The sequence below is a fragment of the Macaca mulatta genome, chromosome 9 (genome assembly GCF_049350105.2).
Source record: "Macaca mulatta isolate MMU2019108-1 chromosome 9, T2T-MMU8v2.0, whole genome shotgun sequence".
NCBI lineage: Eukaryota > Metazoa > Chordata > Mammalia > Primates > Cercopithecidae > Macaca > Macaca mulatta.
The window spans coordinates 98875601-99010652 of NC_133414.1; the positions used below are offsets into that span (position 1 = coordinate 98875601).

The 135052-nt window shown below is 37.0% G+C and overlaps 1 protein-coding gene across 6 annotated transcripts; it reads left to right on the forward strand.

Moving 5' to 3' along the window:
- The first annotated feature begins 35515 nt into the window (after positions 1-35515).
- A1CF (APOBEC1 complementation factor) lies at positions 35516-117399 on the forward strand. Of its 6 annotated transcripts, none has more exons than XM_015147602.3 (12): positions 35516-35652; positions 61113-61256; positions 77595-77729; positions 79753-79883; positions 85071-85309; positions 93384-93548; positions 98888-98985; positions 103254-103527; positions 105510-105715; positions 108516-108652; positions 109667-109809; positions 112820-117399. In XM_015147602.3, the coding sequence occupies exons 2-12, from the start codon at positions 61158-61160 to the stop codon at positions 112969-112971; spliced, it is 1779 nt and encodes a 592-aa protein (XP_015003088.1). In that variant the 5' UTR covers positions 35516-35652; positions 61113-61157; the 3' UTR covers positions 112972-117399. The 6 variants fall into 6 exon arrangements, with proteins under 6 accessions (XP_015003088.1, XP_015003089.1, XP_077801712.1 ...); XM_015147603.3 differs by having other exon boundaries at positions 105534-105715; XM_077945586.1 differs by lacking the exon at positions 77595-77729.
- The last annotated feature ends 17653 nt before the right edge of the window (positions 117400-135052 follow it).

Consider the following 135052-nt stretch of genomic DNA (forward strand, 5'->3'; position numbering starts at 1 on the left):
AATATGTGAGTCAGAGTCTGATTAATCCAGCTGATCTCTTCAAACCAGGCTACAAAATTTGCAGTTTAATGCATAGGCAAATATTGGGTAAGGCATTCCTCTTAGCCCAGAAAGTATCAAGGCAGCAAAGTAGATAGGGCTGTCTAAGCAGGATCTAAATAGGGCAGAAGTTTTAAAAACTCTGTGTGTAAGAACAGGCAATGACATATCTTTAAAGGACCCGGACTCTGTATCCTATCATAATATATCTGTAGGTTTTCACATGTTCAGCCCTTCCTCTGTTCCTCCTTTCCAATTATTATCACTATTATTTAATTTGAAATCCATTGTAAATTTGTTTGCTTGCTTTCCACATCTTTTGTATTATCCTTCATTTTAGGTCCTCAACCTTCAGAACCTAGTTAGCACTGAAACAAAATAAAATATACATAGATGCTCTAGTGGCTATAATTGCCCACTTCTAAAGCAATCATGATAAGAAGGTATTCAAACCATATCCATCTGTCATGGCACACTGTGGCTGGAACACTATGTATCATAGAGACAAGTGGGCAAAAAGGATGAGATATTCTAAATGCCCTTCAAAAACATAGCCAGAAAGGAGCTGAGGGGCCTCTGAATTGCCTGCTCTTCAACTGACAAGATTGAACTGGCCCCGCCTCAAAATATAATTTGATATCTTTTCTATACTTACCTGATCTCTTTACAACTCGATCTCCCTTTGTTTTTCTCTTTCTCTTCCTCCTCGCAATATGTTATCCCTAATCTTAGCTGTTGAGAGAAAACAAAACATTTTACTACAGATGGGTAAATTGCTCACTTGCACACAATACATAGTAGTCCAAGAAACTGTGCCATGGAAGATATAAAATAAAATCTGCCCTGATAAAAACTCCCTTATGAAATGCTCCAACATTCCCTAAATTCAACTAGCCAATAGGGTTATATTACACACCTCATTTCATAAAGATGACTTTGATGACACAGACAACTTGAAAAGTAAATTCTAATTTCTGTCCTTCAGAAACAACTTTTTGGATGAATAGGAATGAACTGAATGTTAGAAGAATGGTAAACAAAATAGAAGGAGTACTCAATTAAGTTTCCCAGCTCCATTACTGGATCTATAATTGACTAATCTTGTGAGTTTGGCAAATTGCCTAACTCCTATGGGGCTCAATTTCCTCAAAAGTCAAGCACTGGGTTAGATGCTAAAGCAATCACTGTTGGTTCCAGGAGTTATTCTCTCCCCTTGTTTCATTCTGTTATAGCTTATCTCCTACTATAGAAAACAAACGTAATTATTTTCACTTCTTTAGCCTCCCCTGCAGCTAGGACATGGGCACCTAACCAGTCTTAGAAAATGAAACTGATCATTCTGCCTGGGGCACTCTGGGAAAGGTTTTCATTGCTATTGAAAATAAATTTCCCTCCTAACTACATGCCTTTGGAAGTTTTCATGGCTGCAACTGTGAAAGCCATTATGCAAACCATGATATAGCTAAGAAGATTACACAGAATCTGACCCAGAGCCCTGCCAAATTTTTTAGCTGCTGAATCATCAGCCCTAGAAGTCAATAAACAATGTCTCATTACATAAGCTATTTTTATTTAGGTATTCCATTACTTATAGCCAAAAACGTATCCTTATTATATTGATACTATTATTTCTAAGACCCCTACCAGCTTTAAGAACGTATGATCCTATACAAAAAAGAGAGAAAAGCAATGAAAGTTGTCCCATTGATAAGTAAACTATTTTAAGGATCAATAGAAGAAAGACTTCAAGAAGGGATACTCCAAGATGGCAGACATATAGCCAAAGTAGATAGCTGCTTATATGGCATGGCCTGTAAAGCCCAGAGATGAACCTACCCTAAACATCTGCTGCCTTTATACCACAGTTAGTGGAAGGGACATCTATGGTGTACACCTGCAATACTTAAACTGACCATTATTGTTAACACTCTTTCTACATTAGGAATCTGCCTCCCACCATAAAAGTCAAATAGAGATTTTCCCCCTTGCTGTCCCTAACAGCCAGAGTATGAGAAAATGACTGAGAACTGGCTAGTTGAATGTTCCTGGACAAGATTTTGGATCTTAGGGGCTGCAAAATAGAGATGCCAAGGCAGTTATAAAGTTATTGATGGGAGACTCCTTAGCCTTGATGGAGTAGTGAAGGTACCACTAATTGTGGCTTCTTAACTAGACTGTTTTTGTGGTGTGAACTTGTATAAGAATTCTTGATGGGCAGTCTCCCTCAGTCCTGCCTATGTTTTGAACCTGGTTTTTCAATTTTCCAAAAGCTTTGGGTGCTATCTCCAATATAGTCCAAGTAAATTATGTTTTGGTTTTGGTTAACCAGGACCCATTTTTGTTTATCACAGCCAAGAAAGCTGGCTGAGTCTCAAAATCTTCAGTGTAAAGAAGTATGTCTTCAGAAGTCTAGATTTCATAAAGACTTGTGAAACTAAAATTTAGAAGAACAACTTCAGCTTTCGAATAACATCTGGAACTTTCCATTAACTTCCGGCTCTATCAAAGAAAATAATTTCAGTCCTGGAAGGTATCAAGGGAACCAAGTCAGTCCTCCATGAGGCAGCCGTGAGTATATTGGCTGCTCACCCCCTGCAGGTGCATACCTTCCCCAAGGACTTTAGAATAAGTGGTGGTCATTCATGACATCAGAAAACACCTTCATTTCTCACTGCCATTTTTCAAGGAGAGCTATGACTGTCCTTCAAAAGTGTCTCCCGCATATACTCAGAGAGGTGTGTGTGTTTGAGAATCAACACTGAGTAGAATATGACCTTTATTAAGAACAAAACCTGCAGAGTTGGCTGGAGAGAAAGAGGCCCACAATTGTTCCATTTATAGTGGAGTTGCTCCCCTATCCACCAAAGACCAGACTTCCTGCTACAATTATAAAAACAAGTTACAAAATTATAAATAAATTAAAAGGAAAATATAAACGAGAGCTATATCAACACAAAGATAATAAGTTAATTGTAGGCTAAAGTGGTTGGTAGAAAAATACACTGAACAAAATAAATGCAAAAAAGATTATCATTAAAAAGAAAACAGGAACTGGGACAAAATGCAATATAAAGAGAGAAAAATAAAAAAATTAAACAGATAAAAGGTAATGAAAAATCTCAGATTAAAATGAATAGTGAAAAGGAAAATAAGTTATAAATAGAGATCAAAAAGATACTATGAATCAATAAGAAAACACTATTTTTAAAAACCCTTTTTCAAAATAAGGTGTACCAAACAATGCAAAGCTCTAAATAGGGTGTGTGTGTGTTAAATAGTAGCAATACCATTCTCAGTAAAGATAAGGAAAACATAAACAACTGAAGGAGGTAGCTGGAAGCCCTCAAGCATCAAACCAATTCCTTTGTAGGAAGGTATAGAGAGAGCAAAACAAGGACCATCTATAACATTCTAGGACAGTTATCTTTGTCAATTTTACCTAATTAAGATAAAAATACTGTCTCAGAAAACATAACCCCGGAAATTAGGCAAGTATGTAGTTGTCTTAATGTTGCCTTTGTTGTCTTTGGTAGCCAAATACCTTTTCTTGAGCCTCCACTATATATACATCAATACGAGTCTCATCATTTTCATATTGGCTGTCTTATGTAATTTCCTCAACAAAATTGGCCAGGCTCAGTGGTCTTCAAACACTATCCATACACTGTGTATTAGTTTCCTTCTGTTTCTATAAAAATGACTTAGTGGCTTAAAACAATACACACTTATTCTCTTACCATTTAGGAGGCCCGAAATCTACCATGAGTCTCCCATAGCTAAAGTCAAGGCATTGAGATAGGGCTGGCTCCTTCTGGAAGCTCTGATAAATAAACTATTTGCCTGACTTTTCCAGCTTTTTGAGGCTGTCCTCATTTCTTGGTTCACAGGCTGCATCACTATGCCTTTTCTCCTTCCACTTCCATTATCACATTGCTTCTTCTCTGATCATAACTCTTCCTGGGTCCCTTATGATTATAAGGACCATTGTGATTACCTCCGGTCACCTGGATGATCCATGCAATGTCCCCATCTCATGATTCCTAATTTAATCACATCTGCAAAGTCTATTTTGCTATACTAGTTGACATACACATGTTCTGGGGATTAGGATGTGGACGTCTTCAGGGGCTGTTATTCGTCTACCAAAGACTAGTCATGTCAGAATTTCCTGAGAAGTGAATAGTTAACAATATTGTACCAATGTTAATTTTCCAGTTTCTATTATTGTATTGGGATGAGATAAATGGTTAACATCAGGGGAGGGTAGACATCTAGAACATCTGGAACTTTCCAATAACTTCCGGCTCTATCAAAGATAATAATTTCAGTCCTGGAAGGTATCAAGGGAACCAAGTCAGTCCTCCATGAGGCAGCCATGAGTATATTGGCTGCCCACCCCCTGCAGGTGCATACCTTCCCCAAGGACTTTAGAATAAGTGGTGGTCATTCATGACATCAGAAAACACCTTCATTTCTCACTGCCATTTTTCAAGGAGAGCTATGACTGTCCTTCAAAAGTGTCTCCCGCATATACTCAGAGAGGTGTGTGTATTTGAGGATCGACATTGAGTAGAATACCTTTATTAAGAACAAGACCTGCAGAGTTGGCTGGAGTGAATATAAACTCTCTACAATTTCAGAAACATTTCTGCAAGTCTAAGATTATTTTTAAAAAACAATATAATTGAGGATATAAACAACAACAAAGAATTTCCTGGGAGTTTTCAAAGATTTCCCAGCTCCTCCCGAGACTATAGAATCACATTCACCAGAAATGGAGCCTAAGATTATGTATTATAGAAAAGCACACGATCCTGTTTCACAGCCAGGTACGAGAACCACTAACTTGAAGATCATGCTAGTATTATTCAACGTGTGGTCCACTATCAGCATCATCTGAGGTCTTATTAGAAACGCAAATTTTCTCAGGCACTACCCAGACCTACCAATCAGAATCTGTCCCAGCCACAGGGCCCAGGAATCTTGGGTTTTAACATATTGTCCAGATGAGTCTTCACACTAAACTTTGATAAGCACTGAATTGCACATATTTTAAATCACAGAACACAGCTATTGCTATCTTGTGTTTGTAACCCGAGGCAACTGAGGATCAGTTAAATGAGACACTCAAGGTAACACGGCTAGTAAGTGCCAAAACTGGGACAAAATTTGAAGTTTGATTGAAATCTTCATCAAACTGTCATTTAATTCTGATATTTTACCTTTAGGCTTTATACTAAAGTATCAAAGTCTTTCCTCAAATGAAAATATATTACTCTGCTTGGATAAATCATCAAAACATTAAGAATTAATAAAATGGCATCCATTCATTAAACGTAAATAAGGTAACCTGTTACCAGCAGAGACCTGAGGGAATGAGACCCAGAACAGTCAGCTTGATAGCCAAAGCAAACCTTTTTTTTTTTTTTTTTTTTCTTCCTGAGACAGAGTCTTGCTCTGTCACCCAGGCTGGAGTGCAGTGGCGCGATCTCGGCTCACTGCAAGCTCTGCCTCCCAGGTTCATGCCATTCTCCTGCCTCAGCCTCCCGAGTAGCTGGGACTACAGGCACCTGCCACCACGCCCAGCTAATTTTTTGTATTTTTTTTTAGCAGAGACGGGGTTTCACCGTGTCAGCCAGGATGATCTCAATCTCCTGACCTTGTGATCTGCCCACCTTGGCCTCCCAAAGTGCTGGGATTACAGGTGTGAGCCACCACACCCAGCCAGCAAAATCTTATATCATAGCCCATGAATATATTGACCCAATCATATATTTCAAAAATTTCAGACCTAGTCCTTTCTTTAGTTATTTTGATCTATAGTCTCTATATTCATATTCTCAGATATAACTTCCAAAAAATGAGACTCAGAAAACATGTATCTTACATATGGAGGAAAAGCCAAGGAGACAGGTCCACATGTGTACTGGGAGAAGGAACTTATCCTCACTCCAAACCCGCTCCCTGCATCTTGGGGCCCAGTACATTCAAAGACCCAGAGAGCAAAAAGAGGCATTTGGTAAGGAAACTCAAAGCCAAGAAAGAATAGGACACCAGGAAGCAACTCTAAGATGTTGGCCATCATAGCAGAGTACCAGGTCTGATTATCATGCTACACCAGGGATCTGGGCATCTTCCTCAGTACATACTTCATGTGGGTCCACATTGCAAAGAAAAGATGAAACTGAATGATTGAAAGTTGACACCAGAAAAGAGGCAGGGCAAGAAAAGAGGAGGTAGAAATTTAAAAGCATTAAAAAAAAAAAAAAAAAAAAAAAAACAAGAATTTTCCCCTAGTGACATTGGCCAAAGTAGTTAACTGAAAGGGCCCTGTGGGATAGTTGTTGTGAGTGGCCCACACTCACTGTGGGTTGGAAAAACTAGTGGTGAAAGAAGCAGAGCCACTTCTGCCCCACCTGTGGATTCCATAGAAGTGATAAGACGAAAATTGAACCTGAAGGACTTTTCAGTTCATTTTTCTGGTCTTGGATGTGCTTATCCAGTTGATTGTAAGGATGCTTGATGAATTGAACTACTAATCTATTTGCAAGCAGTGGTGAGCTCTGAGAGAACAGTAGAGCAGGCACAAGATTGAGGGCTTGAAAAACCTGAGGGAGGTTTGGTGAGAAGAAAACCAACTTGCCCTAAGCCTAAGGGAGCTCAGTGGGTGAGCCTACACCCACACTGTAGGCCTCAAGGCCAGGCCATCCTCTTTCTGTGGACCCCAGAATTTTGCTCTCTGTATTGTGTGGGAAGGTGCCCTACCTCCTGCTCAGAACATTTCCAAATGCTGAGGACCCTTGAAAAGCTCATTTATTTCAGATCGTCACTTTTTCAGCCCATAAAAAGTTCTCGTATGGAGAAACCCAGTTGACTTTTGAAGGGACAAAGATTAAGAAAATAAATCCTAGAAATGATTCTGAGCCCTGTTTGCCATTGGTTCAACGATTCCCATAGTTAACACCTGAAGCCTGATTAGAACGAATTTTGAAGTACTTTGTAAACCACTCAAGTACTTAGTGGCTCTTGCTTAAGAATGAAGTCTAAATGCCTCCAAACAGATTGGGAGGGAGGGAAAAACATGCACTACCCTCTCTGAGATGTCCTGACATGCTGGTTGCCTTCCAGACTACCTGATTAAATCAGGACCTAAATTTGTCACTGGCCTATTTTCGCATCTCTACTATAGGCAGTTAATGTAAGTCCAATGCTCTGTGAATAATTTTTGTGTGAAACTTAGGGTTAGCCCATTCTGTTTTCTTATCTGAATCTTGCAAATGGTGGCCTATGATTCTAATTATTGTCAGAAGTGGGTCACGACCTAATTGTGTGGGCAAAAGAAGACTGGGAGAGAGCCAAGCAAAGAAAACAAGATTCACCTCCACAAATGACCTCCACGAATGACTTCACACACATGCTACTACCAGATACCTGCTGAGGACACAAAAGGCCAAGGAGAAATCAGAAAATCATTGAACTGATTTCTCCTCAACTGATTTCAATTCAACACTTTTGAAATGTCATAGCTCTGCACTGATATTGAGAAGAATTCTCACCCTAGTATCATTCTAGCCGCTTGAGGCTGAGAAACTCTTTGGTGTTCAATGCCTATAATGCTAGAGCAGGTTATATAAAAATAAAACACTCAGCTTCTGGCCTCAAGGAATATATAGTCTAGTGGAGGAAAGACAAGTAAACATATCTATGAAACAGTGCGGTAGGTGCTATGATGGAAGCGAGCCCTGTATTGTAGGAGTGAGAAGACGGCAGCCAACCCACAATGGCATGGCCAAAGAGCAGAGAGGGAGGAAGAGAGGGAGCTGGTAGGGGAAGAACAATGAGCCTCTGGTAGGGGAAGAACAATGAGCCTCTTTATTATTTTGTGTGTGTGAGATCCAGTGAGGCATTTGTTTGTTTGTTTGTTTGTATCATTCCATGTTTTCAGAAGACAGGATCAGGGAATAACTCTGTTAATGCCTCCTGGGTTTCCCATCAAAGACTAGACCCTAAAGAAGACCTATCTTTCCCTGAGGCATCGAGAAGAGGAAGAAGCTTGAATGGGCTGATGGCAATAGGAGTCATTCCAAATAAGAAACATTGTATAAGACAGTTTATACATGTCATCAATCACCAGAGAAAAACAACGTAGAACATACAAACAGACACTACTTTCCCTAACTAAATTAACCTTATTTTGTCAGAATGTCCTGTAACCATTTTTACGTAGCTTCTCTCCATACCCTGTGAGGTCCCTGACTCCTATGCATCCATCTTCACAATCTCCCACCCACTCTCATCATTTTGCCTCTGCTCTTGCTTACATAACACAGTCTAGATCCTGTTTATGTCTCTCCTGGTAGTCCATAGTAACAGGCTCAGAACCTACTCACTCCAGTGCAACCCACCAGTACTGACAATTGAGTATTTGCAAACTATGGCTACTGCCAAATGAGTCCTCTGCTTGGTGTCTCTGCGACACTTCCATGAAAGAGCTTCTTCAACATCTGAAGCCAACATCACCCTATGCAACACCCAAACAAACATCCATGCTATTTTTCTCTCAGGGGCTGACTCAAATGCTCCTCATTTGGGTTGTTGTTGCTGCTTTTAAACTTTATTTTCTAAAATTCTATAGGTGCACATGGTAAATATTCAAACAGTACAAAGGATATGAAGTTAGAAAGTGTGTCTTCTTTCACCATTGAAACTCACCCATACCTCCCTGAATTTCCCAGAGACAATGATGTATTTGATTCCAGTGTCATTCATTGCACCTATAAGCATGAATATATATATATACACACACACACACAAAATATGAATGCACGAATCTATATATATGTATATATACACACACCATATGGATACATATGTATGTGTATATGCATCTATATCAGTACAAATATATAGAACTCCCTTATCCTTCTTAGCAGCTGCATAATACTCCATTATAAAATATGTCATAATTTAATCAGTACTCTACTAACAAGTTGATTAGTTCACTCTTTTGCCTCTAAAAATGGTGCTAAATTATACATTCTAACTATAATTAGAGACAGCAGAGAAAGATTTTTATAATAAAGCTAATGGTGCTCAAGCCTCAGGATCCCTCACTTATATGGGCTCATTGATTTTTTTTTTTTTCTCACAATGAGGGAATTGCAAAATTATATGTGCTTCAAGGTACACAGAACTTAGATCGGCACCCGGATGTAGTATAAATGTTCTGTGACAGCAGAGTCGAAGTATATGTGTATATTACATTTTGAATGATGTTGCTGAATTCTAAAATCATGTCTGTAATCCATGCTGATGAAAATTCTCTTCACTTCTTTAGAATTTTCGTGGCCTTCCTTTGACATTTCTACTAGGATACATCTCTTTAGGCCTTGTATGTTATTCAGGTACTTATCTCACCTTCTTCATGCAGCTGTAAGCACCTTGAAGTCAGCACTCGATTGTTCTGTCTCTGTATTCTACCCAGTGCCTACCGAGGTGCCTTTCACATAATAGACATGTAAATGTTTGTTGAGCCTCCTTGAAGTTGTTTTTGGATACGATAGATATATAGCATAATAAATCAGTTAATAAAATACTTATATAGAGTGAACAAATAGACCACTTCTACACTGTCTTAAGTACAATTTGAATTTGGATTCTATCCATAAGATACCAGCACTGCCACCTTTGCAGGTTTAACAGCTATTCTTTCCTTCCATCATTAAAATCATGTAAAAATAGTATACAGCAGTGGCCTAAGGCCAAAGGCCTACAAAATAGTACCTAATTTGTTCTCTTCCCAACTTTTCCAGTTAATATTAAGCAACTGGTATTACAGTCTAAATATAACTTTGTGCCCAAATTTACAAATATTAAAAATAATCAAAATCTTACTGAAGCCTAAATACATGCTGGCAACTGCTTTCTTATTATCTTTAATAAGAGGCCTACTCCTTTCAAATAACAAGCAAATTTTACTTGTTAGACATAGTTCTTTACAAAAGCAGTACCAGGTACTAAAAACCTTTTCAATTTATGTGTAGTGTTTGCCAATCAGTTCAGAGCATTCAGGTTAAACTCATCAGAATATGTAAATGTTAAAATGAATGGGATATGTAATTTCTCATTTTAAGCAATTCAAAGTATAGCAATATTGGAATCACTGCTAAAGACACAGGTTTTCCTTGATCTAAATAAAAATTCAGAGTCTCTCAGAACCCCAATTAAGCCTTATCATACATTAATCTTAGTCTTTTTGATTGTCAACTGATATTAATTTGATTCTAACTCTGCCGGTCCCTCTGTGCTTCCTAAGATCTCCATTTTTTTTCTCTCTCATTATTCCTAGTAGTCCTCTCACTTTGATATGCATCATGATCACCTGGGAAGTTTGCTAAAAACACAATTTCCCAGTCCTATCCCTACAGTGTCTGATTCAGTGATTTCTCAAGAATATGCTACTCAATGTATGGTCCCTGTGACATGGCCTTGACATCACCTGGAGACTTGTTAGACACTCAGGATCTCAAGCCCCACCCCAGCCCTACTAAATTATAATCTGCAATTTTAACAACATCCTAGTAGAGTCATACGCACATTAAAGTTGGAGAAGTGCTAAACTATCACCCTCTTCCTTCCCATCTTTTTTCAGTTTGTCTCCTTGACTCTATCCCCTCTTATCTACTCAAAGACATTAGTCTTCAAATAACCTCCTCATTTTCTCATATCTTCACTGTACCCAGTGCTTAAAATATACCAGTGAATGAGTCCAACAAAGCTTCTACCATCATGGAGTTTATGTTGGCTTTGGGAAGACAGACAACAAAATCAACAAATGAAATAAAACAGGCAATGACTGGAATAGGTTAAGAAAGAAATAAACATGGCGGGGCGCGGTGGCTCATGCCTGTAATCTCAGCACTTCGGAAGTCCGAGGTGGGCAGATCACGAGGTTAGGAGTTCGAGACCAGCCTGGCCAGCATGGTAAAACCTCATCTCTACTAAAAATACGAAAAAAAAAAAAAATAGCTGGGCATGGTGGCACACACCTGTAATCCCAGCAACTTGGGAGGCTGAGGCAGGAGAATTGCTTGAACCTGGGAGGCGGAGGTTGCAGTGAGCCGAGATCGCGCCACTGCACACCAGCTTGGGAAACAGTGCGAGACTCTGTGTCCAAATAAATAAATAAATAAATACGTAAATACATAAATAAACACAGTAGTATGAGGTAGGAACTATTTTTCTTATTTTACAGATAGGGAAACTGAAGTTGGAGGTCACACAATTAGTTGAGGGTCACATAGCTAGTAAGTGGCAGTGATCCAAGTCTCTGTAATGCCAGGCCCTATGGTCTTAGTCACTCTGCTAAAATGCCTTCATTGGAAATCCAGTTGGGATTTATCCACAGCCCTCCTCTGGTCACCTGTGAGACCTTTTCTCTTATATTCCCAGGATTTTTGAAGCCTTTGTTCCCAGTTTCAGGCATTTTTGCTCTAATAAGTTTGAACACATTTCTGAAGCTCTGATCCTGGCACCACGAATACATTAGCCCATCCTGCGGCTCATCACAGTGATAGGGAAAATGACAGTGCAAACTTTCTTTGCCACTCAAGAAGCTCCAACTACCCCTCTCTTGGTTAGTGAAATTAGACACTCCTGGCCATTTTGTCCATAATTTAATAATTTCATCATCTTATCTCTTAAAAATGAAGAACATAATTCTCTGTATCTACAAATTACCAGTAGTCAGTGTCTTCTCATATCTTTTCCAAGAAGTAGAGCAGATAATAAAACATAAGCCCAGGGTATAGAACAGATCTCATCTTTTCTCCCAGATTCAGAAAATGGCAACTATTCTTTTTCAAGGGCCTAGGTTACGAAGACACTCTGTTGATACCAGTTAACATTAGACAAATATATTCCCAGAAAGCAGTGTTTAATTTTCTTAGGTACTATGCTAAAATATCCTCACCCAACTTTGATTCCCTAAAATGTTGATATCATTTATGTTACAATAGAAATATTCAAGTACTAGAGTATTCTAACAAATAAGTCTGAAATGCTTTGTACATATTTGCTTCAAGAAAATATTTTATAGTTTGCCCATATGTAAATATTATAATTGCATTTCATTTTACTATTTTATTTCTTTATTTTTTTAATTATACTTTAGGTTCTAGGGTACATGTGCACAACATGCAGGTTTGTTACATATGTGTACATGTACCATGTTGGTGTGCTATACCCATTAACTCGTCATTTACATTAGGTATATCTCCTAATGCTATCCCTCCCCGCTCCCGCCACCCGACAACAGGCCCCGGTGTGTGATGTTCCCTTTCCTGTGTCCAAGTGATCTCATTGTTCAATTCCCACCTATGAGTGAGAACATGCGGTGTTTGGTTTTCTGTTCTTGTGATAGTTTGCTGAGAATGATGGTTTCCAGCTGCATCCATGTCCCTACAAAGGACACAAACTCATCCTTTTGTATGGCTGCATAGTATTCCATGGTGTGTATAGGCCACATTTTCTTAATCCAGTCTGTCATTGATGGACATTTGGGTTGGTTCCAAGTCTTTGCTATGGTGAATAGTGCCGCAATAAACATATGTGCACATGTGTCTTTATAGTAGCATGATTTATAATCCTTCGGGTATATACCCAGTAATGGGATGGCTGGGTCAAATGGTATTTCTAGTTCTAGATCCTTGAAGAATCGCCACACTGTCTTCCACAATGGTTGAACTAGTTTACAGTCCCACCAATAGTGTAAAAGTGTTCCGATTTCTCCACATCCTCTCCAGCACCTGTTGTTCCCTGACTTTTTAATGATTGCCATTCTAACTGGTGTGAGATGATATCTCATTGTCGTTTTGATTTGCATTTCTCTGACGGCTAGTGATGATGAGCATTTTTTCATGTGTCTGTTGGCTGCATAAATGCCTTCTTTTGAGAAGTGTCTGTTCATATCCTCTGCCCACTTTTTGATGGGGTTGTTTGTTTCTTGTAAACTTGTTTCAGTTCTTTGTAGGTTCTGGAAATTAGCCCTTTGTCAGATGAGTAGATTGCAAAAAATTTCTCCCATTCTGTAGGTTGCCTGTTCACTCTGATGGCAGTTTCTTTTGCTTTGCAGAAGCTCTTTAGTTTAATGAGATCCCATTTGTCAATTTTGGCTTTTGTTGCCATTGCTTTTGGTGTTTTAGACATGAAGTCTTTGCCCATGCCTATGTCCTGAATGGTATTGCCTAGGTTTTCTTCTAGGGATTTTATGGTTTTAGGTCTAACATTTAAGTCTCTAATCCATCTTGAATTAATTTTTGTATAAGGAGTAAGGAAGGGATCCAATTTCAGCTTTCTACTTATGGCTAGCCAGTTTTCCCAGCACCATTTATTAAATAGGGAATCCTTTCCCCATTTCTTGTTTTTGTCAGGTTTGTCAAAGATCAGATGGTTGTACATGTGTGGTATTATTTCTGAGGGCTCTGTTCTGTTCCATTGGTCTATATCTCTGTTTTGGTACCAGTACCATGCTGTTTTGCTTACTGCAGCCTTGTAGTATAGTTTGAAGTCAGATAGCGTGATGCCTCCAGCTTTGTTCTTTTGACTTAGAATTGTCTTGGCAATGTGGGCTATTTTTGGTTCCATATGAACTTTAAAGTAGTTTTTTCCAATTCTGTGAAGAAAGTCATTGGTAGCTTAATGGGGATGGCATTGAATCTATAAATTACCTTGGGCAGTATAGCCATTTTCACGATATTGATTCTTCCTATCCAAGAGCATGGAATATTCTTCCATTTGTTTGTGTCCTCTTTTATTTCATTGAGCAGTGGTTTGTAGTTCTCCTTGAAGAGGTCCTTCACATCCCTTGTAGGTTGGATTCCTAGGTATTTTATTCTCTTTGAAGCAATCATGAATGGGAGTTCACTCATGATTTGGCTCTCTGTTTGTCTGTTATTGCTGTATAAGTGTGCTTGTGATTTTTGCACACTGATTTTGTATCCTGAGACTTTGCTGAAGTTGTTTATCAGCTTAAGGAGATTTTGGGCTGGCATGACAGGGTTTTCTAAATATACAATCATGTCATCTGGAAACAGGGACAATTTGACTTCTTCTTTTCCTAATTGAATACCCATTATTTCTTTCTCTTGCCTGATTGCCATGGCCAGAACTTCCAACACTATGTTGAATAGGAGTGATGAGAGACGGCATCCCTGTCTTGTGCCAGTTTTTGAGGCAAATGCTTCCAGTTTTTGCCCATTCAGTATGATATTGGCTGTGGGTTTGTCATAAATAGCTCTTATTATTTTGAGATACATTCCATCAATACCAAATTTATTGAGAGTTTGTAGCATGAAGGGCTGTTGAATTTTGTCAAAGGCCTTTTCTGCATCTATTGAGATAATCATGTGGTTTTTGTCTTTGGTTCTGTTTATATGCTGGATTATGTTTATTGATTTGTGTATGTTGAACCAGCCTTGCATCCCAGGGATGAAGCCCACTTGATCATGGTGGATAAGCTTTTTGATGTGCTGCTGGATCCGGTTTGCCAGTATTTTATTGAGGATTTTTGCATCGATGTTCATCAGGGATATTGGTCTAAAATTCTTTTTTTTTTGTTGTGTCTCTGCCAGGCTTTGGTATCAGGATGATGTTGGCCTCATAAAATGAGTTAGGGAGGATTCCCTCTTTTTCTATTGATTGGAATAGTTTCAGAAGGAATGGTACCAGCTCCTCCTTGTACCTCTGGTAGAATTCAGCTGTGAATCCATCTGGTCCTGGACTTCTTTTGGTTGGTAGGCTATTAATTATTGCCTCAATTTCAGAGCCTACTATTGGTCTATTCAGGGATTCAGCTTCTTCCTGGTTTAGTCTTGGGAGAGTGAATGTGTCCAGGAATTTGTCCATTTCTTACTAGGTTTTCTAGTTTATTTGTGTAGATGTGTTTATAGTATTCTCTGATGGTAGTTTGTATAGTTTGTATTTCTGTAGGGTCGGTGGTGATATCCCCTTTATCATTTTTTATTGCATCTATTTGATTTTTTTTTTTTTTTCTTGAGACGGAGTCTCGCTCTGTCACCCAGGCTGGAGTGCAGTGGCCGGATCTCAGCTCACTGCAAGCTCCGCCTCCTGGGTTTACGCCATTCTCCTGCCTCAGCCTCCTGAGTAGCTGGGACTACAGGCGCCCGCCACCTCGCCCGGCGAGGTTTTTTTTTTTTTTTTTTTGTATTTTTAGTAGAGACGGGGTTTCACTGTGTTAACCAGGATGGTCTCGATCTCCTGACCTCGTGATCCGCCCGTCTCGGCCTCCCAAAGTGCAGGGATTACAGGCTTGAGCCACCGTGCCCGGCCCTATTTGATTCTTCTCTCTTTTCTTCTTTATTAGTCTTGCTAGTGATCTATCAATTTTGTTGATCTTTTCAAAAAAACAGCTCCTGGATTCATTGATTTTTTGAAGGGTTTTTTGTGTCTCTATCTCCTTCAGTTCTGCCCTGATCTTAACTATTTCTTGCTTTCTGCTAGCTTTTGAATGTGTTTGTTCTTGCTTCTCTAGTTCTATTAATTGTGATGTTAAGGTGTCAATTTTAGGTCTTTCTTGCTTTCTCTTGTGGGCATTTAGTGCTATAAATTTCCTTCTACACACTGCTTTAAATGTGTCCCAAAAATTCTGGTATGTTGTATCTTTGTTCTCATTGGTTTCAAAGAACAACTTTATTTCTGTCTTCATTTCATTATGTACCCAGTAGTCATTCAGGAGCAGGTTGTTCAGTTTCCATGTAGTTGAACGTTTTTGATTGAGTTTTTTAGTCCTGAGTTCTAGTTTGATTGCACTGTGGTCTGACAGACAGTTTGTTATAATTTCTGTTCTTTTACATTTGCTAAGGGGTGCTTTACTTCCAACTCTGTGGTCAATTTTGGAATAAGTGCAATGTGATGCTGAGAAGAATGTATATTCTGTTGATTTGGGGTGGAGAGTTCTGTAGATGTCTGTTAGGTCTGCTTGGTGCAGAGCTGAGTTCAATTCCTGGATATCCTTGTTAACTTTCTGTCTTGTTGATCTGTCTAACGTTGACACTGGGGTGTTAAAGTCTCCCATTATTATTGTGTGGGAGTCTAAGTCTCTTTGTAAGTCTCTAAGGACTTGTTTTATGAATTTGAGTGTTCCTGTATTGGGTGCATATATATTTAGGATAGTTAGCTCTTCTTGTTGAATTGATCCCTTTACCAATATGTAATCACCTTGTCTCTTTTGATCTTTGTTGGTTTAAAGTCTGTTTTATCAGAGACTAGGATTGCAAACCCTGCCTTTTTTCATTTTCCATTTGCTTGGGAGATCTTCCTCCATCCCTTTATTTTGAGCCTATGTGTGTCTCTGCACGTGAGATGGGTCTCCTGAATACAGCATACTGATGTGTTTTGACTCTTTATCCAATTTGCCAGTCTGTGTCTTTTAATTGAACCTTTTAGTCCATTTACATTTAATGTTAATATTGTTATGTGTGATCTTGATCCTGTCATTATGATGTTAGCTGTTTATTTTGCTTGTTAGTTGATGCAGTTTCTTCCTAGCATCGATGGTCTTTACATTTTGGCATGTTTTTGCAATGGCTGGTACCGGTTGTTCCTTTCCATGTTTAGTACTTCCTTTAGGAGCTCTTGCAGGGCAGGCCTGGTGGTGACAAAATCTCTCAGCATTTGCTTGTCTGTAAAGGATTTTATTTCTCCTTCACTTATGAAACTTAGTTTGACTGGATATGAAATTCTGGGTTGAAAATTCTTTTCTTTAAGGATGTTGAATATTGGCACCACTCTCTTCTGGCTTGCAGAGTTTCTGCCAAGAGATCCACTGTTAGTCTGATGGGCTTCCCTTTGTGGGTGACCTGGCCTTTCTCTCTGGCTGCCCTTAACATTTTTTTCCTTCATTTCAACTTTGGTGAATCTGACAATTATGTGTCTTGGAGTTGCTCTTCTCGAGGAGTATCTTTGTGGCGTTCTCTGCATTTCCTGAATTTGAATGTTGGCCTGCCTTGCTAGGTTGGGGAAGTTCTCCTGGATAATATCCTGCAGAGTGTTTTCAAACTTGGTTCCATTCTCCCCGTCACTTTCAGGTACACCAATCAGACGTAGATTTGGTCTTTTCACATAATCCCATATTTCTTGGAGGTTTTGTTCATTTCTTTTTACTCTTTTCTTCTCTAAACTTCTCTTCTCGCTTCATTTCATTCATTTGATCTTCAATCACTGATACTCTTTCTTCCAGTTGATTGAGTCGGTTACTGAAGCTTGTGCATTTGTCACATAGTTCTGATGTCATGGTTTTCGTCTCTATCAGGTCGTTTATGGACTTCTCTGCATTTGTTATTCTAGTTAGCCATTCGTCAAATCTTTTTTCAAGGTTTTTAGTTTATTTGCACTGGGTTCGTAGTTCCTCCTTTAGCTCAGAGAATTTTGATCAACTGAAGCCTTCTTCTCTCAGCTCGTCAAAGTCATTCTCCGTCCAGCTTTGTTCCATTGCTGGTGAGGAGCTGCGTTCCTTTAGAGGGGGAGAGGCATTCTGATATTTTGAATTTTCAGCTTTTCTGCACTGCTTTTTCCTTATCTTTGTGGTTTTATCTACCTTTGGTCTTTGATGATGGTGATGCACAGACGGGGTTTTGGTGTGGATGTCCTTTCTGTTAGTTAGTTTTCCTTCTAACAGTCAGGACCCTCAGCTGCAGGTCTGTTGGAGTTTGCTTGAGGTCCACTCCAGACCCTGTTTGCCTGGGTATCAGCAGCAGAGGCTGCAGAAGAGAGAATGTTGCTGAACAGCAAGTGTTGCTGTCTGATTGCACCTCTGGAAGCGTCATCTCAGAGGTGTACCTGGCCATATGAGGTGTGAGGTGTCAGCCTGCCCCTAGTGGGGGATGTCTCCCAGTTAGGCTACCTGGGGGTCAGGGACCCACTTGAGCAGGCAGTCTGTCCGTTCTCAGATCTCAGCCCCTGTCCTAGGAGAATCACTACTCTCTTCAAAGCTCTGTTGGAAATGCAGAAATCACCCGTCTTCTATGTCGCTCACGCTGGGAGCTGGAGGCTGGAGCTGTTCCTATTCAGCCATCTTGGCACTCCTCCCCATTTTACTACTTTATCTTTTAATTTTTGTGACTACATAGTAGGTGTATATATTTATATGCACATGAGATATTTTGATACAGGTATACAATGTGTAATAATCACATCAGGGTAAATGGGATATCCATCACATCAAGCATTTATTCTTTGTGTTACAAACAATCTAATTATATTCCTTTAGTTACTTTAAATATGTAGCTAAATTATTTTTTATTATAGCCATCCTGTTGTGCTATCAACTACTAGATTATATTCATTCTTTTTAACTATTTTTTTGTACCCATTAACCATCCCCACTACCTCTCACCCCCATTCCAACCTCTTGTAATCATCATTCTATGCTACATCTCTATGAGTTTGTTTACTTTTGGCTCCCACAAATAAGTAAGAACATGTGAAGTTTGTCTTTTTATGTGTGGCTTATTTTACTTAATGTAATGACCTCCAGTTCCATCCATGTTGTTGCAAATGACTGGATGTCATTCTTTTTTATAGCTGCATAGTACTCAGAATATTGTTATGTACTACATTTTATTTATTCATTCCCCCATTGATGGACACTTAGGTTGCTTCCAAATCTTGCCTATTGTGCATACTGCAGCAATAAATATGGAAGTGCAGATATCACTTTAATATACTGAATTCCTTTATTTGGAATATATACCTAGCAGTGGAATTGCTGGATCACATAGTAGCTCTGTTTTTAGCTTTTTGAAGAACCTCCAAACTGTTATTTTATAGTGTTTTATAGAACTAATTTACATTCCTATCAACAGTGTATGAGGATTCCCTTTTCTCCACATCCCCGCCAACATTTGTTATGGTCTGTTTTCTGCTTTCCACAGTGGCTGAAACATTTATATTCCCACCAAAAGCATAGCATTCCCTTTTCTCTGCAACCTCACCAACATCTGTTACATTTTGACTTTTTAATAATAGCCACTCTTACTAATGTCAGATGATATGTCATTGTGTTTTGGATTTGGATTCCTCTAATGATTAGTGACATTGAGCATTTTTCATATATTTATTGGCTGCATTTGTGTCTTCTTTTGAGAAGTATCTGTTCAAGTCTTTTGCCCATTTTCTAATGGAGTTGTCTTTTGCTTGTTCAATTGAGTTCCTTATAAATTCTGGATATTAGACTTTTGGTGGCGGCATAATATATGAGTATTTTCTCCCTTTATCTTTGTGTTGACTGTTTACTCTGTTGATAGTTTCTTTTGCTATGCAGAAACTTTTTAGTTTAATTAGATCTCACTTATCTATTTTATGTTTTGTTGCAATTACTTTCAGGGACTTAGTAATAAATTCTTTGCTACAGCTGAGACCAGAAGGGTACTTCCTAGGTTTTCTTCTAGGATTTTTATAGGTTTAGGTCTTATATTTAAGTCTTTAAGTATTCTTAATTTTTGTGTGTGGTGAAAGGTAGAGATCTAGTTTTATTCTTCTGCATATGGCTAGCCAGTTTTCTCAGCATCATTTATTGAATAGGGAGTCATTTCCCTATTGCTTGTTATTGTCAACTTTGTTGCAGATCAGAGAGTTATAGATGTGCAGCTTTATTTCTGAGTTCTCTATCCTATTCCATTGGTCTATGTGTCTGTTTTTGTACCAATACCATGCTGTTTTGCAAATAAACCTATTTTCTTTACAAATTACCCAGCCTCTGGTATTCCTTTATAGCAATACAAGTGGATAAATCCATTTCCATATCTTGGCTATTGTGAATAATTCTGCAATGGAAGTGCAGAATTTCAACTTTAATTTCTTTTGATACATACACAGAAGTGGGATTGCTGGATTACATGATAGTTATACTTTTAATTTTTGAGGAACCTCCATACTGTGGCTGTACCATTGGACATCCCACCACCAGTGTACAAGGATTCCCATTTGTCCACATCCTCATAAATACTCGTTTTCTTTTCTATTTTTGATAATGGTCATCTTAACAGGTGTGAAATGTTATTTCACTGTATTTTTGACTTGCATATCCCCGATGATTAATGATACTGAACAACTTTTTATATACCTGTTGGCTATTTGGATGTCTTCTTTAGAAAAATGTCTATTCAAGTTCTTTGTTCACTTTTAAATCACGTTTTGTTTTGCAAGTATTTCTATTGAATTATAAAAGGTTCTTATATTTTGCATATTAAACCGTTATCAGACAAATTGTTTGCAGAGATTTTCTCCTATTCTTTAGGTTGCCTTTTCACTCTAATTTCTCCTTTGTTGTACAGAAGCTTTTGGATTTGATGCAGTTTCACTTGTCTATTTCTGCTTTAGTTGCCTGTGGTTTGCTATCATATCCAAGAAATCACTGCCAAGACCAATGTCAAGAAAATTTTCCATTAGTTTTTCTCCTAAGAGTTTTATAGTTTCAGGTGTTAAATCTTCAATCCAGTTTGAGTTGATTTTGTATATAGTAGAAGATATAAGACCTATTTCATTCTTTTGCATATAGATACTCAGTTTTTCCCACACCATTTATTGAAGAAACTATCCTTTCCCCATCACATATTCATGGCACCCTTGTCAAAGATCAATGGACCACATACACATGAATTTATTTCTGGGCTCTCTATTCTGTTTCATTTGGCTGTATGTCTTTATGCTAGTAGTATACTGTTTTAATTACCATAGACTTTGTAACATAGTTTGAAGTCAGGAAGTGTGATGCCTCCAGCTTTGTTCTTCAAGAGAGATTTGGCTATTCACAGTCTTTTATGGCTCCCTTGGGAAGTTTAGGATTGCTTTTTCCATTTCTATTAAAAAAAATGCCATTAGGATTTTTCTGGGATATCATTGCATCTACAGATTACTTTAAATAGTGTGGAGATTTTAACATTAAGTCTTCAAACTCATTAATACAGGATGTCTTTCCATTTATTTGTGTTTTCTTCAATTTATTTCATCAATTCTTTAGAGTTTTTAGTGGTTAAATCTATTCCTGTTGCTCCATTTATTATAAATTGTTTATTGATTATTGTTTATTGAATTGTTTATTGATCTTTTTCATGTATTTCATTGTTTGTATATAGAAATGCAAATGATTTTTACATGTTAATTTTGTATTCTGCAACTTTACTGAATTTGTTAATTAATTCTAACAGTTTTTTTTTAGTGTATTCCTCAGGCTTTTCTACATACAATATTATATAATCTGCAGAAAGACACAAAATATGTTATATTTTGTGCAGGTAATTACCAGAAATTTTGATGCTTATTGAATCCAGTAATCGGAAGAGATTTAGGTTTCAACAAAGGTGATAAACTTTAAAAATGTGCCTTGACACTATTAGTTTAAACAAAAGGAAAGAAAACCATCGTAGTGGACACTATGCGGTCGCCTTTCAACATTCTTTCCAGCCTCTTCCCTTTGTGTGCCAGCCCATGTAGATTTCAAATTGTACACTGATTAATCTTAATCATTATATTGTCATCCTCTCTTGCCAATAGTCAAAGAAATGAGATGTAAGCCAAGCAGCGTACAGCTTTTCCCTACAGACAGAGTTTATAGGAGAATGGACCCATGAAGATTGTCTTCCTCCGGACCTGTGTGTAAGGATGTAAGGCCTGAACCAACCTAAGCATGAGGCTGACACATGAAACCAAGAGCATTGGCTGGAAAATGAAGCCAGAAGCTCTATAGCAAAACCAAAGCCTGTGCTACTGGAGGATCTCCAGCTACCATATTTTATCAAATCTAATACACTGCCAGTGTAAGATATCCTACTTCATGTACCAGTAAGACAAGAAAAACCCTGCCCCGTGACATAATGCTTTCTTATCCTTTAGATTTTTAAAAAAACTTTCTTGCTGAAATAGTTTCTTTAGATTTATTTGGATATAGATTTTCATTACATAGGCTTTTATACATAATAATAAGGAGCAGATGGAAAACAAATTTAAGGTCGTCACAAAACTTCTCACACTCAGTCTGGCTCTCGTTAGGTCTAGGTTTCTCCACATACTTTTCCTCCCTGTGCCAGTAAGACCACTGAATACACATTTTTAAAAAGAATCACACACTGCTATCTTCAGGACTTTGTTCCAAACCAGTGATAACTAATCCTTCAAATATTGATTTGCATGTCCAAGTAATAACATCATTATACTCACTATCTGGTCAACAGTGATTATAAGATGCAGTTTGAGATATTAAAATATGGAAAATGCATATTTTAGAATTGCTGAAATACGGTATGTATGCCAATAAATGTCCTTATTTTTTATTACTTCAGTGGACCCTGTCAACATGAAAACATGCCCCCTGAGAGGCCACCCTGCCTCCTGTCATCATTGCTGAATTACGTCTTTAGAACCACGTTGAACAACTAGAGAGCTGGAGCCAAGGAGAATGTTTGAGTTGAAGGATTTTGTAAGGCAGTAGTGATTTGCTGTTTGAATGGTGAATTATTATTGCAACTTTCCACATTATTATAAAACAATTCTTAAAGGGCATAGAAACTGGTTGGCAGTAGATATCACAGTTACAGCCATATTACAATTTGTGGTCCAACTCACCCAAACTGAGTAATATTTGACATTACTCATCTTAATACAAATTCAAATTTGGTATTATTAGTTTAAAAGAAAATTTTCAAAAGTAGTATTCTATGTAAGTACAGTGAGTGATGATCTATGTTCTGGGTCATTAACAAGGGGGTGGGAGGTAGGTTTTTCATAGACTATGAGGTATGGCAGTTAACTAGAGCCTGGAAGCTATCTTCATAAATTAGACAACAAGTTAAGAGTAAACATATTTCAATTAATAATATTATTTTTACAAAAGAAATAATCTTATCTTGAAACTAAATATTCTTCAAAACCAGTTGTGTACAGCAAATGCGTTTTCAGCCTGAATCTCCTGATATTCCATAACAGTCCTCCCCAAAACCAAACATTATTTAAACTCTCAAATACATTTTGATCTCTAGAGAAGATAGAAGACAATGACAGCAGTAACAAAAGATATTTTAAAAGGCTATCATGTATTAAGTTCTTTATATGTGACAGGCACTGTGTTATGCACTTAATACACAGTGCCCCATTTAATCTTCACCTATGAAGTGGGCAATTTTAATATCACCATTTTATTAAATATAGAAGAAAAAACTGAAGTTTGAAAGTACTAGAAAACTTGCCTGCAGTTCTGTTGGGAAATGCAAAGCTGTGAATCAAACCTGGTCTTTTAATACTCTACATGTATTTGCTTTCCTTTATACTTCATTACTTTTCAACATCAATTTCCAAGGTGACATAATAAACCTAAGGACCTCTTCTAGGTCTTCTCAGGCAGATCAAAAAGCTACTTTACTCAACTGTCTCCGTTGTGTTCAGTTAGCTAACACTGATTTAAATATATAACCTGCTCAAATTTTTTAGTTCCTCCAGCAAACTGGGATATGGGAGAAATGTTTGTTAGATCCATAACTTAGGCACTGAGTACAGGATTGGCAACATATAAATATTTTCTTGAAATTTATGCTGACATTGGGGGTCCATTTTTAATAGACAATACCTGGTTACATATAAATATGGACAAAGAGAAAAAGAGAGAATTAATGAAAGAGGTGGTTATAGGCACATGGATATAACTTTAGGGTTTTGAACATCTATAAAGTATTTCTCAATACCAATATTCAGGGCATAAGGTTGGGCAATCCTGGGTTCAAGTTCTTGCTTACTGGCTGAGTGACCTTGGGCAAGTTACTTAACTTAACTTATCTGAGTTTAATCCCTTCATCTATAAAATAGGGAAAACATTACTAATGCTTTCCTTTGACAAGTGTTTTGAAGTTTTGGAGTGGTATACATAATGTGCCTTACACAATGTTAATACATACTTATACTCGTTCGTTCATACATTTATCCACTTAATATTCACTGAGCATCTACTATGTTCCAGGCACACTTACAAGTATTGAGGATACAGCAATAAACACTCAAACAAACTAAGATACCTACCCTTTCCCCATAAAGTATATGATTTTGTGAAGGGAAACTACATTAAATTTGAAAGTTATACAAATATATGTAAAACTACAACTGAGAAAAGTGTGCCTGGATGCAGCAACTAACTGAAAGAGCTCCCAATAGCCACAACTGGAACAATATGAATAATGAAAAGATTATTGGGTTATAACCTGAAGTGTAAAACTTTGTTTTTGAAGACCTGGACAGTTTTGAGGGGTACTGATTAAGTATGTTACAGAATGTCCCAAAATTGGAATTTATCTGATGTTTTTCTCATTATTAGACTGGGATTACAGGTTTTTGGTAGGAAGATCACAGAGGTAAAATGCTGCTAATTTTTTTAAGTATAGTGAAAAAATAATTCCTCTGGCATAAAGTCAGCAGTCAGATGTTTGAACTCAGAGGAACTTAGCAAAGGAGGTCTTGCTGATTTAAGTGTGCCTTTAATTGGTGCTTTGCTTGAATGTCCTTTTTGCAGCAAATGAATCCACAATAACTATCATTAACACGAAGCTCATTTTCCAACTGAGTGAACAGAACTGGGTGAGGTTGTAAAGTGTGGTTGTTCCATTTTCAGTGGTGCTTCATTGTGTGAAGTTAATACATTAGAAATAATCCATGTGGACAGGGCAAAATATTTCCAGCAACAAAACCCAGAAACATTTTGGTTGGCCAAAGCAAACACAATCTGGGATGCATTTTAAACCATGAGCTGCCTTCCTCTCCAATCCTCTTACTCCAAGATTTAGATATAATAATACTACCATGAGCTCCCAACATACATTTAAATTTATGTTTTGACACAAACTCAATGTACTGTGAGCCCTTTCACTCTCTCTTTTATATTTTTGTCAGTAACAAATAAAGGACTCTCTTCTTCTCTTATTACTAAATCCTTCTGAATAATGAACTAATCATATCATTGGAACTCATGTTTTACTTAAATAATCTACAGTGAACATTCATTGAATACTTACTGTACACCAACAATAGGTTAAGTGTTTTATAGAATTATCTTAATCCTCAAAATACTCTGTTTTATTTTAAAAAGCAGTTAAGAAACATGGAGAGTAGCTTGAGACATTTCAAAATGCATTTAATAGTGGATAAAGTATACATCATGTGAATTACATCTCAACAAAACTGATTTGAAATAGAGCTGTATCTATCGTCTATCTATCTATCTCTATCATCATCTATAAGTGAGATCCAGAAGAGAATAGAGGAATGGTGCAGAGGTGAAGAGATAGCAGCTGATCATTTCTAGAATTGAATAAAGTCTAAGTTCTCTTAGAGGAAGCCCTAGATATACTGTAGTGAATCCGGAAAATAAGAGAGTGAGAACATTTTAACAGATATATGCTTTGGAAGTCCTCCTTTATCTATCCCCTTAATCTCACATCCTCTTTTGCAAACCACTACTAGTAAAATTTGATGTATTAATACATATATAACTATATATTTATGCAAATATATTATGCAGTTTGCTATGCATGTGTTTTTGCTTTGTTTTGAATTATTTATTAAAAGGTATCATACAATACAATTGCTGTGCAATTTTCTCTTTTCATGTAACAGTAAACCATGAGGATCTTGACATGTAATTCTACATGAATCCAGGTTTTTATTTATGATAAGGTTTTCCATTTTTAATGCTATTTAAAAATAATCTTTGTTAACTTTTTTCAAATTCAGAGAAAAATAGAGAAGTTCATGATCCTCTTAAAAACAAAACAAAACAAAAATACTCCATTTTAGAGAGAAGGAAATTAAAATAATTTCATCAAGATTTCACAGCTAATGAATAGGGGTTCTAAACTTGAAGTAAGAAGGAAATCTAGCTTGAGGGCCCAAATGCTTAGCCCCTGCAACTTCCTACCAGGTACTTAGTAGTGTTACTTCTCAGCGTGTCTTCCCAGTGCACTCCAGTACTGACCTCCCAGGTCAAACCTAGAACTCACCAAGTTCTAATGTCAGAATTGAAGTGTTGGAGTTTCTTATCTCAATTCCCTATGTTCTCCTCCAAACTGATCCTTTTGCCAGCCCTGTATAGGTCATTTCCTTATGAGACTCAATTACCTCAATTACTGAAAGAGAAGGTCAGACTAAAAACTTTTTCAAATCTCATATTCTCTCTCTTTTCCTGTTGATTGGAACTTCTGATTTGATGGTCCACACACAAGATCACTCTGAGCTTCCTACTTACCAGAACTTTAACCTCATCAAGTGCACCTGCCCTCTATGAGTCATGGTACAACAAGTTGGTAGAATCACAGTCACAGAATGAAAGAATCACAAGATCTTACCACTGGAAGGGAAGTTAATAGTTACAGGGTGTCGATGAGTACCCAGGTGATGAGGGGCAACACAAAAGCAGAGGCCAGTAGCCCCCAATGCCATTTCTTCCTAAAGCCAGACTGAACTTAGCTGCACATCAAGGCATTTATACCCAAGTTCTGTTTCTTTCTCTGATTATTTTAGTAGAACAAAATGTGAGAAGGAGATTGGTGAACACTAAATAAAGATCACAAAAAAAAAATGAAAAAGAAAAGAAGGCAAGAGAACATCAACTGCCACTACCCTACTGGTAGAGAGTGGGGAAGAAAAAACATTTGCCTGCTACTTAAAATATGCCCATTCTGCTCTATGCACTGTAAAAAGCATTCTTTTTAAAAAGAGTAAAAAGTAAATAGCCACTCTTCAGCAGACTAAGAATATAAAACAAATGGCAGTGAGCAACCCCAGTCCTCTCTCTTTTTTGACCCAACTCTGTTCCAACACATCAAATTCAATTGGTTTAAACATCTCTTTACCTACCACTTTACTTAGCAACCTCATCGCCAATAGCAGTAGATTTAACTTTTTAGAATAATATTCTAGATACTACTAAGATATCTTCGTGTCAAAATTCCAATAATACTGAAAATAATATTTTTAGTTGTCCAAGATTTTTCTTTTATAGTAACCTTTTTTAAACAAAGGCAACTTTCTATCAAATGTCTCTGAGAATAATTCTTTCACAATCTATCTTTGGAATTTGTTGCTTCTGTTTCAGAGTTGCTGTTTTAAAAATACTTATTAATTTTGTCTGTTCGTTTCTTAATTTATCATCCCTGTTTGATTACTGTCAAATTTTAAATGTAGGTTTTATAGCAAGTGTGTGTGTGTGTGTGTGTGTGTGTGTGTGTGTGTGTGGAGAGAGAGAGTGGGTGGGGGGAGAGAGAGAGAGAAAGAGAGAGAGGGAGAGAGAGGCTGTGTGAGGACTGCTGAAGTTGACATAGTTCATCCTCTGGGTGCTGGGGTTCCTCATGCTACAGTCATAACCTACCTGGGCCCGTTTCCCACTTTTCTAGTGCCAAAAATCACTAGCAAAGTGCTCTTCGTGAGGCTTTAGAGAGCAGTGTGCCCAGCTCTATCATTTCACCTCTCCAAGTGATTCTCCACATTCATAAAACAGGATCAGAAGACAGGCTTTCTAGACTTCCTTTCAATTGGAATATTCTATGATCTAGAAAGCTGTATTAGTAAGGGTTCTCCAGAGAAACAGAACCGGCAAGGTGTGTTTATATGTGTCTCTCTGTGTGTGTGTGTGTGTGTGTGTGTGTGTGTGTGTGTGCAGATGTAAAATGTATATCTGTATGTGTGTGTATATATATTTTACACACACAGCTCACTTATGGTACAAACACATAGATCATTTAATTATTTAAAAAAATGTAACTTGGAGATTAATAGCCCTACTTTACAAATAAGAACACTGGGCCGAGCGCGGTGGCTCAAGCCTGTAATCCCAGCACTTTGGGAGGCCGAGACGGGCGGATCACGAGGCCAGGAGATCGAGAGACGATCCCGGCTAACACGGTGAAACCCCGTCTCTACTAAAAAATACAAAAAAACTAGCCGGGCGAGGTGGCGGGCGCCTGTAGTCCCAGCTACTCGGGAGGCTGAGGCAGGAGAACGGCGTAAACCCGGGAGGCGGAGCTTGCAGTGAGCTGAGATCCGGCCACTGCACTCCAGCCTGGGTGACAGAGCAAGACTCCGTCTCAAAAAAAAAAAAAAACAAAACAAACAAACAAAAAACAAACAAATAAGAACACTGATATTCAAAGACGTGAAGACACCTTCCACGGCCTCTTAGTGAGTCGTGGGCCAAAGCCGGTATGCTTTTCTGTACCCCAAGCTGGTTCCTGGTGTGAGAATACTTTGCACAAAACATTTAACCTCATTATCTCATTTTCCTCCTCTTCTTCAAAACAGAAGAAATTGCACCCCCTGCTCTAATTACTTTCCACAGTTGATATAAGGATAAAATACAAATACATATAACAATGTCTTAATTTCCAAAGTGATCTATGAAGCTCAAAGCACAAAGCTCAAAGCACTCCACAGTGTAAATACATGATGTTTTTAACCAAACCATGCAGATAGGCTTAGACCTTGTGGCAGAAAACCCTATGGTTTTAGACCAGTGTATTTTGAGACCACACGGAATCACAGTTTCATTTTTATTTGCTAGGATAATGGAAGAAATACAGTTAATGTTCAAGACTCCTTTTAAAACTGATTAGTATAAAATTAATATAGGTGAATACTTTTTATTTCTTGTTAAATGTAAGGGGTAGAAATGCAGTTCCATTACATGAATATATTGCATAGAGTTAAGTCTGGCCTTTTAGTGTAACCATGACCCAAAAAGTGTACATTGTACCCATTAAGTAATATTAAGTAATATCTCATCCCTCATCCCCCTCCTATCTCCCCACTCTTCCAAATACAGGTAAATATTTAACATGAATCTGTCATTGGACTAAGCACTTGCCATCACATCTCTCCTCTGAGTCTCATGGGAACTCTTCAAAGTGGGCACTATTATTATCCCCATTTCTAGATGTGAAAATAGATGCTTTGAGAGAGAGGTGACTTACCTGAAAGTAGGTAACCGGTGAGTAGTTGATTTGGGATATTAACCCAAGTAACTGGGCTGTAAAACCCAGGCTTTTTAACATTATACTCTACCAGCTTCTAATACTGACATGATTGTTGTTAAGACCCACTGAAAGTATAATGGAAACTGCAAAGCACATTTGAAAGATTATTTTCCATTTTGTATAAGCTACAAATAACACAAATTGAGAATTTGGCTCCTCAAACATAGCCTCAGTTTTGTTTGAAAGGTTAATACTCTTTTCACAAAAATCTTGCCATTAGTTTCAGATTTCTTTTTCTTTTTTTCCATTTGAAAACGTGTGAATGCATACAATTAGCATTTCATTATTCCACTTTTGTTACTCTTAACTCCCAAGTTATTCTAGTATTTATTAAGAAAATCAGAAAAAAATGCCCTTTTTATTTTATTGATAAATGTTTTCTACTTGGATATAGAAAGTATGGATTTGATGAATTAGTCCTGATTTAAATTCTGACAATTATAGTCTCTACATCTAGTTTTTATTGGGGAAAAAATGAAAGAATACTGCCTAAATTGCCATAGTTAGCTTCTCAGAGTCATTTATTAGTCATCTGTCAAATGTGTGTGTGGTGCACACACAAACACATGTGTATACTTATTTTAACTTTGCTTCCTCCAGTGTTCCCCACCTTTTGAAAAGAATATATCTCTTTCTATCAAAACTTAGTAAAATTAACTCATAGAAATAGGTAATGACATGATTATTAAAAGAGAGGTTATTTGATAACTTTTTCTCAGGTCATTATATAAAAGCTAGTGCAGATTTTTCTGTGAGAATTTGTTTATTTACAGTAAAGAGAATGGGGCAGATTCTAGTACAGATTAAAGACCCAATGATCTGTATTTTCTAACATGACTAAAAGGAATACACCATATTTGGTAACTGGATTTCTTTTTCTAAAGTTGCTCTTTTATACTAAATCAGTATTTGCATTTATGTTGGTTGAACTAAATAATATTTCTTTTTTTTAAAAAAAAAAAAGACCACATTTAAAAATTCTAATTTCAAAAACATTCATTAAACAAAGGAGTAAGGATGAAAAGGAACAAGGAAAGGTGGGAGGTACTTAACTCAGGGTGAAAGGTCAGGGCCAGGCTAGCATCCCACTGTTATGGTTTTTAAATGTAGCCAGGACTTTACATTAATTTTTAAGTTCTCATCTGATGCTACAATTATGTTATACTAAAACACCGTTCCAACATGCCAGGAGAACAAGATGCAATTTCCTAAAGCACAAAACAAAGGAGAGAGAGAGAGAGACAGGGAGAGAGAGACAGAGAATGTGTGTGTGTGTGTGTGTGTGTGTGTGTGTGTGTGTATACCTGTGTGTGTGTACCTGTGTGTATGTTTAATCAACTCAACACTAGATGGCTCTAGTTACAAAACCAATACATTTTCAAAAATCTAAAACTCTGGGATAAGACATTAAAAGAACAGATGAATTCTAACCCACTGAATCAAATTCTGCTGTCTTCTAAAGTCTTCCAAGCATTAAGAATAGCATTGAGCATTTAGGTTTGAAATGTTATGAATCTCCAAAGGAACAGGCATAAATCCTAGAAGTTCTTATTTCACAGATCAAAACAAGAAGTTGCACTGACATCACCTCAAAGGCTACAGATCTAATCTACTCTGTAATCATCATACTCTGTAAATACATGGTACTCTATTATTTTCAAGTCATTTTTACATATATCAATTCCCTTGGCCCTCTCAACAATCAGTGAGGTAGATAAGGGATGTAGTTATTTTCCCCATGAAAGGCAAGGACTCGGACTCAGAAAAGGGGCAGAAACTTGCTCAAGATTAAGTAGTTCATAAGTCATAGTGTCTTGGGATTGAAATGCTAAGGTCCTGACTCCTAGATCAGAGTACTTTCTAGTCAATAGGCAAGGAAAGAGGAATGAGGCTTTTGCACTACTCAGTGTGTCTAATGTGGCCCCCTCAATTCTTTGAAATGCTCCCTTCCAGTGAATTCAATACCCCCAGCCACCCACTAAACACTCAAAAATGGAATGTTGAATTCCGAGGAGATTGAAATCAATGAAGTTTTGTGGGTTTTTTTGTTTTTTGGTTTTTTTGAGATGGAGTCTTGTTCTGTTGTCCAGGCTAGGGTATAGTGGCGTGATCTCGGCTCACTGCAACCTCCACCTCCCAGATTCAAGCGATTCTCCTGCCTCAGCCTCTCAAGTAGCTGGGATTACAGGCACCAGCCACCATGCCTGGCTAATTTTTGTATTTTTAGTAGAGACAGCATTCACTATCTTGGCCAGGCTGGTTTCGAACTCCTGACCTCGTGATCCAACCAGAAGAGATATTTTTATTGAGCCAGGGCAGGGAGGATGGTGGCAGGGAAGGAAGCTTCTTATTCTTGGTAATCTTTGACTTTTAGTTATATTATAGTTTTTTTAAAAGCTTTACATTTTACCTTCACCAGCAAAAATTAGTTTTACCTAAATGTAGTCTGATACTGAAAGCAAGATTTGTTGACATCCATAAGCCAAATATTTCATGTATGAATGATTGATCATTGCAACCACCGAATGAGTACTTACTAAGGACCTGGTATAGCCTATTTTTGTAAGTATCTTCCTTTTTGAGCATTTCCATTTCAGCAAATAGTATCACCATCCAGCCAATGGCCACATCCAGTAATTTGAGACTTGTCCTTTAGATGTCATGCCCCCCTCAGTTCCCACATCCTCCTGATGATTTACCTCCTACACATTTCATGGACCATGTCTACTTTCCTCTCTTCCCAGAGCCACCACCCTAATCTTAACTACCATCACCTACCACCTCCCCTCTTACTGGTCTCTTTTAGATGCTTTGCCTCCTTCAAGCTCAAATCACCAATTTACTTGAATATGTACATGAGTAAAATTATTCTAAAATAACCAAGAAAAAAAAAAAAGGAGAGAGGCAGGCGATGTTATCCCATGGCAATTTATTCTCCACTCTACAGCCAGAATCTATACAAATAGTTCATCCATGTGGCTCCCCTTCTTCAGATGCCTCAGTGACTTCCCATTGGCCCAGGATAATGCTGGGAATCTCATGATGGCCTTTTATGAATCGTCTGACTTAGCTACCTACTCCAGTCACTATCCGCATCATTTTCCCTCTTGCCTTTCACAACCGACCTTCTATCAGTTGTTTGAATATGCCAAACTCATGCGAACTCAGGGCATCTGTGTGAGCTATTTCCACTCACTAGAATGCCCACTTCCCATCCACACATCCTTCAGGTCTCAGCTTAAATGTCCTGTGTTCTGGAAGGCTTCCCTCAAGACCTCCCAACCCACCCAGCCCTACATGAGGTTAGGTCCCTATGTTTTGTGTTCTGTTTAGTATTCTGTACTTCTCCTTCATAACACTTATTACAACTATAATTAGTTAATCATTGGGGTATTTGCTTAGTGTGTGTACCTTATATCTGGTCTGTTAACCACTGAATCCCTTAAGATTAGCACAGTATTTTCCAAATACTTAAAATTGTGATCCACAATAAAAAATAAAGTTTACTTCATAACAAATACACACAGATAGATACATAATTAGAAAAGAAGTTTTCTAAATAATATTACCCTTTCCAGATGCAATTCACTTGCTATTTTCTGTTCTATTTTAATATGTTAGATACAACCCACTTTATTGATTTTATAGCCTACTAATAGACTCAAATCTCATTTTAAGTAATCACCTTTCTAATGCAACACTTAGCAGAGAGAAGTGTCTCAGTAATTGTTTGTAGAATAAAGTAATAGAAAATTCATATTTACCAGCCACTATCTAAACTGGGTTTATTTTTACAACGTAAAGGCAAGCCTTGCCATCCTGGGTACAGTTAGCTCTCTTGATTAGACTGATGAGATCAAGGTCATAAATTTGATCTCATTCTGATCGATTGGTTTCTCTGTCCCAGGGCCACAGACTTTCTCTCTAAGTAGCCCTCAGAAGAAGAAAGGCTGATCCATTGTTTTTGTTTTTATTCCTGATCAATGTATTCCTATCCTTGTAACAAAATGGTTTAAAAAACAAAAGCAATAAAAACAGAAAGCAATAACCTAATAATCCATTACTACCGAATTCATTACTACGATTGGCTCTTAGGAGTAATATATGAATTGTCCTACCAAAATCATCAGATTTTGGGTTAATGCAATTATAGTCCTGCCCTGTTGAATGCCAGGATCCATCAAATAAGAAACTGACATATTTTAAATAACTGGTTACAATACTGAATGTTTGTGTTCCTCCTAAAGTTAATATATTGAAACCCTAACTCCCAATGTGATGGTATTTGGAAATAGGTCCTTTTGGAAGTAATTATGGTTGGAGTAGGTCATGAGGCTAGGTCCCTCATGGTAAGATTAATGCCCTTATTTTTAAAAAGGAGAAGACATGAGATCTCTATTTCTGCACGCATGCACCAACAAAGGCCAGGTAAGGACATAACCAAAAAGAGGGTCCTGCTGGTGGCCTGATTTTGGATTTCCAGCCTCCAGAACTATGAGAAACAAGTGTTTGTTGTTGAAGCTACCCATTGTATGGTTTTGTTTCTGTTTTCTTTGTTTTGTTTTTAGATGGAGTCTCGCTCTGTCGCCCAGGCTGGAGTGCAGTGGTGCGATCTCTGCTCACTGCGATCTTCACCTCCCGGGTTCAAGTGATTCCCCTGCCTCCGCCTCCCGAGTAGCTGGGACTACAGGTGTGCACCACCACGCCCAGCTAATTTGTTTGTATTTTAGTAGAGACAGGGTTTTGCCATTTTGGCCAGGATGGTCTCGATCTCCTTACCTCATGATCCACCCGCCTTGGCCTCCCAAAGTGCTGGGATTACAGGTGTGAGCCACCACACCCAGCCTTGTATGATATTTTACTATAGTAACCTGAATGAACTGAGACACTAGTTAATATCATTCTTTTTACCTTTTGGGTTTTGATGTTCTCCTTAGATACCTAGAAATCCTAGCTTTCCTTTCTTTATCTCCACTTATCACCATCTAAGCACCTATCACAAAAAACAGTAAAGGAAACCCTCCCAAAACTGTCCATCTTACAATATCAACAGTTCTTTGTTGCACTAGGCAAACTCAAAGTAAGAATTCCCCACTCAACTGGGAACCATGCAACCCCAGACTGAGCTTTCACTAGGAAACCAACAGGTCTACTTTGTGAGGGAATCCCTTCCCAAGAAGGAAGTAGAGGGATGTGTCCCTCATTCAGCTATCTAGCTGGGTGGGCATAAATGCTTTCTCTAGGTCTAACATCAGGGGAGCAATTCTGGGGTTAAACAATTGTGCCTGGGATGTTTTTGTTAAACCCTGTCATCCATAGCTATGGGAAAATGGTAAATCATTTCATGTTTGAGAACTGAAATAATTTCATGTTTGAGAACTAAAAACTATAAGCAGAACTAACATTTCAACAGTATCTTTCATCTCTTCTCTTACGTATTCATAGATATGCTTAATTGATGGATCTTCCTTTGCATCTATATTATAGAAGGATTGTTTGTTCTGTGCTTTTCTATAGACAAAAATGCTCCCCTAATAGTTGGTTCCTAGAAAATTAAGCTCCTCTTACTAGAACTAAAGGCAAGTAGGGGTATCCTTTAATTCTAGTTTTGGAATGTGTGGTTTCCAAACTCTGAAACCAAAACTTACTCAAAATTAGGAAGGTTTTGGTTCTTCTTCCTTTTTTAATAGTGGGCTTTATTACCCTTAGGGATTTCTTGTATAGACTACAGCTCTTACCAGAGAACTTAGAGTATAGAATTTGTATTTCTGAAAATACCATTTCTCTATTTTTCAAGAAATTCAGTTAGCACTGAGATTTCAGGCAATGAACAATAGCATCAGCTATCATACAACCCCAGTTTGTAGCTGATTATTGTGCTTCTCACAGAGTGGCCCCCTCTTAAAATCTAAATGAGCAGCTTGTATACAAAGAAGTATGCTTTCCCCAACCTGATCTGGCCTAAATCTATCTACTTTGTTATATAAATGCTTCGTGTGTTTTCTGTTCATAAGCCAGCATTTATCAATGTACTTGACCTAAAACTCTATACTTTACTCCATGTAATACAGTGATATAAAAAGTGTAAAACAAAGAAATATTCTCCTAAATTACCTTAGCCATAATATCACTTTGGCATAGTAAAAAACAAAGGAACTAACATAAAGAAAAGCTTAGATACCAAATTGCAGTAAGTTTTACTTTTTAAATATATCGTATAAGTCAATAAAATATCTTCAAAATAATATTTACCCCAATATGTTTACAACATTTATTTTAATTTTGTAAACAAATAGCAAAGATAGTTTTAGTAGATTATATCTGGGCTGTAGTGACCCAATTATCTGGTCAAAGGGCTGCATGGATGCAAGAGACAGGGTGAGTTAAAGTTTAACTCCCAGGAATTGTAAACCAAACCTAAAGCCACTGAACCTTTGGAGTTTGATATGACGATTAGAGCATAACCCGAGTAACACGTTGAATTCGCCATAATCAAGGAAACCTTTTCCGGGTGGGGATCTCTGAAATTACTCAGGTATGATCCATGTGTTTCGCTTTTTTCTATTTCAACTCTGTGGAACTGTGCATTGTGGTATCAGTGGGAATGCAGTAAAAACAGCTTTCACCTTCTTCTATTATCGAGCCTAATTCTAGGAATTATCTAGCTTGTTTTTAGACAAATGAAACAAGCAGAAAACAAAAGAATAGATTGGAATTATTATATAATCTCAAAATGAGACAGCTGCCAGGATTTAATAAATTTCTGTAGACTTACCACGGAGGGTTCAAGAGTGGAGCCAATGTTGTGAGAAGTTTATTTAGCTCTAATCAGACAGCAGGGAGAGTTGTGGTTGAGTGCCTGTCCAGATCCTAGGACCCTGAGAAACAGAAATGTAATTAACAAAAGAAACAGTTTTAATATCACCGGCAGATTTTCAGTTCTGTGTGTGGGTCGTAATTCCTATCATACTTTAGACTTCGTGTATTCGATTATCTCCTGAGCTACTACCACCATAAAAAAGAAAGTCTTGGTAAACTCTTGTGATTTCCCCTGCCATTATCTTGCTAACCAAAGGAATGTTTAAACTATTCACTTCTGATTCCGTCCCAAAAAATATTATGGAAAATGACTGGTTTTCAGTGTGTTATATCTCAATCTTGGAATGGCTAATTATTATATTGTTTCCACAATTTGGGCAACTGTGCTGAGGTGGATGTATTTTCACATTTTTTTCTATACTCCAAAAACATTATTCACAATCAGAATATAATGGTATTTAAAGAAAGAAATCAATCTGGACATTTACCAAAAATATCCCGTTTCTACCAGAAGCCCCCTAAACTCTCTGACTTTTGGTCATGATTACCTATGTAAGTTCCAAGAAGACTGGATTCCAAACTAAACGAGTTTATTTACTATAGGAATTTTCAGATATGTATTGTAATTCTCCAAGACAACGACGAACATAGCATTATTTGCACATTGTGCAGGATTAGTGTTTTGTAGAGCATATTTTGGTAAATGCAGCTCTAGTTATAATTTAGGATCATCAAAAAATGTGTTGGTCTGCTCTGAAACTTTCTTTATAATGTGTGCTATGGAGCATGCAATGGGAGTATAGGTCTGGAAATGACAGTGATATCACTGATTTGTCAAAGCAGTAAGGTTTTGCCCTGCTAAATACAGAGAAAGAGACAAATGACTTATAAGGTTCATACTTTCTGGAATAACATTGACTCTGCCCATTTTAGACAACTCTTAACATTTTACTGTTCCGTTTTACTATTTATCGATTTTAAGGGAAAAAAGAAGACAGCTGGCAAGGAAAAGAAATATTGTTGTGGGCAAACATTATAAAATGACATAATGGATATTAAAATGCTATAAATACTTAGTTCTTATTTTCTACTGCACTAATACCAAGTTGGTTTTATGTCATTTCAAATATCAACATTTCTGACACTATATTCAGTGGATGTTAATGAATGTGGCTCAAAAGAAAAGTGACTCCATTGTCAAGTAAGTTGAGGAAATGGTGTTAGAAAAGTTATAGCAGGTCTTGTTACCACATGAGTGTTTTGAGTAATAATGATAGCAAGTATCTATGAAGTACTATATTATCAGGTCTACTTCTTTTTTTTTGTTTTGTTTTTGTTTGTTTTTTGTTTTTGTTTTTGTTTTTTCTTTTTGTTTTTGTTGTTGTTGTTTTGTTATTATACTTTAAGTTCTAGGGTACATGTGCACAACGTGCAGGTTTGTTACATATGTATACATGTGCCATGTTGGTGTGCTGCACCCATTAACTTGTCATTTACATTAGGTATATCTCCTAATGCTATCCCTCCCCGCTCCCACCTCCCCACAGTAGGATCTGGTGTGTGATGTTCCCCTTCCTGTGTCCAAGTGGGTCTACTTCTAAGTTCTCTCCATGCATTATCTCATGTTATTCTTAGAACAACTCTATGGTGTAGATACTATTATAACAGTTTATAAATGGGAAAATGGAGGCACAGACAAGTTACCTAACAGGTTCAGCTACTCAGTTAGCAAGTGGCAGAGCCAGGCTCCTTTGTCTGGCGGTCTCATCCAGAGCCCAAGCATGTAACCATTATATCACACCCTCAAGCACTGGGGACTCATGACACATGCAAATATTGTCATTTATCACAATTATCTAAGAGAGTAGGCAATGTTTTGCTTCCTGGGCTTAATTTACAACAGAACATCTTCTTTCAGGAATATCTATCAATATCTCTCAAAATTAGTATTTCTCAGAATACAGGAGAAGAAAGAACAAATTGCTTTTATAGCCCATGTCCAGCATTCATAACAATGAGAATCAATTGAAATCATCACAATTGAAACATCTAAAGGACTTTAGAGTCTAGTCTTCTTCCACCAAATAGGACTACGCCTATCTGAGAAACTTTTAAAATTAATTACAGAAAGAACACTAGGCTTTTTGCCTCGACACAGCTAAGTGGAAACGCCTATTGCAAAACTCCCTAGGTTTGTGACCTTGGGCATATTGTTTGACTCCTCTGAATCTCAGATTCCTCAAATGTGAAATGGGGGTAAGATCTGACCCACAGTATTTTGTGAAGGTTAAATTAGATGATAAAGTGAAGGAGAGAAATGTGGTCCCGGGTGCTTAAGAATTCAGCAAAAATCCCACTTCCCTTTTCACTTTCCTATTTGTAATAACCTCCAGAAAAATTTTCTAAAATTGCCCAAGTATACCTATTAGGTCTTGTTTGTCAAAACAATACTAATAAAGTTGAAATCATAAACTGTACATAAAAAATTTTTGATGAATCACAAATAGTAGCAGTATTCCATTTATTCAGAGAAAGTCAGTCGGTAATTTTTTTCAGTATTAAAGCACACACACAGAGTGTATTTTTATTTTAGAGATTATTGCTGAAGAAAACTCTTAGTTATAAAACCCCAACACCTTTTCACCCAAACCCGTGGGACACCCTGACACGGGGCATGCTTATTTCATCATGGAGGCAGTTGATGTTAAAAATCTGTTTCAGTAACTGTCTTTTAAAATATTGTCATCCCTTAGAAAGCTGAGTAGTACTGTGGGTACTATTGCACAATGGTTTTCATTGCCTTATGTGTCTCTAAAATGACTCAATAAGTTCAAACAAGACAGTATTGATCGACAGAGGATAAACACTATTTTATCTTATTCACAGAAACAGTAACCAGGCTCCTGCAAAGTGCAGCTCTCACAATCCAACTGCCCCCAGGAAAAGCATCTGGAAAAGGAGCAGCACCCTTGCGGTGACATTCCATATTAGAAATCTGTATCCCATCTGCTCCTTGGCCTGATCCTGTAAAATCCAGAGAGTTATTAACAAATGTTTGCTGCTGATTCAACCAGGAAAGCTACTTCATTGTTTTATTTCATCAAATCTACTCTGATGAAATAAAACCTAGTTTATCCGTTTTTTGTTGTTGTTGTTTGTTTGAGATGGAATATCATTCTGTTGCCTAGGCTGGAGTGCAGTGGTGCAATCTCAGCTCATCAGAACCTCCGCCTCCTGGGTTCAAGTGATTCTCCTGCCTCAGCCTCCCGAGTAGCTGGGATTACAGGTGCACACCACCATGCCCAACTAATTTTTGTATTTTTAGTAGAGACGAGGTTTCATTATGTTGGCCAGACTGGTCTCGAACTCCTGACCTCGTGATCTACTTGCCTCGGCCTCCCAAAGTGCTGGGATTACAGATGTGAGCCACCACGCGCAGCCTAGGTTATCAGTTTTAATAACCACTTAGAATTTTTAATTTAATAAACTAAAATTTTGTATTGAATATTTTTTATTGATGCAATCCAAAAATTAAAACATGTCCTTTTGTAAAAAAATTATTGTCTTGACTAAAACATGCTGGTATCTTGAGAGCTCTAATTTGATTTCTTTTAAACATATGTAAGCTAAGATATTTTTCCTATATAGATTTATATGTGGAGTTTTATGCATATATGTATTAATCACATGAAGAACATTTTCCAAGTTTGTTTATTCAATAAGAATTGGTCCCTGGTAATATTAAGAGGGAAATATTAATAAGGATGTAAGATAAATCCCTCTGATTTGCACAGTTAGGTGCAATGCTCTGCTCCAGACATAATATGACTGAAGAGAATTAGCTCATGACAATTTAGGCAGACAGAATGTCTAAGTGAGCAGATCGGTTTGTAATTCTATAAAATCTCACTTGCAATGATGTAGTGATGCCTTCCCTTCCTCCAGCAATTAAAAAATAATCATTGCTTTAGGATGCCCAATTGATTTAAAAATCACTAGGTTGAAGTAATAGAACTAACTACAACAATACCTTATTTCTATAGGATATTCTAGTTTATAAAGCTTTTCATATAGTACTTATATAGATTTTTAACGACAAATTTCTTCATAGTTGATGTCAATTCAGTATGCCTAGTTTCTTCAAGGTAACTGTGTCAATGTTCACCATTCCAATTGTACAAATCTGATTAACTGAAAGATGCTCCCACCTAACGTTTATAAGCCCGACTCTGTTTATGTAGCACAATGATGATTAGGTAGTGGGCCTTTAACATCTTCACTGGATATTAATGTGCCTATCAATTAAGAGGTTAGATGAGGACAGGCGCAGTGGCTCATGCCTGTAATTCCAGCACTTTGGGAGGCCGAGGTCGGCAGATCACCTGAGGTCAGGAGTTCAAGACCAGCCCGGCTAATATGGTGAAACCCTGTCTCTAGAAAAATACAAAAATTAGCCAGGCCTGGTGGTGGGTGCCTATAATCCCAGCTACCTGGGAGGCTAAGGCAGGAGAATCGCTTGAACCCGGTAGGCAGAGGTTGCAGTGAACCTAGATCATGCCATTGCACTCCAGCCTGGGCAACAGAGTGAGACTCAATCTCAAACAAAAAAAAAAAAGAAAAGAAAGAAAGAAAGAAAAAGAGGTAAATGAAAACAGTGAAGAGCGGACATATGGGTTCATGTGGAAGGTGAGAGAAGAACCACTCCCATATAGGACCTAGAAGAAAATAGCCCTAAAAAGATGTAATTATAACTCAGTCCAGATGCTGTAACTAACACAGTGAAAGATATAAAGGAACAGAGATTTATAAAATCTCCTACCTGCCTGGCAGGGGACTGGCAAAGCATTGTGTACAAATGAAATTTTTTATTTCTATTGATTTTAGTATTCTTCTATCCACCTCTTCTATTGGGATTCTGCTTAGTGCTTATCTTTCCAGCTGGGGCCTTCAGCATGAACTAAATAGTACTTTAAATTATTAGGTGTAATTAAACCCTAATGCCTCTGACTTTTTGCAATGGAAGTCAGAAATCAAAATCTGGTTCCATAGGGGGAAAATTGTGTTGACACATATAGATGTTCATCTCAGGAATCCTCTTTCTAACCTTCTTTTCTGCAGATCCCTAACAACTCCTTGCCATTCATGTACTTATTACCAACTAATTATAATTGGCACTCTATGATGATGATAACGATGATGTTAATAAAAGCCCTTACATCCTGTTACATCCTGCCACATGCCAGGCACATAGGTTAACTCATTTAATCCTCCATCTCTCTATGGAATGGGTACTATTGCTATGCCATTTTTCCCATAAAGCAACTACGGCTTAGGGACACAGAGAAACTTGCCCCAGGTCACACCACTAGTAAGTGGTGCAGGAGGGGGTCCAGGCAGTCTGGCACAGGCCACCCTGTGAACAAAGGACAAATGGAACACTGGGAAGCATCGAGGCTTAGAACTAGAAGAAAACTTTTGAGATCTTTTATTTGACAGAGAAAAGCAAGTTGGCTTCCCCAAGTTAGGTTTTTGTTAGAATGAAAACCCAAGGGCAGAACCCACACCCTCAGGGGGGCTTTTCCATTGTACCACTTCCCACTGTATAGCATGTCTAATTCAAGCCGATTCTCTATGAAAATTCTGAGAGATGAATTACTAGAACCCCTGTGATTACAGAGGAATACTCCATTCACTCCAAGTCTCACCTTCTTTTCTGTGCCCAGACTCATGGACTGACGTAGCCAGAGACTCAGTTAAAGGAGACCCATTCTGTGACTTGGAGAGACTGACAGGCCCACATCACAGAGGAAATACATGCAGACATAGGCATGGATGTGGTTTAGCTTTTCGTCCCCACCCAAATCTCATCTTGAACTGTAATCCTTAGACCTGTAGGAAAGAACCTGGTGGGAAGTGATAGGATTATGGGGTGGTTTCCCCAGCTGTTTTCATGATAATGAGTGAATTCTCATGAGATCTGGTGGTTTTGTAAGTGTATGACTTCCCTCCTGCACACGCTACTTCTTTCTCCTGCTGTCATGTAAGAAGGCCCAAGCTTGCTACCCCTTTGCCTTCCGCCATAATTGTGAGTTTCCTGAGGCCTCCGCAGCCATGCAGAATTGTGAGTCAATTAAACCTCTTTTCTTGATAAATTACCCAGTCTCAGGTATTCTTTATAGTGATGTGAGAACAGGCTAATACAGGCACCATGACCATAGTGACAGGATAAACCATGGAGACATTACTGAAAATACAAAGTAATTGTCGTAAATGACTTGGTTGCCTTACACTCAAATTCTGTTAGTGTCTGAAGAGGACATAGCACCTCCTACCTGGAGGACATACCGTTTTCCCCATGGAAAAAATAATTGGGCTGCCAGGTCTGTATCTGCTAAGGGAGTCCCATATTTAAACTGACCTAATTTAGAACTTTAAATTGAGACTCAGATGCCCCCAAATAGCAGCTCCACCAACCTGAATAGAGTTATTCATTTAGAATAAGAGTTTGTTTCCACAAGTTTTATTAAAATACAAATTAGTTGGGATGTGGGGTGTGAGCGATAGAGACTAAAATCGCTTAACAGATTAACTAGCCTGGCAAAGCCTTGTGGGAAGCAAGTTTTGATGATGGGGAAGAGAAGATGTCAAGAGCAGATGGTCCAGGGAGGAAGTGTCACCAGTAACTTAGGGGTGATATAAGGGACATGAGTAGCAGCTATTTGTCCGATCTTTAAGAAATAATTAACTTATTAGAGAATTTTGTCAGTAAAGTCATTTGAGTATCACACTTGCAAGATACTAATTCATCCATGTCAAGTTTTCTCATTATTTCACAGATATTAAACAGGTGCATTGACTTGAATTGACATCATGCAGGAAATGCCATTATATGAACCCTTAAGATATTTTAAGAGAAAAACCTATAATGCCTGGAAACTCTTAGTTTTCTCTGACATTTAAAAGCAGCTGTAAAGTTAAATCCTTTCTATAATAATTTAGTAAATCAGAATTGCAAAGCATTTCCTAAAGCCCAAGGATCCAAAGCTCTGACCTGTGGTGTTGGCATAGCAGAGTGAGAGACAAATTACATGTTAAAGCAGAAAGCTCTGGACCTGGAATGCTTGGATACAAATTCTGGCTCCACCACTTGCCACCGTTTAACTCTAGGCAAATTACTGAACTCTGTGACTATTTCCTCTTCTGTAAAGTCAGGGTTGTTTTAATAATTAGATCAGAAATTATAAAGTGCTTAGAGTAATACCAAGCAAGTGTGCATAAACTTCAGCCATTTAGCTATAACTCTCATCATATTTCTGTGTTGATTACAAAATGCTTTACTAGAGGAAAATAGATGAGAAAGAGGCCATGAGGTAAAAATGTAGAGTGCTTTTTAGAGTAGAATGAGCTTAGAAATTAACTCTATCCCCATCACTGGCTTGCAGTGGAAATTTGAAACAGTCTCTCCATAATTTTCTTGTAGTGTTTTTTTTGTCTTTTTTTTTTTTTTTAAGAATCTCAGTCCATCTCCCAGGCTGGAGTGCAGTGGTGCAATCTCGGCTCACTGCAACCTCCGCTTCCCCAGTTCAAGCAATTCTCCTGCCTCAGCCTCCTGAGTAGTTGGGACTACAAGCGTGTGCCATCACGCCTGGCTAATTTTTTGTATTTTTAGTAGAGACAGAGTTTCACTGTGTTAGCCAGAACTCCTGACCTCATGATCCTCCTGCCTGAGCCTCCCAAAGTGCTGGGATTACAGGCATGAGCCACTGCACCTGGCCCTCTTTCAGATTTTTTTCTAAGACAGAGACACTCCCTATCACAGACAGGGTCTTCTAAATTAGTACAGAATGATTTGAAGGAACCTGGGTAATTATCAGAGGAAGCAAAAGAGAAATACAGATCCTCCCATCAGAAAGCAAATCTCTAAGACTTTATCATTTTCATCGTTATGAAAGAAAAGATCAGTACTCAAAGCCACTTATGATGATGCACGTAAATTAGTATAAAATCAGAACAAATACAATATGGCTTTAAAATAGAAACATAAGGCTATCTTTCCTTACAAGTGTCAGATTGCTTCTGTGCCACTGTAACACAGAGCTTTAGATGGATTTTTTTAAGCTTCAATCAGAGATCAAATATATTCCATTAGTCAGTGATTGACAGACTTGGTGAAAATTGAGTTTTCAACTTAAACTTCTCCAAAATGTCTGAGAAAATCAGATGCAGCAACTAAGTTCAGAAGGTCAGAGTCTCAGGCTAAAAAGAGAGGGAGAAACCTAACACTAGAAGAAGAATGAATGAAATAGAGCACACACAGCTCATTAGGTCTCTATAATATACCACGCAAATCATTGGTACCAGGACTATCGAATAATCAACCGCTTTTAAGCTGAAGAATATCTACATTATATGCCATGATTACTGCTTTACCGATTCATAAGACAACTTAAAAATTAAACATGTATACAAAGACATTCTACTTTTCTCATTAGTCCATGCCATTATATAATTTCTAAATTCTGCCAACTCTCTTTCCTAGGGATCTTCTAGAAGTCAGGCATTTTTGGAATAGCTGAGTATCATAACTGACTAAAGACACCACAACAGTCACCTGTAGTAGTCAGATCTTACAGGTACTAGAACAATAACAGCACAAAGACCGAGTTATGTGTATGTATTAGTCAGCATTCTCTGGAAAAAAATGTAATATATGTATATATAGGCAATAAATTTATAAATGCATAAAACATATAAAAATATAAATTTATGTAAATAGGCATATAAATATGTAATACTACACATATAAATACAAATAAAGAGATTTATTCTATGGGATTGGCTCATGCAATTATAGAAGCAGAAGTCCCAAGATTTGCAGTAAGCAAGCTGGAGATTCAGGGGAGCCCATGCATAGTTCCAGCCCAAGTCCAAAGGTTTGAAACCCAGAAAAGTCAATGATATAAGTTCCAGTCCAGAAGCCATCAGGTTACAGATGCAAGAAGAGCCAATATTTCAAGTCCGAAGATCAGGAAAGGCCAATGTCACTGCTCTGTCATGCAGGCCGAGCTCCCTCTTACTCAGCTTTTATGTTTTATTCAGGTCTTCGGTTGACTGGATGAGGCCCACTAACATTGCATCTGCTGTTAAAATTTTTCAAGATCTTTTTGGGGTGAAAAAAACCTATCATTCATCTTTCAATCTTCAGTGTTGACAAGGACAGGACATTTATGAGTATTCCTGTTTCTGAGTTTCTGATAAGCTTGTCCAAGTTGAGCACAGGCTGGAAAATTTATAAGAGTATTGGAGGCAGAGCAGTTACAAAAGGAAAGGGGCATATACAAAGGTCTCTTGTGTGATGTTGTGCTGCAAACACTGACCTTTCAGAGTTTATTCACCCCTGTGTATATATACATATTCATGTCTGCACGTGTGTGCTAGTACCTATATACATCTATACACACACACAATCACATATACCTGAGACCTAATGGAATAGACATGAATTTGGCTTAGCCAGGGAAATTATAGAAAGAATAATGGGAAACAAGGACAAAGGCACCTAGATAAAATAAAAAGCAACTGGCGTGCCTAGGAGACCTGATGGACTTGAGCGTGGAATAGCTCCAGACTTGCATTGAAAGAAAATCAGGAAAGTCAAGTTAGGACCAGGTCATGGCAGGCACTGAATGTCAGGTTAAGGGGCTGAACTGTTTCTTTCTAGTTAGTGATGGGTCCAGTGAAGGATTTAGGGCAGGAGAATACTAGAGGGAATATTTTAGGGAGATTGATCTTCCAGTGGTGTGCAGAACAGATATGCCATGCCTACAGGGTAGTAAGCAGTGACATTTCTTTCACTCTACACTTTAGCCGAGCTCTGGTTAAGTCCAATAATGGAAGATGGGGTGGGAAATAGAGCTAGGAGTGTAGAGGGGGCAACAGGTAAGGATACGTATGTACCGAAAGCAGAAAACAAGTTAAGATCCAGGCTTCATGAGATGCCTATATTGAAAATTGCTCTGGATAAAGAGACTGTTAGGACTTCAGAGTTAGAATTCATAGCAATTCACAGAACTGCTCAGGCTCTTCATTATTCACTTGACTCAACGTTCCTACATCTGCTCCTTTCTCATAAGAGCTTTCCTTGCTCTCTGTCCTTTTTCTACCCCACAGCTTTTGCTTCCTTTCCATACATAGAACCACACAACAAATACTTGTTGTATGCATGCAGTGGTCATATAAATATCTTATTGTCTAGTCCTCAACAAAACTAAGTTGAAACAAATCATTTGAGCCAGAACCTACTAAGAGTCAGATTTTTTAAGGTAGTTCAAGGTTTTTATTTATAAATACTAACAACTAGGAGAACATTTACTCATTCGAAATTATGAAAACATAGACAAAACAATTATTAGAGAAAATTTTGAATTATTCTTTTCTCCTGCTATCTAATTTCTACCTTTCTCATGTAGTCTTTTTCTTTTTAATTAGATTTTTTATGTGAGTATATGGCCCATTTATTTGGCAGGTGGAATAAATTCAATTACTCTCAATTGTTTTGTTTGACCTGTAACATGTATAAGTTAGAGCTTAAGTCAGCTGTTCTAGATGCAACTGCATATTGTTATCACCTGAGAAGCTTTAAAATCTATCATTTCCTGGGCCCCATTCCAAACCAGCTGAATCAGAATCCTTCCGGGGTGGGGAAGATGATGCCTAAGCACAGGTGATTCTACCATGAGTCCAGGCAGGGAGCCTGGTTTTTGTGCACAGCTCCCGTATGTCATAGCTATCGGCACCTGGCTCTGCTCTAGCTGTTCTTAAGTAATCTTTTAATGCCAATTGGGAGTATGTTTTAATAGTGGTACAATATTTTAAGAATAAGGGTTTAAAGCAAGTTATTGCAAGTAACAGTTAAGGGATTTACTCAAACTGGACACAACCTCTGTTGGAGCAGATTACAGTGAAGTTTTGAGGGCACGGGATAAAAAAGAGGAAGGAGAGATTTAATGGAATGAACATTATTTGCTAAAATTTAAGAACGCTTGCAGTTAAATCTCGTGCTATTTTGACAAGATGTGCACAGGTGCATAGGTGAATGCTTCCTCTTCTGGTATTTCCTTGTGTAATTTATAGTTCAAACTAAATCCTAGGGATTTAAAGTGCTTCTCATTGATATTTAAAGGGCATTTTAAACCAGTGGGAAAATGTCTTTCGAAACAGATAAAATGTACCTTTATAAAATCCACTTAATGAGAATATGCTAAAAAGCAAGATGTGTTTCTATTGGATCATAAATTATATAATTTTAAACGAGTTTTTAAATGAAAGTAAATTGTTCCAACTATTTGAAATTACTTTTTCCTCAAACAAAACAAAAAAAATTTCTAGATGTCAGGATTGTTTTACAAAAATGATGATCTGATGATCTGTTGGCCAGATTAATATGCTTAACTTTCCTAAGAGTTAAGGTAACATTATTCCTTTAATGAGCTTGTATATTATTTCTGATTTGATGTAGTTTTTTAAAAATTGGGAAAACATGCCTTTTCTACCCCTTGCATGTTTTAATGCCCTGATTTAATACCGGTGTGTGTGTGTGTATGTGCATATACACAGATATACACATATATACACAAACACATATTAAAATTATAATAAAATAATCATTTGTTCATTATATATTTGCTTGTTCTTTTTCTCTGTTAAACTCTAAGACAGTGGTTCCTATGGTATTTTTTTTCTCTGACATAGTTTTTCTTTTCTCTATAGATATTTTCACTACAGTGCAATTTTTCCAGTATCTTAGGTTTTGCTATCTTAAGTTACTCTACTTAGGACTTAGAATGATTCCAAATAGGGTGGTATATAGATTTTAAACCTTAACAAACAGTAATCAAACATCAGCTAGCCCTATACATCCTTGCAAAAATAACAATTTATTTAGAAATTGTATCAGCATTACTCCTTCACAACATTTAATATCTTGCCTTGCAAGTTCATTATACGTGTCAGATGGATTCAGAAACTTCTTTAGCCATAGATATCACCAAAAGAGCAGGAAAGATAACAAAAAAATTAAAGAATAAAACAGAAAAAGAGATAGAAGAAGGAAAAATGAATTACATGGACATTTGAGAATGGAGAGAGGGAAGACCCTACTCATTCCCTGTGTGTAGCTGTATGTAACACAACTACACAAAGTAGTTGTGTTGGGTGTCTTGAGAAGCACTTGGGGCTGTGATTACCTCCACTACAACCTCATGAGATATTTGGTCTATAGATAATTTCTTCCTCTCTTGCTATCTACAATCCTGAAGAACTAAAAATCAGTGGAAAGAAGAATCAACATCTTAAATAATTTAAATGGCTGGGCACAGTGGCTCACACCTGTAATCCCAGCATTTTGGGAGGCTGAGGCGGGTGGATCACTAGAGGTCAGGAGTTCAAGACCAGCCTGGTCAACACGGCAAAACCCCGTCTCTACTAAAAATACAAAAATTAGCCAAGCATAGTGGCATGCATCTGTAATCCCAGCTACCCAGGAGGCTGAGGCAGGAGAATTTCTTGAACCCAGGAGGAGGAGTTTGCAGTGAGCTGAGATCACCCCACCACACTCCAGCCTGGGTGATAGAGCGAGATTCTGTCTTTAAAAAAAGCAAAAGAATTTAAATATAAGAATAAAAGTAAGCATGAAAGCTGAGCCAGATCTTGCCAAATGATACATCACTTGGTAAACCACGAAGGTGCCACACTTGCCAAGGAGTAATATTTCAATGAGATGTGACTCAGTGCATAGCAGACAGCTGAGTCCATTTGGACCATATCCACAGGGGGTCAATCCTTGATGTGTCCGAGTGAAGCATCAGACAAACCACCCACAACACTCCTCAAAGGAGCTATTACCATAGCTCACTTTAATTCCGGCAAAGAGGCTAAGTTACCATAGTGCTTCAGATGCTCCAGACCATGTGTCCCTATGGAAGAGAATGTGGACCACAGCATCACCCTCATCAGCTCATTACGGTGTCCTGTGTTCTTCACAGCAACACTTTAAGGAAGGCAGGGTAGCTATAATCTCCACACCTCCTGTCTAACTTTTTTTAACATGAGGAAACTGGAAAGAAGTAAAATTAGTAATTAGGAACACAATCTTAGCCTCCAGGCTACTTAAATTCAGATCATCTGTCTGCCACTCATTACCAGTGTAAACTTAAGCACTTTAAGCTCTCTATTCCTTGATTTATTACCCGTATCATAGGAATAATAATAGCTACACCACTGAGCTTTTATGAGGATTAAATGAATTATGTTTAAAATTTTCAGAACATAGCATTTGTGTTCAGTAAATGTTAGCTATGTTTATTATTCTTACTTAAAATATTTTTAAATATTGCCACATAATAGGCAAAAAAATGTTATCTTGGTTTTTTGTTTTAATTTGCCTTTTCCTGATCACTAAAGATTACCATTTTTAAATCATAAGTTTATAAGCTATTCTGATTTCTTTTCTTTAAATTGACTGTTCATTTCCTTTGCTCATTTGTCCATTGATTTGTGTCTATTATTTATTTAAAAGTAATCTGTATATTACAGATAATATTTCTCTATCTACTATATAAATAACAATTATTCTCTTCCAGTCTGTGGGCTTTTAAAATTTCATTTATTTTGCCATTGCAGAAGTTTGTAATATTTTTGTAATCAAATCTGCTAGTCTTTTCATTTATGGTTCTTAATATGCTTGGTTCAGAAGACCTTCTGTACCATGAGATTATAAAAACACGCCTACATTTTCTTCTGGAGGTTACACAATGTTTTTAAAGGTTATTTCTTTATTCTATTTAGAATGCTGGCATGTAATGAGGTGATATGCCCGCTTTATTTTTTTTCTCAAATTGTTTATGATCCCCCTATGAATTTGAAATAGCACCTATTGGTGAATTCCAGTACAAACAAAACTATGGGTCCAGAGTTTTTATTTTACTCCATTCATCTGGTTGTCTACTTCTATGCTTGTTGTAATCTTAACTGTTAATTAGGGTGGTTCCAAATCATTATAAACTGTCAATATATGTTGTGGCATTTATTGCTCATTGTTCCTGCCAGGTGAACTTTGAAATCAATTTGTCAAATTTCAGAATAATTTCATTGGACTTTAAATTAGAATTGCATTTAAGTAATAATTTGGGAAAAACTGATCTTTTTACATCAATAAGGCTTCCATTTATTAAGGCCTTTAGATCTTTCAGTAAAATTTTATAATTTTTATATAGAGTTTAAACATTTCTTATTAAGTTTATTCATATTTTATGTTTTTATTCTATTGTTTAGACCTTATTATACTTCACTTGCTATTTCTGTTAAATACAGAACATTTATTTTATAAGTTTCTTTGTAGTAGTCTTTCATTAGTTTCAATTGTATTATATAGTTGATTTACTTGTTTTTAATGAGAATAAATGATTGTGGTGTTTCATTACTAAGTCTAATGTTTGTTTCATGTTTCTGAGAGACGCTTTTTATCAATTTAAGGATGTTTTGTTCTACTGCTAACTTATGAAGATGTTTTCTTAAACCAATAGTGGGTATTAACTTTCATTAAGTGCCACTTGTAGATTTACTGTGATGATCGCGTGTTTTCTCTTTATCAATGAAATGAATTCAAACTTCCAGAATCCCCAATGTTCAATAAACTTTATATTTTTGTACTGCTCTCATCTTGCTCATTGTATATTATTATTTTGTATGCTTTTTCATATATAGTTCATATCTATACTCCTATATTTGTCTAGTGTTCTACTTTGTAGTAAATTTTTCTCTATCATATATGATGAGCTTGTAGATAATTTCAGAAGTTTTCTATTAGTTTCTACTCTCCAAAAGGCTTTATATAGCAAAGGAATAATTTGCTTCTAAAGTGATTTATAAAACTTGCCTAATAAAACAATCTGGACCTGGTGTTATTTGGGAGGAAAACATTGAATGTTTTCAATGTAGATTATGATTACTAGTTTATTCAAATTTTAAACTTATCCTTGAGATAATTTTAAAAATTCACACTTTTCTAAGGTTTTGTCCACTGTATGTATATTTTTCAAATTATTGGTAAAAGTATTCTCTTTTGTAAAAGTCTATGACTCTTTGGTTATATCCAATTTTTCTCTTGTTTTGAAAATTTATTTACTCCTTTTTACCTTGTCAGGATTGCTAGCTGGATGCTAATTTACTACTACAATCAGCTGTTACATACATTTATCAAGTATACAGATTTGTTTTATTAATTCTACTTTTATCTTTGATTCCTTCTAATTTCTTTTTGTCCATTTCACTCTTATCCTAGCTTCTTTAGTTGAATGCTTATTTTCAGCGTTTATTGTCTTGTAATTAATAATAAACAGACTATAGTTTACAAAAATCTACTGTACATTTCAAAATAGCTAGAGAGAATGATGTGAATGTTTTCAGCATAAAGAAGAGACAAATGTTTAAAGTGATAGATATCCCAATTATACTGTTTTAAGCTTTACAAACAATATAAAAGGATTAAATTATCACATGTACCCTCAAAATATGTACACCTCTTAGGTATTAATTTAAAAAGAAAAGCAAGAATAGAAACTTGACCACATCTTAATGAAAAGCATGACATTTTCATTAACATTCATTTATTAACATAATTTTAACTTTTATATTTTGTATTATGAGCAAGAGCTATATATCATAGAAAGCTAAAAATAGTCAAATAAGCAAGAATGAAGAAAACAAAAATAATTTGTTAATTCAATCACCCAGAGATAACCAATTAGCCTTGTGTAATCAAAGTATTTTTGAATATAAAAATTAATACAAATGAAATCAGACCATACATTCGGTTTTGTAACCTGCCTTTTCCACTTTACTATATTTCACAAATATCTCTCTAAATTATTATATATTCTTCTAGAACATTGATTTGATTAGCTATACTGTATCACTGCTTATCCAAATATTTCTTTATCATTAGATATTTCAGTTGTGCCTACCTTTCATAACAATACTAATATATTCTATGAGAGGTGACAAGCATGAACAATCTTAGGACCTTAACGACTTTTCTACTAGGCAGCAAAAACAAAGATAAATGAAATAACTGGATCCATTATTAAGGCAACATAAAAGAGCTCAAGATAATGCATTTGAAGTTGAATTTTTCTCTGCATTGGAGAAACAGGAGGAGAATAACCAAAGAGAAAATCACAGATCATGGCTAAGATGAGTTAAACAAAGCAGCAAATAAAGAATAAGAATGGAATATTTCTATAGCACCTTCTACATGCCAGGTACTATGTTAGGCACTCTCACATTCATTACTTTATTTATTTCATGCTTAAAAAAATCTTCAAGTTAGGTATCAGTATTCTTATCCTTTTTTAGACTAGAAAACCAGACCTCAGAAAAGTTAAAATCATGGTGGCAGAACTAATTTTTTTTTTAACTTTTTTTTAAGTTCAGGGGTACAAGTGCAGATTTATTACATAGGTAAACTTGTGTCATGGGGGTTTGTTGTGCAGATTATTTCATCACCCAGGTGTTAAGCCTAGTACCCATTAGTTATTTTTCCTGTTCCTCTCCTTTCTCCCACCCTCCATCCTCCAAAAGGCACCAGTGTGTGTTGTCCCCCTCTATGTGTCCATGTGTTCCCATCACTTAGCTCCCACTTATAAGTGAGAACATATGGTATTTGGTTTTCTGTTACCCTCCTCTGCAGCAGGTTCCACAAGTTTAAAGATGCTTACATTTACATTTCAGTTCTGTGACTGTGTAAGTTTGCTACAGATAATGCAGGAACAGAACTGAAATTTCAGTGTAAGCTTGTCCTTCTTTAAAAATGTGGAAACCTACTACAGAAGAAAATTTTTGTCAATACTTATAAGTAAAATTAACATGTCCACTATGAACAACTTTTACATTTCTTTTCTTTCTTTAATTTAAGCCTTGTCTTGGCCCAAATTGACAAGTTCCAAATTAATATATGATTTATTACTAATGCCTTAATAACATAGAGGAGGTTCTGGTTAATATTTTTTTCTAGTATTGTTTTAAAAAACTAAGATGTTGCATATTGGGACTTTGTGTGATGTCTTCATGGCTACATTTGGAAATCTTATGTATACGTATTCTCTATTAATTTTGCTACAGCTCATGATGCATGACCAAAATGCATGCTACCACATGAATTAATTTCCAAAATAGACTTAAGATCAATTGTAAATATTTTTCCAATGTGGATATTAGAGCTTTATATCAAGCAATGCAAAGTAATATTTACTTAGCACCATCAGGCAAATTAGACTTCAGTCATAAATCCTTCACCAACCATTTCAGTACTATCTAGAATTTCTTTCATGTAAAATTCCCAGGAGATACTCAAGGGCTGAAATTCATGCTAAAACCACTTGTACAACTCGCATGTTACAGAAAAGTTATGTCAAGGCACAATTAAACGTTGAGGAAAGACTGGATTCAGTTTGGAGAGGTCCCAGTGGCAAGTGAAGCCATCATGGATTTGAAATGCACATGGAGCACATCACTGTACAGGCCCCAGTGGCTTCTCACTCAATTACAAAAGAACACTTCTCTGCTTACCAAGTCAGAAATAGTCTTTGTCCCCATTCAGTTTTCTTATCCAATTTCTTCTGAAAAATCAAATCAAGATGGTAAACATACTATTAAGAGAATGCCTCTATTTCCTAACTCTAAATTGTTTACCACGGTGCAGATATTAAATTAATATTTGCTGACCATTTTGTTAAAGTCGAGGATAATTACTTTAATTTTTAACCAAGAAACCATCTAACTTTAATTCTGTATTTATCTTTTGTCTCCTTTCTGTTCTTCTCTGCCTGTCATTCACACTGACCATTTCTTTTGTTTGTATAAACTTTTGGGGTGCAAGTGTAATTTTGTTATATGCCTAGATTGCAGAGTGGTTAAGACTTTTAGGGTATCCATCACCCAAATAATCTACATTGTAACCATGAAGGAATCCCTCATCATCCACCACCTTCTCACCTCATGACCTTTCCAGATCTCCATTGTCTATCATTTCACTCTCTACCTCCATGTGTACACATTATGTAACTCCCATTTATGAATGAGAACAGATTTGTTTTTCTGTGCCTGACTTGTTTCACTTAAGAAAATAGCCTCCAGTTCCACCTAGGTTGCTGCAAAAGATAAAATAAAATGAAATAATTTCGTGATTTTTTATGACTGAATAAAATTCTACTATATATTATATATATAATACATTAATACATAATATATATACTATATATATATAATTTTCTTTATCCAATTGTTGATGGATACTTATGTTGATTCCATATCTTTGCCATTATGAATATTACTGCTATAAACATATGAGTGCAGGTATGTTTCTGATATATTGATTTCTTTTCCTTTGGATAGATACCCAGTAGTGCCCAACTACCATTTCTAGTTCTGTTTTTGCCAAGCTATGCTTTCATGACTCTTTAAATGTGTTTTTCTAGTATGTACTCCTCTTACCTTTGTCTTGTATCTTTCCCACTTTACCATTTGAAAGACTTTAAGAAAAAAAAAAAACAGGCCAGGCATGTTGGATCACGCCTGTAATCCCAGCACTCTAGGAGGCCGAGATGGGAAGACTGCTTGAGCCCAGGAGTTCGAGACCAACCTGGGCAACATAGATAGCCCCGTCTGTATTTTCTTTTAAAAAAATTTATACATATATAATAAAATACTCATTTTCCCTCTTTCTCTGTTTCCCTAGCTGCCAACTTAATGGTACACTAGGGCAGTAAGACCTTCTACCATTCTCATAACTTCAGGCAAATCTAGATAACAAATCTCACCCAAAATCCTCGCTTAGTTTTCTTTCCATGACTTGGTTCTTCATGTGGGATCAGTTTTTTAGGTACAAGATAAAAGTGTTTCCTCTTTCTAGCTCAGGGTTATAATCAAAGAGCAGGACATACTATCCAGCTAACAGGTTTAGATTTAGAAAAGTCAGAATGTACTACCCTGCCTGTGTCTCTCTTCCAACTTCCTTCTCATCTGTTTCCCTGCCAACTTCCCTGAAACTGGACCCACTGGCACCTGAGGCCAACAGGGTCAGGAACTGCAGCTCCAACTTTGCCCAATTTCCATTGAGTAGTTGCAGCCAAGTGACAAGGTGAGCTATTCATTCCAACCCCTCTCTGCCTTTCAGGAAGGCAGAAGTCTTGAGCCCCCAATAATTTCTGGATCTTTGTTTTCTTGGTCAAATAGTCACTGATGTTGCAAATATAAAACCAGAAAGAGATAGAAAAGTGTGTACAAATATCAATTTTATATTTTAATCACTCTGCACTCTGAATTTTTTTACTTTTCTTGTCTCTCTCACAAGTATGATGACATATTCATAAACGCGGAGAAACCACAAAGATCAAATTCTTAGATAAAACAAATCCATTCCAGGACAGAACTTTCAGGAAGTAACTGGAAAAAGAGAAATAATAAGTATCAGGACTTTCAATTCAGATTAATTTTACTTCTGATTGACTGCAAGTCACTGTAATTTATAAAATTGCTGATCCAAAGTTTTGCATTTCTTCTATAAGTATCTATTAAGCACTTAGCATAATGTCAAGCTGAGCCTTCTGGGCAAACAAAGATGAAGTACAAGATAGTCCCTGTGCTCGGAAAGCTCACAGTTTAGTGAGAATGTTAGACATGGAAGCCGACAAATACAGTCATGTGTGAAACAATAAAAGGACATACAGGTTTTCTTTGAGAGCACTGAGGAGCTGACACTTAAAGGTTACCTACAGAGGTTGTCAAAGAAAGAGAGCATCACAGAGCAAAGAAGATGTTAATCAAGTCTAGAAGAATCAGTAAGGCCAATGTGGTGAAGTTAGGAGGCATGGGAAGGAAAAGGCATTCCAAGCAGGGAAACTGGAGGTGTAAGAAAGCATGGGAAGGCCCAGTGGCAGGGCATGTGAATGACACTGAAAGGGGAGTCTAGGATCTAGTCCTGAAGGGACAACGTGTCATGCTAAGAACCTGGGACTTTATCCTTCTCACAGTTGGTTTTGAAATTCTGCCTCTTAGATTTAGAGATTGATAATTATAATAATTAAAATGATATAATAGCTACTTTTTATTGGATATTTATTAAATGCCAGAAACCATTTTAAGTGTTTTAAATGTATATTCATTATTTAGCTCCCAATATTAATATTGACTCCTCAAAGAACATTATGATGGATGTATTATTATCCTAATTGTATTAATTTAGTATTAGGAGTAGTATTTTGAGACAGGATCTCATTCTGTCACCCAGGCTGAAGTGCAGTGCAGCTCATTGTAGGCTCAACCTCCCAGGCTCAAGTGATTCACAGCCCAGGTAGCATGACTACAGGTGCATGCCACTACACCTGGCTAATTTTTTGTATTTTTTGTAGAGGTGAGCTTTTGCCAGGTTACCCGGGCTGGTCTGGAACTCCTGGACCTCCCAAAATGCTGGGATTACAGGCATGAGCCACCACATCCGGCCCCCTCCTAATTTTATGTGTAAAGAAACAGGCTCAGATAGCTTCCTCTAGGACGAAAGTGGAAGAAGAAAAGATGGGACCCGCCGGGAGGATTGGCCAGGCTCAGTGGCTCACACCCATAATCCCAGCACTTTCGGAGGCTGAGGCGGGCAGATCACCTGAGGGCAGGAGTTCGAGACCAGCCTGACCAACATGGAGAAACCCCATCTCTACTACAAATACAACATTAGCCAGGCGTGGTGGCGCATGCCTGTAATCCCAGCTTCTCAGGAAGCTGGGGCAGGAGAATTGCTTGAACCCGGGAGGCGGAGGTTGCGGTGAGCCAAAATCATGCCATTGCACTTCAGTCTGGGCAACAAGAGCAAAACTCCATCTCCAAAAAAAAAAAAGAAAGAAAGAAAGAAAGAAAAGAGGTGACCATTTTTACATAGCAGGTTTGGTGGTGAGGATACATTTGAACCAAGTGTTCCATTGCTAATAAAAACATACTGTCTGAGAGGACAAGGAGACACTGATCGCCAGTTAATGGAAGCTGTAAGAACTAGAGGAAGCCCTGGCTTTCAATACTTTGTGTCTTTTCCTTATCCCATTGTTAGAAGGGATATAAAGAAGAAGGGAAAGGGGAGGAAATTATACAAGTAGGAGTTGACATTTCATCAGGCCCTTTCTGGAGTTCTTTTGCTGTTCCTCTACTCTGCTTCTCCTCCAACATGAGCTATTAGCAAACCTAGGGCAATTCTTCACAGGTGTTTTCTCATTTCATCTTCACAACAATATGATGCACAGCCTGCTCATCACTCCAATTCACAAATGAGGAAATTGATGCTTAGAGACAGTATGTGAATATATGATTCTTTCCTGTAATATTGACTGTAGCCTTCCCCTCCATCCAATCTCCATCTTTTTTGACCCTTTCTGCTCTCAGCCATCCTCAACTAGATAACAGTGCTGTGCCACAAACCTGCGGATTTTCTCCACAGAAATTATATAAGTACACTATATTTTACTTAGTCTGTATTGATATATATTGGTTGTACATATTTTGAGGGTACATGTGATATTATGATACCTCTATACAATGTATAATGATCAAATCAGGGTAATTAGAATATCACATCAAACATTTATTTTCTCTTTATGTTTGCAACATTATGAATCTTCTAGTTATTTTAAAATATATAATGAATTATTGTTAACTATAATTTCCCTACTATACTATCAAATATAGAACTTCTGTCTTGCTGTACCTTGTACCCCTTAACCAACTTCTATTCATCTCCTTCTCCCCATTACCTTTCTCAGCCTCTGGTAACCACCTTTATACTTTTAACCTCCATGAGATCCACTTTTTGTATTCTAGTTATTGATCTTATTTATTATCTCTCTCACCCCCTATAAAACTCCATGATATTTTGGGGGATGAGAGGTTTGGTTTTTTTTCTCATCTCCATCTCTATGTCTTGAAAATTCTTAGAAGACAGTAGATATTCAATAAATAATTTCAGAATTAATAGGTGATAAATACTCATGAATGCTTTTCTCTATCTTTCCAAAATCTTAATGCCTGCCCTGTTTGTTTTAAATTCTATTGCTTCAATAAGATAGTTTGAGAACTATCCTTTCATAATTCTGATCTGAAGAACTTACAAGGTGCTAAATTAGAAGATGTATTGCAAAGCCTTTATTTCAAATTGGCCAATATGTTTAATAAAAGTTTGACTTGCTTAAAAGAAATATTTATCTGGGATTCAAGTTCACTCCTTAGAATAGGTCAACACTTTGAGGGGGGTTGTTTTTGCAAAATAAAAATTAAAGGTTAAGTGTTTCTTGTGGCAAATTTTGAATTTTATTTCCATGCCCTGATTCCCAATGACGTGACACTATAGTTGAGATATTATACCGATTTTCTCAATAACTTCAGAATGAATTTATATGTGATCAAAAGACCTTTCTGATTTCAAGATACCTTTAATAACCTTTACTAATTATTAACCAAAACTAAAGGCAGATTTTGCAAATACAAACTTGTCATTTCCCCATGACTGTTATCTTTTTGATGGAAAAGATGAAGTTCAGCAAAGAACAAATCTACAACTTGGCCAGAAGACGGTAGACTTTGCCTTCAAAGAGCTGTAATACGTACATAAATAATCTCATCAGACCCCATCCTTGCTCTTGCAGGTTAATTAAGCACAGTGGGAGGGTTTGAGAGTATCCTCATGAAAAGATAATTTTAGTAACATTTGGGAAAAGAGCAAGGGTTAAATTTTATCTGAAAGACTAGTTTCCTTTGTAAGTCTTCAAAATGTTTTGCCTTTTGCAAAGTACAGACGCTGAAGCTGGCATATTAACTTACTAAGTTAGCAGATTCCCCCTAAAACACAATGCCCTAAAGCCAGGCAGAGGGTAGAACTGGCAAACAGAGAGCATTAACTGTATGCTTCTTGAAACAATCAGTGAATGCAAACTGAATTGCCCTGGGTCAGCAGCAAGCAAGAACAATCAGAAAGGTGAAGGCAAGAATGTCCATGTTTATATAAAGAGGATGACATTGTTCTGCCCTAAAAAGAGCTAACTCTGTATAATCTCATGTTTTCCTTTGATATTCTAAATTATACTGAAAATATACTTCCTTTTTTTTTGAGACAGAGTCTCACTCTGTTGCCCAGGCTGCAGTGCAATGGCATGATCTCAGCTTACTGCAACCTTCACCTCCCAGGTTCAAGCAATTCTCATGCTTCAGCTTCCCAAGTACTTGGGATTACAGGCATGCACCACCACTCCTGGCTAATTTTTACATTTTTGATAGAGATGGGGTTTCACCATGTAGGCCAGGCTGATCTCAGACTCCTGACTTCAGGTGATCTACCTGCCTTGGCCTCCCAAAGTGCTGAGATTACAGGGATGAGCCACCGCGCCTGGCAAAAATATTACTTTCTAAATGATACTTATCTGTTAGCTTGGGGACATTTATTTAATTATACTACTTCAGTAGTAGAATACCTATTTCTATTACTAATAGTAGTACTATAGTAATACTAATCATAATGATAGTAGTAATAGTAATAACGAGTAATTATAATACTCTAATGATAGTAGCAATAGTAATATTAATAGTATTAGTAATACTACTATTAGTATTGCTATTGCTACTAATATTGCTATCGCTACTACTATTACTATATTGGTATTATTACTACTATTAGTAATACTAGCACTGTCATTACTAATAGTGCTACAATTAGCAATACTAGTGCTACTAGTAATATTAGCACTAATATTAGTGTTATTAGTAATGGTTGTACTATTAATACTAATATTAGTAGGTAGTCCTAATAATATTGTTATTGTTACTAATAGTAATACTCTATTACTATTCTGTCCTTCAAGTAATAGCAATTTTAGTAATAGAATACCTTAAAGCTGCATTTTTCAGAAATGATCACTTCAGCTTCACTTTTTTCTTTCACCCAATTTTTCACCCAGTTTCTTATATTATAAATGATGTCTTCATTCTGAGCCTTTAAAGGACAATGTGAAGCAGTACATGCATATGACAGAAAAGTTTCAAAAGTACCTATATTCAAATACATTCAGGTTGCATTTGATTCATATCATTGTAAAACATATTTCCTCTGTCCTGGTTGGCAGAGCACATTCAGCAGGGTGAAAACCCAGCATAGAACCTTCCCCGAGCCACTGATAACTGCAACCCAGTGTGGCAGCCTTCACCTCTGTGTATGTGGGAAACTCCAGGGCCTCACACTCCCACAGCTTAGAACCTTCAAAATGGACATTATCTTGTTCTGGGAACCTGTGGATATGAGCAACCATCACATTTGGAATGTGATTCAAATCTTGTTCCCAAAATAGAAAATATAGACAATGAAATGCTGAAATTATATATTTATATCTGTATACACAAACATGAACATATGTAAACTTTCAACACCTTTTAGAATTTACAGAAGTTTCATTGTACTCTACTGAACACGTCTGTGGTATGTGATCTGGATGTTAGCAAACCCTTCCACGTCAACTCAAAAGCATCCATTGTTCTTGCTTTGTTAATATTAATGTCACATTTTTATTACATAGAGTACTTTGCATGATGACTTCTGTGTATATGATACTGGCACATTTTGTTCTAAACGTTTGTCTTTGGAGAATAAGTAGATAACTATATTAGTGGACATATAGACTAAAGATCAATCTCTGAGAATTCTGATGCCTTATCTTAGTCGTTAGAATTAGCGACAGTGCCCTCTTCCTGCATCTGTAAGGAACATCCTTCATATTATTTTAATAGATGTGAGTTGATCTGTTTTGGAGTATTTGGTGACATACTGAGATAAGTGGATTCAGAATTGCTAATCTGCATTATAATTGGAGAATGGGTATTGTTCATTTTTTTTTGTTTCTAAATTTCAACTAATATTGTGCATTTTTAAAAGTTTTTTTTAGAGTACATTTACAGAGCCTTGTTTGTATGCTACTCTTAGTTGCTCTAACTTTAATGACTCATTTGCAGAGAATATTTCCTAAAGATGTCCTTCATAAAAAGGAGAAGTTTGGACTTGACAACAGTAATTTACTTAATTTATCTTAAATTTGGTTTCAGTGAGCAACCCTAATTAACCTGATTTTTTGCTGATAATCACTCTCAATGGAATCAAATCACAAATCCGGGGATGGATTGAGCGGCACCCAGAAGGAAGCAGCCCTCCGCGCACTGGTCCAGCGCACAGGATATAGCTTGGTCCAGGTAGGAACTTCTTGTGAAATCTGCTGAGACTCACCACTGAATGTGCACAGTGGTGGGAATATTAGTGGTCCTAAGATGCAAAATGGGAATGGTCAGTTACATAGCTCTTTAAAGAAATGTCCCTTTCTAAAAGAGAAGGAAATTGCAACATTTCTGTTTTGTAGATGACCCTGAATTCATAGGATGTAACCTTCTGAATGTAACCTTCTTTCTACTCTAAGTTATCAGTTCAACCTTAACTTGTCGCAGAATCAGTGTCCACAGTTATAGAGACTATCACAAAAAGGCAGCTAGAATTTGCCACCCAACACTGTGAAGTAGCACCACATTGGTGTTTCAGGAATCAGCAGAAAATAAACTACAGCAGGAACCAGGCTTGGCTTCCAGAGAGATCACTGCACACATAAGACTTCTACATGTGGGATCCAAGGAATGAACGCTTTGTGTCTAGCTGCTGAAGTTTATTTTCTCAGAACACTTGCTCATCCAGTCTAGGATATGTAATACTAACTTCTCTCCACGTTCAGCATTTTGTAAAAGGAAAAAATAAAACACCACAATCTTAAAACTGTCTATTTGTAGACACTGTCTTTTAGAAATTATCTGTGTGTATATATATATATATCTTTATGATATCTTCTTTTAGAGAACTAAAATGCATTAAAAAATGTAGTGTTAGATACATATATTATCTTATTTAAAGAGAAAAATGGTGCTTTTCTACAGTAGGACAAAATATTTTAATTTCTCAGCTATTTTCTTTCACTCACATATTTTCCCAACTTAACCAAATCTAGATACTACTATGAATTCAAATGTCATGTGTGATTAGCAATAAAATATACAATAGTGTCCTTTCATTAGATGCTCCTTTGTCAGTTGCAAATTTTACATTTATTTTATTTATTTACTTATTTATTTATTTATTTTTGAGATGGAGTCTCGCTCTGTCACCCAGGTTGGAGTGCAGTGGCACAATCTTGGCTCACTGCAAGCTCCTCCTCCCAGGTTCACACCATTCTCCTGCCTCAGCCTGTGGAGTAACTGGGACTACAGGCGCCCGCCACCACGTCTGACTAATTTTTGTGTGTGTGTGTATATGTGTGTGTATATATATATATATATATATATATATATATATATTTTTTTTTTTTAGTAGAGACGGGGTTTCACTGTGTTAGCCAGGATGGTCTCGATCTCCTGACCTCGTGATCCATCCACCTTAGCTTCCCAAAGTGCTGGGATTATAGGCGTGAGCCACCGCTCCCAGCCAAAATGTACATTTATTTTTAATTAATTTTTATAAATCATAGCATGCTTTGTTAGACATAATATAATAATAAAGTTATTTTCTTCATCCTAATTAAGAGTGTTAGTCTTTTTTAAGATTTCAAAAAGTTTCTATTATTTCATAGGTGACTTTTTGAAGTTTCATTTAAGTCAATGGAGATACTGACATATTAGTTTTTTTAATACTTAAAAGTCAAATTACTTCAGGCTCATTAATAAACTTTTGAAAAGAGCGTTTTCTTTCTTTTTGCAATCAACACTTTCATAAATGTTATAAAAACAAGAATGTTTTTGAATCTTTTTAAAATTTTGAACTTCTTGATATTAGAAACATTTGTGCAAAGACAGTGGAAATAGAAAACATTTCAACCCTTTCAAACAGCAATCTGTTAATATTTATATATAAGAGTGTTCCCTTTCTGGAACTGTATTTCTAATGACCCATAATATAAGATAGAAATATGTATAAATCTGTCTAGGGTGAGATTAGCTGTAATGCATATCACAAACTTAAATGTATAAATATAAGAAAATTATTAAGTGAACTATGAATGTGTAATTATTATACTCAACAAGCAGAATTTATGAAAAATAATCCTAAAACAATATACATTGTCAATTACATTAAATTCAATTCTGGATACTGGTTCTTCCTTTTCCCCCGGATGAAATTCAGGTTAAGTCTCATAACTTTTCTGTTAACGTCCAGGTAATAAAAGATCCTTCATTAAAAAAATTGATATTTTTTCATATTGATGTTATTCCAAACTAGATCGTTTGGAATAATAGTAAAGACATAAAATCATTCAAAGTTACAGTTATTTCCCTTTCCCAAGTATGTCAGAGTGGAGGATAATTTCTTTTCTGTTTTTCTGCACTGTTTTCCTCTTTCAACACCAGTTTGGTAACTACAATTTCTGACTCCTGATGGAAGCAGAAGGGAGAAATAAAAGCAAAGGAAATGATGAAGGGAAGCTTTTACTGAGCTACCTTCATTGGGTTCTTGGGCCTAACAGGTTATCGAAGCTTGTGAGATTCTTTGTAGGATCCTCAGACACCTAGCCTTCTGCTGGGTTCTCTTTGATATTTGAAGCAGCCCTCATGGAGAGGATGGAAGATAATCATTAATTCCTACATGTGGCCAAACTCTGGTCCCCTGGAAACACGCATTCCCTGGAATGTGGAAACACCTAGCAAAATCTGGAAACACCCCTGGAAACACCCAGCAAAATCTGGAAGTTGAGGTGACACAAAGCAACCACCTCTCCTTGCCAACAACAAAGCTGCAGGCCAACCCATTGTTCACAGTGAGAGATTTCAGAACTGAGTTAGACCCACCAGCTTAGTGTGTTCCCCAAACACAAAGGCAGGGAATACACATCAAGCTGTCTAAGTGGTTTCTCCTACTTTAGGCAAAATGATAGGCGCCTCTCAGTCCCTCCCACTTAGGGGGAACTGAGACTCACAACACAACAGCAGTTGTCTCCAAATATCTTTCTGTAAATTCTAAAACTCCTCTCAAACTCTCCAATCTCTTTTCTAAGCTTAGGGTGTAAGGTGACAGTTAACAATAGAAAAATAGTTTCCTGCTACCTTCTCATCCTGCTTGGCGCTCTAGTCACTTGGTTTCATACCTAAACCAGAGGCCAGAGTTAATGATAATTTATTACATATTTCAAAATAGCTAGAAGAGAAGATTTGAAATGTTCCTAACACAAATAAATGTTTGAGGTGAAGGATATCCTATACCCTGATTTGATCCTTACCTGATTTGATCATTACATATTGTATGCATATATTAAAATATCACACATGGACTCCTTAAATGTGTACAATCATTATGCATCCATTTTAAAAGTCCAATTCCATCTTAAAATCTTGTTACAGATGAAATAGTATTCAGTTACTAACAGTAATCATATAAAAAATTCTGAAGGGCAATTGTAACACATTACTGTTACAGCTATGAAGAAAGCTTGCAAATAATTTTTTTGAAAAGAGACCCAAATAACAATGGAGATAATCTTACTCCATTAAAAAATTTTACTCCATTGTAAGGTCAAATGTTATGATTTAAGGACATTTATCTGATACAGAAAATAATGATATGTATAATTTAAAATATTTACATACAAAATACTCCTAAAATATATGGCCAATCTTTATTTTACGTTGATCTTATCTATTCAATAATATTCAGAAAATGTTTATAATAACGACTTAGACCACAAGTTATTGTAATAATAATAATAATAACAAAAAATATTCTAACTGCTTTGTGTATACTAACTCATCTAGTCCTTACAATACACTGTATGGTAGCTACTATGTTTATCCCCAATTTCCTGATGAAGAAAACAAGGCACAAACAATTTAGGTAACTTGTGAGATGAAGATTCTGTTGTTATTGGCCAAAATTTTTGGTTAGACTCAGAAAACTAAGAGTTGTTATAATGTTGTTGCAATGTGACTTTTAAGATTGCAATTTTAGAGATCAGCATGCTACAGCATATGAAAAACATTTTTTTGGAACCTAAACTTTGTAACATGATTCACTTTAAGTAATATTCATTAGCAGCGTGACTGTTGAATCAGAAGTGCTTCAATAATGTAGAAGCCTAATGTTCCAAAAGCTAGTTATCTATACCTAAGTCCTCTAATCAAAAATGTAAATACCTATATAATTCAATCATTTTGAATGAATTGAAGAATGCCTCCTGATTTTGGCTACAGAGTGTGGAAAATTATCCAAGACTTTAAATCAGAAGGCCTATAATCTAATCTAGTCCCTACCACATATGAGTTGTACGATCTTGAATAAATCCCTTAACATCTCCAGGCCATAATCTCCTGGAAGATCAGCTAGGCAATACCCAACTATTTGTCCATGATTTTTGTGATTCTAGTATCTTCTGAATCTACTCACTGGTTAGCACACTGGACTATTCGGTCAAAAGGGTAGCCTAAATATGTAGAAACACAACTTCAAACTCTTTGTAACTTAAGGAAAATCCTTTAGTCTTACTAATACTTCAGCCTTCCTACTCTGGATTATACAAAAGATTAATACGATTATCCAAAAAGAAAGAAAGAAAGGCAACATTAAGAACATCAAGTTTACTTTTTTAAAAAAGTTTTTGTACAAAAATTAAGATAAAGAAACATCCTAATACAATCCAAGAAGCATACCCATAAAATGATAGTTTAGAATTTTATAAATTAGGGTTTGAAGGATTTACTTTTGCTGCATCTTTGCAGTCTCTGATATTGAATGTTGAATATTTGCAGAACAAGAATTCAAAAAACAGAGGGTGATGAATTTGTGCTCTCTTATCACTAGCAGGACAAATACAGCTATCAAAAATAGAATTTTGTGAGTTACTTAATAACGTGACCCAGGCTTTTATGTAGCAACTGATGCAATAATGCCTGCTTCTAAGGGTTTGGAAATATGCTTTGTGATCTCTTTTTAAAATAATTAAATATCTTTGGATATTGATGGCTGAAGTTTTTATCAAAGTACTTTAGAGAATAAAAGAGACGTAATGCAGTACCCCGCATATAGTAAGTATTCAATACATACTCTTGATGAAAACTGTGTAATGTTACTAAGTTAAACTTTAAGCTTCATAATTGTATTATGCCTTGTAAAAATATTTTTAAAGAAAGTATGCTACAGTATTAACATGTGAATAGTCTTTGTCTCTGGGTAATGGAATTATGTATGGGAATTCTTTTCTCTACTTTTTTATTCTTAACTGTACCTACAAATTTCAAAAGCTAGTATATACTTCTCTGATAGCTAAAGACAAAAAAAAAAAATCACATTATGATAAGCCTTTCCTCAAGAATGCATTAATGATGTGGGTCATAAACTATGATATGTGATGCTCCTCCCACATGAAATTTTCTCCTTAGAACTAGAAAAATACATTCTCATAGGTGAGCATATTCAGAAACATATACACTTCCACCCAATGTGGTGTCTGTTGACATCAAGTTTAATTCTACTGCAACTAAACCTAAATGTATATTTAATAAAAATCACCCTCAAGTAGTCTGAATATTTTTAAAAATAGACTCATTATATCTAATATATATAAAATTTAAAATGTGGTATATATTAGCTTTGTTTACCCAGTTATCCTATTGGTAATCTATTTTCTAAAAATCGTTACAGCACAATTTTTATGAGGTATGATAGTCCCCTTGCTTTCGTAAACCAGTGATCATCCTACATAAACATCAAGATTTTTGGTTTTGTTTTGTTCTTCTCTTTTGCTTCCTTAGTCCCTATTATTGAGAAAAATGTATTAGTGCCAGGTCTTGGGATTATAGAATATAAAAATGCAGTGCCTGACCTAAAGTTCATATAAAGTGGGTGAAATGAAAAAGAATGCATCCAAAATTTACAACAACAACATAAGGCAGCCTCAAATGAGCAGTCCAGCTGTGAGTACCAAAAAGATCAGCATTTTCTGTATAGAGCCTTAAAAGTGACAATGCTCTTTGACCTGAGGAATGAGGACAAACATTTAGGCATAACAATGTTCATCATGCTGAAATTTATAATTTTTTAGAAATTTAAACTTAAACATATCCTAAATATCCAATATAATATTAATGGTCAAATAAACTATGATCATTCTTATATTTTCAAATTATATAGTAATATAAAATTATGATTTCAAATAATTTTCAAAGACATGGAGAAGTATTCAAATTTTAACATTTAGTTAAAAATCTGAAAGCTACATATAAATTTGTGAAGAATATTTTAAGAAATTATTCACATATAATAAAGAATATTATAAAATAAAGTATAATCTCTTAGTTTTTCTTGCCTGATGCTCTTCTTCATTTTCTAAATTTTCTATAATAAATGCAGATCGTTTTTATTACAAGGAAAAAATCTCATGAGGCAGAAAATATTTCTAAGGGTCATTTGGTCAGGAGTAAAAAGAAAAAAAGAAAAAAATCATGGAAAAAAACTTCATGATTAAATTTGGGTGATAAGTCCCTAGGTTCACTAGACTATTCTTTCTAATTCTACATATACATGAAATTTGTTTAATATTGATATAGTCCAATCCTTTTGTTTTGCAGTTAGAAAATAAGCCCCAGAGGTACACAATTATAAATTAGGGGCCAACAAACTATGCCCCATGAACCAAATGTGGCTACAGCTTGTTTATGTAGTAATTGCAGGCTATGAATTTTGTTTTTTTACATTTTAAGGATTTTTTTAAAACAGCCTAAAATATACAACTATTTGGCCTTTTACAAAAAAAAAAAAAAAAAAAAAAATTGCTGACTCCAACCTGATTCCTTAACCTAGCACTCTATATTAGAAGTGAGTCTAGGTTTTAAAGAAAATTATTTAATTTAGTATTTAATCTTCTGTAAAAGAAGTAGGTGCATCCCTTCTTGTGCTGCCTATTCACACCAACTCAAGCACTGGGCCCTCACTCATTCATTTATTAATTCATTTGTTGATTCCACCACAAAGAGAGACACGTTTCTACCTTTATGAAGATTAGTCTCATAGAAAAGATAGAAAATAAACAGATAAAGACACAAGCAAAGTAATTACAGATCATGGTAAGTGCCAAGAATGTGATAAACCAGGTTGTATAAAACAGAAAGCCAGGTGACCTTCTTTAGGAAAAATGACAGTGGAAGCTAAGACTTATAAGATGAGAGCAAATGTACTTTGCAAGGAGCCAAGTATCCCTGGAAGATGGAACACACAAGCAGTACTCCTTAAAGAAAATATTTATAAAATACAGAACACTTTTGGGTAGTGAAGACATTAATGTATCTTAATCTCAAAGATCTAGTGGGATTACAGCAGATAAGTAGGTGGCTTTCATCTTTCCCTTCCTCTATTAATCAGCCATGGACCTGGTGTCCTGGGAACAATCTCCTCAACCTAGGAACAAAGTACAATTTTCAATTCCCACCCCTCACACTTTCCTTTCTATGTATACTCTCTTGTATGGAAATTCAATGAAATCACTTGTTTTGATTCTAATTTGTTCAATTCTTCAGCAAATACAAGCCATCAGGTACAAAGGATGGCGCTAGATCAAGTCTAACTAGAATACCGTTCCTCTTCTAAGAGTGCCCCAAATTAAGTAAACTCTCCATCTTTCCGGTTTGAGATAATGTATTTAGGTAATTTTAATTGAATGTTTCTCAAATGGCATTTTTTTCCTATAAATAATACAATAAAAATAACCTGAGGGCCTCGGGTTTACTAATTGGCTTCATCTAGAATGGCTCCAAGAGGAGCAGATGGAAAAACACTGTGGCATTGACATTCTTTTTCAACCACTGCACAAAAAATCCTAGGGACAGAAATAGGAATTTGACTTCATGGCAAAATATAGCTCCTGGGTCCTACTTTTTCCTCTATTGCCTGTTCTCGCCACCTGCTCACATCCCTGCTATCCAAGGACTTAGGTCATTCACCAAGTGCATGGATACCAACTCTTTAAATAGGTAGCAATAAGCATCAGAACAGGATGGGACCAGTAGATCATCACAGGGTCATGCTTCCCTAAGCTTATCACCCCAGCCACCCAGAGGCCAACTTTATTTTAAAGCTCAGAAGCAATCTTTCTTCTACTAGCCAGAGATGCCATAGCACGGTGCAAAAGACTCCAAATGAAGGAGCAGTTCTGCGAATCCCCTTGTGGAGGGGGTGTGTGCCCAACATTTGTGGATAGTTCATTACCCCAAGGAACACAGATATGTTCCAGAAGCTATTATTTCCAAATAGCAATGAATTTCTCCTCAAATAGCCTCATAGGGTGTTGGCTATACATGAAGTCTTTGATATAAGATTCAAAATCTTCATAAACTACACAAGGTAGTGTTTTCCCTTAAGCTAGAAGCACAGAGTTTTTCTATTTTATCGGCTTAAAAATTGGTGTGAACCTCATGACCCAAACATGCAGAAGCATGACCAGGTCTTGTGAACTTTGGACTGTGCGTGCTGACAAATTCACAATTTTTTAAAAGTGCTATTCATTTGTTAGTACTGATTGGCAAATAAAATTAAGTGACTCTTCAACGTCAGAACCTGAAAGCTTACCATTATGAGATGCAAAGACAGCTTTCAAACAAGCTAGGCAAAGAAGAAATTATTGAGATCACAGCCTTGCAGTCATGAATTTGTATAGGATTTCAGCAGCTGTGATCCTTTATAACATTGTTAAAGAGGTGCCGAGCAGGGAACCAAGATGACATTAAATGGTACATTGTCCACATCATTAAATAACATCCAATCCCATATAGAGAGAATTATTCCACTTTCAGTTCTCTTTCAGGCTTTCAGGTGAGGAAAGTTAGTTGTTGGAGGTATGATTTAAACACCTCTCCAGGCCCTACTAACGTTTTTAAGTCCCGAGAGCAGGACTAGAGTACAGAGCTTTTAGTAGACGACAATGTCTAGGTAGAAGTTGATCATGATTTCCCTTGTTTGCAATTGTTTTTATAATTACCGTCCATTTGTGGGAAATGATACTGATATTCCACTTATAAGAACAATATATATTTTCTTTTTGGTATAAGTTTATTTAAGTAACAAAGTGAATCCACACATAAAGTCATTAGGTAATTAACAGAATAGGTGTCAATTGGACATGGAATTGGAGATACACTGATTTTTAAAATTACAACAACATCCTCTTAAGACTCCAATTGACTAACTCACAAAACATCCTATGAACATTTTCCTCCATTAAACATGATATCAAATTCAGCCTTCCTTTCACAAGCACCCTCACACTCCCACAGGACTACTGCAATCACCTAGTCAACCCTCCTACTCCTTCATAAATGAAATAAAGTCAGAAAAGATTTAGTGCCTTGCCGAGTCCCTCAGCTTGTCAGAAATTAAAATTCACAAGGGTGTTGTAAGGAGAAGAATGATTGTATAAAATTCCTTACATGCCTCAAACCCGGTGCATTAGATGGGATTATGCTTGGCATATGTTGAACTAGGAAAAGACAGAAGAGCAATTAACCAAACCAAATGTTCTTTATTATGTCTTTATCTGCACATGGGAAGTTTCGCATAACTTAATCAGATCTAGAGACAATAATAATAATTAATTCCGAAAGGCAAATTGTATCTGTAAGTATACAAAATGTTATTGGGCCTATTGAATAAACTACACATTCTGTAAGGATAAAAGCCCCAAACGGATTAAGGAATGACTAAAGTTGTCATCTAATTACTTCTTGGAAGGAATTTAGAGGTTCCTATAGATGGAAGCAGTGTGTCTGGGCACGTGCCCAGAGCCAGAAGTGAGCATGAGCACAGCCATTTCTGACCTCAAAAAAAAGGAAATAATGCTTTGCAGTCCATCGTTATGCAAACTTTGCTGGAAAAGGTAAGCAGAGGGTCGTAGAAGTGACTTGGCATTTTACAGATTCTCTTTTATAGAAAAACACACACACAAATGCTTTTTGTTTTCTAATTTTGAAAAACACTCAAAAAAATTTTCTGTTTTGTAATTTTGAAAGAAAAAGTGTTTTGTTTTCTAATTTTGTCTATTTTCAAATTCAATATTCTTATGAATGACCAAAATCTTACATTATAAGAAGTTTTGCAAAACACAACATTTTAAAAAGCCTATTTGCTTTTGAATGCTTCAAATGTTGATACTGAATAATCCTTAAACATAAAGGGAAATTATTAAAATACGTTATTAAATGCATCAATTTGATAACATAAATTGCTTCTGCTTCCATAAGATAGTTAACAACTTCAAGTGAAATTAGGATTAATTTCCTTGGAAATAGACTTTTAATAGTCAACCTTCCAAAGTGAAACAGGAAGGTGACTCATAATTTACTAATAGTTGTTTCCTCAGAAGAACCATATCATACATTTTTTAAAGATAAAATGTCAGGGCTTTGTAAAAAGTGAAACCAATAAATGAATTTTCAAGAGCCAAGAGCCATTTGCATCTTTCTTCATGGTTTTTGCCATAGATACATGCCACCAATATTATTTATTTAGAATTCATTCAATCAACTCACTATTTTTAGTCATTTATTTTAAAAGTAAACTTTTTTCCACTTATGTAAGAAACCCACGGGTTTTGTGTGCTAATTATGCTTTTTCTAATGTACATTAAAATAAATGCATAATTATTAAAATAAGAAATATTCACCTATAAACTACTTAATATCATCCTCATATATTTTGGAAACTCTAGGCTGTATGATGATAAAGCTAAATTAATATTTGAATATTATGTTCATATCCTAGCTTTTCCTGTCATTGTTTCTAATTCTACATCTCTACAAAATTTCCACAACTCATTTAGTCTTTATATCACAATTTTTATTACTCTTCATACTTTAGGAACATTATATCTGGCATTCATGTTGCATACACCTTGTAAAAATTGTAGAAAATAACTAATAGAAATAATGCCAACTTCTACAGTATATTAAGCCAAATAAATTCTGCTTTCTAAATTCCAGTCTAAAAGCAGATTTTACCAACATGAAATCACTGATTTTAACAAGATGTGAAGGTGAACAAACTATAAAAATAGATAATTATTTTATGTACAATTTAAAAATGAATATTCCCTACATCACTGTTTGTTGTCCTCAGGCAATAAAAACTTTGGAAGAGACTAAAGGCAAAATCACATTGAAGAGGGTCCTGTTGGTACATTTTACGGCCCCCTAGACTTTCCTTAAACTACCTATCACATAATGAAGGATCTAGTATATAGGTGGAATACAATAGAAATAATGTCTAATAAATACTTTTATTAAATTTCACAAATCAATAACTAGGAAAATGCAGTATAGACTCATGAAACACAAGTGACATAGTTAAGAGAGATGACCTCCATGCCTTGTTGTCAACTTTAAGAACCATACACAGGAGTTTGGTCACAGAACCACTGTTCTGGGCATGGTCCTGGTGACTGGCAAGCTGGTAAAGGCTTGAAGTGCTACTAAGCAAGCGTAGATTGGCCAGGACCCAAGGGAACAGGAGCAAGAATAAATACAAACCTGGTCAATTGGAAAATGCATAGGAAAACATCTGAAACAAGTTTAGTTATGAAAAATACACAGTTTCTTCCCTCTTACGGAGAGGGGAAAAAAGAAACAAAGAACCAAAGAGAACCACAAAGATGATTACAAACTTGAAATATGAACTTTCCAAAGAACCATTAAAGAGACTGAAATTACTACTCAGGAAAAAACAGGCTGAATGAGGGTTCATTAATTAATGTCCTTCCAGTTATGAATGAGCTTGTTTATGGGAAACAGTAAACATCTGGTGTCCATGATTGGTGAAGTTGAGCAGGAAAATAAATGTAACACACAACATGAGGATTTAAGAGGCTGGTAAGCCTGAGAAGAATAATCATCACAATTTTTGAATACTATATAGGCCATAAAGTTCACCAAATTGAGAACTGCAAGGAAGCCTGGAAAAATCAATGATAGGACCTTTATTCTAGTGTTTTCTACAATAAATTAAACCAGTGTGATATTAGACAACTTATGTACCTCTGGCCTTAGTTTCCTCCTCTATAAAATTAGTATATTGTGTTAATGTAAAAATGAAAGAGAGATAATGTAACTACAAGTGTCTTCATATTTTGTCTCTTCTGTTTACTGCTTGTATGAATTTGGACATATTTTATGCCTTGGATTCCTGGCCTATAAAATGAAAATAATAGTAGTAGCATCCTCATAGATTTGTTCAGAAGATTAAATGAATGTAAAACACTCAGCAAAATACCTAATTCAATTGGAGATAGTTGTTTTTGCTGCCATTACTATTATGTGCAACTAACAGAAGCTAACTCTAACTGGCTAAGTAGGAAAGAGTTTATTGAAAGGATACTGGTTCACAGAAACTTTAGATGTGGAGAATCCGATTCAAGGGTAAGCTTTTAACAACAAAACCCAAAACCACATCACATATTTGTCACGATAAGAAAATGTTATCTACCATCACAGAATGCTCAAAATTAAAGTTTGCATCATTTGTGACTTTTGCATCAGAACTCAATTTTAGTAAAGGAAACCATGATTGTCCATGGTTTAGTAAAGGAAACCATGGTTTTCCAATAACCATGATGGCCCCAGCTGCAAGGAAGGCTGGAAAAATCAAGTGTCTGTCATTTTTAAGTTCTATAGGAGAAGGCAATTTTTGCCCAGATTCCCCAGGTATATAACAAGTTCAAATGCTCAGTGGCCAAAATTAACTCAGTTCATTCAACCTCCATGCTAAGACTTATGGCTTAGAATGATTTATTGAGGAAGGTTTTGTGGGTTTTATCCAAGGTCAAGAAGATGATAGACATAATCTCTTGAAGACTCAATGGCTCCATTATGAAGGACTTGAAATATCTGTGATAGGAGGAAATTTCCAAGTAATCTTAACATATAAACTGAGTAATTGGGTAGGCTCAGCATCCAATATTTAAATTAAAGCCACTAGATTTATAGTTAGAAATTGTGTCCTCAATTGTTAATTTACATAGGTGAAGACTTTCCACCTATTTGTATATGACTCTAGAGAGACAAAGGTTTCTAAGTCTTTGATTGGAAAAATAAAAGTTTTCAGAGTTTAATAAACATTCTCTCATGAAAAGCAAAAATCTATATTCTTTTAGTCTGAACTATTAATACATTTGTGCTGCTGGGGAGAATGCTTCCCTTGAGGAAGACATCAGCTAGGAGGGAAAAGACCAGTTATAACTGGGCTTTATCTATTTTAAACTCCTCAACTGAGAAAATAGTGCCTGACATATTAGCAACCCAGAACCCAACTGTCCTTTCTGAGTAATGGACAGCTATTCTAACCCCATGACTAATGCCCAGTGCCTGTCTTAAATTGATCTGAACTTCCATTACTGGTACATTCCAAGACCAGTGGGTGGCTCACAGAGCAAATCTCCCCCACTGAGTGAACTGCAGGGCATTCCTGAACTGGTCAGACTCTTTACAGTCTCAAAAAATATTCTTTAGATTTTTTTCATGTGTTTATGAAAAACAAAGACAATTAATATTCTTTCTTGCCCAGTTATTTCAGATTATAAGCAGGTAAATCCTGCTCTACACGTCTTACGTATAAATAGTTGGCATTTTCAGCAATTATAGCAATCAAGCAAGTTGAAGATACATTTTAAAAGGTCAATCTGAGGGTTGTCGATTTATTTTCAAACTACCAAAGCTTTTCAAAGCAGAATTTCTGGAATTACCACTTTACTATTATGGAATGAAAGTTTGGTTTCCTCAACTTGAAGGGTAAAAATACCACCGAATATATAGTAAATTTATTTCTATAATCTGTTGAATGTTATACACATCAAAGATATACAAAAATTGGCTCAGAGGAATCATTGTCACCCAAATGGAGTTTGTCCAGGGAGGAGGATGGTAATTTGGCAATTCAGGTTGAGTATCTTTTAGCCAAAATGCTTAGGACCAGAAGTATTTTGGATTTCAGATTTTTTTTAATTTTAGAATTTTTGCATATGCATAATAAAGATATCTTGGGGATGGGACCTAAAGTATAAACACAAAATTCATTTATGTTTCATATGCACCTTACACACATAGCTTGAAGGTGATTTTATACAATGCTTTTAATAATTTTGTTACCCCTCACATGAGGCCAAGTGTGGAATTTTCTACTTGTGGCATGATGTTGACACTGAAAAATTTTGAATTTCGGATTTTGGGGTTAGAAATATGAGATACATTTTTCCAAATATTTTATGTAATAAAATGATTGGAAATTAAAATGATTTGAAATTGTAGTAGGGAATTTACTATTTAATGGCATGATATATTTTTTCATAAATAAGGAGTTTTGTTTGTTTGTTTTGAGACAGAGTCTCGCCCTGTCGCCCAGGCTGGAGTGCAGTGGCGCGATCTTGGCTCACTGCAAGCTCCGCCTCCCAGGTTCAGAACATTCTCCTGCCTCAGCCTCCTGAGTAGCTGGGACCACAGGTGCCCGCCACTACGCCCGGCTAATTTTGTGTATTTTTAGTAGAGACGGCGTTTTACCGTGTTAGCCAGGATGGTCTCGATCTCCTGACCTAGTGATCCGCCGACCTCGGCCTCCCAACATGCTGGGATTACAGGCATGAGCCACTGTGCCCAGCCCTTTCTTTCTTTCTTTCTTTTCTTTTTTCTTTTTCTCTTTTTTTTTTTTTTTTTTTTTTTTTTGAGACAGAGTCTCGCTCTGTCACCCAGGCTGGAGTGCAGTGACACCATCTCACCTCACTACAACGTCTACTTCCCAGGTTCAAGTGATTCTCATGCCTCAGACTCCCAAGTAACTGGGATTACAGGCATGTGCTACCATTTCCAACTAATATTTGTATTTTTAGTAGAGACAGGGTTTCACCATGTTGGCCAGGATGGTCTCAAACTCCTAGGCTCAAGCCGTCCACCCAGCTCGGCCTCCCAAAGTCCTGGGATTATAGGCGTGAGCCACCATGCCACACCAATAGGGAATATTTTAATGTATGTATCTGTTGTAAGTGGCTTCCATACATCAAAGGAGCAAAACGGAGAAATTAAGCTGATGCCTGACTGCCTGGGTTCAAATTCTGGCTTCTCCACTTCCCCACCATGTGACTTTGACAAATTACTTAATTTATCTGGGCTTTGGTACCTTATGTAAATGGGATAATAACAGTCCTTAATCCATGACATTAAGTAATGATAGAGCAATATCTGACATATAGTAAGTGTTACATAGGTATTTGTTTGAAAATAAGTAAATAAATGTGTCTGAAAATATCGATTGCACATATTTAAGGTAATTATTGGTTGAGATATAAACCACTAAATTACCAAGGTTTGGGGTTTTTTCTATAAGCATAAAGACTTCCATTTCTCAGGTTTCTCTGTGATATCAAAGTTTTACTACTGGACAAGAATATTAGGGTAAGAAAAAAATACAAGAACTCTCTAGGCAAAAATTTAAATATTCAGTTAGATTAAAAACATACTGAGTTGTTTAAAACAAACAAACAAAAAGGAATCCAGGTAAAGTAGAAGACTCATATGACATTTTTTAAATTACTATTTTTAAAAACGTTGTAGGAATTATTATAAATAAAAAAGTGATCATGACCACAGACACCACAGACATCAATTAAATAATGTGATCCAAAGAACCTTTGTGCTAACACTTACAAAATAATTGAGAAAGACTCAAGTTGGTGTATATGAAGATTTAACAGGGACACCACAAGCTGCTTTACTTCAATTTTAAACAACAAACAACTGTCATACAAAACAGTGCCTTTAAACAACTAACGTATGTCTTTTAACAATCTACATAGAAAAATATTTGAAAAGGCCTATGAAATTTTAAACAGTAACTACTTCTAAGGATGAGTAGAGTCATACATTGGATAATTTTTCTTTTTACTTTACATGTCACCATGTTTTTTCCACAACATGTATTATGTTATAGCATAAAACTTCTGAAAATATTAGTTGTAGAAGTTAGTAATGAACTCCTGGGCTCAAAGCATCCTTCCGCCTCAGCCAGAGTAAGTTCTAGTGTTCTATAGCACTGCAGGATGACTACAGTTAACAATAATATATTCTCAATATGTAGTTGTAAATAGCTAGAAGAAGGCTATTCCTTGCATTCCCAACACAAAGAAATGATAAATGTTTGAGAGGATGGATATACTAATTACCCTGATCTGTTCACTCTTTGATGTGGTAAGAAGATAGATCTCTTAAGTATTCTTACTTAATGAAATTAAAAAAGAAAAAAAAAATTGGCCTAGCAGTTTACAAGTTTTCACAATGTTTATCTCAAGCAAGCTGCTGAAGCACAGAGTGTGGTATTATAATCCACATAAAAAGTTTTATTTTTTCTCCTTTAACCAGTCCACTATTATTATTTGTCAATGATAAATACATTCCTTATTGTGAAATGATTTTGAAAAATACTCAAGGAAACTGAATTAAAGACTTGATCATTTTCTTCTGTCCTTCACACCTGCCCTGGATTTGCAGGAAAATGGACAAAGAAAATATGGTGGCCCTCCACCTGGCTGGGATGCTGCACCCCCTGAAAGAGGCTGTGAAATTTTTATTGGAAAACTTCCCCGAGACCTTTTTGAGGATGAGCTTATACCATTATGTGAAAAAGTGAGTCCAAGTTTAACATTTAATTTTTCTTATCTTTCAAGGGAAAAATACTATTCTCTTCACTTTGCTTTCATTCTCAGCCTTTTTGGTCAAGGATTGTTTCTGTTCAAATTACCATTCGTCAATTATGGACAAAGTTCCTAGTGATTGTCCCTTTATAATCACTGCCTTGACCTAGCTCTTGTCCTGTTACTGACAGCTTGAATTTCTACTATTTCTAATGACTTTCAAATCTATATCTTGTTCCCCAATCTTTCCACTGTCATGCCATCTAACTACAAACTATCCATCTACAATAATCCTACAACAACCTGTCTACAATTAGATATTGCTCCAGCTTGACATTTTAATATGATTTTATAAAGTACATTTTCATTTTAAAAGAATGTATACGTTTGACATGGCTCAATATGTACCTATAATCCAGAATGAAATCTTCTCCAAGTCTGAATTTTTCATCTACCTAAATGCATCAAGAAGATTAAGAATATGGCTTTTCAATTAAAGGAAGAATACGAAATTCAATTTCATTTTTAATAATTTACCGAGCAGTTTTTAGCAACAAGCAATTCCTGAAAAATTTAGTAAATATGATAATTCAGCTCTCTGTCTAAATGCCAAAATCAAATTGTGTGTGTGTGTATGTTAACAGCCTCAGATTCAGAACTGCACCTAATTTTACACATACAATCCCTGTTGGCACAAGGACAAATGATGAGGACTTAATTCTGTAAGAATCTTATACATTGAATCTGAAAATGAACATCGAGAAACACCTGAAACATAGAGATGAAACGTGCTCAAACTCTTTCCTAATGAGCCCAGAAGAAATAGGTGTTCATTACTGAATACATGGGGGTGGGGTAGGGTAAGGCTGAGCTGGGAAGTGACCAACCACAAAGGTAATGGCATGTGCTTAATGGCACTTCTCTCCAGACATGCCCCAACATATTTATCTGGGCAACCCTTCCTACAGCAGCCAGCAATAGTAAATTGCTCAGTCTAGACTGCTGCAGGACAGTTGTGGGGGTAGAAGGGAGTATTATATGGGCAAGTAGAGTCACTATAGCCAGGGGAATAGAGTGCTCTCCTGCTCTGGAGGCCCTGGCCCTGAGTTAGTAGCATTTAGGCTAGCATTTATATCCAGCCAGCAGACTAAGAAAATGACAAGCCTCCCAGATCATACCCTGAAACATACCTGTGTTCATTTTGATGTCATGGCTGAGGAAAAAGACAGCTAAGAAGTTAGTTTGGCGAATGAGCATTCTTGTATTTTGTTTTAAAGATCAATGATAGAATAGGACCAACTGGAAATAAAACTATGGAGATTTCAGAGGACAATTTAGAGGGAATGGACATATACATCAAAAAAGTGCTTTTTTTTTTTTTTTTTTTTTTTTTTTGAGACAGTGTCTTGCTCTGTTTTCCAGGCTGGAGTGCAGTGGCACAATTATGGCTCATTACAGCCTCGATCGCCTGGGCTCAAGCAATTCTCCCACCTCTGCCTTCCAAGTAGCTGGGACTACAAGCACGTGCCACCATGCTCAGCTAATTTTTGTGTTTTTTGTAGACTCAGGGTGTCACCATCTTGCCCAAACTGGTTTCAAATTCCCAGGGTCAAGCAATCCACCTGCCCTGGCCTCCCAAAATGCTGGAATTACAGGTGTAAGAAACTATACTTATGATAAAATGTGTTTTCATGTCTCTAAGATGTTCCAGATAATTATGTGATGAAAGGTAATTTGCTCTACTAAAAACACATTCTGTTAACTCAGGCTGAAATGTCACTTGGACACATTTTATTTAACTTAAGTTCTCTCACGAATCAGATAACTGATCTGAACCCACATGAAAATATGCAAACCATTCCACATGGGATGCAAATGCCAAATAGTACTGGCAGGAGGCAAACTTCAGAAAACATTGTGTGTGTGTGTGTGTGTGTGTGTGTGTGTGTATCAGCACATGCACACATACATTCAGAAGTACAAACATATAAATTTTCTATTTCTATTACTTGCAGATCGGTAAAATTTATGAAATGAGAATGATGATGGATTTTAATGGCAACAATAGAGGATATGCATTTGTAACATTCTCAAATAAACTGGAAGCCAAGAATGCAATCAAGCAACTTAATAATTATGAAATTAGGTAAGCTCTGCCTCTTCTAGATTAAAAGTGAAACAGACAATGCACCTGTATCTGTTTTTCTATCAAGTTTATCTAATATGGTATATGCCAAAAAAAAGCCAAGCCAGAAATGAAACAGATTAATAGTTTTCCTTGGCAAAAATAAATTTGATTAAATATTTGTTTAATATCAATACTATATGAAGTACCAAACTAAGTTCTATGAGTGTTCAAAGAAACAAAACTTAATAATTTGCCTGTTTCATAAATATATTTTGGGCAGTGTTCAAAATATTGGGAATATATCAAGGTATAATTTCCTACTCGCACAGCAAATATATAAGATCACTCAAAATAGTATGAAAAAAATCAAACAGGGATGGGATAAAGTTGTGTGAGAAGGTGGCTACTCTAATTTTGTGTATTTAAGAAAATACTCTCTGGCAGAGTGAAACTTAATCTGAGATTTGAATGAAAAGAGCCAGTCATGACAGTCAGACCTTGGGAAGGTTATTTCAGGAAAGGAGAGAACATCAAATGTAAAGTTCCCAAAGTGAAAACAAGCGTGATATGTTTGAGGGGCGGAAAGCAAGCCCATGTGGCCAGAGAGGGTAGAGAGGAGAACTGAAAGCAATACAGTTGGAGAGCTGTGTACTCAGTGGGGAAGTATAGATGAAGTATAGAAGTCTCTGTGGCAAAGAATTTGAATTTTCTTCTAATAGAAGGGAGGAAAGAGTTTTGATTACATTTACAGTTTTTTTAACGTTCCTCTGCTGTTGGGTTGAGAATGTGCTATGACAAGTGAGATTTGAAAGAGGACACCAGTTAGAAGGCTGCTGCAGTTGTCCAGATCTGGACAAGAGATGGTGGTAGTTGGATGAGGGGGTCAGTGGTGGACAAGATAAGAAAGGGTGAGATCTGGAATATATTTTAGATCGAGTACACAAAACTGGCTAGATGTTGGATTTAGACTGTGAGAGAATTCAGAATTTTGGGAGGAAACCTAGGATTTTCGTCCAAGTATCTGTGAACTTGCTAGTGCCATTGCAATGGAAAAGACTGGAAGGATAGCACAGGAAGGACTCTTTGGGGCCCTTTACATTTGAGATGCACATTGAACATCCCAGGGGAGGTGTTGAGAAGGTGACTGTCTGCATTGTAGTGGAGTCAGGAGACAGGTCACAGTTGGAATATAAATTTGGGGGTCAGCTAAATATAGATAGCAATTAAGACCATGGGACTAGGGGAGAGTCCCATGTAACTGACTTTGTGCAACCAATAACCAGTTTTGATAAACTGGAAATAAAACTGATATCATGAAATTGTCTGATTTCTAAAACCTTCACTTGGAGAGGGAACTGTCATAAATTATTTCTTAAATGAAGCCCTGAGCCATGTGAGAGGAAGATTAGTACAGCAGTTACAGATCAATAGTTTTGGAGTCAGCCATGCTTCGTTTGAGTGCCACCAAGTAACTTCACCATTCTAAGCCTCAATTTCCTCATCTATAAAATGGGGATACTATCTATTTCATAGGTTTATTGCAGTGATATTATAACAACTTTACAGTGCTTAACCCAGTGTTTGGAACACAGTAATAGGTTGACAAATGATTTTTAAAAATTATATTTTCGCACAGTTCATCAATTCTAGATGCAGTTTTTTTAATATCTAATCCCTTTGTGAAACAGAGCTGCACCTTAAAATGGGTAGATCTTAAATCTGATGAATGCAGAAAGAGCAGATTTACCACAATTATTTTTCTCTCACTTTCTATAAGATGAAAAGAAGTCATACATTATCCTCACAGTCTGTAAATCAATTAACTACTGGCTCATTTTATTAAAAACTCCTGGGCTGGACACAGTGGCTCACGCCTGTAATCCTAGCACTTTGGGAGGCTGAAGCGGGTGGATCTCCTGAGGTTGGGAGTTTGAGACCAGTCTGACCAACATGGAGAAACCTCATCTCTACTAAAAATACAAAATTAGCAGGGCGTGGTGGTGCGTGCCTATAGTCCCAGCTACTCGGGAGGCTGAGGCAGGAGAATCGCTTGAACCTGGCGGGGCGGAGGTTGCAGTGAGCCGAGATCACACCACTGCACTCCAGCCTGGGCTACAAGAGCGAAACTCTGTCTCAAAAAACAAGCAAACAACTCCTTAGCCACAGGAAGATCAGCTAGATTCAGCAACTACTTGTAGTCTAACCATTCAGTTCCAAGGTTGGATTCTAGAAGAGAGTATTGGAGAAAACATAAAGGAGGTTCCCCTCCCACAGGTGCCTCCATAGACCCGAAAGAGCTTTGTGTAGTATGTGGAGGATTGTTTGCAGTAGGAATCAGGAGACCTGGGGTCCAGCCCAGGTTCCTTTGGACAAATGCTTTAACCTCTTTGAGCATCACTTTTATTATTGGCACCTGAACACAGATGTTCTGAGCATTCACTATATGAAAGAATATATACTAAAGTGCTTTGAAACAGCTACAAAATGCTACATTATAGTTTTATGATTTCCAGAATTGGAAGGTTCCCCCATTCCTTGGTCTTTCATGGAACCTGGACATCGTAACAGTAATACCCAAAATGGTATCTGAGTTGAGATGGATATGGAATTGGCTCTGTAGGGAATCAAGTGGATTTGCTGTATCTACTTAACACATTGTTACCCAATAGGGCCTGTAAATATTCATAGGATATGAATAATGAATACAATCAATCCACCATGGCCACTGATAATTAACAGTATCCTCTGTGAATTTTAGTGCCTTTGTCTGTAAAATAGAGATAAAAATATACCTACCTCATGAGGTGTTTTGAAAAATAAATGAAATAATGTACATACATCTCAGTGCTGACACATACTAGGTGCTCTGTGAATGTTTGCAGAAGGTTATGGTGGTGATGATGGAGGAGGAGAAGGGAAAAGGAAAGGAAAAATATGACAGAAATTAGGAAGGGAAAGTTACTGGCCAGGATTCCAGTCAAAGAACGGGTTGGATGCCAGAAGCAAGGTAAAGGCAGAGTGTTGTCTTAAAAATTAGGGGGTAGAATAAATGGAATAAGACAAACCAGAATAAACACCCCATGGACAACCTCACCTACTTCCACTCTGCCTTGGGTCAGTCCTGCCAGGGAGAGAACTTTTGATGCAGAGAAGAAAACTTCAATTTGCTTTTATCCACCATTTCTCACCCACATATCATTATATGAGCTTCTACTTCATCAAATATTCACTGATCATCATCTAAATGTCTGGCTTCTAGAGACATTAAAGTTGTGGCCTCAGCTTTTGAGAGGAGATGGCTCTTTGTCTCCAAATAATTCCGGCAAAGGCTCCCGACAAACCACAACAGTTTAAAAATAAAATATGGAATTCTAGGCTCCCCCTGCTGATAGCTGATATATGACCGGCTCCCTAACTATCAAAAATAATATAATTTCTAAATACATTAATACTGTGGAAAAGGTTTTGGTGTTTTCTTTTTTAAATGAAGTTAAAAAAAAAAAAACTTGGAAGATTATTTTATCAACCTTTCCCTGCCCTTGAGAACCACGCTCCTGGCACAATTCTTACTAGACTGAGATGGAGCTGTCACAGATCTGACACACAGTCCTTGCTTCTTCAGCAAAGCATAGGAGACAGCTGGGATAGTGGCCTAACCCTGGTCAGAAAACCTGCCACAAAACCAAGAGCCATTCGCTCCATGGATAGCAGACAAATCGCCCGCCCACGCAGCTGGATGAGAGCTTGTGTTCACTGCAAATGGGTCATTTCTGCTAAGCATACCTCACCCATTTTTAATAACTTAGTGTTATTACAAAAGTCATACAGCCTAATATGTCACACATGGAAAACATAAAAAAAGCATAAAGTAATAAAAGTTAAAACCATTTCTCTGTAACTCCATTGCCCCAAAATAACCACTATGTTGACATTTTATTGTCTTTCCAGATTTTTCTATACATTTTTAATCAAAATGGTCTTCACATATACTTATTTTATAGCTTTTTAAAGCCAACAGCCTATTGTGAACTGGTTTTTTTAAACCAATAAATATTCTTCTACGTTACTCTTTTTCATGACTGCAGAGCATGCAATGGTATGAATGCCTGTCTTTTGTTTATCAGTGATCCTCAACCAGGAGAATACTGTCCACCCAAGGGGGCATTTAGAAAGGTGGGGAGGCATTTTTGAATGATCTGATTGGTCACTATTGGCATGTAGTAGGCAAGAACTAGAGATGATAAACATACTATGGTATGCAATGAGAAAATCTCCAGTTCAAATCCAGTAACATCTCAGTTGAGAGACATTAAACCAGTTCTTTACCGTGAGGTACTTTGCTCATTTCCAATTTGGGGGAGATTTTAAAGAGCAGTAATAAATATCCTTAAACATAAATTCTAGTGCTGATTTTTATTTTCCAGGGACATATTCCCAGAAGATACTTTATTTGGTCAAAGGTTGTGCACACTTAAGACTTTTGATAAATTTTGCCAAATGTTCTCCATAATAGTTTAATCAATGTATACTCTGCCAGTGCATGTGTACATACCTCAACTTGCTAAGAAGCAACTCTGAACAGTGGAAGAAACAGGAACTAAGATCCAAGAGCTAGGTTTCATTCCTTATATTCTATAACATTTTAAGCAAGTCTTTTAATTTCTTGGCGTTTCAAGTTCATCTGTAAATGGAAATAACATCTACTCTGCCCATCCCACAGTCTTTTTGTGTGGGCCAGATAAGATCATATGTGAAAATGTGTTCAAGTGTAAGAGACTGTTTTTAACAGAGGTCACATCAGAACAGCTTTTCTCTTTGGCCGCAAAAACAAAGGAATGTCAGGTGTTGCAAACTCAAGTGACTGCAGGGCCAGGCAGGTGGCTTCAGTAACCTGGGTTAGGTGTAGGGGCCTCAGTGTTAGAGTTGCTTCAGGGAGTGGCGAGGATTCACAACTCTTGAATTCACATCTAGCCCAAAGAAAGCAGATGCTACTCAGCTTCAAATAGCTTTTTTCTTTGAAAATGTAGAGCACATATTGACACATCTAATAATCTTGCAAAAGTAGCCACAACTCTACAAAAATGGTTTCAACACTATGAATCCAAACATCCCACATCTTCAGGCAACATCTGGCCCAGGGCCATACATTTTCAACCTGAATCCTACAAGGATTCTCATCAATCAAAATCCCTGCTCTTTTTGCAGAAATGGGCGCCTCTTAGGGGTTTGTGCCAGTGTGGATAACTGCCGATTATTTGTTGGGGGCATCCCAAAAACCAAAAAGAGAGAAGAAATCTTATCGGAGATGAAAAAGGTTACTGAAGGTGTTGTCGATGTCATCGTCTACCCAAGCGCTGCAGATAAAACCAAAAACCGAGGCTTTGCCTTTGTGGAGTATGAGAGTCATCGAGCGGCTGCCATGGCAAGGAGGAAACTGCTACCAGGTTAGCAATACCCTCCTCAAAGATGAGATTTCTCTGCTCTATCCTGCCTGCCTCCACAAAGAAAATAAGCATTTTTAATTTTTTTGGCTCTCTATCTTTCATTATGTTGCGTTTTAAATTTTTTTATCCTTCTTCACTATCTCACAGTTGATTCCATTCCCTGAAGTTTTCACAGACTCAGTTTTGAAAAATATTCGTTCTGTGCATTGAGGGTAATTTACATGCACTAAAGAAACCCAGAACTTTAAGTGACAGCAATCCTACGATGAATAAAGAGTCTTCTTAAAATTGAGCATATCAATCACAGTTACTTTTGTGTATAGATTTTGTTATCAGGCTTATTAGAATTAGGGTATATTCTCCATTACAATGTAGAAATAAAAACCTCAAGTGATACATTATTCCAATGACAACTAGGTGACATACTTTCATTATGACTCCCTGTTGTCTAATAATTTCTGTCTAATTTGAGAGAAGAGAGATAAAAACTCTCTTTAGAAAGTCACCTTTATTTGTTAGTTATTACAACCACAGGATAGATCCCATTTGTTGAATAACTAGCAAATTATCCACCCCAGCACTGCCTCGGTCAGATCAACTTAGGAAAGTTGTTTAGGGTTCTTGACTCATTCTACAACATTCACTACAACTTACACAGGTTTTTAAATGAATACTAAAATAAGAAGATTTCAAGAATGACAGACTGGACATATTGGAATGAACTTTTCTCATGAAAATTATGAGAGAGCCACCAGAATTCAAAACAAAACAACCACAACAAAGACGTCTACATTTATGTTGCCTTTGTACACACTCTTCAAAACAAACCAATACTAGATCAGCCCCCTAGATATCTTCAAAACTAGGAGACAGCTTCTAGCTTGGGGAAGATCTTTCAATAATACCTTCATGAAGGCAACTTAAAGTGAAAAACAAAAGGAGACAGTTCCAAAGATTGCTGAATCTTTTACAGAAGTAGGTATTTTTAATGTTGAATCTTTCATTCACAACTTCTTCCCTCTTCACCGGCTAGCAGTCAAGTCATCAAAATCACAGGTCCATAGATAGACTGACTAAGACTCCTCATGGGGGCATACTTTTTGGTGACCTGGACATAGTATTTTGCTATCTGCTTCAATTCTTCTTTCTTCTTCAACATCGACAACTCTACCATTGAAAAGTCTTTTGTATCCCTCCTGTTCTCAGGCCACCACTGAAGTATAAACACACATATTCTAAATCTTATGTAATTTTTTTCAAGATCTAATTATTCTCCCAGCTCTGCTTTCTCTTCCATGTGCCCCACCCTCCGACTTCTCCATCCTGAACATTACCACCAGATTAATGTTTCCAAAATATCCTATTATCCTTTCAATACCTTCTTGCAAACAGTAGGAATTCAATCTCTATCTATAGGCTGAATGATGTCTGTCACTAACTGGCCAGTTCAAAAATATTCATAACTCCTTGTTGTGTATAAGAACTAAGTATGTGATTTCATTATTTAAGACCTTTTATTCATTTCCTGGTCTTTTATGACCATATTTGCTACCTTCTATTTCCCAATAAAAACTCTTCCTTCTATCAGGACAGACAACGCAATGACCTAGACACTTCCATGCTTATGTCTGTCTCCTTTATTTCTAATGCTATATCCTCTACTAGGAATACCTGCCCCTCCTTCACTTGTGACAGTCACCCCAGGTCAGCCAGTACCTTCTTGAGAAACCTGCCTCCAGTATTCCAGCCCGAATTAGTCACTTTCCTCCCTCAATGTAGGAAGCCATTCATTATCTGTAAAAACAGATATGTGAAATAATTTTGGGTGTGGGGGAGTAGGAGAGTGAAAGAGGGTCCAAAACAGGTGAAAGACAGTTTCCAGGGTCAAGACAATCCAGTAATCCCGGAGAAGCTCAACCTCCTGAAAGCTTCCCCATCTCTTCAAAGAGAATGGCACATTGGCCCACTAAGGAACTTCTTTATGTAAGTCAAGCTGACTAGGCTGGCCAGGGCCTGTCGGATAAGCTTAGAAATTCTTAAGCACAGTCCTGACTTTTCCTTGTGGATTCTCTGTCCAGGATACACCATAGGGAGGCTACCTCCCCTCCCCATCCACTACTCATATTCACCATGTTCCAATGCAACCCCCTTACCTATGGCCCTTTGAGCCAGTCTCAGGTGGATTTCATTCAGCTGGATTTTAGTCAGCAACTAACTCATCAGCAAACTAACAAGATGAGGCACAGTGGTGAGTAAGCCAGCCAGAGCAAACTCCTTCGCCTCTAATGAGATCTCAGAACAAAACCTATCACCCATTTGGATCATTCTACCAGTTACCCCATTGCAGACTCACCCACGACAAAGGAATTCTGTAATTGCCAACCCTTTGAGAAGCTAGTTTAAAAGAACAAGGAGACTGTTGAGAAAAAATGATAAGTGAAGACAACAAGAAACTTTTTCTTAATTGACCCAGACTTGGAGACAGAGACAATGGTTGTCTAAAGGGATGTAACTGCTCCTCAGCCAGTTACCTCCTCTCTAAACAGTGGCAGTTCCCCCTTGACAAATCTCACCTTTACTGAGCTCTTTAGAGGACGAAGTTGCTGCATCCCACTCAGAAACTAGAAAGGCATTCTAAGAACGCTCTGAAGAAAAGTCCTGGCAGTGATTCTCAATGTCAGGCTGCATCAGCATCACCTGGGAGGCTTGTTATAGCACAGATTGCTAGATCCCACCACCAGAGTTCTTGATTCAGTAGGTCTGGTGTCAGGCCAGGTAATTTGCATTTACAACAAGCTCCCAGGATGCTACTGCTCCCAGGACTGCACATTTGAAAAACCATTATTTGAATCAATGATTTTCCATCCTAGGCTGCACATTGGAATTACCTGATGTTTTCAAAAAATATTAGTACCCATGTCAGCCTCTAATCAATTGAATCTGCATCACTGGAATATAAAGTTAGGGAACTGGTGTTTTAAGTTTTCCAGATGATTCTATTCTTCAGTCAAATTGTGTGATTCACAGCTAAATCTATTAGCTAATGATACTGGGTATTCATCTTCATGGCATGTAAATAGGAATACCTGGGAATCGCTCAGTCAGTAAATATTTATTAAGCATCTAGAACATATATTGCTCCCTTCTGAATGACATGAGAGATTCTAAAAAAAAAAAAAAAAAGGAGTACCTAACCATTGCACTCGAAGAGTGCGTATTCTGAGAAAACTATACACATACAAAAACAGGAAAAATTATTAAAAGGAGAGTGTATTGTTGAATCATCATTTAAAAGTTATTAAGTCTTATCTGCATCATCTTTTCTTGACCTCACAACAATAGTAGGTTGTAGATAAGGAAACTGATGTTAGAAAGGATATGTTTTCTAGCCAGGATCATTGTTCTGACATTTGAACTTGTCTTACTTCAAGTTCATGTTCTCAAATCACTCTGTAACACTCGCTTTCACCAGAGGCCTTCAAAAGGATATTGGTGGAAATCATTGCTTCCTATATTTACTCTCATGTCTGTTCTCTTAGCCTTATGCAGCAGTTCATGGTCCTAGGCTGAGAAGACTAAAGCTAGAGCAGTAGTACTCAACTGTAGCTGCATTTTAGAATTAACTAAGCTACTTGTAAAACTCCTGAGATCCAGCCCACTTATATCAGAATTGGGAAGGGCAGTCCGGAGGTCAGTAATGAGCTGGTAAATCTTTAACAGCCAGCTCCTAGAGAAAAAAACAAAAGCCCTGATTTGTAGCATTTGCCAATTTCCATGGTATTAACACTCCCACTGTGGCTGATTTCAAGTTACCAACGTGGCTTTAACTGGCTCACAAAATTCTGATACTTTCTTTGTCTATTTATCTGTTGATGAACATGTAGGTTGATTCCATATCATGGTAATTGTGAATAATGCTTCCATAAACATGGGAATGCAGGTATCTCTTTAACATAATGATTTCATTTGGGGAGAATATATACCCAGTATGGTGACTGCGGGATCATATGGTAGCTCTATTTTTATTTTTTTTTGAGGAACCTGCATATTATTTTCCATAATGGCTGTACCAACTTACATTCCCATCAACAGTATGCAAGTATTCTCGTTTCTCCAAATCCTTGAAAACATTATCTTTGATCTTTTCATAATGGCCATTCTACCAGGTGTGAGGTGATAACTCATTTTAGTTTTGATTTATATTTTCCTGATTAGGGATGTTGAGCATTTTTTCATATACCTGTTGGTCATTTATATTTCTTCTCTTGAGATATGTCTATTCAAATCCATTGACCTTTTTTTTTTATTTTTGAGACGGAGTTTCACTCTTATTGCCCAGGCTAGAGTGCAATGGCATGATCTTGGCTCACTGCAACCTCTGCCTCCCAGGTTCAAGTGATTTTCCTGCCTCAGCCTCCTGAGTAGCTGGGATTACAGGCATGTGCCACCACAACTGGCTAATTTTGTGTTTTTAGTAGAGATGGGGTTTCTCCATGTTGGCCAGGCTGGTGTCAAACTCCTCACCTCAGAAGATCCACTGGCCTTGGCTTCCCAAAGTGGTGGGATTACAGGCATGAGCCAGCACACCTGGCCTTTTGCTCATTTTTAATTGGGTTATTTGTTTTCCTACTATTGATTGTTTGAGTTATTTATATATTTGGGATATTAACTCCTTATCGAATGTATGCTTTGTAAATATTTTTTCCCATTCCTTAGGTTATCTCTTTCCTCCATTGATTGTTTCCTTTGCTGTGCAGAAACTTTAGTTTGATGCAATCCCATTCATCTATTTTTGCTTTTGTTGCCTGTGCTTTGGGGGTTATAGCTGAGAAACAATTTTCCAGACCAATGTCAAGAAATTTTCCCTTATTGTTTCTTTCTAGTAGTTTTACTGTTTCAGGTCTTACATTTAAATCTTATTCCATTTTAACTAGGCTTATGTGTATGTTGTAAGATAAGGGTCCCATTTCATTCTTCTGCATATGGATATCCAATTTTCCTTACATCATTTGTTGAAGAGGCTGTTCCTTCCCCATTGTGTGTTCTTGGCATCTTTGCAAAGATCAGTTGACCTTAAGTGTGTGGATTTATTTCTGGACTCTATTTTGTTTCACTGGCTTAAATGTCTGTTTTTATGCCAGTATCATACTGTTTCGATTACTATAGCTTTGTAGTATATTTTGAAATCAAGTAGTGTGATGACCCCAGCTTTGTTCTTTTGGTTCAGATTTCTTTGGCTAAGGTCTTTTGTGGCCCCATACAAATTTTAGAATTGTATTTTCTATTTCTGTGAAAAACATCACTGGATTTTCGATAGAGATTGCGTGGAATCTGTAGATTGCTCTGGGTAGCGTGGACCTTTTAACAATAATAATGCCTCCAATCCATGAACATAGGCTATTTTTCCATTTATTTGTTTCTTCTTTAATTTTTTATCAATATTTTATAGTTTTAAGTATACAGATCTTTCATCTTGTTGGTTAAATTTATTTCTAAGTATTTTTGTGGGGGGGATGGTATTATAAATGAGATTGTTTTCTTGATTTCTTTTTCAGTTTTCTTGATTTCTTGTTGTTAGTGTATAGAAAGGCTACTTACTTATGTATGTTAGTTTTGTATTTTACAGCTGTACTGAGCTTATTAGTTACAATGGAATATTATTCAGTCTTTACAAAGAAGGAAATTCTGTCATTTGCAACAACATGGGTGAACCTGGAGCACATTATATTAAGTGAAATAAGCCAGGCACAGAGAGACAAATATTGCATAATCTCACTTATATGTGGAATCTAAAAAGTTGAATTCATATAAGCACAGTGTTGAATGGTGGTTACCAGGGCAGGAGGCAGAGGTATGGAGAGATATTTGTCAAATGATACAAAGTTTCCATTAAAATGAATAATTTCTGGAAATCTATTGTATAATATGACTATAGTTAATGTATTTGTATACTCGAAAATTGCTAAGGGAGTAGATCTTAAATGTTATCACCACAAAAAAAAGTATGTGAGGTGATGGATATGTTAATTAACTTCATTTAATCATTTTACAATGTATACATGTATCAAAACATCATGTTGTATACCATAAATAGATGCAATTTTGACTAATCGTAACTTTAAAAAGCGTGGAAGGAGAAATGCAAAAATAATCTATTTTTGCAAGTAGAGAAGAACTGGCTCTAGTACATCATTGGGTGGAATCCAGGTTTCATTATTTTTTAAACCTCACGCAATATGGGGCCAAGGATGAGCATGGCCAAAACCAGAGCTACCAAAACCAGAGTTACATGGGAGCCTTGGGGATCTTGGGGATCTTGGGATAATACAAACAAAAAAAGTCTAATGTAAAGCATAAAAGGGGAAGGGAAGAGAGTAATGAAGAAAACTAGCCCCTGGAATGCAATACAGAACAAGACGGTCACAGCTAGGGTAACAAGAGCCAGCTTCTCTAAGGTCGGTTATCTCTTAAGACATGCCTATTCTTCATTTGGGTTTTAGAATGCGAGTGTCGCGGACACTTTTACTGACTGCTTTTCAAGGAATATAAAGATACATTCTTATTGAAAATAACTGCTTCCCATGTGTAGTAATTAAACAAATAAACCCTTACCAATACTGAGTATTCCTGACTTTGTTCTCTTAAGCTTTGTATTGCTTATGGGATAAAGTTTGTTCCCAAACAATGAATAAAAAACAAACTAGATTTCCAATGAAATTTAGAACTTGGGTTGACTCTCACTCCCCTCTCATCACTTCAACAAGATCTGCACTGTGTAGGGGTACAGGAGCAGAGTCACCAAAAAACCAAACCAAAACAACAACAAAAAAGGGGGAGGCGGTTAAGTAGAACAGGTCTGGGAAAGTTATCCTCTCTAAAGCTCATTTCCCATTCTGTAAAATTGGGAGTCATTCACTTCCCCACAGGGTTACTGTGAGAAGGAACTGAGATAGCACATGAAAAACAGATGGTACAGTACAAGACACTCAATAAAATGTGTTTATAGTAATACAAAAATATATGTAGCCATGGAGAACAACTACCCTTTTCAGAAGAGTTAAATTTTTCATCATAGACTCTTCCATTGCTTGTCATCTGTCTTCTTAATTAGGATTTTTTTAAAAATGTCTCCAGATTCCAGATTTATTCATGTTGTGAAAGAGGATTAAGAGGGAACACAGCTGGTCTAAGCCTTGACCAAGTGTGAGGGACAGAAAACAAGCTAAGGATGCCTGAGCCCCACCCACCTTTGCCGAAACACCTTTTGAACATCTCAATTGTGGTACTTAGCCTAATTAACACCACAGATTCAAACAGCAGTAAATACTCTTCCTAGTAACCTTCTTAATGTTCTGTGGAGTCAGACTCTATATCTGGACCCTAAATCCATACTTTTCCTTTCTCCCTTTTGCTATCTTACCTTAAGTGACTACCTTCATCCAATGAGTGTTGTTGTAAGAGCCAAATGTGCCCTCTGCTGCCTCATTTCTGTTCAACCTCAAACCGCATCCTGGTTCCCCTTATAATCAATAGTTATAACAAGTCACTGGTCACACAGAACTCCCTTCTAGTCAGTTACTCCATTCATTTGGAATGTCTCTTAAGATCAATACTCACCAATTTTAATGGTCTTCTTGCTCATTCAAGACCTCAAGGGTCAGGCCAATTTAAAAGACCATCGGTATAAACTGAGATGATGTTGTCCTGATTTGTACATAATTAATCATAATTGTGATCATTTTCTTTTTTTTTTTTTTTTTTTTTTTTTTTTGAGACGGAGTCTCGCTCTGCCACCCAGGCTGGAGTGCAGTGGCCGGATCTCAGCTCACTGCAAGCTCCGCCTCCCGGGTTCACGCCATTCTCCTGCCTCAGCCCCCCAAGTAGCTGGGACTACAGGCACCCGCCACCTCGCCCGGCTAGTTTTTTGTATTTTTTAGTAGAGACGGGGTTTCACCGTGTCAGCCAGGATGGTCTCGATCTCCTGACCTCGTGATCCGCCCGTCTCAGCCTCCCAAAGTGCTGGGATTACAGGCTTGAGCCACCGCGCCCGGCTAATTGTGATCATTTTCAACAGGAAGAATTCAGTTATGGGGACATCCTATTGCAGTAGACTGGGCAGAGCCAGAAGTAGAAGTTGATGAAGATACAATGTCTTCAGTGAAAATCCTATATGTAAGAAATCTTATGCTGTCTACCTCTGAAGAGATGATTGAAAAGGAATTCAACAATATCAAACCAGGTAGGACATATATACAAGATTAGTTTTTCAAAACATTCTTTAAAAGCACCTATGCTTGAGATGACTTCCCATAACTTTAAGTAGAAATGCTTTTATTTAGCTCATCTCATAATTGCATGCAAACCTCTCAAACTATGTTCCTAACTTTGGATTAGAAAATCAAGCCATATGGTCCTATAACATTTATCAATATTATAATTTTATATTTATCTATGTGATTATTTAATGAATACCTATTTTCTTCACTAAACTATAAATTTCATGAGTTTTTTTCCCCTCTTATTGTTTCCTCCTTCCTCGGACATTTAAGCTCTGGGGTACAATGATTGCTCAATAAATATTTACTGTAATAAACAATGCATGCCATAACTATATGTCTGATGCAGGGTTTCTCAGCCTCACCACTATTGATATTTTGGAACAGATCACTCTTGGCTGTAGGGGTCTGTCCAGTGGATTGTAAGATGTTTAGCAGCATCCCAGGCCCGTCCCTGTTAGATACCAGTAGCAACCTCCAAGATGTAATAATCAAAAATGCCTTCAGACATTGCAAAATATACTCTATGGGTGGGCAAAATTGCCCCAGTTTAGAACCACTGGCCTAACGGAATACACTTGTGACATAAGTAAAAGGTGACAATCCTAGGAACCTCATTTAAATGAAGAGGAAGGGAAAGGAATAAAGGGAAGGTGGAAGAGGATAGTTAGTTGCTACTCATCTTGCCAATATTTTTCAGTATCAATTCTAAGCCACCAGATTGACTTCCCATCTCTTTCTTCTTCATATAGGAGCTACAACACTGAGAGAGGTAGAGCATTTCAAGAAACAATGTGCAAATTACCATTTCCCAAAAACAGTTCAGAACATTAATTCTATAATCTTTTGGTAGATGTTACTGATAAAAGTGCTCCATGGTCAAATAAACTTGTAAACACCAGATTCTGCAAAATTAAATTAATTTCTTCATTATGGAACTTATCAGTCTTTAGCCTTCTGACATGCTTTGAAATTCTCCGAGATACAGAAAGCTTCATTTTTCAAATTTCTGAAGCACGACTGCTCTTTGTTGGCATATCATCTTGTGGGATTACTGTGTCTTTAAACACACTCTGGGCAGCAGTGGCTTAGGGTTATCATAGTAGTAATATCCTTTCATAACTGAGAATGTCCCAGCCTCCTGGCAAATTCTCTAGGTTGTTAATAAACATAGGCCATGGTACTGTCATGTTAAAGCTGCCTGAGAATATTCACTTGCACATACTCACATTGTCTGTTTCCAACTCTGGGTGCTATTTCAGATAGAACAGAATGATAAGCTGATGATTTGCTCTGAAGGATATTCAGTAAGGATGTCACTGCTCCATTTTGAAAGACTCACCAAGGATCTTTCTCCAGCCTCAAGAACTCTGCCTTCCCTGAAATATTAGTGTCATGGTGTGGCTCCACACCAACAGCTGTGAATCCATGACTAAGCTAGAAACTGCAAACGATGGACTACCTTACTGTGTGCCAAGCACTGCAGTGGGCCCTTTCACAGCATGTGTCATTTATTCATCACAACTCTATAATACAGGTTGCTTTATTCATTCCATTACTTTATAGATAAGAAAACCAGGACCCAGAGTAGTTAAGTGGTTTGCCCAGGGTCACACAGCTAGCAGGTGGCAGATCCTGGATTTGAACTCGAATCTGGTAAAGGACATGTTCTTAAAAACTTTAATACTCTCATGCCCAATCTTTATTGCATTCACTCACTCATTCATTCAACTGTCTTTCCTTCAGTAGCTCCTATGTGCGAGGCACTGGGGAAGGAACCAACAAGTATGATGTGTGCGTGGAAAAAGTTTAAGAAATTCCAGAAAAAATACATCTTAGGCAGACTACTCTTGGAGTGAAGAGAAGATTTGTGTTTCGAAGTGACATCTAAGCTGAGATCTGAATGTTGATGCAGTTGTAGGCATAGGAACCATAATGTGTGTGTATAAATATTGCCCACTATTCTCCCCTCATTGCATGTTGACTTTCTACCTTCCCAGAGTGAATAATACTTCTTATTTTTATCTAATTAAAACAGCACCCTTTTTTTGCCAAGGGTTAGAATGAGAAACTACTAAAAGGCTGCTTCCTTTCCTAGTCCCTGGTCATTAGCTTTCCCAGTCTGTGTATTGGCATATATTGAAGAGACATGTGTGCCAGAATCCTACTAATTATCGTGAAAATAATGAACATCACATATCTCTCTGTTGCTTGCTCTCTCACTTTCTCTTTCTTCTTGGGACTAAAGTGTGTCCAGAGATTTCAGGTCATAGTCTGCAGCTGGTGACACAACTCTCAGGGCTATATAATGATGTGTGGCTTGTTCTTCCTGGCCCTCTGCAAAAAAAAATATGAATTGCTGAAGGTGAACAACTAGCAGACATCTGCTGCATTGAGAGGGAAACGTCAGAGCTAACTAGTTTGTTTTATCTTGGAAAGTATGTACTGTGCCAAGGCTATACTTATCTAGAAAAATTTATGGAAAGAAACAGGAAAATGACTCTTTAAAAATTCCATTTAAAGTTTAGATCCCTCAGAGGAACCTACCTATTACCTCAAAATATTTGACCATGTATCATTTTAACCATGATGAACTTGAATAATACTATATTGCCACTCAGAGACATAAATGATAATTATTAAACAAACTCCTATGCACTAAAGAAGAAACATATTAAAATAAGCCATGTGGTGAATGCTATTGTGGAGAAAACCAACTTTTATGACACAAACTCTAACTTTTTAACTTGTCTGTTTTATAAGACTAAATTTTTAAATATCAAATTTTCCAAAACCAGATGCATCTGGAAATTATCCAACAGTGTAATTTGAAATATCTGCAAACAGAATTTCAGAAAATCTAAATTCATTATCATCTGAAATGCCACCTAACTGGTGTAGATGACAGAAGTTGGGGTGTGAATTAACTTATAATATTCCCTTATTCCATGTGTATTTATGGAGTAACTCCTGTGTCCAAGGCAGTAGACAGGAACCAGGTGAAGATGATACCACAAAGTCTCTGAAGCAGGTCCTCGTCTCAGGGAGATAACAGTCCGGGGAGTCTAGGTGGAGAATGACATTGAAATATGAACTGAGCAAAGACTGGAAAGGTGAAGGTCATCATTGGCCAATGTCTTTCTTCTCAATTACAAAAACGAGTCGTGGGATTGAGTCATGATCATCACCCTGTGTGACACTGAAAGGAGTGAAGAGACTATATTGGATATTCAGTTAATTATATGTCCCATGCTTCATGGTCTCAGAGAGCTTTATTTATCCTTAGCCTGGCCAGATGATTTTGCTCTGTATAACCATTGCCATAAGAAGTCAAGGGTCGAATGTTGAAGGGAGTGTAAAGAGAAGTATCACAATGTCTTTAAATTGTCCTTATGTTACAGGTTCACTATTATTCCAAAGGAAGATAATTCTTAGTCATTGAACCATGTGAGAGAGTAAAAACTCTAATTACCTTTGTTACCTTGAATCTAAGAGGATAATGAAACTTTGATAGGGACAGAAAGGACTTCCCCCTCTTCTTTTCCCTGGAATAATGTCTCATCCTATGTTGTCTCCCTAGACTCTCAAGGTACACCCAAGTGAGTGTAGGGTAAAAGAAGATAATTGGCATGCTAAACTAACAGTGGTTAAACAAATTTCCACCTTACCTTCACTCTAAGCAAAAGGTCTATTTTTAAAATTGAGTAAGCAATAACATTTTAAAAATACAACATCCAACTATCTCGGTACAACTATCTTTTTCATTTTTATATGTTGCTATCATGTTCAGCAGTTCCTTTACATAAAAATAGATGGTTTGTTTGGGTTTTCTACACAAATAACATAAATAAATTTTGCAAATATTTGTAAAATGCCAAATATATCAATTACAATATGAAAATCCCCCTCATTCTTCCCAACTTTTCTCCCCATTCCTGAAGTAACCCCTGTTAAGAGTTTGGTCTCTATCTTTTCAGTTTGCTTTCTGTATAAGTGTATTTAAATTTTGTGCATATATATATATACAGTTTTGGATTATTAAAAACACAAATGCTATAATATTGTACTTACTATTTTATAACTTTTTAAAACTTAACAGTAGATCTTGGGCCAGGCATAGTGGCTCATGCCTGTAATCCCAATACTTTGGGAGGCCGAGGTGGGCAGATTACCTGAGGTCCGGAGTTCGAGACCAGCCTGATCAACATGGTGAAACTCCTCTACTAAAAATACAAAATTAGCCAGGCACATGGTGGCACATGCCTGTAATCCCAGCTACTCAGGAGACTGAGGCAGAAGAATCGCTTGAACCAGGGTGGCAGAGGTTGCAGTGAGCTGAGATCGCGCCATTGCACTCTAGCCTGGGCAACAAGAGCAAACTCTGTCTGAAAAAAATATATGTATACGTCTTTAATCTTTGCATGTAATCACATACAGGTCTATTTTCTGTATAGACTCCTTGGTGTTGGTATAAATGTAGCAGATTTAATCACTCATGAAAATAGACATTAAATTGTTTTATTTTTGCTCTTTCAACAGTAGTGTAATTGATATTCTTATGCATGATTCTTGTACATGTGTGTGAGTGTTTCTGTATGAGACATTCCTTAAAGTAGAATAGTAGATATTTACATTGTTTCCAGTCTTTAGCTATCATGACAGCAAGGCAGGCAACTTATCTTGGTTCCCAGATGTTCTTGTGGAAACAACTTTCTTTTTCTTCTTTTTGCTTTTCTATTTAAAGATTAATGGATAAGGATATAGGGAATACAGTTGTAGTTCCTCTCTGTGTGGACTCTAAATCTCAGTTACCTTATCAGAACTGTAGTTACCTAATATTTAAGTTTTAAAAAGTAAATTAAAGTTAATTATATAAGACAAAAGAGATAAAGACATTTTGCTGGGATGAAAAGCATAAAACTTAAAAAAGTAATCACCTAAATATACGTTTGTAAAATGATCAATAATTGAGTTCAACTCAACAAATATTTTGCCATGCAAAAGGTACTATCTTTTACATTACATAAGATGCAAAGGAAGATGGAATTCCTACCCTTAGAGACCTTATAATCTAGGAAGTGGAAAACACAAATCCATAACAAATTATAATAAGTCAGAATATAAATTTTATTTTTAAAACTGCAAAAAAAAATCTTCAGTTGAATGTTCTTGATGAGATCCTTTCTTAAATATGAGATATCCATGAAAAAATCCAATACTCTTTGCAGCTAGGTGCTAAAATATATCACTTTCAGGCCTCTCTTAAGTTTGTTAATGGGGCAACTTTCACTCTATTTTACAGGTGCTGTGGAGAGGGTGAAGAAAATTCGAGACTATGCTTTTGTGCACTTCAGTAACCGAGAAGATGCAGTTGAGGCTATGAAAGCTTTAAATGGCAAGGTAAGGTAGAACAAAGAAAAAAATATGCAGATTCCATCCAAGTTTGGTGCGGACATTACATTCAAAAGCACAGTCCTGCGAGTCTGTCTCACTCCAGCCTTCTCTGACATGGCTGCCTCAGTCCATTTAAGATGTACTAAAGAGAAATGATGGAAAATACAATGGAAATTGGAGATGTACCTAATATATCCAACTTTAGCTCTATTTTTTTTCTAATTTGGACAAGGCACTGAAACTCAATTTCCATGGAAAGAGGAGATTGAAGTAGATTATTTCAAGGTGTTTTTCACAATTCCAGTTTTCTCTCATTACTTCAAAGAGATTATCATCATTTTATTGCAGTATTTTAGAAGCTGATGAATTAAAAACATGTCAAGATAGCTGTTATTCTGCCTTCATAGTTTGATCTTCCACTTGGAAAGCTTAGAGTCTCTCACCTTGCCAAGAGTCGGGGCTGGGGAAGCTTTTATATCCTCACTACTGAGTTGTATACAGAAACCAATATAATATTTATGTATCAAGCCAATAAACATTTAAAACCTTCTATAGACCACTTATCATGCTAGGATACAAAAAGAATCAAAGATGTTTGACAAACAGTTAAAAGTTGGTTGGAGGAATAAGACAACTACACAAACACGTGCAAAGTACAGTCAAGTAAATATCATAAAAAGAGATCAACGTGGTGAGCAAGTTCGAAGGAAGAAGTGGGCCATAAAGAATAAAACATCTTCATGGATATGAGAAGATAATATTTCAAAGAAGCCATGAAAATTGGGTATAATTTCAAAAATCAAAATATGGAAAGACAGGCAGTCTTAGACAGAGGCACAGAATTTGAGAAGAGCAAGACAAGATTGGAGAACAGGAAAATGTGGAGTAACTTGGTTGGAACATAATGCACATGGGACTGTTTTACCTATCGGATCTGGCATCAGCCAGGGTCCCAAAAGAAAACAAATAGCAAAGGAATTAATTACAAAAGTGTGAGTTGGGGCTAGGGAAATCAAAAAAAGAGTGTCAGAATTTGGGGCTCACAGCATTCTGGAGTCAAAGGTACAAGGGGCTGGAGAATTAATAGAAATCCTGAAAGCGGAGAGAATTGTGTAGAGCAGATCTCTTTGCAAGAAGTAGCTGGGTGCAGTGGCTCACACCTGTAATCTCAGCACTTTGGGAGGCTGAGGTGGAAGGATTGCTTGAGCCCAGGACTCCGAGACCAGCCTGGACAAGATGGCAAGACCTCATCTCTACAAAAAATTAGCCAAGCATGGTGGCATGGACTACTATAGTAGTCCCAGCTACTCCAGAGGCTGAGGTGGGAGGATCTCTTGATCCCAGAAGGCTGAGACTGCAGTGATCTATGATTGTGCCATTGCATTTCAGCCTGGACAACAGAGTGCAACCCCATCATTAAGGAAAAAAAGAAAAGAGAACAGAAAGAAGTAGTGATTTTGGTCAAAGGACACAGTCAGCCCAAGGTGACCTTTCAAAGAGGGATCCAGCAGAATAAATGCCCCAAATTCACTGTTGTCTCTTTCTCCAACCTCCTACCAGCATTCCCCATTGGCTAAATCCAATCACAATCTAGAAGGCTAAAGAGGACCCCATGTAGAATAGTCTCCCAGAGCAGAGAGCAGGCTGGAGCTGGTAGGTGGTGAATTCCATAGGGAGTGGATCCAGATGGCAAAGGGAGGATCTCTTAGCCTAGACCCTTCAGACACTGTGAAGCCTCTTGCATATTAGCTCCTCAAGGGCCCACTCAAACTCAAAAATATTTGAGTGCTGGAGGGTGGGGTGGAGAATGTATTCACTCTGAAATACAAAAAAGACAACTGCAAAGCAAAAACTAATGCATAGTTACATACATGTCTATAAAGAAAAGCATTATTTCATCTTCATTGATTATCACATTTAATATCATAAAGTGTTATTACTTGGAAAACAATCTATAAGTTCGATTTTCTCTATATGGAAACATTCCTGAGTATACACGATGATTGCTGGGAAGGAACAGCCATCACAAATTAAATGCCAATAATTACATTGGAATAATTACAATGGAAACATATTCAAATTATTCCCAATTTTTGCAGCTAGATATTTTTATAGTAATATTTACACATATTATTTAGTTAAATATATATTTAATATTATACTTGACTATAATACGGTATGGAAAAATCTAAAGTAAGTTTTCCTAGGAACTATGGTTTTTGAGCATATATATAGAAATTTATATTTAATTTATTAGATGAGGTGAGATCTTGAATTTTTTTGTGCAGTAATTATCACATTTACAATTTAGGAAAATTAACTTAGTAAGAATTGCCTTTTTAATACAGGTGAGAGAAACATGTCATAGAAACTAGTTATAAAGCTATTATAGTCACCCAAATGGGACAAAATAAGGTCTTGAACTTAGGTAGGAATGGAATGCAGGAGACAACCATGTACAGAACAGTAGGGGTAAATTCAAAGGACCCAGGAACTGATTGGAGATAGGGGTGAAAAAGAAGGAGAAGTCATTATAAGCTTCCAGTATGGGAGGTTGTTATGAAATTCAGGAAGGGAAGCCTATTCAGAGAGAAAAATAATGAATTGAGCTTCAGAATGATTATTCATTTATTCCAAGTCTGTGAAGTGAAAGAAATTTTACTAAGCTTGGGTTATACTGATTAATAAGATGTTGTCCCAGCTCTTGAAATATCTAAACTAAATAACTAAAATACAATATTGAGTTTAGAATGCTTTTGGATGGGACAGAGGAAGGCAGAACAATATTTATTACAAGAAATCTGAATTTGCAGCAAAGAATCATTCCATGCAAAATGTATCTTGATATGGAAGTGCCTATAAGCAGAGACCTATTTGAGTCTCTCATCTTCCTCAAGATCAGACTGAAGATATAAATAATCTTATACCCCAGGTCCTCCCCTATTTTCAGTATGCCAGTTCTATTTTTTCTAATTACATCAACATCAATATAAGATTGTTGAATATCAGCTGGATTCTATCAGAGTATTCCATCTAACTTATTTGACACTGGCTCCTGCTACTAAAAAGTAAGGTAAATACATAATACTGGAGACAAACCGACCCACAGGCTGAACAAAATGGTCAGGATGACCATGAAGCACAAGCTTTGTCCAGCAGACTTCGATAATCCAGGAACCACTGAGTCACGGTTGAAATCAGAGGGTAAGGGTGCACACTCAGCTGCTGTGAATGTGAATTTCTGTGGAAACACTTTAAATAAAAGTCTTCTGTATATAAAACAGAGGATCATCACATTCTTATTCAAAAAAAAAGCCACAAATGCTTTCTGACAATACTTTGTTCCTTTGATAATAAATACATCAATCTATCAAGAATTTGTTGAGAGCCATGTTTGTTTCTTGTGTAGGTAAGCAATACATAGAAGTTAGTAGCACATGTAGATCTACATACATTCATTATCTTCGACATCTGGAGCTGTTCACAATCTCAAAATTTGTGGCAATAATTTTTGAGGACAAGTTTTAAGCGGTGCATGATCTGAGAGCCTCAATACTACTCTCACTCCCAACTACTCCTGACCACTGTCATCCCTGTTTATTAGTTCCCAACTGTTCAGCAGATCAAAAGGTGGCTTCACAAGGAAGAACCTGTGGCAGGCAATGCAACAGCCTCCCAGATTCCTCTTCCTTTGGTAGAGCCACAGTATGCCTTTCTTCTCCTGTGAAAATTTACTTGTGCGGCTGATTTAAGGAGCAAGGCAGTTAGTAGGCTATCAGCTGGATGGGCCTGATTTGGCTGCCCATGCTAAATGCTAATAATTGATAAGATTTCGTTATTGGTTTCCTTTCACCTTCATCTTATTGTGCTAGGTAATGGAGATTTTATACCATCCATAACAAAACTAAATTTTATTGTAGTTATATAATTATATAGATATGTAATTTAAAACACATATATGACCTAATGAAAATATTACATAAGTTTCTGTCTCAGTGACTGTAACCAGATTATAAATTTATAATGAATATGTCAATGGACACCGGCCAATATGTCACTGTCAAACCTGTTGGCATCTTATGCATCTTACCAACAAAATGGGTCATAAAAAATTCAACTGGCATACAAACACAAACCTATAAAATGACAAGATACAATCAATAAACCTACAGCAAGTAGTCTAACACTTAGAAGGAATCATGTTATTAGGGCTCAGCCACACTTGGTTATCTTTGTATCATCTCATGTTGATTTTTCTTTGCTCTCTACAACAGGTGCTGGACGGTTCCCCCATTGAAGTCACCCTAGCAAAACCAGTGGACAAGGACAGTTATGTTAGGTACACCCGAGGCACAGGTGGAAGGGGCACCATGCTGCAAGGAGAGTATACCTACTCTTTGGGCCAAGTTTATGATCCCACCACAACCTACCTTGGAGCTCCTGTCTTCTATGCCCCTCAGGCTTATGCAGCAATTCCCAGTCTTCATTTCCCAGCCACCAAAGGACACCTCAGCAACAGAGCCATTATCCGAGCCCCTTCTATTAGAGGTAACTCCAGTCAGATCTTGCTTTAGGGTAATCCCACGATTTCAAATGACTCGAATTGCAGTAGCCTTAGATACATTGGATGGGTCCACTGGGAGAAAAGCACTGAAAATTTTTTTATTAAAAATCAAGTATTATATCAATAGTTTTCCTTTGATAGGAGTCTTTTTTCACATTACAACTGGTTATTGAAAAAACGTGGTCAGAACATTGTGCAAATGAGCCTAGTGCACAGATTCAAACTTTACATGGGTCCATAAAATTTGCACAAACTAAAACCTAGTTCTATAACTGTTAGCTTCTTTTGTATCACTTGTCCACCATTGTGCAGTCATCTGTGGCTCATTACAACACTTCCGGAATAGACTAGTATAGTCCAGTGGAAACCAATTACCTCAAATAGCAAAACCCTTTCAAGGCATGTGTGTATTTGATGGTGACTCAGTGGCATTGTCTTAATATACAAATCACAAAGTATTATAAATATAATCTAACAGACACACGAGAGGTTCTCATCTGACGTCCTCCAAGAAATATGTGTTATACTTTCTTAAAAACCAAATTATTAAGGAAATTACTGTATTTCTTTAGTACATGGAGAACTAAATAAACACCAAATAGAAAAAACCCTCAGACTGCTAATAAAACAATAAACATTTCACATTTGAATCCTGTAAGAATTCTAAATGTTTGAGTAGTTTTCCAAGCTCCATTTCTTCAAGGAAACTAGAAGATAAAGAAAGCCTTTATTTTATTTCCAAGAAACTAGCTTGTCCCTGCCTTTTTGGCTCCTTCAGATTAGTTTTTCTAGGATATGGCTAATGCTAACTGAATCCCAGTTCTGTCCTCTAAATACGACATGAATCTGGGCAATTTGATAAATAAACTGTGTATTTAGGTCTATTCTTGGGTTTGACTTAGAAGCAAAGAGGCAAATCTAGATTACTGTGGAAACAATTATCTTACTATGTTTTACTATTTTTCAGTATAACTGAATTGATCATGCTAGGAGCTCTAGTCTTCAACGGCCTTAAAAGTTTCATACTCATAATTACTTGCCCCAAAATTTTAATGCAAATTAAATAATCAGGATTTCCTTTAGAATAGACAAGACATAACTTGTCTATGTGACAATAAATTATATCATTGTAACATTATGCATTTATAATGAAAAATCACATCATTAACCAATCCTTACATTAAATACAAATTGTCAACCAGTTATGATGTAGAAAAAAACAAACTCCACTATAATGGAAAAAAATGCCTATCTTATAACAAGAAAGGAATCAATGAATGATATTCATGGATGAAGGGTAATCAATTTAATTTTGTATCTCTATGCCACCAACATAAAATCAAAGTAGCAACATGGCAAAACAAAAATCAAAAGGAATCTATGCATGAAACTCAATGGAAACTTAAGCCTCACATTGACCGAACATCAGAGAGAGGATGGTGAACCTAAAAGCATGCTTTCTAAATGCTTGTTTTCCAATAAGTCACTGGAGGTGGGATAATTAGAGATGCCAGAATTTATTTCTAATATACTGATCAGCGACAGTCTCTATGCAAGACTGATTTCAAAACAAGTGGTCGCATTATGTTGGAATGTTGTAATAAATACATTCCCAGTCTTTATTAGTCTATATTAGAAAATATCAAGAAAATATCAAGAAAAGGTAACCTAAAGACAAAAATTGCAAAATTTCTCTCCCAACATTTTTAAGTTGCTTATGTACTTATCAACAGTATTGTACTTATCAGTGGCATGGCTTTCTTCTGAAGGTAGTTTTTCAAAAAAGAGAAAGACATCTATCTTAAACCTTACCTTATGTTGAGTTTCATTACATTAGAATCCTAGAGTTTCCCACCCATCTTCAGGGCAATAATCAACGTGAATTGGGCTAACTTTTCCATTACAGTAAGATTCAGGGTGATTTTCTGGTGGTTTGATTCAGTTTAATGCCTTCTTACATTCCTAGAAATTTACATGAATGTACCTGTAGGGGCTGCGGGAGTGAGAGGACTGGGCGGCCGTGGCTATTTGGCATACACAGGCCTGGGTCGAGGATACCAGGCCAAAGGAGACAAAAGAGAAGACAAACTCTACGACATTTTACCTGGGATGGAGCTCACGCCAATGAATCCTGTCACGTTAAAACCCCAAGGAATTAAACTCGCTCCCCAGGTAGGTAATGTTATTCCAGAAATAGTTTCTTTAAGTTGTGCCAATGAGCATCATTCACTTTTACCAAATGATTTGACTTGATCCCTACTCAAGCTATGGGTTTTTTTTTCTTTTAATATATAAAGCATTCAATCAATGTCACACCCTTTGAGGGAATGCTGGGCATCAGGTGCCGTTATTCTATTATAGGTCCTTTCTCTTTTTAAAAAAATCTTAAAGCTTAACACCTTGAACAATATTCCACTGAAATGCAAAGAATCTGAGAGCTATTAAGAATTATCAACCCATACCCTAAATGAAAATAAAATGAGGCAAAGACCCCATCTCAGAATAAATGCCTATTGTATGTGAGCCAGGTTGGTTGGCAAATGAAGGGCATTATGGCAGAGCCCTGAAAAGACCATTTAGGACATCTTTTCTTGGAAATACTGTATCTAAGAGAAAACTCCACCATGATATCTAGGTGAATTACTAACTAGGAGATGTCGTCAGTCATACCAAATTAACTCTTCCTCCATAGTTATATTGAGGCAGTGGCATTACAGAGAGGGGTTTTTTTGTGTTCATTTAAGAGTTCTAAGTTTCCATACTTCAACATTAACCTGTGTTTTTTATTATTGGAAAATTAAAAGTTATACAAGTTTCAATACGGAAACTGACTCCCAGGGTTAAAAATAAAACAAAACAGGGTCTATGCTAACCCTGAGACTGTTCCCTGTGGGAGTGTGATAGGTGCTGATCTCTCTGAAATATATTTTGGCTGAATAATCAGTTACAGTTTGTGTGTCTTAAAGGAAACTTCCCTATTCCCATGACAAAGGTGGGCTTATAGCCCCACATTTATGGAAGTAGCCCTTATAATTTCAATCCAGAAGAAAACTTGGTTTTCTAAAAGCTCATCTGGGGTAATTTTTCAATGGGATTTCTGACTTTCTTTTATGCACAAATTAGCTTATCTAAGGTTTCTGCTAGCCCCACCCAGGGAATTAAAAAAAAAAAGAAAGCCTACCAGAGTGCTAAACAGCAATCATTTGTTTGTTCACAAAAGATTTAGTAAACTTCTCTTATGCACCATGTAGTGCACTAGGTGCTGGAGATGCAGAAGTGAATATAAAGAAATCCTTACCACTAAAAATTAGATGGCAATCCAGTGGGAAAAAAACTGACACATAAACATATAACCATAATGAAATCTGGAAGTGATATGATGAAGTTTGTTCAGAAAATATAAAAGCCAGTCACCCAGTTTCTCTTGGGTTAAAACCCAAAACCAAGAACCTGATTAAAGTACTGGAATCCTTAGAAATCTTTTAAGAAAATAAAAAATAATAGACACAAATTCTGTATAATGGTAGTTCTGATAGCTGTGATAGTATGAAAAGAGATCTCTTCGTTTCACATCAAACTCAAGTTAGAAATTCATCATGTCTTATATTAATATGTCAGTAATAATCTCTATCAATTAATAAAAGTGTCTCTGTCCCCAGAAAAATAACTGGGGACAGCCAGTGTACCCGCTGCACTCTGCTATTGGACAAGACCAAAGACAACTATTCTTATACAAAAGACAAATTAATAATATTGTTCTCTGACCTTCTACAACTATGGCTTAGAAATGAACACCATGCCACCACCAACCAATATAGATGGGGCCTAAACAACCCCAAAGTAGAGTTATGAACTTCCAGCCAGAAGCAGAGACAAATACTGCCCTGCAAAGTCAGCAGTGAGAGCTGGTGTTCCTTCCACCCGGGTTTGCTCACCTGGCATAAACAGGCAGGCATCATATCTACCAGCAAAAGCTCCATTAGTATTGCCCAAGAACTGTAGAGAATGCTCTGAGGATGACAAGAGATCCTACACAACAAGAGTATTAAAAAGAAAATGTCAATAGAGAAAATAGGAACAATCTACAAATTAATAAACTGGAAAATATCATGCTATTGCAGCTGGGTTAGTTAGCATAAATGAGGTAAGAAACCCCAGAGACACATCCTGAGGCACTGTTCTGTCTTCCAGAGTTATTTTCTCAGCCTTATGCCCTGCTTTCCACAGTCTACTGAATCTGCTGACTAACGAGAGCGTCAGGACCTCTGGACTACCAAAAATTGCTTCAGAATAAAGAAACTATGAATCTTTAGAAAATATTCAGTTTGGAGTAATTACAGAAGAAAACAACGTGCAGGAGGATGCTAAAAAGCATATTGTCATTAAGCAAAAGAAAAAAAAAAAGCCAGAAATAGTGTCTTACCAAACAAATAAAAACATTACAACTGTCAACACCCGTCTAGGAATGCTCAGTAAATACCAATCCATTAAACTTTTTAATTCTATTTTTATGAAATTGTGAGATTAAAATCCTATGGCAAATGACATGAAATAAAAATATATTCTTAGGTTATCATCTCTAAACGATTATAAACACAGAGACTGAGGGTAATAATGAGTAAATCTATACAAATCTATGCACACAGTGTTGGAGCAACAGTTTTTACAAAAACAAATATTCCAAACAAATCATAAAATTAAGCTTTTGGTAAAAAGTTACAGCTAATGGACTAAACTAAAAATATATTACAGTAAATGGTGTGAAAGTGATTTTATGAACTAATAGACCTAACATTTTAAATGGAGTTCAAATTGAGTTCATCTTAAATTTTATGAGTCATTAAACCATGTGGCATTTTATATCTTCTGATATTAGCTTGAACTCTGAAAATTAGAGTTTAAAAATCTGAAAACTTGGGATATAATGTGAATGTGTCATTTGAGGGGAAAATAACTGTTTTTATTCTTGTAGATATTAGAAGAGATTTGCCAGAAAAATAACTGGGGACAGCCAGTGTACCAGCTGCACTCTGCCATTGGACAAGACCAAAGACAACTATTCTTATACAAAATAACCATTCCTGCCCTAGCCAGCCAGAATCCTGCAATGTGCGTAACTTCTCCAAATTCCTTACCATTTTAGAGCAGGATACGCTTGTAAATTAAATGCACTTAATCACCATCTAAACAAGATACTGAGGTCTACTACCTACTCATTTGTCATTAAATGTAAGCATTGAAATGTATAGTTGGGATGTGCCAGCCATGAAGCTGGCATATAAAGGCCCCCAAATTTCATATACACAATGAAGGTTGTGTAGTATCACCAACCATTGGAAAACAGTCAGTAGTGTAAAATGTAATAGAAATAAAAACTATAGCCCATTCTTGGCTGGGTGCGGTGGCTCATGCCTATAATCCCAGCACTTTGGGAGGCTGAGGCAGGTAGATCACTTGAGGTCAGGAGTTTGAGACCAGCCTGGCCAACATGGTGAAACCCCATCTCTACTAAAAATACAAAAATTAGCCGGGTGTGGTGGCAGGCGCCTGTAGTCGTAGTTATTAGGGAGGCTGAGACAGGATAATCACTTGAACCTGGGAGGTGGAGGTTGCTGAGATCATGCCACTGCACTCCAACCTGGGCAATAGAGTGAGACTCCATTTCAAACAAACAAAGCTATAGCCCATTATTTCATCTGTGCAATGTTTAAGTTGAAGCATATGAAATTACCATTTTTATACATAATAAGACAATGGCCCATCATTTAATTTGGGACCAAATATATGACCTCTCTGTTAGCGGATATCACCTCCTGAATTTTACCATGAGCCTGCATTTCTATATCTTTTAGAAACAATTTGTTTCACTTGTGCTTTAGAAAAGGCATGTAGTGAATTATTTGTATGTCCCAGGAATGTCATAAACCACTGATGTTCTAGATCAATTTATAAATATTCCTACATGCAACTTATATTTAGAAGCTTTAATAGCAAACAGAATGTAAAACACCCACTCAAAAAACCACCATCCAGTCATTTTACAAAACTGATAGTGCCTTAGGTTTTCACCTGACTCAGTTGTACCAGTTTAAAAATGCCTACCCTGACTGACTTGCTTTCCAGCCACCCTTTCACACCTCCGAAGCTGAGTGCCTATGTGGATGAAGCAAAGACGTACGCAGCCGAATACACCCTGCAGACCCTGGGCATCCCCACTGATGGAGGCGATGCTGGCACCATGGCTACTGCTGCTACTGCTTTCCCAGGTATGGGAAAATTGTGCCAGAAATGGCGCCCTGCAGAGAGTATTTGGGAAACCCTTTTTTGGTACCACTGAATCATAGAAATGTTTGTGTACCCCACTTACGGCAATCTGACTTGCACCACCTTGGGACCAAAAAGAGTTTCCCAAACGAGTGACTCATTAAAACACAAGGCAAGAAAATCAAGCTGGGCAACAGAGTGGGTTCTGGTCTCGGCTCAGCTTTAAACTGCTGTGTGATCTTGAATGAGTCAGTCTCTCTGAGTCTGGTTTGTTTTGGTTTTTACTTTTAGTAAGAGAGTTTGAAACTACCTGTAGATATATGATGTTTATTGGAGCTCTTACTGTGTGCTAGGCACTCACCTAAATGGTCAGGAAGCATTATAATATCTTAGTAACGCTCATGATACCACCAAGAGTTAGGTTCCATCAGCAAGTCCAGTACACAAATGAAGAGCCCATGTATGAAAAGATTAAGTAATTTGGCCAATGGCAATTAGCTTTTCAGCAATTTTTTTCTCCCTCTCCAATCTTCAATCTACTTTTATTAATTTGATTCCAAAAGAGATTTTTTAAAGTCAAAAATTGTGTGTGTGAGAGTGAGAGACAGACAGAGAGCCTTTCAATATGTGAATAATCAGGACTCAACTTATTTGTTCTATAATTTTGGTCTGGGGCATATGCTGATTGCTTAAAGCAAAGCCTATCTGTGGATTAACAATGCGTTCAGAGGTCACATGTTAAAAGATTTGTCCCCATTTATTATGTACCCACAACAAATGGTAATAATTAAAAACGAATCCTTTAGAGACTGAAGGGGACCACGAAGAAAGTTGTTTAGAAAATTTTTTCTCAGATGAAAATTTTATCCTTTTTTTTTTTTTTAGTAAAAGATTATTTCTATTGAAGAAATCTATCATTTTGATTTGTCATTGTGTCAGCATGTTCCACATAAGTCCAAATTAGAGCTCTAAGTATACCTAGAAACATGACATTCTTATCGATTAATTAATTCATATACTGGTCATGTGTAGGTGTGAGAAATTTTATATTTTCCTCACACCCACTGCACCTGGGGCTCATTCTCAGCATTTTGTTTTGTTTTGTTTTCTCAAAAGTTGTGACTATATCCTCCATTCTGGTCAGTGAGGCTAATATTAATGATGTTTCACATCTGAAAGTGACCTCAATTCTGGCTTTGTTTCTCTGTAAGAACATGGAGACGCTCTGTGGTGAGTCCCTCGGAGGTTACCAAGGTAATAGCTGACACTGCAGAGGGCAAGGTCCTTCCTGGGCAGTGTGGGGCCAGCAGCCGGTGCTTGCTTTCCACATAACAGGGTGTTTACATGTCCATGTACTCAGGACGCCTGCTAGGGCTTCTCAGTTCTTAGAGAAAGTTGAGCCCCTGTCTTGCAGAAAGCTGCACCCCAAAGACATCTAACAAATGTACTATTAAACTAATGAGCCACTGTCAGAAGAATTTCAAAGTTTGCTTTCACGTTGGAAAGGATTTGCTTTTACCCAAGAATGTTTTATCTTATTCTCACTTCTATTGGCTTCTGTGAAAAGTTAAAAATATTTGGGGTATGAGTGTTGTCTGGGGAATGCCTAAGAATCTGAGAGCCTCTCTTATAACTTTGCTGTGGAGTCAAGCAAAGAATAATAGGCTCCAAGGGAAGAATCGGTTTGAAACCCAAAACACCCTGGCACTTAACAAATTGACCAAGTTGAAAAACAAAATTCAAAATCCCTAAAGGTAAAATCTGTGCCACGAACACATGCATGCATGTGTGCACACGCTCACACAATTATATTACTCACTTAGTTTAGAAATACTGTTTCCAAAATTATGAAAGTAACTGTTAACACATGTCTCCTATCCTTGGAAAATGGACCAAACTTCTCTAGTGCATTAATCAGCATTACTGACCAAAGTGAATGCGCCAAGAATGGATTCAATTTTTGTTCAAAATAATCCAACCAGCTTCCTGCCACCACTTTCTGAGAAGCCACCAGAAAAAAATCAATGTGTCTGGGGTTGGGCAGGCTTCTACCGCACATAAACCAAATGAGGTTTAAAACAACAATGAAAAACAGGTGTCCATTTGTACTTAAGTACACTTCTGTCTTTCTCTTGTTATCTTTTATAATTTCTGGATCATCTCAGAAATACTCAGGTTTTTAGACTAAAACAATGCAGAGAAATAATGCTTTAGATGGTAGCTAACATGCTCTCTTCTTCAAAAGTGAATGTTCATCCACTAGACACAATGCTAACATGAAAGCGCATAGATTTTTTTTTTAATTCTTGGATACTTTGGTTCTCTGAGGGGGAGAACCAGCATCAAGGCCTCTGAATACACCAAGCACAGGCTTGATGAGGGGCTTGGGAGGTACGAAGGTCTTCTGCCATTCATAGTTAGATCTAAATATGGACAGGTTAGGCATTTGCTTTTAAGGTATTATGGAGAACTACACTTAACCATTACAGTATTTCTCCTACTGATCTCCCAGTCTCTACACATCTTCTCGGGTAAAGGCAAATGTTTTAAATGTTTCATTTAGGCAGGTGTGGGGTTGCAGGAGAACCGGTCCCACAGAGCCCCACCTCCCCACATACCATGCCCGGCCAGCCCCTCAGTCACCTTTTCTCATTTATAAATTTGGCAACCTTCAAAAAGTTATAAATCACAAGCTTTAATCAACTCAGCCTCCTGTTAAGTTTCTCTTTCTTGGGCCCTATCCCAAGCATCTTTAATTCTCTTAAGTATGAAGTGATTCTGACACAGGTGGTTGATCCCACTTTTGGGAACATTGTCCTAGGACTTTTTGAATGTGATTGAAAATCACTGAGTCCACATATTGTGTCCTTAAGGGCACTTTTTAAAACATACATATTAACTTTTAGCTTTAAGTAATATGTTAAAAGTTCGTATGTCTAAAAGAAGACAAATAAGCCAAAAGGGAGCAAATGTGAATTCCTTTCATGAAGTTTTCTCTGCCTCTTCCTCCAGGATATGCTGTCCCTAATGCAACTGCACCTGTGTCTGCTGCCCAGCTCAAGCAAGCGGTAACCCTTGGACAAGACTTAGCAGCATATACAACCTATGAGGTCTACCCAACTTTTGCAGTGACTGCTCGAGGGGATGGATATGGCGCCTTCTGAAGATACTTTTTTAAATTTAAGAATAAGACACACAAAACTCTATTAAAAAAAAAAAAAAAACAAAACAAAAAAAAAAAAAAACCTCTAACTCGGTCCCCCAATGATCATAAATAATATCTTTCCTAAAGAAATGCCTTTCCAGAGACAGTATAGTTTATATCAATTGTAGAATGGTGAAGAGCGTTCACGACTGTAGAATCAGAAGAATGTAAGAACGTTATTCTGAAATGAAATCAAATGTTAAAGAGCATTTTGTTTAACAGAAAGCTGGAGAGCCACTGCCCCAAAAGTTGTTCTTCCAATGTTCCTGAGTGTTTGGGGAGCATGTTTACAAATCCTGCCAGAGTGGAGAGAGATCTTTTAGCTGGCAAGAGTTGGGAGGGACGGAGCAGACCTGGGCAGTCAGTAACAATCAAGGGAAGCCAAGTAAACTCCAGAGTCTTACCTCTGGCTCACAGCTGCTTTTGTGATACACAAAGTCACAAAGAGCAAAAGGGAAGGGAGGAGGCTGCTTTTCAAAATGCATGCACCATGGCTCACTGTATGGGGCGTGATTGCAGGGCTGAGCTCATGAAAGACTATCCAAGATTTTGTGGGTTCAACTTCTCTTCAGCATGAAAATTCCATCCAGTCCATTTGTCACAGATCAGGATCTTCCTGTCCCCTGCAGCCCATGGGGACTTCCTAGAAATAGATATGATATGTTGTAGATATGGTCGAAACAAATACAGGCCCCATTGTTTATTCAGCTCATTAGTCCACACCTATTTTTCCCTAGAACTCCTACCTTTTCCAGTAATCATGCCAACATGAGATGACCTTTTCTAATTTAAAATTTTTTGACTTGTTCATAGTGATTGATTTTCATCATCTCAGACTCATTTTTTTCCTACCTAATATCATAAAAAAGTAAATCAGATATACAGAATATCATTTATGATACTTCTTCCTTTCAGCAAATTGACTGAAAAGTCATTTTAAAGAGAGAAGTGCAGATTTGCTCTCATTTCTTTGATATTGTTGCAGTATCCACCCCACCAACTAGCAATCAGAGACAGTTATATTAACTTGGGGTTAGCTTTGAATTATCTAACCCATTTATTTTAAATCTGCCAGGAAATCCTCTAACTTTCCTTCCTTTTTGTTTCAATAAGTATCAGGCAGCTTCACCATACCTGAGTCCTTTTGTCTTGAAGCTGCCACAGAAAAATCTTACATCAATCATTGCTGATTAGAAACTGTTTCAGACAATCAGCATGGGTGTTATTTACGATATTCACCCTAGAGTCCTGGACCTCTTCTCCAGGAACATCTGATGATGAAGTTGGGGAGGGCAACGGCGCCACAAAACCCGGAACTGAGGTAAAGGGAAGGCACTACTTTCTTGCCATACTTGTAAATGATTGCTTTGTTCAAACATAAATAATCTAAGTCCAACACCAAATACCTGTTACTCCTACATCAGTCTCATTAGTGGTTTAAGACACAGTACTAGAATTTTCATTTTTTAAAATCCCTTGGCTGCCGGGCACGGTGGCTCACGCCTGTAATCCCAGCACTTTGGGAGGCCAAGGTGGGCGGATCACGAGGTCAGGAGATCGAGACCATCCTTGTTAACACGGTGAAACCCGTCTCTACCAAAAATACAAAAATTAGCACGGCGCGGTGGCGGGCGCCTGTAGTCCCAGCTACTCGGGAGGCTGAAGCAGGAGAATGGCGTGAACCCGGGAGGCGGAGATTGCGGTGAGTGGAGATAGCGCCACTGCACTCCAGCCTGGGCGGCAGAGTGAGACTCCGTCTCAAAAAACAGACAAACAAACAAAAAAATCCCTTGGCCCTTAAACAAAAATTTACAGAACACAAAGGAAAACATAAACACAAAGACATGGAAAATTTTGTCAACTCCTTAATAGAATTCTGTAATCCAAAAGCAGGCAAGATTCTAATCAAAATCAGGTAAATTTCAATCACAATCAGAAGTACTTGTAACATTTCAGTTGTCCTAACTCCAATGAGATAACAAAGCCTCCAAGTCTACAGCTGAAACTCTGAAAGGCCCTGTGCTTTCTATTTTACATTTAGCTTCTAATATTTTCTAGGACAGTAGTCCCCAAAGTAGGTTGTACATTAGAATCTCCTGGAGAGCTTTTAAAAATGCTAATGCCAATATCATATCTCATAACATTTACACTAGAATTTCTTTGGATGGGTGCCTGGCATCAGTATTTTTTAATGATCCCTAGGTGATTTCAATGTGCACCTAGGTTTGGGAATTGCTATATTCTTGTATTTATACTCTATCTCTTAATTTCTTTTCCTTTTTATTTCACTTTTATTAAGTAGAAAAAGTGCAATTAAAAAATCATCTAAGTTAAGACAAATAGCCAAATCATATTTGTCCCTTAAATAGTATGAATTTAAATATAACTTATGTAGGCTTCAAACTAACTCTAAAAATGAGAAAGTAAAACAACCTTGTCCTAAAACAATTCTTAGATCCAAATTTACACTCCCCTACAGATCTGCTTTTATTCTCAAAGACAGTAATTACATTGACATAACAAATGCCCATTGGAGCAGGAAAATTTCTACTCCGTCTAAAAAGCATTCCAAATTCTAGGAGCAAAAGTTCTGATTTTCCTTAAAATCTTTGCAAATAAATAGCAAAGGTTTTTTGTGTTGTCAATGCAAATTAGGTTTGATTTAAAGAAGTTTTAAATTTAATCAAAATGAAAAGATTAGTTAATACAGGAATCTCTTTATGGGAAAAAAAATCATCATTCTGGATAAAGTCATAATTGCTTTTTTGCAAGATTAAGAGCAAACACCTAAACATACAATAATACCAAAATATTGAGAAAATTACCACTGGAACACCATCTCAAGTTATCACACCATTTACCTCTTTGGAGCCAGTTTTCTACAAGTAGGTAGATGTGGTTTTGTTTTTTTTGCTAAAATTTTACCTTGTTTTAGTAATATCTAGGGAATACTTTGAATTCCATTAAAATAAATTCATAGAAAGTGTTAATGTATCTACCATGGATATGTTTATTTTTATTTTCCCCAAGTTAAGTAGATAAAGCAAGTCCTGCTACCGTAAGTTTAAAACTGTTAAGACAACAGGTTTTTTTAAATTGCTGGTAGAACCAAAGGCTAATTCTGCATAAGGTTTATATTTTTAGACTTAAGATAGTAGCACCTATTTAATACCTTCATACCTTCTGCATCACTATCAATTTTTCTATAATTTCTTATTTGAATGCTTCCTAATTCCTTACGGAGAAAATTAAAATTAGTCAGCTAACCAGGTGATAATAACAAAACAATAATTTAGGAGCATCCGGTAAATTTGAATTGGTTCTGTAAATGTTGGTAATTAATAGCTTATTGATAAATAAAATCCCCTTAATGTTGCTTAAGTAGGAGGAAATTGATCAGCAATGAGATTGGGTATCTATTTTCTTTCCTGTAAAAATCTGCCTCTTTTCAAATTGCTTTACTTCTCGCCTACTGCATTAGTAACAGCACCTGCAACTGCAACAACATATAATTCTCCTAGTTGACTAGGATATCCTGCAATCTGGTATCATGCCAAACAACACTGTGTTTGGGGAACAGCACCCAAAATGCTGCTAAAAAGCTACCTCATGTCAAGAAAATATGGATTTCAAAAAATACCTGGCACAGTGGCCCATGCCTATAACCCCAGTAGTTTGGGAGGCCAAAGCAGGAGGATTGCTGGAGGCCAGGAGTTCAAGACCAGCCTGAGCAACATGGAAAGACGCCTACCTCTCCAAAAAAAAATTTAATTGGCCAGGTGTGGTGTGGGCCTGTGGTCCCAGCTACTTGGGAAGCTGAGGCAGGAGGATTGCTGGAGCCCCCAGAGGGCAAGGCTGCAGTGAGCCATGTTCACATCGCTGCACTCCAGCCTGGGTGACAGAGCAAGACTCTGCCTTCAAAACAAGCAAAAATAAACATCTAACAAAAAGGGACCTGTTTCCAAATCACAGTTTCTTAACTTTTTCAAGGTGGAATAGAAATTAAACTATAAGTATATACTGATAACAGCTGTGCAGGAAATTGTTTTTTATTTTACTTAAAAGTTTTTTTAAGAAAAAATATTCTTCTGATTGCATAGATTAGCAAAATATTGCATCAATATAATTTTCCATTTTCATTAATTTTTGTTATATTCTAATGACTGTTTTATAATTCTGTCTTGGATAACTGGGCCACAATTCGAATGCACATAGACAGGGATGTTCTTAGGTGTGCCATTTGTAGAATAAAGGGCAATCAAGTTATTATTTGGGATAAATTTTCATTGCATTTTAACCTATGAAGTTTGATAAAGTATATGATCATTGAACTACTCCAACACTAAGATTTCCTAAAAGTAAAAACTTACAAAAAAAAAAAAAAAAAGGACAATGTGCTCAATAGTCACATAAAGTCATGATTATTCTCTTCTTGCATTCATATAAAAGTTCCCAGGGGGATGAAAATGTATCTAAAAATTAGACTAGAAACTTGGCACTTTTATATATTGTAGATATACTTTCATATATTGTAGATACACTTTCATATATTGTAAATACATCTGTTAAAGATAAAGCTAAGTTTCTAACATAGGACTACAAGGAAACTTTGGATAAATATTTTTAAAAAGAGAATATTAATAGGATAACTTAACATTTTGTGTATACTTATTGGAAAACAGAAAGAAACTAGGCAGTAAATATTCCTACCTGACACGCAACCATTGTCAAATAGGTTTTGCTAAATTGTCAAATTTGATTTTGAAATTTTAGTTTACTCGAATAATATCTTGAAAATGCTCTGAATTTTGCTAGAACATATTCATAGAAAATGTAATGTATCTACCAGGCTCTATGTTTGTGTCTGCCAACATTAGAAAAACAAAGTAAGTTGAGCTATAATGAGTGAAACTAAGGAAAACGAGATTTTTCTGACTCTCATTCCTTCTCTTTATTTAAGCAGTAAAATATTTAAACTTTTTTTATTAAATGAAAAATTGGTACAGAATACTCTATTACCCTCCAAATGTCCAATATTTTTAAAGCCATGTTGTCTAACAAAGTTTATACAGAAAATAGAATGTATAGGTTTAATATAGATAGCAATGTATATGTAGGCTCATTTGTGGGAGATTGCAAACTTTATGTGCCCCCCAGTTCTCCTTGGTTTTGTAGGAAAGCTAAAAGAAAAACTTGTACTCTCACTAATAATGAAATTCATAACCAATTTAGAAAGGGAAAATAACCTGAAAAGCAAAAGACCTCATTCATTTAAACATGCCTGGAATAAAATATGGAATACTTCTGTACCTACCTCCCGCTTACAGACTTTTCTCCTATTTTGAGAGAGAAATTCAAGAAGAATAATACAGATTTTTCTCTCTCCACAAATAATACTTTGTCTAAGGGAATAGGAGATACCAAGAAACAGTACCTTAAATAAAGTAAGCTACCCACAGGCCTTCTTGGAGACTGAAAAATATCAGCGCCATTCAGGGCTTAGCAATGTCTCTCTGAGGTGATAATACATCCTGATTTTCCAGGACGGTCCTGGCTTAGGTCTACTGTCCTTCTATAAGTATTAACAATGGTCCCTCTTATTTCCAAATGTGTCTCACTTTAGACAACAAATTATACAGTGTTCGCCCCCCAACACACACACACACATGCGCACACACACACACACACCACCACCATCTTTATGGGTTGTTGTTTTCTTGTTTTTAATTTCGTAGAATTGGCTTTGCCCTCTCCAAAGCAGATAACAGCTTAAACTAAAGAGCCCAGCTACTTCTTTCTGACTGAGCAGGGTCATAGTAAACAGAGAAGAATGGATCACCTCCTCCTCTGAAATCTCCATCAATCCACTTTCTGTCTAACTCTCTCTCTACCCAGCCCATTTTCGGTCCTAGTTTTCCTCTCATTACTCCTGGGCTGTGAGTCCTGAGTTCTGCCTTCATGTGGCAGAGCAAGCTAGCCATTATTATGCCAGGTTAGGCGGCGGGGCAAGACAAAAGATAGCTCTTGGGAACACTTGCTTGGTCTGTAGAGACCCACAGGGCACTAGTAGGGTATTAGAGCATTTACTGGTTTCTTTCTTCCTTGAGTCAAGTTACTTTTATCCCAAAACAGACAGGTCTTATGTAAACCTTCACCTTAAAAAGCATATTGCCTTTTTTCCTTCTGCTTCACAAATTTGCTCCAACGCTAATTCCCTTGCATTTGATTTCATCATTATGATTGTTCATCAACCATTCTTCATGAAAAATTCTCACATCATTTCACATAAAGGTTTTATTATTTTTAATGGAAAATAACATTGACAGATTATTTTCCTTTTTCATAAAATTTCCCTTTTCCCCTCCCTCTACTCTCTTTACTAACATTGGAAATTAAACAAATTTTACAGGCTCTATTGTTATTAACCCACAAATCTATTCTTCAGAGAATATATGATCAGCCTATATTTACTATGCATCTACTCTTATACCAGAAACTGCGAATACAAATACATATATTTCCTACTTCTCTCTTTAATGGGACACACAGTCTCATGGACCCATTCTGCATTTTTCAAAATTGAATATAATTGCATCACCTGATAGGTTTGCCATTTAGAATTCTGAAAATAAATCAACTCTGTTCTAAACCTTAAGTTTCCACTATTATTGCCAAGCTCTAGACTGATACAATAAGCCTTTTAAAAGGTGAATTTAACACTTGACCTATTATGGTTATTTAAGTAAAATGAATTTTCAAAGACTTCCCCCAGGAGAAATATAAAGGACTATGCAAAAAATCGAAGAAGGAGGAAAAGGTTAGTTAGAGGTCTAGAAGGAGAATTAAAACATGGAATTGAAAATTCACATACTGATTTGTGATGTTGATGAGCAGGTACCTATATATTTTATTTACTTGAAAACATTTTGGCCATTAACTATTTCTGTTTTCTAAATATACTTGTGTTTATAAAATTTTAAAATCTATATCACAAGCCTTAGACATGCCTTTCTTTGCAATAAATGATTTGCAATGAAGTATATATACCTTTTTACAAATGTGAATTTTATTTTGAAACTTGGCATTTTCTTTATAATTCCTAAGACATCTTTGGGCACACAGACTACAGATAAATCTATTTAAATCAATTCATCATTATCACTGGTTTAATATTTAATGTAACCATTGGAATTTTTATTCTTATTCCTTCACAGAATTCTCCTTTTCTTCTATGTTTCTGACTGCAATACAGCCCAATATTGTTATTCCCTATATCTTAATGAAAAGCAAACTGTCAGCAAAATGCATTTATAGTTTCCAGATGTTAAGCAATCTCTTTCTTCTTTTCTTTTTTGTTATTATTTTTATTTATGTGAAGTTAGTTAGCTGAGGTACCAAAAAAGAGACAAAGACAGTATTAAAAAGTGTGCATAAAGCACTTATTTTTGTACTTTAGTACAATGTTTTATAGAACTTTGTGATCTCTCTAAATATATTAAGTAAAATTACACCATTCACTTGTTGGGAAAATAATCTTTGGTTTGGAAGATATGAGCATAATGGGCATTTTAGAATCATAAATCGCATGAAATGAGAGACAATGCAATATTGTATAACTCCTGGATGATGCAATTGTTTTAACTGAATTTTCAAATGCCATTATAAAGTTTTAAAAATTATCAATATGAGTTGTTGGCTAATTTTTTCTTTCCTGAAAATAAAAGTTTTTCTTTTTGTGAGTAAATACGTGAATATTAATAATCCATAACTGCAATGTGGTTTTGACAACTTCTTTACATGATTCACATCTCCTATATAAGTTCACTCTTCTGAGATTAAATGCAACTTTTCATAATTAAATGCATTATTTTTAAATCCATAAAAAAACAAGAGGAATACTTAGCAGCTAAAAATATTGAGGAAACATGACTCCAGAAAGGTAAGTGGGCCCCGAAGTTAACATTTGCCTGGGGGCATCTGCTGATCCCTAAGAACTAGAGCTAACACAGCAAACTATTCCTTCAGGACCAAATCCAGCTGTCTGATGCTTGTTGGTCCTTGAGCTAAAAATGACTGTTATGTTTTTAAAAGGTTGAGTTGAGAATGTTTTTCACATTTTTGAAAGGTTTGTTTAAAGAAAAAAAAAAGGAAGAACAAGACCATATATGGCCCACAAAGCCTAAAATATTTACTCTCTGGTCCTTGACAGTGAAAGTTTGCCAAGCTTGCCTTAAGCTAATACCACATATTTTAATTTCTGTTACCTGTAGCACCCCACTTCTTGATGCCAAATTCTGAATCAGCTAGGATTAGGTTTGGCTGGCAGTGACAGTATTCCCAAACAGCAATAGTTTAAATAAAATAGCAATTTATTGTCTCTTACCCAAAAGTCCCAAAGGGCAGTACAATGCTGGTACTGTGCTTCACAGGTTCATGAACATAGGCTTCCTTTTGTTGCTTTTGTTGCTTCCTTTTGTTGCCTTTTGTTGTTTTAATCTCATCATCTAAGATTTACATCCAAGTAGAAAGATAGAGAAAGGACAAAAAAAGGGAAGGACACCCACGAGCTGTCCCTTTAGGAGAGCTACTGGAAGCTGCCACAGGACACTGTAATTTACATCACATTGGCCAAAATTTAAGCATGTGGCCACACCTAGCTGCAAGAGAAGATGGGAAATGTAGTCTTTATCTAGGCAGGAAAAAAATTATTTTACTATGAAAGAACAGAAGAATGAATACCAAGAGAAAACTAGCAAAGTCTGCTACAAATTCCTACATCACAGGAAGGATGTGATGTTTAAATTAAGTAGGCGTATGAGAACATCTGGCACTGGCCTTTCACGATGGGTACTTATGAATCTTGGCTCTGTAACCAACCACCTGACGGGTTCTTCCTGCCCACTGCACAGACAAAACCAATTCACTAAGACCATGACATTGCAATAAAGAAAGAGTTTAACAGACATGTGACCATCCATACCACATGGGAGACAGAGTTATTACTCAACTCAATCTCCCTGAAAATTCAGAGACTAGGGTTTCTCAAGGATAGTATGGCTGACTAGGGAGTCTGCTTCTGAGTGGGGCCATGGGACCAGTGACTCAGAGGGAGTCAGTGGGCTTAGGTGAAGCCACAGGTAGTCAGAAATGCAAAAACCTGAAAAGACACCTGAAAAGGCCAATCTGAGGTTCTACGATAGTGATATTACTTGCAAGAGTAATTGGGGGAGTTACAAATCTTGTGACCTACAGAATAATGGCTGGTTATCCTTTAGGTGGACACCTTAGAAGAATTCAGGCTCTTCATCCTCCTAACCTGGTAGTGTTTCATGAGCTTTCCAAGGCAGTTAGTTTGAGGGAAGGACCATTATTTAAACTATATACTAAATGTCTCTCAAAGTTAGCTTGGCCAAGCCCAGGAATAATTAAGGGCAGCTTGGAGCTTAAAGGCAAGATGGGGTTTGGTTTCATTAGATCCCTTTCACTGTCAAAATTTTCTCAATGTTGTAATTTTTGCAAAGGCGATTTCAGCTCTTTTACCCTGCCTTTACCAACTAAAAGGAAACTGCCAACTTACCTTAGAGTTTTTCGAAGCATTATCACCCTTTGAAAGTATAAATGTGTAGGGAGGATCCCATTGGCCCCACTTCCTGATATTCACACAATCGTATAATCTCCTTCCTTTGTGTACATGGTGGACCTAGTAACTCCATTCTAATGAACAGAATATGGCAAAAATGATTGGATATCACTTCCAAGGTTATGTTATGAAAGATTATGATTTCTATCTTGCTGGCTCTTTTTGCCTGTTCACTGTGATGAAGCTGGCTGCCATATTGTAAGCTGGGCTGTGTAAAGAGTCATATGGCAAGGAACTGAAGGTAGCCTGCAGCCAACAGCCCGTGGGGAACTGAGTCCTGCCATCAACCACATGATCGCACTTGGAAGTGGGTCACTCCTCAGCTGAGCTTTGAGAGGACTGCAGTGACCCTGGCTAATACATTGAGTGGACTTTATGATAAACTTCAAAGCAGACGACCAAGCCAGCTGCACCTGGCTCCTACCCCACAGAAACAGCGATATAATAAATGTTATTTTAATGTGTTAAGCTTCAGGATAATTTTTTGTGAAGGAACTGATAACCAATATAACAGTGAAAAGCTACAAAATTACAGTGAATGTAAATGTGTTTATCCTCTGAGAGTCACAGCCATCAATGAATAACATAACACTGAGAAGTTCTAAAGGTACAGGGAATTCAAATGTGTTTATACCTGAGAGTCACTGAAGCTGTTGTGCAAAATCAGAGAAACCAACTCAGGTTTTGAGTTTATGGATAACTGTTGCTGATGTCAGTATCCAGGAGCATAAGCCCAATGTTGGAGAGGATAAGAAGCTAAAGAAATGCTATATATCTGATACAAAGTAGGTGCTCAAAAATGCTGGTTGAGTGGAAAGAAAAAAGGGAGGAAGTGATAGATGAAAGAGAGTATGGGATAGAGTGGAGAAAAATGAGAGGAAGGGAGGAAGAGAGAAATGGAGGAAAGGGAAGTGAAAGAAAAATGGAGGGGAGAGGAGAAGAGATAGGAGAATCTGGACGTCTGAGAACCAGGAACGATATTAAGTAATGGCAAGTGGGTGGTATCTTTTGCTCCCATATTTCAAGCAATTCAGAGTAAAATTTCCTTTTGATGAGCAATGTCATGATACAAACAACTTTAGATCCAAAAAAGTTTCACTAAGAAAAAAAAAATCCTCTAAGTCTGAACATTCACAAGGACACCTGATATAGTTGCCATGAAAAGCGTGAACTCTGAAGCAAGAATCCAGAATTCTGGCCCAAGTTCTGCCACTGTTTTATAAATACCTGACTCAGACTCTCAGACTCTATAGTAGAGACTATCAGTTGAAACATGTGGCTAACAGTGGTGGGCAGACTGTATTAGTCTGTTTTCACACTGCTGATAAAGACATACCTGAGACTAGGGAGAAAAAGAGGTTTAATTGGACTTACAGTTCCACATGGCTGGGGAGGCTTTAGAATCACGGTGGGAGGTGAAAGGCACTTCTTACATGGCAGCAGCAAGAGAAAACGAGGAAGAAACAAAAGCGGAAATCCCTGATAAACCCATCAGATCTCATGAGACTTCTTAACTATCACAAGAATAGCATGGAAAAGACCAGTCCCCATGATCCAAATACCTCTCCCTGGGTCCCTCCCACAACACGCGGGAATTCTGGGAGATACAATTCAAGTTAAGATTTGGGTGGGGACACAGCCAAACCATATCATTCTGCCCCTGGCCCCTCCAAATCCCATGGCCTCGCATTTCAAAACCAACCATGCTTTCCCAACAGTCACCCAAAGTCTTAACTCTTTTAAGCATTAACCCAAAAGTCCACAGTCCAAAGTCTCATCTGAGACACGGTAAGTCCCTTCCACCTATGAGTTTACAAAATCGAAAGCAAGCTAGTTATTTCCTAGATACAATGGGAGTACAGGTATTAAATACAGCTGTTCCAAATGGGAGAAACTGACCAAACAAAGGGGTTACAGGGCCCATGCAAGTACAAAATCCAGTGGGGCAGTCATATCTTTAAACTCTGAAACGATCTCCTTTGACTCTAGGTCCCACATCCAGGTCATGCTGATGCAAGAGGTTGGTTCCCATGGTCTTGAACAGCTCCACCCCTGTGGCTTTGCAGGGTACAGCCTCTCTCCCGGCTGCTTCCACAGGCTGGCATTAAGTGTCTGAGGCTTTTTCAGGCACACAGTACAAGCTGTCAGTGAATCTACCATTCTGGGATCTGGAGAACAGTTGCCCTCTTCTCACAGCTCCACTAGGCAGTGCCCCAGTAGGGACTCTGTGTGGGGGCTCTGACCCCACATTTCCCTTCCACACTGCCCTAGCAGAGGTTCTCCATGAGGGCCCCACCTCTGCAGCAAACTTTTGCCTGAGCATCCAGGCATTTCTGCACATCCTCTGAAATCTAGGCAGAGGTTCCCAAACCTCAATTCTTGACGTCTGTACATCTGCAGGCACAACACCACATGGAAGCTGCTAAGGTTTGAGGCTTGCACCCTCTGAAGCCACAGCCTGAGCTGTATGTTGGCCACTCTCACCCATGGCTAGAGCAGCTGGGACACAGGGAATGAGAATAGCATGGGAAAGACCAGTTCCCGTGATTCAATAACCTCCCCTGTGTCCCTCCCACAACACATGGGAATTCTGGGAGATACAATTTAAGTTGAGATTTGGGCAGGGACACAGCCAAACCATATCACAGACCAATACTGTTTCAGTAGCACACAGTTAACATATTACTATCACAAGACCTACTTCCTTGCCACTTGCCAAATTTTCTACCCCCTCTGTATGCTCCTAACAATAATAAATATGATAAAACTCCCCAGGGAAAGCAAATATCTGGCACATGGGCAAACAATCTCCTCTCCCACCCTTGGCAGACATTAAGGAATGACTCATTGATCTATTGGTCTAAGTCACAGCCTCAGAATTCTTTTCAGCATAGGGCTCCAGGTAGTCATTACCCATTAATCAGCATACCAATGAATGATACCACTGTAAATTTCCACTTTCCTCATCATTACATATTAAAAAAACTGAAGGTATATTAACAAAACCACTTCATAAACAACTTATTTTAAAAAGCGAAAGATTTCCACAACCAGTACTTGAAATGTTGATCTATGGAATTAACTACAGATTTCTTAGCTTACATGGCTACGTAAATATTTTCTATATTAACTTTCTTCTATTCTCACTGTATTCTTCCCTTTTCTCAGCAGGTCCAGCTGTCTATTGCTTCAGTAAAGGTATCTGGCTAAACATCAAACAGAGATTTCCTGCAAGGCTTTCTGGCTGTGGTTTTTCAAAAGCTTTAGGGACTAGAAGAATTTGTAGGGTTTTTGAAGGAACTGAAAGGGTGGCAGGAAGTGACAAAAGCAGAGACAAACTATCATGGAGAAGCAAAGGGAGAAATGTGTATCCTCATGCACAAAACACCATAGGGAGGGGAAGAGAGAGAAGGAAGAGACCTCAAGAACCAAGAACATATGGAATTTAGTTCCTGCTTCCAAGTAGCACCATCCAGAAGTAACAAAATCTCAAAGAATGGCTACAGAGCAAGTTCAAGCAGCCTTGACTATATATCCATGACTCAAACATGGCTTCTGTAAGGGAATGAAAGGCACTGTAGGGACAGAGACATTGGCCTTCTCATAAATCATCTCTATGACTCAATGATTAAGATAAAACTCTCCAATTCTTTGGCTACATTCTGACACTATACAGGATACTAAGGATTGCAGCAGAGTCTCAGGAATGGGAAGATGAGTCTTGGCAAGTTTTTATTTTTACCTGTCCGGTAAGATGTGAGCTCAGTGAAAAATCAAGTTGAGTTGCAGAAAAATAAAGCAATGTTTTCTTTCATGTTGTGTTTATGGGCTGAGACCTGCTACTTTAACACTCAAGGTCCACCTCAACATGGCTCCCATTGGGCTTTTTAATCCCATGCTACCTTGCAGAGTGGCATGAGCACTGGCTTGGGAGTACGTACTATTTGATCTTAGAAAATCACTTAACCTCCCTGATTTTCTTTCTTCATCAGTCAAAGAGAAATCATAATGTTTCCCTCACAGGGTTACTGTGAGGATTCATTGAGATTAGGTACATTAAAATACCTATCACAGTGCCTGACATGGTAAGCATCATATAAATAACAGTCATCATTATCACAAAAATCTGCAAAGGTAGCCTAGTAGGGTTTTCACAGAAATTTCCAGATTCTTTTCTCTATGGAACAAGTAAAAACTAAAATTCCAGATTGGGAAGAAAGAAGTAACACTGTCTATATTTAAATACAACATAATAGTCTGAGTAGAAAATTCAGTGGACTCTACAATAAAGCTACTTGTATCTCATTTCTTCTTTAAGAAATAAGAATAAATTTGTTCTTAAAGAAGAAATAAAATATAAGTAGCTTTATTGTCAAATTATTTGTTTATTTGTCCTATTATTTATTATTATTTGTTTGTTTATTTGTTCTAGTTTTTCTTAATAAAGAACCAATAAGTGAGTGTAGCAAGGTTTCAGGGTATAAGATTAATATACAAAAATCAATTGTATTTATATATACTAGCAACAAGCTACCCAAAGTTGAAATTTAAAAAGCAATACAACTTGCAATACCATCAAAAAATATGAAATAGGAATAAATATTTTAAAAAGACATAAAAGACTTGTGTAATGAAAACTAAACATTGCTGAGAGTAATTAAAGAAAATCCAAATAAATGGAGAGAAAAACCATGTTCATGGGTCAGAAGACCCAATGTTGCCAAAATGTGAACTCTCCCCAATCATAGTTTCAGTGCAACCCCAGTCAAAATTCCAGCAAATTTATTTAGAAGTTGACAAGATGATTATAAATTTTATATAAAAATGCATATAGGACATGCTAATACAACTTTGAAAAGTAGAACAAAGTTTGAAGTCTTGTACTACTTGATTTCCAGACTTATTTTATAGCTAAGGTAACTAAGATATTGTGATATTGATGTCAGGATATTAAAGCAGATCCATGGAACAAAATAGAGTCCAAAGATATATATATGGCCAATTGATATTTGACAGACATGTACAGTTAATTCAGCGGAGAAAACATAGTTGTTTTGACAAAGGGTGATGAAAGCAATTGAATATCTATTGGTAAAACAATAAAGTTTGACTCATATCTCACACCATGCAGAAAAACTAACTCAAAATGCATTCTAGAAAAACATTTGAAACTTAAAACAATAAAATATCTAGAAGAAAACATAGGAAAAACATTGTTACCTTGAGATAGGCAAATATTTCTTAGATATAACACCAAAAGCATGATCTATAAAAAACCAAATTGATAACTTGAAATTTATCAAAATTTAAAACTTCTGGTCTTTAAAAGAGAATGAAAGAAGCCATAGACTAGGAGAAAATCTTTGCAAAGAATATAGCTTATAAAGGCTGTATATCTAGGATATATAAAGAGCTCTCAATATTCAACACTAATAACAAAAGCCTCATTTTTAAAAATGGGCAGAGACTTGAATGGACATTTCACCAAAGAAGATATATGGAGGACAAATAAATACCTAAAAAGATGTTCAACATCATTAGTCATTAGAGAAATGCAAATTAAAATCACAATTACATATCCTTAAACATGTATTAGACTGGCTAAAATTAAATAGACTTGCCATAAGAAATGTTGGCAAGATTGTAGAAGAACTGGAAGTCTTATACACTGCTCTTGGGAATGTAAAAGGCTACAATGAATTTTGAAAACAATTTGGCAGTGCCTTAGAAAATTAAATGTACACTCACTGTATGATCCAGCCATTCCACTCCTATATATTTGCCCAAGATAAATGAAAGCATATTTCCATATAAAAATGTATGTATGAATGTTCCTATCAGCTTTCTCTGTAATAACCAAAATCTATCCATACAATGGAATACTACTCATCAAAGAAAAAGAAATAAACTATTGATATGCTACATCATGGGTGAAATGAAAAATAATTACATTGGGTGAAAGAAGCCAAACATGAAATAGCACATATTGTATTATTTCATTTTAAACAATTCTGGAAAATGGAAACTACCCTATAGTGACAGAAGGCAAGTCTGAGTTTCCCTGAGTTTGGAGCTGAGAAGGGTAGGGAGATTACAAAGAAACACCAGGAAGCATCTGTGGGTGACTGATACGTTCACTATCTTGAATGTGTTGACATTTTCACAGGGGCGTACGTATGTCAAAGTTTATCAAATTGTGTAATTTAAATGTGTACTATGTATTATGTATCAATTGCCCTTTAATAACGCGCTTTTTAAAATAGTTTAACATATTCCTATCATATAATCCAGCCATTCCATTCCTAGGTATTGATCCAAGAGAAACAAAAGCATGTATTCATACAAAGACCTGTGCATGAATGTTCATAGTGGCATTATTTGTAATAGCCAATAACTGGAATAAAACCCAAACATTCACCAACGGGTGAATGAATGAGTAAACAAATTGTGGCACATTCATTCAATGGAATGCTACTCAGCAACTAAAAAGTAAACATGTTGCCACATGGATGAATGTTAAAATAAGTATGTTGTATACAACAGAAGCCAAACAAAGGAGAGTACATACTGCATTATTCCATTTATATTATATTCTTGAATATGCAAGTGCATGTAGAGTGAGACAAAGCAGATTGTGGTTGTTTGGGGAGAGGGACAAGAGGGAAGGATTACAAAGCAGCACTAGGAAACTTTCCAGGATGATAGATTTCTTCATCTTGACTGTGATGATGGTTTTGTGAGAATAGACATGTCAAAACTTATCAAATATTATAATTTTATTTGTGGAATTCATTTGTGCAATTTATTGCATGTCAATAACACCTCAATAGAAAAACTAAAAACAAAATGAGCATAAAATAGCAAAAGCAGTAAATACTTTCTGGGTACAAGAAAGTATTGGCTCAGCTAAATTGCTGTCTACCCTTCAGCAAGTCCTCTATCACCTCCAGACCCCCATTTCTGATTTTGTCATGTGAAAATCAGCTTGACGCTCTTTCATATTTGTTCCACTTCTAATAGTCTATGCTACTATTTTTAATCATTGATATCAGGGTTCTTCAAAAGACTTTAAAGAGCCTGCCTGTGAGCTTCCTTAGGAACCTTCAAAATTAATTAACTAAGGAGAGAGACATGGCTCGCCCTCCACATTTCTGGGTCCCCAGGGAAGGAACCACATCTTCCCCAACTTGTGCAGGATCTCAGAACAAGTGCCCTACCTGGGAACAAGTGTCCCAGGTAGTAAAATGTTTTATAAGGAGACCTGACTCACTCTTATCTTCGTAGCTCCTATAGGTCTGCAATTCTGCCACCATAATCCCCAAAATAACCTACAATTTTAGTGAGAACACAACCAGGGAGAGCTTAATTTGAAAGATGATGATCCTTACTGCCTTTCCAAAGGCAGTGGGTATAGTTGAAGGCAATATTAGCCTATATCTTCTATCCAACAGTTATGAAAATTTAAACTCCTATGTTTAAGAGTGTGTACCCACCATGCATGTGTATGGTTACCTTATAACTTATTAGTACGCAGAGTGAGCTCTCTTTGCTTGCTTTTTCTAACAAGAGCTGGGATAAATCATAGCCCTTGACTTGTCTTACTGATTTCCTGTTGGAAGTTGTGGACTTTATTGTTAGCCTAATGTTTCTCTGCTAAGTGCCTTGGGACTCATATTCCAACCACAGTCCCATCCTTGAATCAAAATCATGAGATAAAATATTCATGAGATAAAACACCCAATCAAGTGTCAGGGTGAAGGCTAGAATATTTTGTGCCTTGTCATTAGACAGAGCTTAGGACAGAGGCAGAACCAGATAATGGTTTGTCCCATCTGCTTCTGCATAGTAGAAATTTCCTAAAGGTGCATAATTTTGATGTGGCTCTAAAGTGCCTGGCTTAATGCCAGGGACCAACTGGGGAGTGCAGTGACCTGAGTTCTAGGTCCAGATTTACAACCAATTTAACCTGTGTTTTGGTCAAACCATGTAAGGTGCCTGGGTGGTCAGGCTCCTCCTTTGTAAAAGGACATAAAGGGCTCCTACACTCCTTCCCTTAAGGAACTAGTTAGTTGACCCAAATGAGTGAAGCACACCTGTAAGACTCCAGGGAGTAGGACACAGTTGTCTCAACTCTGATCATTCTGAAGCGTTCACCCTTTGCCTTGATGCATCCAAGTCCAATGAATACTGAGAAAAAATAAAATATGCACAAAATAAAACTTGCCTACAACCCACAGTTTTTAAACTCTGGCCTCAAAGATTGCCAAAGTCTATTCTAATCCTAAAAACCTAAGATTGTCCAAGCCCAAGTGCACTGGACAGTGTGTGTACAGTAGCTTAGATCAAGTATGACATCCAGTGGCCTATTTGGCTAATGACACTTGGAGACTTTGAAATAATCTGGGGAATTCTGATCTCTTTGACACTTAATCTTGCAGAAAAAAATTCAATTGAAGAAAGGGAACTGGAACTAACAAGTATTCTCCACTGGGTTGCAAGCGCTGCAAGAGAAATTTTTGCCGTTTATTCCACCCACACCTCACAGTAACTATGCAACCAATGTTATTAACTACCAAAATGGACAAGAAAACAGAAAGAGACATAGAGATGAACTAACTTGCCTAACTATCTTACCAACCCTGCAAATAAGAATTTCTAAATATTATCTGACTCCTGAAAACATGCTGCATCCATCATTCCAAGACTTCGGAGAACATGTTTCCAAGTTTCTATTTTACAAATGTGGAAATTAACCTGAGGAAGGATAAGTGATACCCAAAACATAGCTACTTAAGGACAGAGATGAGGCTGGAACCCAAGGCTTGCAGATCTACCTATTAATTATGAGATCCAATATATCATAGAAATGTCTTTACCTCCAAACAAGGCCTTTAAAACACAGACTATGCTCACAAAGACCTTTTGCCTCACTTCAGAAAAAGAGGTAGAGCTACAATTAAGCCCCTACGCTGACAATTGGGAGACTAGAAATAAACCTATTATAAAGAGTTGGCAGTAGAAAAAGGACAAAAGAAGAATTAATAATTTTTAAAAATATCTCTTGAATGTGTATAGTGCTATTAGCATTGGGGCAAAAAGTCTGATGCACTTTTCAGTTCCAAAGGTTTCACCCTATACAACCTGGCATAATAACTAATGTCCACGATGATGACACTGGGCCATTAAGAGAGATTGAATTATTCTTACAGTCCTATATTTAATCAAGTACGGAAATATGTAATCTAATTTGGAAATCTTTAAGATTCAAAATAATGAGAGTTAACATTTTGTGTGCAGCTAAATATCTTATCTTGAAGACAGGCTTTCATTTGCCACATTCTTAAACCTTTGAGTGTGGTCTATAGAAGTAGTCGGAAGTCATCTCCCATCTGGCCCAAAATTCATCTCCCATTACTCTTTGGTTTATGCCACAAATATAAGTGCACTATTCCCAGATAAGGACTATATTCAATATCCACAGCCAGCCTGTTTTGCCATGACAAAACCTGGTCCCTTTCAGTTCAGTCTCAGAACAGAGTCAATTCAAGAAGCAGTTTATCAGGAATTCAAATTTTTACTTACATTTCCCAAATGACTGAAAGGAATTCCAATATAAAGTCCAGAGTAGCCTTGGTAAAGGTGTCATCTCGCCTTTGTCCACTTCCCTCACATACTGCGTCTTCTCTGGGATTTTCAGTAAATGTTTTTTCTGCTCCCCTACCGACAAGACTTCTTTCACCTGAAATTTCTCCCCAATATCCACCTCCTTTTTTTGTCTCCTTTATCTTGACTTAGCCATTCCCATTTGTCAAAAGTTAACTCCCACTTTAGAGTTTAATTCAAATACAATAAAATCTCCTTTTCACGGAATTCTTCAATCCTATCACTGAAAATGAATTCCTTCTCCTACTACATTACAATGACTTCTTTAGTTCACATCCAAGAGTAATAGTTAGACTTAAAGAAAAGATTAGAACAGGCTCTAGAGTCATCAATCCTATTTTACTTGTTTAGTTACCATTTATTATGCCCCTTCTGTATGCCAAGCATGTTGCATGCATTTTGCATGTGTTAACTCTTTAAGTCTCGCTGCTTACCTATGAGATAATTACTATAAACCTCATGCTTTAAGATATGATAACTATAGCTTAAAGAAATTAAGTACCTTGCCAATAATCACATAGCCAATGAGTGGCATAACCAAGTTTCAAAACCAGAAATGCTGACTCCAGAGCTGAGGTTATTAACCACTGGGATGGCCATGGAGGAGTGCCACTCAGACGTCCTTTAAGAGAACCTGCCACAGTGAGCATAGTTGGATCTGCCACATTATTTATACTCTTACAGTAGGTAGCTAGTCAGACATGAGTAGGGCAGGAGAAGGCTCCTACTACCCCGAAACACACCAAAAATGTTAGACAACTATCAGGTGATGATCAGGCAGTTGTTAGCTCTCTCTCTAAAATAATAATTGATCACAGCTGGTGCCAGGGAAAGGCAGCCTCCCAATAGATAGAAACACCAAATCTGGTGATCAGCAGCTTCCCAACAAGATCTCAGGAGTTGAGTGAGTGGGCTCAAGCATGTGCATTAAGAGGCAAATGGTAGAGTTTAACTGATATATGATCTTTTAGGATCCTTCTACTGGAAAGGAAAAAACGTCTCAAGCGAGCATTCATCCAACTCCAATAAACACACCACGCATGTGTACTTCCCAAGTGCTAGCAGGCCACACTGCACATGTGGACAGCCCAACCCAAGAGAAGAATCACTGGACAAGGGATGCAAGACCCCAGAACAATGCCGATGTACAAAACCTAAAGTCAAAAGGTCAAACCACACACTTGATCTCTGAAGTTGCCCGCTTGGCCCTCTTCTTACTTTCTTTCATTCCTGCTTTAAAACTTGCCTCAGTCTCTCCTTCTGCCTTATCCCCTCATTCAAATTCTTTCTTCTGAGGAGGTGAAAATTGAGGTTGCTGCTGACCCATATGGATTTGCCAGTAACAATAACAAGGTCATACTTTCCCTGGGTTACCCCCCAAAAATGACTAAGCACAGTAGAAGGACAAGAGCTGGGCCATTATTGTCATTCTTGCCCAACACAAGATCCCTTTATCAAGCATTCTTTGCTGAGGAACTCCTCACCAGCCTGATCAATGCTTTCTCAAGACTGCACTGTAGTCTGAGGATCTTCCTTTTCAATCATGCCTTCCTCCATCTCTCCTTTCACAAATACCATATCTGTACTGCAGTCTGAAGGTTCACCAAACTGTTTCTGCTCCTTTCCCTTTACCCTAAATAGGTATTTTTCCATTAAATCTCTGGCATGCCTAAGCCCATCTCAGCTTCTGCTCCTTGAAAGACACAGGTGGTACCATGAGTGGTCCAGGAAAACTGGTAATATAATGGGGTTCCAGGACTGGCTAACTCACCACCCACTTGGCAAGAAGGACTCCATCCCAAATAGAATATCAAATACAGATAGTCCTTGGCACAGGTGACAGGCCAACTGCTGAAGTTTTCCTTGATGTTGACCTGGGAAAATGCCCTAGTCACAGTTCAATGATTCAGTGGGAACAGCTCAATGATTCAGGCATTTGAAAGATATTTGGGACCTACTCCTACAAAGACAGCAGAGCTGGTAAATAGTTATCAAGTTATATTAATGCTTCACAGAGACATCATGTGAAAGTGAGGATGACTGGCAACCAGCTACAAGCTAAGTGAGGAAACCATGGAGCCTGTTTGTTAATTTATCTCTTGTAATAAAAAAAAAGGCATGGCTGAGGAGCAGATTCAGAACTTGAGAGTCAGAAATGCAGAACTCCAGAGACATTTAAATACACAGCCAAAGTAGGTCTGTTATACTAAGGCCAGGACTCTGGTTAGGAAAACATGGGACCCTGGAATATAGGATGGTGATATCTGAGTGGATGGCCACAAGGATTTTGGCTCTGGAGACTATCCAGACCTTGCAGAGGTAGCCCACTGCGCCACAGTAAGAACCAGCACTTCACTTATGTGGAAGACACTGCAGAAGCTTTAACTCCACAAGGCAATGGGTAACTTCCAAAAGAGTTGCTCCCATCTCCTCTTCTTACTCCCCACACCACACCAATGGGTAGGATTAAATCCAACAAAACCCAGCTCAGGACGCACTGGGCTTTATAAGAGGAAAAGGATTATATATACTTCAAAGGAATGGCAAGAATTACCTAGTAGGTACACGCAGGAGCTGGGATTGGATTGGATTGGGCTTTGGCTTGATCAAGAGGCCAAAGCATAAAACTGGATAAGGAAGAATTCATGGACTCGAAGGCACTTTCTTGAGATGTAGGATTTAATGCTCTCGGAAGGGTCCCTGGATAAGGGGCAAACTCACTACTGAGTGGCATACT

What these genes read in the sequence shown, in the direction of transcription:
- A1CF (XM_015147602.3), top strand. Translation starts at nt 61,158, where the DNA reads ATGGAATCAAATCACAAATCCGGGGATGGATTGAGCGGCACCCAGAAG. An exon ending in AAGGAGGAAACTGCTACCAG is followed by an intron (nt 85,310 to 93,383) that starts GTTAGCAATACC and finishes CATTTTCAACAG; the next exon opens with GAAGAATTCAGTTATGGGGA. An exon ending in GCCAGCCAGAATCCTGCAAT is followed by an intron (nt 108,653 to 109,666) that starts GTGCGTAACTTC and finishes CTTGCTTTCCAG; the next exon opens with CCACCCTTTCACACCTCCGA.